This window comes from Nelusetta ayraudi, unplaced genomic scaffold (assembly GCF_046127955.1).
Source record: "Nelusetta ayraudi isolate G7.1 ecotype Tasmania unplaced genomic scaffold, CSIRO-AGI_Nayr_v1 ptg000002l, whole genome shotgun sequence".
In the NCBI taxonomy this organism is placed as follows: domain Eukaryota; kingdom Metazoa; phylum Chordata; class Actinopteri; order Tetraodontiformes; family Monacanthidae; genus Nelusetta; species Nelusetta ayraudi.
Window position 1 is genome coordinate 6,817,850 of NW_027466052.1, and position 131,634 is coordinate 6,949,483.

Below are 131,634 nucleotides of genomic sequence, written 5' to 3' on the forward strand. Positions count from 1 at the left end.
ACACTTCCATGACTGTGTTTAGCAATGCAGATGAAATTAACTGAGGTCCTCGCTGCTGGTAGTGCCATGTCGTGATGCATTTGAGTGTACAATATTTCCCAACCAGGCACCAAACATTTCCATTTCCAATTTTGCCTCCATCTTCAGAATGACTTTTCCCACTTTTTTTTTTCGAACAGGCAGATATGCTGAATAAATTAAACCTAATTCTATTCATTGTTTCCTGCATAAAGGACTGCCTCTCTGCAAATGTAATTACTCTTATAAAACTGAAAGGGGGATAAAACTCATTTTGCACCACATTTTGCTGATGACTTTAAGACTGACTGGACCTGTGAAGCATGAAAATGGCCACTTGGCTTGTTCCTTGGCTTAATAAGGGCAGCAGGGACACTGAAGTATACACTCGCTGAGTCAGGACGCAGACGTCAGCAGTCCAAAAAGAGAAAATGCCCAGCGAGTGGCGGTAAGCCTTGTTTATGTCAGGGGTCAGAGATCAGAGTGGACAGACAGATTGGACACTATGGAAAGGCAACAGGAAGTCTAAAAACAACTGGTTACAACCAAATTCTACATCATTTGCAAATACCTGTTTTCTCTATGGGCGTGTTCTCATAGCCTCACCTCGCCACGGTTCGATTGTGTTCTCATTGGCCCCCGGTTCACAAGAACGTGGGCGGAGTCGACGCGGTAAAGCAGGACAATGTTTTCGACGGCATTATTTCTGTGCGATACACAACAGCGCAGCGATGGACAAAGTAGAAGTTGGTGTCGAAGGAGTTGGCGTCCACTGTCCGCTCCAACAGGGAAAATCGACGAAAACACTAAGCCAATCTACTGGCCTGCTCGTCGCTACGTCACCACTAAACTCGCCTCGTCTCGCTTGGACCCTGACGCTTGAGGTACCAAAACTGCGCCCCCTACAACCGTGTAGCGGCCAGTGCGAACGCCCTACAACCGTACCGTGGCGAGGCGAGGCGAGGCTATGAGAACGCCCCCTATGTGACCCTCCCACAATATTATGGCCATTTCTACACAAAATTAAACCAAATTGGGCAAACTGGTCATTAGAGTCATTAGAGTCTATTAATGATTTATCTTATAATCAGCAATTGCTGCTCCTTTCCATATTGACAGACAGTCTCTTTGCAACCATTTTTGTTGTCCTTACTGGCCAAGCGACAAATGTTGTTGTTTTTAAAGGCTACTAGTGCTTCAAGTGTGCCTTTTTTTTTTTTTTTTTTTTATTATTATTATTATGACTTTTAAACTAAATACACACTTACTTAATCCTCATTGAGTATGTGTGCCATTGATGCAGTGGATGCAAATATCAGCTCCTCGGTGACTCGCTTGGATTAGGTTCTGCCTCACTTATATTTGCTGTGCAAACTGTGGTATCAGTTGCTCTCATATCCAGTTATACACACAGGCAACAGTGGGGGGTACAAGGGAAGAATCCATTTCATGATTGAGATTTTGCAGACTGATATTGAAACCTTGTTAAGGCATCTGCATTGCTCCTATTTCAATTCCGAAACGTGGACGTCAATCTAATGTGCAGCCAATATTGTCACAACAGTTTGCTTCCTTTCGGTGTGAAGGAATCTGGAATCAGCAGCTTCATGGTAAGAGATGAGGAACAACTGCAGGAATTGGCTGAAAAAGTAGCTGAAAGGAAGAAAATTTGTAATATCACCAATTCTGGTTTACCCTGAATGGTATTTTGTTGTTTACAATAAAGAAAAAAATGTAATAATCATTGCACTTTTTCCTCTTTCAACCTCAGCAGGCCGTTATCATAAAACACAATCAGTCTTTCACCCCCCCTCCGACCCCCCCACCCCCCGCCAAGGATCAAACAAACTCATGCAAAATTGTGCTGCTGTGTTTAAAAGGGGAAACACAATTTATTTTGGTATACTGATGCAAATGTCATCTGCCACAGGTGTGCTTGTAATACTTTGTAAGAAGATATTACTAGGTGAGTGATGAATTGTTTGTGTTGTGTTCGTGATGTCTTCACCCTGCCGATGATTTGGATTGACAACAGGAGAACTTCGGCTGAAGGATCCCCAACTGTTCCAATTCTGTCGTGCTGCAGAGACTTGTGAAGTTCAGCTTCAAGAGATGCTTGTGCTCCAGTTAGCACAGACACCTGCCGTTCAACCACCCCTCACCCCTCACACCCCACCCTGGGTTTCCAAGAAGAACCCGCAGACTGGATGATTTGAGCAATTTCCACATCTGCAGTTGAATTTGATCCATTTGTTTATTTTTTGTTTTTAAAAGTCTTAAAACTAAAGCCAAGCAGTTCATAAAATAATTTCTATCCTCTTCCCTCTGCATGTGATTAATTTAGGACAAAGGCTGAGTTGAAACGAGGTTGGAGAGGAAACTTCCTGCTGGCTGTTGTCGCTTACCGCCAGCTAAATGTATTAGTGCAAGATAATGAAGAAGGACTGGCGCTCTGGAGGGAGAAAATAGTGCTGAACTCTGAGCACTGCTCTGCTATTTTCCAACAATAAAACTAAAAATAAAGGCAGTGAGGGACGTGCAACCGAGGGTGCATAGAACTAGTATTTGTTTCACCGTAATTGTCAAAACTTTTGAGCTCAAGACGTCTTTATTTCATGTCTAACCTGTTGGTACAGGGTAGAGTGATGAGGTCCAACTTTATTTTAAATTCCGTTGAGCATGAAAGCAATTAGAGCGATGCAGCGGTCACTGGGACTGGATTGACAGCATGAATTCAGTAGCAGCGGTGTTGATGGGTGGATGGATGGATGGAAGGATGGATGGATGGATGGATGGAAGAAAACAATGTAAAATCCTAAAAAGTCACACGAGTGATTGTGCAATTCAGCAATCTTTATTTAGGGTCTCAGGTTCAATTTCTTGTGTTTGTCAAACTTTCCCAAACACCACCTGAACTTTTGTGAATAAATAAATAAAACAGAGACGTACTTACCATAACTAAAGCAGAGGTGCTGACACATCTTGCTGTCTCCTCTGCTTCTCTTTGCAGGTCAGTCATTTTCACAGCCAATTTGCATGGATGCCTCACAGTCTCAGAGCAGGCACAGTGCCTTTCTTGCCATTCCACCCGCGTTCTCTCGCAAGCGCGCCCTGGCATCACTCTCGCCAGCCCACCAGCTCAGAGGTGCCATCGCTCCGAGCTGTAAAGTCACCATTAGCTTTTTGAACGTCCATCCACTTTTTATTTTTCGCACCGCTGCCCCGCTTGCATGTGAGTATCCCAGCCGAGGAGGAAGCTGAAGGACCTGGAGAGCAGATGCAGGGAGAACATGCAAACTCCACGCAGCACCTCTTTGTACTCGCAGCTTTGCAACCAATCTAAAATCTTTGTTTGAGGAGAAAAATGAAAAGTCCACACAAATCAATCTGTTCAAAAGTCAGAGGATTAAACATTTTATTTGGTCCTTTCTGTGTTTTAAAGCTATTTTTTCACCGACTGACGTCAGCATGGCCTACGCATTAAATCCTTCCACTGCACTTCCCACCTGGTACTGTTAACTTTTCCGCTGGGTCCGCTGTGTAGGCCGCGGAGATGTCTGCCCCTCCCTAAATATGATGGATGGTGTTGCTCTTGTGAAATTCCAAACTCGAAGCAACAATGTCTTCTTCCCCAAATAAATGAAGTTCGAGCAAGGTTATCCCAGTTCAGGTCCCATCCTATATTGAGTGCAAAGCTCTTGTCTGTGGTGTAATGAATGTTTGCTTCTCCACTGTGAAATAATGAAAGTTTTCTTTTCCCCCACCTGCATCATCCATGAAGGCGCCATTTTTTTAATGGGAAAAAGACCCCTTGATGGAAAAAAAGCCTCGACATATTGGTAGCATGGCACGGAAAGCAAATAGAAGTGATATGAAGCCACCGATAGCTTCACAAACAGCAGTCAAACGAAATGACACAGCAGTTTTCAAGTGCTCCGGCGATATAACCAGTGCAAACCAGGTTATTTCAACAAACATCCTCCGACTGCATGGGGACATCAGAGCAGCCGTACTGGAAGAGCACTGCAGTGATTTTCTTTTCCATTTCCTCTTTCTCTTGAGGACCAGTGGATTCAGGCTTGCGGAGCAGCTCCCGCCGCTGATGTTAGCACAGTTTCCTCTCATTTCTGGATAGGATCACTTATTCTCCTCTCCAGCAAGTTGTGAAAAATACTAAGAAAGCAAGTTTTTTGGGGAAATCTGCCACAAAAGTACATTTCATATCATATTCTGAGTTTCTTTTATGATTATTTTCAAGGTCTGTCAAGGTAGAAAAAAAAACAACCCTCCTGGAACAAAGCATCTTTTGTTCAAGTTGTCAAGGGCAAACACATGAACACCCAATTCAGCACTGGTATTTAAAATGAATAGGATAAACAGCAGAGATAAACACTGTGGCACATTAAAGCCAAGCATTCGCGTAGGTGGAGGATTTATTGTTGTTTTTTTTGTTTTTTTTAATGTTTGCATTGATGCATTGTGTTTCTTGCATTAATGTTTTGTCGCTGAAAGAAATGGATGTTAAAGCACAGATCAAGTCAAGTCAGCCAAGTAAATATAAATCTGTATTTAAAAAAAAAAGAGAGAACAGTGCATATCAGTCTCAGTCACACAACTAACCAGGCTGCCAGTCGGTTTCTGTTTAACCAACAACTGGCTCCTGCTATGTTTCAGTTTGGTTGTGGTCCAATGAAAGGTATTATTCGTTTATGGCACTAGCTACGCACATCTGCTCTCACTTGTCAAACTACATGACTAAGAACCACTTTTAAAAACCATCAGAATGGAAGAGAAAAAAAAAAAATCAATTCACAACTCTGATGCCCATTTGGCTGCTCAAGCCCCTCCCCTCCGGTCCTGCCTGAGCTGCTCGGGCCGAGAAGCAGCATTAAAATGTGCTGATAACTGAGGAGTATCCCAGGTGACTGGCACTGGAGAGGAAGCACTCTCGGTGTTATCCCAGCCCACATCCTGTTGTGATAATGTTTCAGACCTTGGCGGGGGACAACACAGAGCAACCGCGAGGAGGGGTGAGGGGTTGGGGGTGTGGGGGGTGAACAGAGAGAGAAAAAAAAAACATGACCCCAAAGCGCAAGGGCTGTAGAAAGAAAAATGACTAATTCAATTAATTATAAGAATTCATTTATTCCGTTTGTGGTTAATTTTGAAAAAAATAAACAAATAAACAAATTAATTATTATCTATACAAATAAATGCATTAAAATGTATAGCAACAGTTTGCAAAATTCTAAGCTTATCAGCATCAATACCCTTTGTGACATCACGTAAGGCTAGATGCGTGCTGTTGCAGACCCTATTAGCAAGACAGTCATTTCCTGGTGTAATTGAGGTCAGCCCTTCCCTCAACCTCAGCAGCTAGACACTTGATCAAAAACTAATTTGTAAAAAGATTTTTCGAGGACAGAATAGCAACAGGTGAATGAACAACGTAAAAAAAAAAATACAAAATACATTTCTACCTTTTACGGGCTTGTTTTAATCATCTCTGTGTTGCAAACAATAGTTGTGCATTGTGTTTTTTAGGGTTTTATTTTATTTTTTTTTAACAATTGGTCCACCTTTATTCTAACCTGCAGATGGAACTTCAAGCAGCAAATGTCTCGACCGAGAGCTGCGTCAGTCATGGTTGACTAATGCATTATGCACCGTGTATAAAATTACTGCAACTTGTGCTCATTGAGCTAATTAGCTCACGCAATACAGCGCAGGGAGAGTGCTTTGGCTTATGCAGACATATCATGCAGACATATCATGTTCATGCCACACTGAGACTGAAGTGACACTCGAGCAAACGCAAAATGTCCTGTGAATGATGATTATGTTCTATTTATTGCAAGGTTAATGCCAGTGCTGCAGATTTTCACATGTACACATGTTTATTTCTTCCGCAAATGAATATGTTTTGAACCACCGGTTTGACCTGGGTATTTTTTGCCATAAAACAACTGACATAAGCTCCAGCACCATGACACTGCCAGACAGACCCACCTCCACCACTCAGCCCACCGCAGTCCTGGCTTTGATGGCTAAAATTACATCCAAGATGATTTTTTTTTTTTTTTTTTTTTTGTATTTTTGGAGACAAAACTGTGTCTTTTTGTTGCTGCTGTTTGCCCAGCCTCTGTCACATTTCAACGGTTTTATTTTATTTAAATTTGGTGATTGGACTTCAAGGAGGGGCGTCAGATTCACGCTGGGCCGGCACGCTGCCACCATGGAAGACTCTCCTCAGCGCCAGGGGAGGCCTGGCTGCTCCGCTTGGGCGCTCGCCGAACGTGCCAAAAATATCTGCCATCCATTCAAACCTTCGCTGTGCCTTCCCTCAGAAAATGATTTGATTGTGCTAATTCCATCAATATTCTGCCTGTTTATGTACACTTTATGAAGTGCCTAAAAAATATTTGTTCCATTAAAATGTCTCCATTTTATTTTAAACGGTAACGTTAATCATTTCACCTGGTATAATTCCTAATTACCTACCTGATTACACCGTATTAGAAAACTGGAAATGACAATAATCTGGTCTCACCACAGAGAGCTCTTCTTTAAATCACACACTCAGGCAACTTATCTGTACAATATCTGTGCAGTCACACTTAAGTTGCTGACTTGTTCTTTTTTAAGAATTCAAAAAATACAAATTACCTTGGATTTGTGAGTATTTGTAGAAATCTCACAAATCATAACTGATTTGTGACAATTGTTGTCATTTTCACATTCATCTCTTATCTAAAATACAAACTCAGGTTCCCTCACACACTGATGCATCTAATTAGTCAGAAACACTTCATAACTTGCATTGTTCAAGAGTTTCTCATAGTCAGGCAAATATCAATATCAAATATTTTTCTGTTCTTATGCATTCTAGAACTAGCTTCATTTGTAAAAATGTTTGATTTCCATTTTGTAAATGCTAACCCCGATAATCAGATTTGCCAAATTAAAATATCTAAGAAAAATTGCAACGATTCTTCCTTGCTTTCTTTCTTTAAATCAAAAATTCAGCTCACTTGCTGTACAATGCTGCGTCCTGGCCGAAGTGGTTACCGGCAGGTTTGGGAACCCAGTGTGGTTAAGATATGCAAATTTATATTTGGCTGGCGGGAATATTCGGGAGCTTCACTCGGCCTCGTGCTCAGAGTTTTAAGTCCGACGCCGCTTTGGCTTTTCAATTCCAGTTCCGTCTGGCAAAATAATGGAATGGAGATTAGCTGTTGATGCCTCCGCTGTTGATAACAGTAATGATAGTGGACGTAATTGAAAACTGAGTATGCTGCGCGGCATCGCGTCGCTCCCGCGCGCACTGGGGGCCCAGGGGATGAGACAAATGGGAAATATGGGAAACAACTGCATCGCGTGAGGGGAGATGAGATTGTCGTTACTGTCCATTTCACCCGAGCCCCTCCCCTCCCCACCCGGATGATTGCACGTGCATACAGAATGACAGCAGCACCTGCTGGTTTGCACCAGGAAATACACGAGGCGTGTTTGGTTTGCTCAAGGGAAACAACAACTTTTTATCCATTACAATAATAAGAATGCTCACACACTGTTGTGTTAGCATTTTCTCTCAACCCTCTCAACCATCTGCAGTTTGAGCTTCTAAAAAATTCAGGAGAATAAGACAAACAAGACAAACTGTATGTGTTGTAAATTACTAATCCCGAAACAATTTCCTTGTTTTTCCTTTTTTGTGTAACAACAGGCCAGGAAACAGCAGCAAGGCGTTTAAGCTGATCGAAGTCATTTGGGATGAGTACCGATACAACAACAATATCAACGTCAAATTGTATAACACACACACAATTGATTCCATATCATATTTCTAATTGAGCATGTTTTGTCTCTGGTGTGTGGTATGGCGCAGGAGGTTGTGGGTTCGAATCCAATTTAGGCCTTTGAATCCAATTTAGGCCTTGGATTCCCATTGAGATACCTGGGACAGGCTCCACTCCAGCAACCCTGTGACCCTGTGAGTGCGGGAGAAGTGGTGATAGCACAATCTATAAATGGAGAGCGAAGTTGTGTAGTGCATTTAGTGTGTTTATTTGAGTGCATTCCATTGCCCCTGTGCTGGTTTCTCTTGTCAAATCTAATCAATTCGCTCCACACAGCAACGGAACAAAACGCCACATGCTGTCGACTCCAGATGACAATAACATCATTGTCAGCAGCGGCGACGCTCGTACGTGACGCGGACTCCACTTATTCCTTGTCTAATCAGTTGTTGGATCAGTGTGCGCTACAAAGCCTCTCTCCTGTAATAAACGTAATGAGCATCAATCTGCCTCCGGAGTGTGCCGCTCTTCAGATTGAAGATTAATTAGCATCGCACGTGGCGGCGGCGTACATGCGGCTTCCTTTTCCGCTCCGATGGGAGACGCTGAAGGCTGAGCGGCTCACGAGGAAACATCAACATAATCGCATCGAGAATCCAACAGTCAGTGATAATTATTATCAATCTCCGGCACTTTGATGAGTTCAAGTTTGTTGTGTTTATTTGGCAGCGCATTGTTCTGGCTGGATGGAGGTCAGAGAGCGACTGTGTTTGTGCCCCTGGGATGTATTTTCGAACACGCTTCATGCGTGAAGAGCTCTTACATGCGCTTTCAACACAATGTGCACACTCTCTTTGTATCTTTGTTTTTGTACAAAAAAAACACACTGAGTCAAAGGGTTGAGAGTTTAGCGAGATGTGAAAGCTGCCGCTTTCTTCTTTGGTGGTGACAAGTAATGGGGCGGGAAATCATTGTTGATTTCTTTGGTTAAGTCCACAAATTCACTGTCAGTTTGTATTGAATCACGCGACATTCTGCGTCTTGCTAATAGGTGTCCGATTAAATCTGAGTCCTTAAGTCTTCATAACCTTATTTGACTTTATAATTCCCAGATTCCATCGCTGCCCTTATTCCCCGCACGTAGAGGATCTCCGTGGGCATTCGGTAGGAAATTGGATGGGGGAGAGCCCGCGCGCTAATGCAAAACGAGGCCCGCTCGCTAGATTCATATTATTATTCATAATACTTTTTTTTTTTTTTTTCCAAGACAGCTTTTAGAAAAGAGAAACAATTTTCTAGACAGTTGGAGCTCATGTGCGGTAACGCCGCTTTCTCAGAGCGTCCTTCATGTTGCAATATGAAAGGCAAAGACATTAAAAGACCATCGCGGTGTAAGACGCTGTTATGATGTCCAGGAGCTGGAAGGCTGCTGCCGCTGCTGCGTTCACTGGTACACACACACACACACACACACACACACACACACACACACACACACACACACACACACACACACAAAACACTGCCCACATGCTGATTAAAGGAATGCAGAGTGAAATGTAGAAAAACACTGCCATTTGACTGCTCACATGTTGCCATGTTAACAGGTCACATGATGCTGATGACATTTTGAAACTTTAGATCCTAGCTAGTTCCGTTTATTTCATGTCCCTAAGGGCAAATTGGGTCCATAAAGTGCATTAGGTCAAACAGAGTGCAGTCTCACACAGTGCATTGGCCAATACAGACAGCGATAGAGTAGACACGCAGCTACTTTAAGGCATTCAGCGCTCGAATGGAAGCAGGCACAAAATAGAATTTAGAAAGCTGATTAGCCAAGGCGGTTATCCTCTGCCCGGCCACTAGGGGGCAATTAAAACTTTCTTCTTCTTCTTTTTTTTGGTACGGTAAGTCTGAAGTGGGCGTCTCTTTTGGTGGGGTTATGTCACCCAATAAGCTGCTCTTGTCGGAGATGAGAGGGAGGTTTTACAGAGGTTTCCGGTCGGTCATCAGCTTGATGTCAATCAGCGGAGAAACTTCCTCCGGCTGAGAAGTGACCGAGAGCAGCGGCTGCGCCTGGCGCCCCTCAACTTTGCACAAAACCCGCAGCGGTTTCAATCACCGCGTTGGCTCGTTGGAATTATCGATACGCTTCGCACAGCAAAAGAAAGAAAGAAAGAAAGAGAAAAAGTGCTCGGCAATTAGAAGCGTTCGGTTTCACGCCCGCGCCAGGTTTAAACGTTTGCACCTGCAGAGGAGGACTGGAGATGGAGTGGCGCCAGCAGAGCAGCGTCAGCTGTGCCGACGCCTTCACCGAGGCGCGACGCTGGATCGAGGTGCGCGCTGTTTCTAATTCTAATCTCTCCTCGACTGTCAAATAAATGAACGTGTGTGAAGTCGCACAGCCATTGACCTGTCGTATTAGTGAAGTCGCTTCCTCGTAGTTCATTGGCAGCACTGTTTATTGAAATCCATGGGAGGGAGTTTTGCACGGGACACTGAGGTAGAGTTCACCTGCACACACACACACACACACACACACACACACACACACACACACACACACACACACACCGGAAATCCGGATTGAAAATCCTTTGTGTTGCAAAAATAAATAAAGTAAACACTGCAAAGTAGTCTAACTACTAAGTGACACGCAAGGCTAAAGCTTGCTCTTAGTGTTAATTACTGTTAGGGCCCCACCTGGACAGAACTAATGGCAGCACAATGTCTGGCAGCCTCCTTGCTGGACCATCCACTGACTGGGAGTCAGAGACTCACTGACCGGCTTCAATATCCAACCACAGGCGCTTTTACTATTCCTCTCTACCAGTGGCAACGCCACCCACGCCGTGGGTTGTTTTAATTAAACTGATGTGCAATCAGGCAAGCACTTGTGTCCTATTCCAGTTAACTCTGTGTGTGTGTGTGTGTGTGTGTGTGTGTGTGTGTGTGTGTGTGTGTGTGTGTGTGTGACTCCTCCATGGAGTGTTTATGGGCATGGGCCTGCCTCATTTACATTGAGCCCACCCGTCCGCCCACCTGCCCACACTATGATTGCTGCCTACGCCCGATTCTCACTCAGCTGAGATGTGACGTGCCGGATGCACAGCCAAGCCCGCCGACGGCGGAGGCGGATCGCGTTGAGCATCGCTGCAGTGATTTATAGGGAACGCCGCCATTTACTCATGGCGAGCAAGCAAACCTTCTGCTCAGACGCCTGACTCGCGACCCCCTCGGTGCGGCAACCTGACGGACTGATCGGCAACACGTCCTCAGAATTGACTCCCAAAAAAGACGGAAAAAAGCGTGTTGACCTTTTCTTTGACCTTTTCCAAACTTTTGAACGCAACAATCTGATTGAATCTCAGAATGTTGTGATTGAGTGACAGTTTTTGTGTAAACCGTCCTCCCCATCACGCTGCCCCCATTTTAGATAGATAGTGTTTGCTGAGCTGAAAGATTTGGTATTGATCCGATAGCAAAAAAATACAGGACCAGCATCACCGATATCAATATCATTTCAATACTTTTGAGTAAATGTCAGGTTTGTTTGTATTTTTTTTTTTTTAGATATGTGAACAGATTTTCAGCAAAGCATTTAGGTAAATAGAAATTTTTTGTTGTTCTCTTTCTTACCTTTCTCACAATTTATTTGTTTTGTTTTTGTGTTTTGAGCCAGTTTTGACTTTTTGCTCCATCATCGTGACTGACACACAGCGGGTTTCGCTGGAGACTTGTGGATAATGAACTTCACGCTCGTTGAAGGTCGCCTGCGCTCGAACCTTTTGCACTCTTCATCTATAAATCATCCTCGTCATCACCAACAGATAAGAACTTGTAGACCTTGACTGCAGCATGTTGACCAGCTCTAAATGGCACCCTGCACGGCAGGCCATTTATGAGGCTTCTGGCTGGAGCTCTCCTGGCAGTGAGCCTGTGCCAATTCTACCAATTTGTTTTGCTGCCCTGAGTGATGAAAAGATGGATGAACAGTGAGGAGGTCTGTGTGTACGTGTCAGTCAGCTGGAAGGGTATGGAGAACCAAAGCTAGCGCAGTTCAAAACCAGACAGACTATTTTTAATGCTTTAATCAAAAGCATATTTGATTGATAGTGTCTAATAAAATGTAAATGAAGATTTAGAAATGACGCGTCTAAATGGGTCTTTCGCACTTTGATTTTGACTTGTTAAACAAATCATCATGACTATTTATTATTACTGAAGTAAGTCAGTCCCTATCAGAATAATTGATCCTATTAAATTCCGTATTACTTTATTTTTTTATCATACATGCATGACGCTGTCATCATTCCCCATCAGGCTCAGATGCAAAGTGTCTCATAACCACGGTATCCTGCCGGGGCCGCGTTGGGAAATTGTTTGAGCAGCATTACGGGTTGTAGCGTAATCACTTTTTACATGTGCAGATGCAGTTATCCTTCATCATTAGCCGCTGCCCTCATGGAAACATGGAAATGTTTCCTCAGTGCCAGTTTCACAGGCAGATGAAATGAAACTAGATGGGCTGCGTTCTCTGTACGTGGGCCAATGAGAAAACGGGTGCAATAGACTTAACGAGAATTTGCCCTTGTGCGTGCACACACACACACACACACACACACACACACATATGCTTTTTTTTTGTCTATTTAAGGCTTTAACTTCATTGTGATTGTCCTTTGAATATTTATTTATTTACATTTTGTTCTTGAAGTGAGACAGTAAGCAATGCTGGTTACATTTTGAAATGTCTCCCAACCAAATGAACTCAGACCCAGTCAGTCTAAATATATTTCAGACACCTTCCGTTGCTTCAGCCAATTTTTGAGAGAACAGGACAGATCAATCTGTCCGGACTCAATTGTCATTCACTCGGGACAACATATGGTTGTGATCTGTCCAGTCTGCCTTTCTGTTGTTTGTTCAGACGGCGGCTTGAAGTTCACAGCGTCTCGACCAGTCGCTGGTGTTTTTACTGCGATGTCCTGGCACTACCGCTGCCGCTGAGCAGCATCCTCTCTCTGCCCCGGTGCCCAACTCCGGCAGAAATTAATTGTGTTGGTGAATTCCTGGGAGGACTAATTAGTGAGAATAATAGCCTTTTGGGGCCCCCACGTTAGTTATGAAGCAGAATCTTAATAGCCCCATTTTTATGTCCTCATTACAAACCCCCGTTGCCTTGCACTTGTTTCTGCCATGTGAAATCATTGGGATTGTATATTTTTTATGTTTGACCATATCGATTCTTGTACTTAAACATTTTATGGCCTCAGCTTCTCCCTGACAGAAAGATATTATTCATAAAGCATTATTTAGAAGTAAATGAGGACAAGTGAGGAGCTAACATCGTTGTGTTAGCCATTTGCTAACACAACAATTTGGTCAAAAGTGTAACTGTGTTCTTCTTGGTTGCAATCTTTTCTTACGACATATATATTTTTTAATATTGTATTATTTATTCATTTTACAATAGGAAGTGACTGGTAAACTATTCGGTAGCAGCGACTTCCGTGCTTCCCTGGAGAACGGCGTCCTGCTTTGCGAGTGAGTAACGATTCCCAAACTCTTAGCTTTTTTCCCCACTTTGCTAATAACATCATAAAATCCTGAGTTCTGACAGTTGCTTCAAACCCTAACCTTTCAGCTATTGTTCATGATTAGCGTCAGTAGTTAAGTGTTTTGTACCGGGCTAGTTCCCGGGGCGGATAATGATCGCGGTTGTAGCAAAGCGAAAGGCAACCAGGAAGTAGTCGCTTGATGCCGTGTGCTGATGGTGCATGTGAAATAATACTTTGCCATGAGGAGGAGACAGATTAACAGCAATGGTGGTTTTAAGTTAAAGACCCAGTGTGAAAGATTTATCAGCTCCTAGTGGTAAGAAATCATATTACAAACAATTAGTGTTTTTGAAAGTTGCGTTAAAAATGTTATAGATACAGAAGCCATCACAATAGTTTGATGACTCAAGATGGTAATTAGCTCACAATAATCTTTTACTAATACAGATTAGAGTAATTCATGTTTTTGTGGCAATTCAATTTATTGTAATTTTTGAATTAAGAGTTTCAGTGATTTACTGTGGTGATTTAATAAAAAGTGTGTTTCTTTTCATTCTCCTTCTTTTTTTTTTTTTTTAACCTTGTGTAGTTTGATCAACCAGCTGAAGCCAGGCATAATAAAGAAAGTAAACAGGCTTTCAACTCCAATTGCTGGTTTGGTGAGTATTCCCCTTTAAAAAATACACATTGCTGCAAAATAAAGGGATTTCTGTAAATCATGATCTGCAATCTGATGGTTTTAGGAGGCATCTAGAATGCGTGTTTGTAGTCGTGGCACACACACTGGCAGGCACCTGCTCACCAGGAGGTTCTGAGTCATCCTGTGGTTTCCTGCGGCAGACAACAGACATCTGTTGCGACAGTGTAAACTCCATGTCGCTGTCCGACTGCTCCACGTCGAACTTTCTGTTCACTCAGCGAGCGTAGAGGCGAATTCATATTTTTTTCTTTTTTAGCTTCAGGCCTTGTTTTGATGGCTCCATACAAGTCTAATTGCTAGGACTGCCCAAAGCCAAGATCGATGCTGGCGTCCCAGGAGGAGCCAGTAGCCAGTGAAGGGTGGGAGATGTGAGAATTCACATTCAGCAGGAGGATCGGCAGTAACGCTGACAGCCTGAAGGTTCTCGCTGGTGGCCGTGCATGTTTAAAACCAATCAGTCCCCAATCAAATATAGGCTCCTTTTAGATTAGCTTCTTGCTGCTGCTGCTGCTACTGGGATCCATCAAATCAGGCATGTTTGGTGATCAACCCACCTGGAAACTTTGTCCGGTGTCCAGCTCAGTCGACTACTCTGGACTGCAGTATTAAGACTGACCACTGATCTGTCTCGTCTTTTTGTGTCACAAATAGGAGCTATATAACAAAAATCTATTGTAAAAAATTATAACACATGCTGTGTAGCATTTTTGACGCAGATGTGTTATTTAGTGTTTTTGTACGTGCATCCAAAACAAATAATGTATGAAATGTTTCAAATAATATGTTATTGTGATTGATATGATGAAGTACTTGCTGCCTGCCCGACTTGAAATCTCTCAAACTGAGTTTTTGCCCTTGTTGACGCGCCTCACCCATTCGCTCTCATCGCCATCTAGTGGCATGAAAAGTCACTCGCGAACTGCTTTATTTCACGCTGTTATCTTTGGGATTGCCTAATGAATTATGCCTTGTGATGATGTGTTTTTCTAGGACAATGTGAGCCTTTTCCTGAAGGCCTGTGGAAAACTGGGCCTGAATGTGTCGCAGCTGTTTCATCCAGGGGACCTGCAGGACTTGTCCACGCGAGCGACACTCAGGTGAGGCTCGTCTCACAGAAACATCCAGTGGCACGTTTTAAAAACGAATGCTACAGTCACTGATGGTGGCGCCTACGCTGATGGATGCACCCGTTGAGTTCCTCAAATTGATGTCACAAGTCACAAGTCCGTGATGGGTACTTGTGCAGCTAGACTGGCTACAACATTTTAGTATTCCCTGCCTTTAGAAATGTTAAAACCAGTTTTTCTTCATTATAAGTGGATGTTGATTTAGAAATTACAGTTTTTGAACTTTCTGAATGATTGATCACCTATTGCGAAGAACTCTTTCACTCTTGTGTGGGATTGAACTGGAGTGGTGCTATTATAATTTTATATATTTCTTTTTTATATGCTCCACTTTCAGGCAAGATGAAAGCAAAAGAAGACTGAAAAATGTAAGCTTGATTTATCTCCTCTCATAAGCATTTTTGTGTCGTTATTTGCCTTTTTCCCAACTTCCACCTCGACTCTAAGACATGGTGGGGTATACTTTGTGTTGCAATTGCAAAATGAATTCATGGTTTTTATATTTGTGCTAGTTTTTCCTTATCTTCATCACCTTTTATCAGAGAACACACAGCCCTGCTCTTTTCTAAGTGCAAAAACCTCAGGCGTATCATAGGTGCAACATGCAACAACAGTGCTTAACCACTAGATGTCGTGGTAGTGCGCTAGATTTTTACCCAAAACAAACCAGTGCAGGTATGTTCATTGAGAGTCCTGTGGCGTGCCGCTCCACTTACTATTAGCTCATTAGCATTGTGTGTTCAGTTAAAGACGGAGGGTCAGATGGAGGCCAAGTGTTTTGAAGAGATGGATGGAGGGATAAAGGAGATCTGCTTGCATTGACCTGAGCTGCAGGAAGCAGAAGAATAACACATGCAGAGCATGACATCACTTTCTACTGTGTGTGTGTGTGTGTGTGTGTGTGTGTGTGTGTGTGTGTGTGTGTGTGTGTGTGTGTGTGTGTGTGTGTGTGTGTGTGTGTGTGTGTGTGTGTGTGTGTGTGATCATCCTCGGGCTGCTGTAGGAAACTGCATGTGCACACGCTTGTGTGCACTGCTGGTATTTTTTTTTTTTTTTTTACATGTTCTGAAGCCTATATGAGGTTGTCCCACAAAGCCTCATGTGAAGCATGAATTGAACTGATGAGCCGGACTCCATAATGAGGTTTTCATGAGGGTGGAAAGAAACCAAATAACAGCAACATTGTACTGTAGCGTCGGCCAATTAGGGTCAGTGTTGCTTCTTTTCAAAACTATTCATGCCGGCCTTTTAATGCATTTGCTGGTGATAAAATGTGATTGTTTAAACAAAACAGGGTTGCATAATTAATCTGTAACTGTGATGTTGCATAATGATTTGCTTTATCACTGTGGTTTCCGTTTTTTATCTTGAATTTATCACCACAATAAATAAGCCTTTTTTATAATTGTATGAGTTTACAGGGCTTTATTACAGGTTGTTTTTTTGATAGCAGCTTTGTTGTCATTATCCACAGAATATACAGTTGTGAGACAAATTGTGAGATCAGAATTGATGATTAGAAATCTTTCTTTGGCATAATGTAATTACCTGGAAAGCAACAACGCTGAACTGAGCGTGAACTTTCAACTCTTTTCCAAAGTCCTTCAAAAACCAAACCGAATCAACTTTAGAAGTGCTGCTTGGACAGCAAATGTTTGTTGTGAACTGGTGTCATGTGTGTCATGTGTCCTGCATCCAGGTTTTGATAACCATCTACTGGTTAGGCCGCAAGGCTCAGCTGGACGCCTTTTACAAGGGTCCGCAGCTGAACTTCAAGGCCTTCGAAGGGCTGCTGGGTTTGGCCCTGTCCAAGGTAAGAGGCCGCCCTCTGTTTTCAACCTGAATCTATTGTTTAATTACCGTGAAGTCACGCTTCCCTTTTTAAATGCAGGTCCTCGATGAGGGCACAAATGTTTGCGTGAAAGACGGCTGGTACCCGGAGAGGGAGGCTTGTGTGCTCTCCAGGCCCAGCAGTCGGATGGAAAACTCTGTCGACCTCCGAACTACTCATCCAAACAGTGAAGGTGCGTTTTTCTTTTGTGCGGCGCAAATAGCAGAACGACGACCGCCAATTTTCTCCACTTTTTTCCTTTGATCATGTTTTTGCTAAAGTCTCTATTTGCGCTCCCTGTTTTTAAGGAAAAAAAAAAAAAAGCTCCGCCAGTAAACAATCTCAAACAGACTGTTTGGATTAATGTGCCTTCATCTCCAAAACAAATGTATTTGTCGGTAGCCTCATTGTTTGATGGCTCCCTGTGCTTCCAAACACTGGCTGAGTAATTTGCCTGCAATCTGTCGTGCTCGGTCAAAGTGCACGCCGCTGAGGATGTGGCAAGTTCCACACTGTGGTTATAAGAGCGCGTGTGGAAGAGAGAGGGGAGGGATTGATGGGGAAAGGCCAACACACTTGACACGTCGCTCCACTGAGGTTTGGCTGTGTGAGGACTGGATCATCCAGCCAGACGCCTCATGCATCTTTTATAAAAACGCTCCGTTTGATTGCGCTGCCGCCGCCTGCTCGGCTTTTTCCTTGTCAAGGATTATTGCCTCAATTAACTTCTCCTTGTGTTTGTTCTTCTCCTTCTCCTTCTTCTTCACCGTCGCGTGTCTCTCTGGTCTGGAGGTTGTGGGAGTGACGCAGAAGCCGAGCAGGACTTTAAGATGGACGCCACGCAGCCCACGGCGCAGCATCCTCAGGGGAAAGCGGGACCGGAGGACGATGGGAGGGACCTGAACGGTCCACTGGCCAGGTACCGCCACCAATGTTGATCGTCTGCACCAAAAGTTGACTTCGGCTCGCCCGCTGAAAGCGCTTTAAATTTGATTGAAGGCTTCTTCTTTTTTTAAATCCTAAAATGAAATAACCAGTAACACATTAAACTGCTGCTAGGTGATTAATAAAGGGCTGAGCAGAGCAAGTGCTCCACTCACTCTGGAAAGACAAACAGTGTTTTGCTGAAGGCTGTCGAGAGAGAGAGAGGGAGAGAGAGAGAGAGAGGGGAAAAAAGAGTGGTTAAATTATTTTTATTATTGTTGCCGATTGAAATAGACTTTCTCCACCTTGACCCTAAACATCAATCCTAAACTCATTTCCTGCCAGTCCAGGTTGACAAAGTCAGAGTTCCTCCTCTGCACCGCCGCACCGATTAAAAAAAAGCGTGGTTTAAAAGTTGCAGCGAACACTCCTCACAATTTTAATTAGTGTCAATATCAATTCCACATTTATTATTTGGACAGCACGTTTTAAAAACGTCAAGTATTGAGCGAGCTGCCGCCGCCGCCGCGGCCCGTAATCGTTGCTCCACTGGGTAAGATTCTTGATGCAAATTTGATCTCATTAAAGTCGACTCAAAAAGCAAAAAACTGATGTGTGTTCTGTGTGGCTGCTCCGCTTCAGTCCGCCGGTTGCTCCTCTGCTTGGGAACGGAAAAGTGTCCTCTCACCCCAATCAACTGGTACGACTGTTTTCTGCCTACATACATTTAATAACCAGTGCTTCCAGGCTAACCAGTAATAGCCTGTGCCTAACGCCTCTGCAGCAGTGCTGTGCCATCAGATTATTATTGTTATTGCAGTAATAATAATAATAATAATAATAATAATAATAATAAGATCTTTAAATAAACCAAGCTCAATCATCTCTGCGAGATCAGAGAGTAAGTGCAGACCGGCCCGTAATCGATCTGTGCAGCAGCCATGCGGAGTGTTTGTTCGATGAGGAGCTCCTCCTGCGAGCAGCGCTGTGCGAGGATGAGTCCGAGTCGCTGGACGATCGCGCTGAGGCGGACCCTGTCCGGGACGACTTGTATTTCCGCCGAGTGCGGCAGAGCCTCCGTCAAGCCTCCCGCAGCCTCGGCCACGACCGTTTCCTACCCCGACACTGGACGCCGGAGGAGGCGCTCCGCGTGCGCACCATCTACCTGGGCTCCCGGAGACGCCCCTGGTACCGCGAGCTGCACCGGCTCAGGTTTGTGGGCTTTTTCTCTTGGGTGGTGCACGCGCGACAGGGCTGCCAACTGTTAATGTAACGGCTAAAACAAGTGAAAGCTGACTCTGTTTTTGTTTTGTGTACGTGCAAAACATCAAATGCAACTAAAATATTACGGGCCTGCTTGGCTTGGCTTGCCTTGGCTTGGCTTGTTGTTGCTGTTGTAATTCCAGAGTGTTTTATGCCCGTGAAGCTGAATAAGCTTTGATTTGAGAAAGTTATTTAAAGTTACAGTTGCTGTACTCTGATTTAACAAAGCGCTAATTTGCGGATGTAATTAAGACCAAAACTTAAATGTTGCAAAGCGAGTGCTAAAGTCTCTAATCCTGCTTTTTCTTATCTTTTACAAGGCTTTCCTTTTGTCTGACTGTACATGATATCGTGCTCCTCTCCGGTGTCTTATCCCCCTCATTTACTATTATTATTTTTTTCTCCTGTGACTGCAGCACCAAAGCTCTGAGTTCTCCCGAGGAAGCGTTTGACATCGACTTCCTTTCTTGGTTCGTGACATCGGCGCCGAGCATCTCCGCAGAGTCTGGAGAACCTCGGCGGCGGTCGCTGCAAGCTGCCGCGAAGATCTGAGTCTGCCGTCTTGTCGAGAAGCAGAAAAAAAGTGCACCTGTTATGTCTGCAGCATCGCACGTTCGCAAGTTGTTTTGCTCGCCGTAAAAAGGGGTAATCTTTGACCGCCGCCGCCGCAGCAGCTTGCTGAATTCCCAGTAATGCACCGCGTTACTTTTTTATTTTTATTTTTTTAAGCGCCGGTAACGACACGTCCTTTCAACAGCGTCGTGCCGAGTGACTCATTAGTTCACAATGGTGTCCCAGATGATTCAGTCGCGGCACACAGTTAAACAGCCATGTTATTTATAACACTGCTCGCGCTTGCGAACGTTTCTTGCACCTGTTCTATTTGTGTAAATGTGTTCTCTACGGTGTTTGAGTGGCTCAATAAACAGACTTAAACATGGATGCCTCGTGCATGATGTTCTTTCAACGGCGTCTCTCGCACGCTTGTGGCTCGTCCGTGTGAAAGTGGGCCACGCTGCTGCCGTTTTGTCGAAGCTTTTTTTAAATGTACAATCTTGGATATTTCTGCTGTGTTTCTCAAGCGTATTAATAAATGCGGGTTCATTGCCCTGTGCGTCTTTATTTGGCTCTGGTAGATTGTGTAGATTCCACATCAGACCTGGCGGAGCATTTCAGGTCAACCCCGGCTGGATCTGGTGAGTTGTGAAAGTGTCCGACCTTCACTGCTCTGTCGCAGCTTCACCTGACTGGCTTTCTGCCTGCTTGCCAAAATAACCGTTACGTCTCAAAAAATAAATACACCGTTTCTGTACTGCCCACTCGGAAGTTTTACTCCTGGGCTCAGACTCGACTGAGACGAAGTGCAAGACAGGTTTTGTGGCCTCCCGTCTTCGTTCCTCCTGTCAGGATTTTTGATGCACCACCTGCTCAACGTTGCTGTAATTTACTTGAATGTCACGTCTTGACATCCTCTGTTTGCCCAGAGCAGCACTTTCGCTCGCAGTAAGTCATGGCTGTTGTGCTACTGAGACGTTAACATCTGTTGTCTTGTCGCGTCACTTTGCCTGCGTGCGGCATTGCGGCTCTCCCCGGCTCACGCCAAGCTCGGGATTCTGCTGTTTGCATGCAGAATGTGTCGCGTTGCAGCTGTTAATAAGTGTCATAGCAGTGTGAAGGAGATGGGTGGGGTGGGGGGGGTGATGCACAAGTTGGCATACTGGTATTTAGCAGGCGCCTCCTGCCTTGTAGCTCCTCAGCTGCTCCTGCAGGTTTTCTTGCTCTGCTCGCTGCTCAGGAGTTTACTGTCTGTCTGTCTGTCTGTCTGTCTGTACATACCGCAGCTGCTAAATCCCCCTCGTTCCTCCAAACCAGGAGCAAGTCCCTCAGTGACATCCCGTTGGTGTGCCCGGCACGTAAACCTCCAGGTGGGACAGCAGCCGACGAGGGGGGGCTGGACGCTGGCACGGCAGGGGAGTGGGAGGGGGAAGACGGACAGAGGCGCCTCACCACAGCCAGGGACACTGAAGCCCAGTGGCAAGACGTGAGTCCCGTCCAGTCAACACGCACGATGATGATCTGCTGCTGCCGTTTGTGGGTTTTTGTTGCTCTGCATCCGAGAGGTCAAACTCCTGACTGACTGAGGGCCACGCTGGCACTGGCGTTGCTCTGAAAAAGGCCAGTTTGCATGAATGAAATCACATCTGAAGAAAAAGTTTTGCGAAATAGTTGCCAAATGACATGATGGTAATATTGCATATCAGTTTGCATAGTTCAGAAAAAAGGAAGACAAATCTACATATGTCAAAAGATCAAACTTGTCAATGACAAAGAGAGAAATGAAAAACATGTTATTTAACTTTCAAATTTAAATTTCCTTCCTCCCGCATCAACTTCTCTTCTGTGTTTTTATTTTGTTTTTTCTCGACATTTTTCACTTTGTAGTCTTCAAATTTGACACGTATATTGGGGCATGTAGTTCATACACTTTACTGTAGACTTTAATTTTTAGGCAGCCAGACACTTCACAAGCTCTTGTGGGCTGGATAAAATTGGCATTATTTTAAATACTACTTTAAGGAGGGAAGGTAAATGTCTTTTTTTTTTTTTTGTCAAAGTGAAGGTGACTGCACGCCACCTGTGCCGGCTCTCAGATGAAATATGCTGTAGATACAAAGATGAAGCCTTTGCGATTTCTCCAAAGATTTTGTGCTTACAACATATGTTTAAGCGTAAATGGACCATGATTTTATTCCAGGACTTGACAAAGTGGAAGAACCGTCGGCGGAGCACAAAGTCGGACCTGCGCACGAGGTCGCAGGATCGGGAGCACGTCATCAAGCAGATGATCAACGGAGCGTCGACGGGCTCCGAGCAGAAGCTGAGGAGGTGCGTCTGCTGCCGCCGCCACGGAATCCCATGAACTTTATCTAACACCTCCTGATGAGTGGAAACTCATCTCAATTTTTTTCTTTAAATTATGCATGAAAAAAAAAAAACTCGGCCTCTTGGCGAGCTTGTGTAACGCGACACGTACACCCCTCCCTTATCTCTTCCTTCTTCTTTATTACAATGGCTCCTATTTCATTTCATGCCAATTCCCTCAGAGACCAGCAGTCGCCATGGAGAGGAGACCCTGCCCCCCGTCGGTCCTCCTCCTCCCCACCGTCCAAGTCGCTGAGCTTGGACCTGCAGCGGCCGGCTCGAGCTCCGCTGGCTCGCAGCTTCGCCACCGAGGAACTTTTCAGCCCCTCAGCGCCACTCAAGCCTAAACATTCTGCTAAAACCTCGGTAAGGTTCCTCTTTTTCTAATATATTTATATGTATATGTATACATAATGACCATCAGCACCTGCAGTGTAGTAGTGTTAGAATGCCCCTCAAGAAAAGCAACAGAATTAGAGCCTAAGGTGGAGGAACAGTTGAGGCTTCTGGCTGGTTTTCTGCATTTTGCGTATTTTTACAAAGTAGATGTCGAGCAGCAGGAAAAAAAAAAAACATGGAGTGTTAAAGCACCACAGGTGATAATAACTTCAAGGCTCAGATTTTTTTTTTTTCATTTTGTCTCAAACTGAGGAATGAATAAGAGTGAATAGATAAATAGGACCATCTCAGTGATGATGATTTTCCATTTGAATCTTCTGCCGTTGTTGCCTCGTCTCTCTCAGGGCTCCGCTGGCCAAACCATGCCTGCCTGTGACGGCAGCACCGTGGGGGAGGAGACACGCACCTCCTGTATGGCGTCCGGGGCTGCGGGAGCCGCCCCGCCGTCTGCGGACGTCGTCACCCGGTTGACTCCCAAAGCAGAAAACGAGCTCGTGACCCAGATCTCCACCCTGGTCACGACCTTGAAACCCACCGAGACCACCAAGTCGACGAGCGTCAACCACCTTTCCGTGTCAGTATCCAGTGTAAAGACGCGTCCTGGCGGCGCAGCTTTAAAATGTCAAACCAGCTGCCCTGAGCCGCTTTGCCGGCCAGACGGTGGCGCTGTGCTGGACCACGGGACGCCGGAGGAAGCGGCTGTGGAGCCCGACGGACGCCAGCAGGCCGCAGGCGTCTACAGGTTCCTGTCTCAAGGTGGATCCTGGTCCCGATCTGCGAGCCTTCCCCGCGGCTTCCGCAGGTCCGAGGGCTCGTCTCGCCTCTCGTCGGCCATCACAGCCAGACCCTTCGGCGCCATGCAGCCCAGGGTGTCCTCCCTGCCAAAACTTTGCAACGTAAGCTTTTTTTTTTCTTTTTCCTCAGAGTTTTGCAGGGATTGTGAAGCGTGTGACACCAACTGTAAGAATTCTGATTACATCAAGTGCCTGGAATGTTTGTGTAATTCCTCCTACGGCCAGATGGTGGAGTGAGAAGAAGCCAGATTACATCCAGTGGCTTCACCAAATTCCAATTTTGTTCAGAAGTGATTGAATCAGTTTGTTTTCGGATTTCATTCTGTTCATTTGGCAGATGAACTCTGCTCATATCAAAACAAAACAACAACAGATGACGACAAACAAAAAACAAAAATAGGCTTTTCAGAACTTTAGGAAACTTTATTTAAAAAATAAAATGCCATTATTCCACTGTTGGGTATGAATTGAGATGAAATGAGTCATGTTTGCATCATCAGGCTATGTGCAAGTAAAAGTCAAAGGGAGACTTTCTGTACCACTGGATGTAATTTAGATGTATGCTGAGTGAGGCAGCTCAGGCAAAACAGATTTCCTTGAGTTAATAAAATTTCTCAAGTGTGTGTGTGCGTGTGTGCAACACCCACCGATTTAATTTTGCAGTCTAAATGGCTCAGAAAGAGGCTTAATGGGGCCGCGGTGCTCAAGTGGGTGCACACAACCTGTTTAGTCAGCCAACGAGATCAAACTATTGAACAGAGCCGTGCGTGCGCACGCGCGCGACTTAAGGCATATAAATGTGAAAGTGAGCCTGTGTTGCCTCCGCTGCCTCGGCTCGCCGTCGTCATAAATAATTGAACTTGCGCTGCGCTATTGTGAAAGGTCTCGACTTACTTTAAGGGTTACACGTCTTTTTTTATTCTTAGGTTTTTTTTTTTTTTTTACCTCGGTCATAAACATCCGCCGCCGATCTGCCAGGTTCTCTTCCACGCCGCAGTAGAGCCGCCCCAAATCAATCTGCGCCGTCAACCTTGACACATCACTCCCCCGCCCCTCCCTTTTTTTTGTTCATCTATCACCAGGTGGATGACAAGCAGGGTCTCCTGCCGAAGAGCGAGAAAGAGGAATCTCTCTTTCCACTCTTCAAGTCGTCGCTCCGAAGACAGACGGCGACCGCCCAGTTAATGGGTCCGGTTCAGGTCCCGGCGGACGACGCCGGCCGGGTGAAGCAGAATGCTGCGGAGCAACTGGACGAGGTCAGAGGTGGCGCTTTTCCCTCTCGGGCCAACGGCTACGGCGGCCGGCCGCACGCACACGCCCAGCCCACACCGCCGCCGGACTCCCAAGATGAGCGCATCAGGAGCCCGCATGTCCCACCTGAACTGGGCCTCGACGGCCCAAAGGTACGTTGACGTGAAGTTCAGCACTGAACTCCAGCGACAGTTTTGTATTTGTGGTCGTGTTGGATGGGATCCAAGTCAATGATGGCCACTAATTTCCGCCTTTCAAGAAGCACAAGGACAAGGGATACGTGATATATGTCCACCGCCACATCGGTATCGGCCGATAGTGGCGGGCGTATCAATCCAAGTGTCAATGATATCGATAACAGTGTGGGGAACTACAAACAACTACTTGCTGTATAAGAAGACTGCTGTTCTCAGGTTGAAAAGGGTGTTGAGGAGTCTGGACTCATCATCCGTTTCCCTAAAAGCTTTTGCAAAATTCTGTCCTTGGTTTTAACCAATTCATTAACGACACAAAACCAATAAAAAGTCATGACTGAGTGCGTCCAGATTTAGTACCTTGATGACGCATCCACCTTGAAAGGGTTGCATACGCGTTGTCCCAATTAGCAAAATTAGCCAATGTGTAAAAAACATCATTTCATAATTTTCTCTAAAGCGGCGCTAAGTATTGTGCGAGGATTCGACACAACACAAACAACAATTTAATGAGCTGTTTAAAAAGAACCCGTGCGCACACGCGTCACACAAGACAGCGAGCGCTAGCTCTCTAGCTTAGCTAGCGGCTGGGAAAACAACCGCCGCGGCGTCGTGTTTCAATACATCGAGCTCAGCAACGGCTGCTGCTGCTGCACTGTAGGTAATGAGCCGACCTCTTTGTGTATTGCTCACTCTATTTGAGCAGCCGCCTGCTGATGTATTTAGTTTCCAACAGGAAGCAGGGGACATTGAATCTTGGGGTGTCACCTTATTTGTGTGTGTGTGCGTCAGGTGGATCACAGTGACATGAGAGTGAGCCTTGCACTCAAACCCAACAGCAGACCCGACTTTGGATTCCAGACTCGGTGGGACTCGACGGGGCTGAGAGTCGCATTCATCCAACCTGGTGAGCACTGAGGCGCGTTTAACTTCCGCCGCTCTGAATTTCTGACTCCACAGCGTCGCACTTTCTGGCTCAGCTGACAGATAATATGAACGCTTTAAGAATGTGACTGTTTTTCTTGCTCTATTCCCGCTGCTTTTTCAAGTGGCATCGTGTTTTTTTTTCTTTTCTTTTCTTTTCTTTTCTTTTTTTTTTTTTTTGAAGCCCACTTGTTGGCCGAGGGGTAATTGAAGACTCAGTCAGGTCTCTGCACTGATGGAGGCCGACAATTTGTCATGACGTAGGAGCACAAAAGAGAAAAATATTACAGGGAAGGTTCAAAGAGGACAGACGAAGCAGCTTCGTGTGCAGCTGTCAGAGTCACATTTGGCCTGAATCCTGAGTGACCCATGCTGTTCTCTCTCTCTCTGTCTCTCTCCCGCTCTCTCTCTTTTATGCAAGTTTAAATGTAGGATGTCCAGATTCTTGTAAACGGGTCGGGTCAAGTGTAGTGCAAGGAGATTTTCCGGGGACACGACTCAAATGAAGTGCAATGAAATATTTTCGAGAACGTCCTAAGAATGGAAACATAGTTTTAAATCTAGTTTTTTTTTTTTTTTTTGGTTGGTTGGTTGGTTTGTTTTGGTGTAATTTAAAAGACTTTGAATTACACTAACCATCAATTTGTTTTGCCCTTCCTGTGCTTTGTGATCATTGCCTTCATAAAAGATGCACACGCAAAAAACCTGTCCACCACTGCCATGGGTCACCTAAAAACAACTTTGAGGAAAACCAGTATGTAATGCCATATACTGCCCTTATATACTGTGTTTATTATATATACATGCAATTATTATATACATATATTTATATTTCCTTCATATTCTAATCCTGGGTTAGTCTACACAAGTAGCAAATGGTGATGATCCAACCAGGTTACGACAATAACGGCCACGCTCATTGTAAAAGGAGCATCTTTAGTGCCTGCAGAGTGCGAGAGGAAGAAAAAACCCGAAAAGCATCAACTAGTTTTAAGCACAGAGTGAATATTTAAACAGTTGTGAGCCGAGGTGTCACTCGCTCTGCTCTCTAGATTTGGTTTTGCTGGCCTACTTTTCTTTTCTTTTCTTTTCTTTTCTTTTCTTTTCTTTTTTTTTTGTTCAAGAGGCGCCTCGGCCACGTCGTCGGCTCTCCTCTCCGCCAACTTAATCGTCCCCGACTCTTTTTTGCGATTCTTTTATGCTCCTGGAGCCGTTATCTGTCTTAATTTCCCTGACACCTGTCCGTCCTTCCCCAGGCAGTCCAGCAGAGCTTTGCCGGCTGCGCGCCGACGATGAGATTGTGGCCGTTAATGGACTTCCAGTGGCACACATGAGCTGCTCGCAGTGGACGGAAAAAATGACATCTTCCCTGCAAACGGGCAGCGTGACCATGGACATCCGGCGCTACGGCAGCAAGGGTGAGATAATAGTCGTCGGTCATGGCTTTATTTTTTTCCTTCTTTATCAAGCCGCCTCCTGTAATGACGATGATATTTATTAAACGCCGCCGGGAGCTCAGCAGTTTAATTTTGCCCAGCGGACTGAAACTCTGACGGCTGCTTGTTTTTCATTAGACTGGAGCAGCAGCAGCAGCAGCAGCAGCAGCAGCGAGGGGGGCCTCCACAGTCTGCCCGGCCAGAGCAGGATGACCCTCAATCTGACAAGCGCCTCGCCCGTCCTGATAAGTTGCCGGCCTGATGGCGCAGTGGGAAGAGCGTCCGGGTCGGACGGGCAGACGGACCATGTGAGCGGAATTGTCGCAGGAGTTGCGCAGATCTCGCACTTTGTCTGCTCCCCAGCCCGCCGGGGTGATTCTGCGTGTTCTCTTACCCGCTCAGGTCACGGAAGGTAGAGGCGTGCACGAAGAGACGGCCGGCAACCACAGCACAGCCAAGGGCAGAGGTAACAACAGGCCTCAGTGTCACCATGTTTGAAAGCCTGAACACTTGTAGTCAATCAGTTCTATTATTTTGTTTTCAATGGAGTTGAAAGATAGAAGAGAGAAAACCTTTATTGTCATTGTGTAGTGCAACAAAATTTGGAGTGCTGCTCCTTTGGTGCATTAAAAAAAAACTGATACGGCACAGAAAGGCAACATTAAAAGACTGACAGCACTATGTAACAAAATAGGATAAATCTAGAATTAAAAAAATCTGCAACTTCAAAAGAGGATCACGCTTTTCTCACGTTTAGGGAGGGGCTTCTTACAAGAACTGCAAAGTCGTAAATAGCGACTTTGCTGTTTCTGCTGTTGTTTTTTGAACCTGTTTTATTTTAATTGACAACTTCACATCCTTTTCACACATTGGCAGCTGATAATTGATTCTATCTTTCCTTGTTTAATGAACGTGACGACTTGAACGGCGCCTCTCTTCAGCCTCGGCTGGATTCAGCTCCTGGGTTTACTTGTGCGGTAATTGTCTGAACTCGGTTGAAACTCTTCTCTGCAAGTTTTTTGCGCAGCAACGGTGCGATATCACCCCCCCCCACCCCCCTCCTCACCCACCTCCACCTTCTCCATGGCACGTTGCAAATCTTTTCTCAGCTGCCTTGCTTTTTTTTCCCCCTCCAGTGTTGTTTTTTTCCCCCAGTATTTGTTTGTCGTATCTGCCAGACTGGCAGGTGGGACAGGTGTGGCTGATTTGCATTCAGAAGCACGAACAAATTAAACCTCGACTGCCCTTATCGGCACAGACGTGTGAACCACCTGACGTCTGATGGTTGTTTGTTATCGCGTCGCGCTCTAATCTCAGGCGCTGGCTGCCAAAGTTTTGTCGGAGGTCGTTAGTGTTGGCGGCGTGAAGTGTCTGATGGTTTGTCATGTGGAGTCTCGTGAAAGAAAAGGAAAACGCACGGCGAAAGCATTCTATTATTGGAATGAAGCAGTTTTTTTTTTTTGTTTTTTGGTTTGTTTTCCGCTGTGCCTGCAAGCTTTGTGTGATGCACTCTTCATCATGTGATGTGTTTTAATATGTGGTAACTATGTTGTTCTTTCCACAGGGGGTTCAGAGTCTGCGATATCTGATGTAAGTTAACACAACAGCGCAAGCTTCTGTTCTGCATGCATCCCTAAGCTCTGTGTGTGTGTGTGTGTGTGTGTGTGTGTGTGTGTGTGTGTGTGTGTGTGTGTGTGTGTGTGTGTGTGTGTGTGTGTGTGTGTGTGTGTGTGTGTGTGTGTGTGTGTGTGTGTGTGTGTTGCGCTGCGCTGCGCTGCGTTCACATCTGACTCGGCATTACCAGCTCCAGGTGCCGTCCCTCAGCTCCTCCTCGCCCAGCTGGTCGTGGGACCGCGAGGAGGATCGCAGGCGGCAGGAGAAGTGGCAGGAAGAGCAGGAGCGCCTCCTGCAGGTGAAGACTGCTTCCTGATTCTCTGCCTTATCGAGTCTCTCCGCGGCGTGAAGTTGGCGCTCATCGCGCGCTGTGCTTTGTTTTGTGTGTTTGTTTGTTTTTTTCTTCCGCGAGGCGCAACACCAGCGGGATCAGGAGAGGCTGGAGGCGGAGTGGCGGCGGGCGCAGCGAGATGCGACGGGGGAGTTGCGCCAGGAGGCCGAGGGACCTGGAGCCTTTCTCCGAGTAGGTGTAATTATAACCGTGGCAAGAACATATCGCAAGATGATCACAAGTGTCGCACCGAAGGAGGTCAAAACAAAGTTATAATCCACAGATGAAACTAGACTGAATGTTGGTTAGTAGTTGATGATGTGACAGGAGATGACGGAGGAAAATCCAGAGGGATGGAGAAGGAGAAGAAGCGTGTGATTGAGAGGAACTAAGCAGAGAAAAAAGTCAGGTGTAGTAATAATAATTACATTGGCAAGAATGAAAGGAAAGATGTAGAAATCGGAGGTAGGGGGAGCCACAATGTCATCTAGTGTAGAGAGACGGTGATGAAAAGACTGGAGGCTGAAACGGAGCAGAGATTAGAATACTGGGCTTCGGTTGTGGAGGGAGAGGAAGCCACAGATGGTTTGGACGGCGAATATCTGAGTGGAAGGATTGCGATGCTGGAATTGGCAGGCAGGGGTTCTGGAGGAGAAGCAGACGAGCAAGAGGAGCAGGAAGTTCAGGAAGTGAGATGGTTGATAGAAGATAATGCAGAGGATGAGAAGGTCAGATGGTGGCGGGGGATTGGCTGTTGCTCTTTGTGCTCTTACCGAAAGGAGGTGAAATAAGGGTAGCATTCATGTTAGATGGGGCTGAGGGTGCAATGCTGGATAAAAATACAGCAGTTTATCATCTGCACTCCGAGAAATAACACACAATAACACCAAACCTGCGACATTCTAAATATATTTTAATATCATTGTGGTTGGATTTTGTGTCAACGCACCTTTTTTTTCCTCCGCACCTGAAGCACAACACGCTCGAGATGATCAACGGCGTCGAGAGCCACGTCGACGACCAGCTCGATGCAAACGGGTCGACCAGAACCGGGGGGCCGTCGATCCCGGACGCGGTCGGGCTGAGAGCGGCGGGAAGGAAGAGCCTCCCGAGCCGCGCCGCCGACCGCGAGGCGAGCGAGGAGCCCTGGTAAAAAAAAAAAAAAAACAGTCTCCGTCCCCGCCTCCCCGCCGCTCTCCTCCAACCCAGGCCTGCTGCTGCGCTACGCTGTCAGAGTTTTGCGCGGCAGCTCGCTCCAGCCCTTCTCTGACCTCGCCGCAATCTCTTTCCTCTCTCCCTCTGTTGCCGAACCTCCCGCACTTCAAACCCCGCCTCAGGGCTGACGGCTGTGGCGGCCTCAGCCAGCTATCTCCTGCCCACAGGTCAGAGTCAGACCCACGCTGGCGGTCAATACATGAAAAAAAATAGATATATTAATATATATATGTTGTCCAACTTGTGTCTAATGACAGAAATATCCCCGGGAAAAATGTATTTATCTGCGTTTTTATTCTTGCCGCAGGTCAAAGTCCATGTCCACGCCGCTGTTGGCCGTGGCGCACAAGCAGATTAAAGGTGGGTCCCCGCCTCCGCTCTCAGCCACAGCACGCCCGCGGGCGTCCTCACAGCCTCCCGCAAAACCCGCAACAACTGTGATTGGCCCAGGCGTCGTGGAGGACGAGGACGAGCAGGAGAAGAAGAAAAGAAAAGGCCACCCCGTGTCCAAGGTGGAGATGGACAGGCAGAAGATTCTGGAGGAGATGAAGAAAAGGACTCAGCTCCTGACGGACAACAGCTGGATCCGACAGCGCAGCAGCAGCAGCAGCATCGCCCACAAGGAGCCCATCTGCCTGGGCTTCGCCCTCAAGAGGTGGGCTTCCCCTTCACCTCGGACACCAGTTCGAACCACCGACTGCGTGTGAAAGGGGGGGGGGGGGGGGGGGGAGTCGCCATCACTTCACCCACTCGAGGTTTAATGTTATTCCAGATTCCAGATTCCATATTTGGATGTGTGGGTGGTGCCAGAGGTGAGCAATGATTGAGTACTGGTATTTGGCTACTACGGTAAACTGTAGCCACACCCACACATACTTGCAATTTATAGCAATAAAATCATTTTGAACCAGTTCGTAAAGGTTTGAATTCATTGTCCCTTCTCTAGTGACAGTCATTTATAGTCGTTTTGCAACCACTCTTGGCGGCCCCTGCTGGCCAAACAACAGAATGCAAGCTTTTGACCCTCCTTTTTGAAACTTTTGAGACATCGTTCTGATCTCCGCTCGTCCCACTCGTCTTCTCCTCCCGCAGGTTTGAGTCTCTGGACGACCTCGACTCCCTGCGTCAGCCCTCGCCCTCCTCCTGCGCCGCCTTCGCTTACCCCCGCCCTCACTCGGCGGCCGCCGGCTACTGCGCTCCGAGCAGAAACTCCTCCTCGCGCTACAGCAGCGGGGCGATTTTACCTCGCAGACCTGCGACGGCGGATTGCTCTCATCACGGCAGGTTTGTCTCGCACGCTGTAACACCGGTGCGACTCTTGTTGGTGTTTTTTCCTCCTCCCTTCACATTGTGGCCTCATACTGCTCACCTGTGCTGTCCCAGGATGCTCACTGGCAGGAGGACCTGCTGTGTGTGTGAGCGTGTCCTGGCTAGTGGGGCAGCCATGGTCATAGAGGCTCTTAGTCTGTGCTTCCACCTGGCCTGTTTCCAGGTGAGAGGTCGTGACTGGGTCGCAGTAGCGGCAGTCGATCACTGCCTGTCACGCCTGCGGAAGGGATGTTTGTGTAGGAAAGCCTGCCTGCAGCCTTTTATTCCCTAACCACTCCCTACATGTGGCTCGCAATGCTTCTTGCGGTTATTAATCTGGCCTACATGATGCAGCACACATTTTAACAATGTTTTCTAACATGAATTCATGGCTGTCAGTCACATCTACTGTAGCGAAAAAAAAGTAGTTTTTTTTTTTGTTTTGTTTGTTTTGCATCCTTTGCTTGCGTCGCATTTCAGAAAGTCTGTTTTCAAGGTTAAAAATGGTGCTTCTTGAATTTGAATTTGGGCAAACTTTCTCATTTTCTGGACGAGTTTCATTGTTTGTGCTGAAGTTTTCCAGTCGGCTTCAGACCAGCAAGGGTTCTGGAAGACTCCTGTTTTGGACAGGCAGCGATAGCTCCTCCTGCTGGTGTATGTTGTGAGGACAGTCTAGTGAGACTGTGGCAGTGTCACTGTGCAGCCAGTGAGCACAGTGAGAGCGCCGTGGTTGGAGTGACTTTAATTTTCTCAGGTGGAGTCGAGGTTTTTTGATGTGAAACTCATTCAGTGGTGCAAGCAGAGTCTGCTGTTTTTCTCCATTTCCCCCTCATGCTTTGCTGAACCTTCTGCTGCACCTGCCACTGAGTTCTATTGAAGGTGTTTCTAGTCCCTGTTAGTTCGTTCTGAGCTCAACCCAACTTTCCACCATGTCCACTCACATTTACTTTACATTCACTGTTCTGATGAAAAATTTCCCATTGTAGCTCCTGTCTATACTGTATTTTTTTTTTTCAACTCAGGTTGTTTGATTAGAAATGAAGCATCTGGTCCCTTTATCTTACTTTTCTATTTAGTGTAGCTGTTTAAGAGTCAGTCCCACTGTCTCACTTCTCTTTCTATCTCTGCCTAAACACATCCTCCTCACACTATTTATATAAGATCAGTTATTCCGCTCTTGAAGCAAGGTGATAAAAAAAACAACCTGTGGCGACAACCTTGACACAGAAAGTCGTTAGATGTGTGTGTTTGTGTTTACTTATTTTTTTTACTTTTCTTTTCACATCTACATCCTCCTCCTCCTCCTCCTCCTCAGTGTGTGGGCTGCTGCCAACACCTCGGACAATCTCAGGTTGGAGTCCAGGTCCGCGTCCGAAACAGAAAGCCGTACTGTGAGCCCTGCTATTTCAGGCTTAAGGGTGAGTACAGAGAGACGCAGTGAGCCGTGACCTCGCTGTTGGCCACTGGATTCAACCCCCTAACTAACCCCCCGCCCCTCCCCTTTTTTTTTTTTTTTTTAAATCAGTGCAGATAATCCTGCTGTGGGGAAATACACCATCTCTTGTTGTTTGTTTAATTGACTCTTCTTTGAAATGTTGTTCTAAACAAATGACAGGCCGTGGTGGCTTCTCCGTGACCGACGTGCCAACGCTTCTGACGGCAGAGTGAGGGTCCAAATCGCTGGCAATTCCAGTCAGGATAAAACCAGAACAGAGAGCCACTCATTTTAATGCACAACAAAGATCTCATGTAAAACTAAAATAATAATAATAATGATGATAATGTGAAGTAGCAATATTTCTATCATACTGGGTTTGATATGGCACCGAGTTCTGATTTGATTTTCTGCTTTGAAGCATTTTGGTAAAATTGAATAAATAAAGTTATTAGTGTTGAATGAGGGTATTTTAATTGTAGTGTCCGTAATTGTTGTTGTCTTTCATCTGAACTTGGCCAGTAGTTGCATTAAAGATTTTTAAAATTATTATTATATCCCATTTGGTCAAATTTTAACTTGTACTAAGGCACTTTTTCTCCACTTGTACTCTCACAAAGTGCACTTAGCAATGCACTTAGCATGTTAAAGTAGGTATTTTGTTGAAATTTGTTCTGTAAATAAATAAAGAGCACTGAACATCGTTTTAATTTGTCCTTCATTTGTTCACCACATGGTGGCGTCATTATTCTCACTGAGCGGAACAAAAGGGTTGCGCTGCGGGTCTTGAATGGCTTTAGCCGTTTATTTGTGCAAGGCAAATGAAATTTCGACTGAATGAACCAAAAAAAAATGAACCGTATGACGCATTTATGTAACTCAAACGGGAAAATGTTAGGTTAGTTTCTGGTCTTTATCAACGCCAATGAAGCGCCTGCTGGCGCTGCTGTGTGCAAACAGGGCAGCTCTCTGTCTGTTGCAGCAACATTCTTCTGCGTAATGATTCAACTTTTCTCAAAGGTGCCTGATGATACATTTGTTGTTGGTTCTAAAGCAGGCGCTGTGAACCTCGCTATGGCAAGGCCAGTTGAGTTAGGTTTATATATCCTTGGAGCGGAGCTTTATGTAATAAACAAGCATCTTGTATTTGAAAGTGAATGGTAGTGCTGTTTTCTCTCTGGCCCTGATGCTCTGATAAGTTCAACTCTACTTGCTTTGTCAGAGGTTCACACAGGGCGTTTTTATGATTCTTAGCGGAACCATGGGCTGTGCCTCTGTTCTTTCACTCCTGCACGGGATGCCTTGAGAAGACTGATTAGAAGGAAACTGCGTCACAGTCCTTTTTTGGAGCGAGCACTTATGGAAAAACTTAGACCAATTTTTTTTTGCCGTCTGTGATGTTTTTCTATGCAAAGCAACAGTTTTCCATCCCTTTAAGATGCCTGATATTTTTAAACTGGCCATCCTGTATTACCACTAAAGAAATTAAATATTTTTTGACAAAGTCTGTTGCTTTACACAGCAAGTCCTCTCGCGCATCAGACTTAGAGTAATGTTTCCTCTTAGCTGGATGAACTGACCTCCTGCCAGGAAACTGATGAGGCAAAGTTGAACTGAAAAACGGGAACAGAAAGTTTCTCTCATGGGCCTCTAAATGAGGAAGCTGTGTGCATGAAAATGGAAGATTTATCATCCTTATCAAAGAGGAGTCTGTGATTTTGGTCATCATGCGTCTGCTGAGGCTCGGAAGAATTGGCTTTGTCTGGTGAGGAGATAGTTACCAGTTTGCTTTAAAGTACACAAGTGTGAGTTTCGCTCAGCTTTACCTGCTCATGGAGCAGCTGTTGATCAAACTGCGATTGTTTCAAAATGGTTCCGGTGTTGAACTTGGATAGAAATGTGTTTTTTGTTGGTTTTTTTGTCTCTCTCTCAGGCCTGTTCTTGCAGAGGGAGAGTTCATCTCCCCCAGGAAGCAGCATATTTCACTTTCTGACAAGCTCCATCTGTGTAGGACAACCAATGTGGTGTTTAACTCTGTCAAAGCGGGGTCAGTAGTACAGTGAGGCGGAAACAGCGGGTCAAACAGGGCCAGGCTTAAACACATTGGGCCGTTCATTTCAAGCTTGGGAAGAAGCGTTTCAGTGTAGAAATAGCAGCTGCAGAGCAGCAGACACTTTGCTGAACCTTCCGCCCTGAAAAATATGCATTCACATTTTGTTGTTTGTGTGAACGACTTTATTTACAGATTACCCCCTCACACACTTTATCCTTTAACTTTTTAGGCATTAGTCATCATTGACAGCGCAAAATGTAATTGCAAAACCCAAAGGCTGCACGCAAATGTCTTTTTTTTTTTTTTTTTTTTTCTTAAAGAAACATCTGGACCATGTACAAGCAGACAGCTGTTGAGTGATGCACTTTTTTGGCATCCAGAATGAACTTGCCAGAAAAAAGTCCATGGAAGAAACATGAGTATTGTTTAAAAAAAAAAAAAATTGACCCTGTCTGGATCTCAAAGGTTTCTGTGTCCCACATCATTTTTTTCCCATGGGAAAGTTGGAAATTTTCCTTATTATTATTTTTTTTTTTGGAACTACTGCATGTTTATTCGATTTTCCTCCCATCAGATTCCAGTCAGGATGTATGCAGTTTTTTTATTCCACTCCAAATAAGTTGTTTGTTGTTGTTTTTGAATGTTATTAAGGAAGTATTTTTTGGGCGGCATATTAGCAGTCTGAACACAAGATAAGTCTCTTAACTCTTGTTTTGACTCTTGTTTGCAACTGAAATTTGCATCTGCTAAAGGCAAAGTGAGAGAAAATTAATAATTAAAAAAAAATAAAAGCTAAACATTTTTTTTTAAATGACAACTGTGCTATTTAAAGATGAGACACTGACCAATATGCTGGAGCTATATACCCCCCAATACTGTCCTCTGAATGCAATATATACTGATATTGAGTTGTCAGTTATGGGCTATCAAGTTCTGTTTTAACACAAAGCAACTTGTTAAGTAAAAGCGAGCGTTGTTAAACAAGTCAAAAAAAGGAAGTCACACTGACATGACACGACACGGGATAGCGGTCACCAGTGAACGTCCAAGTCTGTGCCAATCGTCTGACACCATAGCCCTTTCTAGAGAGAAAAAAAAAGTCTATTCAGACGCTGCAGGAAGTGTCGAGGAAGAAGTGGGCGTCTCTGGCGAGTGTCCTGCAAGAGGAGAGGGACTCACTGTAACAGAATCCAGAGCCCAAACACGGAGTGACAGACTTCCAGCATTCACAGAGACAAAACAGCAGGAACAACCTGGAATCTTTGTTTGCATGATCTCATGATCACTTTTGAACGTTTAGGGATTTATTTCAAACAGGGTGAAGCACCGAGATTAGAATACAGAACAAACCATGCCAAAGTCAGACGAAGAAGGAGAGAAAAAACACATCAGGTACTCGGGCTGGGAAAAAAACAACATGAGCTAAAGCTAAAGCCACGGCTGCATGGTAGAGATTCATATAAACCAGGGGTGTCAAACATCTGGCCCGCAAAACTGTTTTTTTTTTTTCGGCCCGCGAGATGATTTTGAAAAAATATAAAAGCTGGAATTTTTCAATGAAAGAAAGTACTGTTCTAAATGTGTCCATTTGGTGTCACAGTATCGTTTCTGCTTCGCAAACAAACTCAATACTGGGGCTATGCAAATCGGCACAAATACATCCTCTCACGCCTCCTATTGGCTACCCTCATTGCCTCAGAACGCCTCCTATTGGCTACCATCATTGCCCCCAGAACGCCTCCTATTGGCTACCCTCATTGCCCCACAATGTCTCTGTCGAAACAGACAAAGCTGATGCAATGCAGTGTTGCCAACTTGGCGACTTTCTCCCCCCCAAAAAAGTCGCTATTCTCCCAATACCGACTTTTCTTTGTCAAAAGCGATGAGCGACAACTCTAGCGACTTTTCCTGGTGTTATTACGTTGCGATGAAGTGCAAATTGTCAATTATGCAAATTAGACAATGACGTCATTTGGCTACTTTCAGGACAGCCAATAGCGACTTTCCTTACCGAGGAGTTGGCAACACTGATGCAGAGTGCAGAGTGCTCAAAGAACACGGACAAAGTAAAACAAAGAAAACAAATAGAAGTTGTTGTTATTTTTACGTTATTATCACCATACCATGATTTTACCGGTCCGGCCCACTTGGGAACAGATTTTCCTCTATGTGGCCCATGAACCAAAATGAGTTTGACACCCCTGATATAAACCTTCAGTAAGAAAGGCACGTGAGGCAGAATCCAACTAACCAGCAAAAGGTCAAACATTTGCATTGTCAAGCTCACGAATATACATCGTGTCCCATTGCTTTTGCCGCCTCAACACATTATGCAACAGATGAAGCTGTTTTTTTTTTTAATAACAAAAAGAAAAACTATTAATTTGTGCATGTGCAAGACAGATTAAGATAAGAGGGATGCAAATAATGCCCTGATGTTAGCATGCATGGAGTTGCTGTTGCAGCTCACAGATCAAATCGACCTGATGTGCTGTTGGCCACATGTTGCCCTTTGAGGTAACACTCAGTAGAAGGGGAAGGACGGGTGGGCGGTGGGTGAGGAGCGGGAGTGCACTACGCTTTTTGTAAGAGGAAGCTCAGCAAAGCCACAGCGGGGAGTGGGGGAGGAGAAGAGGATGCTTCCTTTCTCCCTCTGAGCGGCGCTGGCAGCCGTCCACTCGCAAGTTTACCCACTCGGGGGTGTTGGGGGGGCGGGGGGGGGGGTGCCCTGTAGGCCGGGAGCCACACCGACCTCCGGCGTGGCACTGGGGACCTCAGAGAAGTCAAGCTGAGGTTGGCGACATTTACATCACCACCACCACCACCACCAGCAGCAGCAGCACCACCAGCACCACTTCCTCCCAGCAAACCAAGGCAACGCAGGCAGGGGGGTGCAGGAAGGGGGTGCGGTCAGGAGCAGCGAGGTTGTTTTGCTGCAGCAGACTGAAAACATGGCCTATGCGAGACTGAAATTTACTCTTTTGAGGCTGGACCTCTGGTCTCATGACATCACGAAAGAAATGAAAAAAGGCTTTCTTGCAGGATTTAAGCTCTTTAATAGTTCTGCATCCATGCAGAAGACGTGCAGCACTGAGTGCAAGGAACTCCATCTCAGATAAAAATGCAATAAACTAAACATAACACAAAAAGTCAGGAAATTTGTGTTTGGTAGATCATTTCTTCGTTGTAACAATGCTTCGTGGAAATAAATCTCATATCATTTGAAAGCCTGTTTATTCCTCTTTTAAATGGTACCACACTTGTGAGGAACACACATTTGTGGGTTGAGCAGCAGAGCTAAGTATCTGGCTTGCGCCCCTGAAAAATGTGACAAATCTTCTCTGCTGCTCACCCCACAAATGCATGTTCCTTACAAGTGTAGCACCATTTAAAAAGGGGAATAAACAGGCGTTCCAACGATATCAGATTGATTTCCGAAAGTAATAATCTACTTTACTTTTTGTGTTATGTTTATGTTAGCACGAAACTGGCAGAAAACAAAACAAAACATTAAACAGCATCACGCATAAGAATGAAGGTCCTTAATTGACCCTTCTGTTGTCTTCTTCCCTGTGTATTGTGTTGCCATCCGTCCTGTCCAGCGCCTGTTTACTTGTTTTAGAAACCTGTCACCATAACTCTCAGAAACGCAATGGCCAATGAATTGCCTTTATCCTTCATTCCTCTCTGATTTACAGCATGAAATTACAGGAACACGGTCCTCTAACGCAGACTGGTGGGTTGCTATTTAAAGCCGGTCGTCAGCGGAGTCTGTCCGCAGCTACTTCGGGGAAACAATTACAAAAGAGGATGTTTACTTGTTGTAAAATGTTTATTTTTCCGGTTGAAGAAAATTCTGAGAGTCTGTTAATTATTCAAGCAGGTTTTTATTGCTCGGCAACGCTTGCGCCCGCAGCCGGGCCAATTGTGGGCTCAGCTGGTCAGCAAACGACAACAGGCCCGAGTTTACAGTGATGTGAGGCTGCGCTCGACTTTTACAACGTTTGCACGGCGCATTAGCAGAAGTAAAAAAGGCCGGGGTTTAGTTCAAACAGTGGGGTGTTTGTTCAAGTTACACCAAGATACGGAGTTATGGTGGAGCAAGCTGGTGTTTGGTTGAGATTGTTTACGCAACCAGTTAATGGAAAATGAAAAAAGGAGGAACAAGGAAAGCGCTTTTAAAAAAGCTTTTAACATTTCTTTTTCCTGCTAATCAAGCTATTTTGTCGACAAGCATCATGTTTATAGGCTGAGCAAACACTGAAGTTAGGGAATGTGCATGTTAAATGTATTTTGCTAAGGGTTACCGCAGGTTAGCTTAGTTGTTTGTCTAACTATTTTGCTTTTTATTAAAAAACCCATTAAGTATGAAGAGTACGAACCAAACTTCCGCGTCTGTTGCAAATTTTTAGCAAGCTGTGAACTTCGTGAACCACCAAGATTTCAGTTTTTTTGCCATCGTTTCTCCTCTGACCTCAGCTCTTAACTCAGTTTATATTTTGTCCCTTTCTGTCTCAGGATTGTCAGACACTAGGTGTCTGGGTTCGGTCTGATCAGCTCACTCTTTCTGCTGCATGACCTGCTCCTCCTTTCAACACTTTGCCGAAGTTTCTTTTTGTTTTCTTCTTATAAACGCCCCCTGCTCTGTTCACCAACTTGGTGTGATATTTCTGCTCCTCTCTCTGACTTGCTCTTTCCACACAGGCTTTAAAAAAGGCCGTGGAATGTGCTCGTGTGCCTTATATTTTCCAGAAACACTCATTGAAAGACAAAGAGTTTTCAGAAAAACTGTGCCTTCCCCTCGAATTGCTGCAGCTAATACTGTCAGCTTGTTGGAACACAGACATCCTAAGTGCTAACCGCTGACTGAGAAGTATTTTGCGTGTGAAAGGAATTTTCTGAACCATCAGCCCTGTGTGAGTGGATCGGATCTGGAATGTTTGGTGACGGGTGAAAACGGTGTTGGTTTTGGTTGATGGGCGCAAAGGGAAACCAAATAACACAAGAACTAATTCCAGCTGTCTACGACTCAGCTCTCAAAGACGGCCACGTTTCATTGCTCTCAAGAATTTGGATATTCTGTTGTTGATTGCACAATCAGGGCAACTCTTTTATTTTTTCCATTCAATTTTTGCGGGGAACACTATTTTCCCAGAAACCATCCTGCAGAGCGACAACAACTTCTTGGTGTGGCTCTTTTAGAACCTTTTCTCGGAATCATACTGATGCCGGCCCGCATCTAACTCTTGCACCAAACTAATTATTGCTGTGGTGTTTGGTGGCTTGCTTCACTTCCCCCATGGATTATCTGTGGGCCATTGTTGTCAAATATCTGCTCTTTAAAGTGCTCAACACAGCACAATTCTCGATGATGCCTCGTGTGTGTTGTGGGATCTTTTTTTTTTTTTTTTTTACCACCTTCAACCGTAGCTGACGAGGGGGCCTGAACACAAAGCAGACACTTGTGACTGCGTGCTGGTCGGTGCTGGCTAATAGATTGCGAGGGAAAGTGTGAAAGATTTAACACGCAGAGGCAGATATGAAGTAAACCAGTGTGTGCGTGTTGCCTTACAAAGTGGCTAATTTGGCTCTGTCTCCCCCTCCTGCGCTCAGTGTGTTCACTGATGTGTGTGTGCGTGTGCGTAGGTGTGTGCGTTTCTGCACATTTTCAGGCCAACAGTTTCAAGTGGAATGTGTTTTGGAGGTGTTTTATTACTAAGGGAGCAACCGACGCAACACAACTGTATAAGGAAGAGCCTCGGCATGGAGAGACTGCCGAGAAATCTAAATTAAATCGTCTCTTGAGTAATAAGAGGAACATTTTTCTTTCTGTTCCTTCGGCAGTGGCTCGGTTTGCCAAGGCGCAAAAATGCAGGTGATTATTTTATGCACTTTAACAAAGTAAAGCTACGAGAGGGACGTACGTATATCTTCCCCCTTTATCTCTTTTATTTTTTGTCATTTTGTTTAAGCGCAAAACTCCACATTCTGTTTCAGAAGATCTCACAAAGGAAGAGATGTGGTCTCTCCTCCTTCCTTTTTCCTGTCCAGACGGCAGCATCAGCTCACAGCAGATACGGGCGTCTCGGGCCGACACGTCTGCCTCTGAAGCTCCTCTGCGAGCAGAAGAGTGCGTGGGAGACGTAGTGGCTCGAAGGGGTGCGATTGTGAGCTGACGAGCGTGTGTGTCTTTGCGCGACTTCATATAATTCTGCCCAAACGCAGATAACAAGTCCCTCTTTGGGAACATCTCACTGGAACAACTATGTTCCTTTTTTTTCATACATTTGCATGCAATTATGGAGCCGCACAAAACATTTATTGTCTAAAACCAAACTTGGATTTGTGCCCCATGGGTCCTACAAGGCGAATGGATATTTGATTACTGCACTTGTCAACTGAGGAGAAAAGCCCTTTCCTTCTCCTCCCTCTCCTTCCCATTCTGCTCCGAGGAGATAACGGAGCTCCTCTGTTGTGCAGAGAGTGACAGTCGGCGTGGAGCGCCTGCCCTGTTTTCGGCTGTGTGATGTACCATGAACGCGAGCGGTCGTGTAAATCCTGGCGAGGTGACAATGTGAATTTCACTTGCGTGACGTGATTTGGCAGAATAACATCAGTGGAATCCCAGCGAGGCCTATTGATGTTCGCACGAGCCTTGCCGGCCCGGGGTTTTGACGTTAAACAGTGACTGATGCTATGTTTGGCTTGGATGTGCCCAGCGGTGGGTTGCACAACGCTTTGCTCTGCTGTTCCTCCTTCCGTCTCCGCTGTCGGTTCAGCGACCTCTGAATTTGCGGTCGGATAAATGCCATGTTCGACGTTGGAGACAACGCGACCTACTTCAGAGCAGATAGCCGTCAAGGTCTTCCTGCGGCATTACGGCCCGGCGAGGCTTTTACTAATTCAGAGCGGACTCCCCAGTGTGTCTGCCATTGTAAGACACCCGTGTCTGCACCCTGTGAGCTGGACAGCGCTGCTCTGAAACGGGGGAGGGAAAAAAAAACTGAACTTTGACCTTTCCCTGTCTCTGTGCACCGTCAAGAAAAAGAGTGGCTTTTTGTTTGGAATCGTAACTGGAAGTTGACAGTAGAGCTGACGCACTAAAAATAGAGCAAAGGCGTAGCGCAGAACACATTTTATTTGCTGTGGCGCCACGTCTGATACGTAGAGACATTACGTCACTTGGGTAACCTTTAAAACTCAGGCACTGTGTGTAAAATATGATGTATTTAAAGAAGCAACGTAGTGTGTTTCCTGTAGAACAGACCAAACACAAGACCTTTATTATTATTATTGTTATTATTAACATGGGCTACAGCATATACTCCTATTCCAATATATTTAGAAAAACAAAAGCTTGTTTTTAATGTGAGAACACTGCAATCACAGCTCTGCAAAAAGAATAAAAACATAAACATATCATCATTCTGGTACCATGATGGATGGAAGTTTAAGCGGTCTGTGTGTGAAGCTGTCATATATAATGCAAATTTTAAAAAAAAATACATCGAAACATTTTTTATTTTATTTTATTTTTTTGCTCTACGTTATTATGTAACAAAAAGGAGAAGTTTGGTCAGGAAATGAGACACGCCTGTCCTCTTCCTGAGGAGCAGACAGACGGTGAAGTTATGTCATGATGTGATTATTCATAAACATTGGAGCCCGTCATAACAACAAACATGACAGCAGACAGGTGTCTGTTCGCGATGCCACTTCGCTCCGGAGAAACTTCTCTCTTCCTCCTCCACCTCCTCCTCCTCCTCCTCCTCCTCCTCCTCCTCCGAGCTGTTCAGTCTTCACCGACAGAAGACGTACTCGGTGTAACTGGTCCACAGTTTGTCTTCTCCCGGGTCGCTGCCGCCGTACGAGCACGTCCCGGTGGAATTGCACGCCACCATGTGGAAGCCAGCCTCGGCCAGCCGGTCGAACGCCTGCTCCAGGAAGTTGTACTTGAGGTAGTACCGGGCGGTGTACCTATCCGGCGGCCGGTCCGGATCCCGGCTCTCGTTCAGGGTTTCCCCGAACACCTCTTTGGCGAGACTGATCTTGCTGCACACGGTGATTCTAGCGACCCGGCGGAACTTTGCGTCCGCCTGGATGTCCCTGCCGATGGTGTAGGTGCCCCGGTACCCGATGGTGACGAAGCCCGCGGGGGACCCGGGCGACGACGGGCTCCGGTCCGTGGAGGAGGTGACCGGGCTGCTGAGCTCTGCCTCCTCCGGCTCCCCGCTGTCATCCGCGGAGGAGCAGTCCCTGCTGGCCGCCGACAGGCGCTTCGACAGCTCCGGCAGCTGGAAGAAGTCCGCCTCCTTCTGCAGCCTCTTCCTCTCCTTGAAGAACTCGGGCAGGAAGAGCTCCGAGTCCCGAAGGTAGTCTAGAATGTAGCGGAAGAGAAAGCCGTCCCGGTCGAAGAAGAAGCGGCCCTTGCTGTCGGTCGGCAGGTCCCCCGGCGAGCTGCGGGCGAACTTGGTCCACAGGAGAGAGTTGGGGACCGCCGTGAGGGTCTCGAGGCGGGTCACGTATACCTGGCCACCCACGTTCAGCTCCACTATCTCAGGGAAAGTCGAACTTTTCTCCGTCTGGGCCATCTCAGCCCCTGCCGCGACACAGACACACAGTTGGAATCTCCTCTGCCCTGAAGTGTTTGTACTGGTCTCTGTCCTCTGTCCTCTGTCTGTGTGTGTATGTGTTTCTGTGTGTCTGTGTATGTGTGTGGGTGGGTGGGTGTGTGGGTGGAGGAGGGAGGACGGCCGACAAATGAAGTGTTCACGGCATGGACAGACTTAACATAATGCTGCCTTCAGGGACTCCTGTTATCCTCAAACGCGTTTCCCCTGAGATGGATTCGACGTTTCGAAATATATATTTATTTATTATCTACAGTTTATTTATTGATTATATATGTATATACATGGTTAAAATTGAGAGTGTGTAATGTGTGCGTGTGTGTTTTAGTACGCAAGAAACAACATCCGTGTTTTCATTCACTTCCACTTACCTTTCCACTGTTTTTTTTCTGCTTCACCTTGCCAATATTGGGTTGGACCCCCCTTTATAAATATATATATCTAACATTTGGCCAGATGCTGGGGACAAGTTCCTCAGACAATGGCAGGAGAGCTTGCAGATTTGTTGATTTTGATGCCAATTTTCTGTTCCAGCACATCCCTAAGATGCTCAATTGGATTGAGATCTGGTGACTGCTGTGGCGATCTGAGCATAAAAGAGCTCATTGTCTTGTTCAATGGAGATCATTCAATATCAGTGTTGCTTCACCCTGCAGTATGTATCCATCAGAAGATGGCACAGTGGTTATAAAAGGAATGGGAAATTCCCAGTGCCATCATAGCACCGCAACCAGTCTGGATGGATGATTCAAGGCAGCATGGACTGTGCTTTCATGTTGTTTACTTCACTGGAGTTGTTGCATGTTCAGACATTGTCTTCGGCAAATGGTAGTTATTTGACTTACTGTTGCCTGTTGTCATCTCACACCAGTTTAGCCATTTAACCTCTGGCATGGACAAGACATTTTTACCCAGAGAACTGCAGCTCACTTCGTTGTTGTTGCGAGTTGCATTTGAAGTGGTTGCATGTTTAAATCCCGGCAGATCAGCATTTTCTCTGAATTTCTCAGACCAGTCATAACCACTTCCATCCCATTTCTTGCCCATTCTGATGCTCTTCAACTTGACCATCCTCAATGCTTTGGGTTGCAGCCAGTAAGCGTATATCTACAGTACATAAAGATTTGTAAAGAGTTGGTGTCAGAAAGACAAGAGGACACAGTAGATTCTACTAAATCTTACACACAGGCCTGTTGAGTGTGTGAGGAATGTGTGGAAGCATGCTTATCCTGTGTGAAAAAGAAAAAAAAAAGAAATTCTAAACTTTCTGACTAATCCCCTTGTCATGTCTGGTCCAGTCTGGTCTTTGTACTGAATACTACAAAAAAAAAGTGCTAGATAAATATTTGGAGGAATGCTGGCTCTGGTCAATGTCTTTTACGCAACATTATCTTCCACTCAGGAAACATCAGCTAAAATTATCAAATCAGATTGTTGAGAAAACATGGAGGGAGGAATTTTCTGAAACATTTTCTTTCCCCATTTTACTCCTCCTGTTTACGTGAGTTTGTACTGTAAAGACTCTCACGTATAGCCTTTAATTGTTAAGATTTGTTTCTTTTTCAATGTTATTATTTATTAATTGTAACTTTACAGGTTCCATAGAATTTAAATACAATATTCTTCAAAAACTCCTTGTTTGCAATATGCTTTGCGTCCACTAAATGGCAGCAAATCTCTCACTGTTCAGATATGTGCCAGAAATTATAGCCTGTGTATTCACAACACGGACTCCTTTCATACTTCCTATTCTTCTGCGGTGGCGTTTTGGCAATCCAGTTGAGCCATCCAGTGATGTCCCCACGCACCACGTTGCCTCATCAACTTCTGATCAACATCATCTTAAAAGCTTGCTTGACATTTTATGGAAACTCCACTCATGATGCATGCAAAATAATCAAAATATGTTGGTTTTTTTTATAGTGTTTCACGGACAATTACAAAAAAAAAAAAACAAAAAAAAAAAAACAGTGAACGTTGTGTGTTTTTATGAAGTAAAAATACAACTGCATTATTTTCAAGTACCCTTTGCAGTTATAAGTTAATTTCATTAAATTTCCACAAATGTCTAACTGCAGTTGTGCTGCAAACTCCGCTTACAGCCATAAAACAGAGAGGTCTTATTTGTCAGAAAATATTATGCTTAATCATAACAACCATCCATTATGTTCAAAAGCCCTGGACGTCCTCAACACATTGTGTAAGCTGATGCCGCGCTGAGTCGACTGATTTGTCCGTAGTGATGGGAGACAGAAAAACACATCAGCTCCAAAGTTCAGCGGTTCATAATGGCCTTGGAAGCGTAATCTTAATCCTAGATCCCTTTGCTTCTGTACTCTTTATCACATGATCCTCAGCAGCCATCTGGCAGTGTGTGTGTGTGTGTGTGTGTGTGTGTGTGTGTGTGTGTGTGTGTGTGTGCGTGCGTGCGTAAGTTTACACCCCCACCCCGCTGTACTCTCCCTGTGAACATCTTAATGATATATGCTTAAAATATGAATTCAGAGTAAGAGGGCAAAATATAAACCCAACATCTGGATGAACACTGTCCAAAAGTTTGGCAGCAATTTACTTGTTTTTACTTCTGCAAAAATGTAAAACTGGAGTCTGTTTTGTGCGCATGAACACATGTACAGTAGCTGCTGCAGTGGATAGCAGTACTGCAGCGAAGCAAGAAGGTTGTGGTTTGATCTCTTGGGCCTTTCTGTGTCTGGAGTCTGGATAAGTGTACTCTCTGGAGGAAACTCTTTCCATGTGGCCCTGTGATGAACCGCAAGCTTGTCCATGGTGTTCCCTGCCTTCACCCTGTGTCAGTTGGGATAGGCTCCAGCAAACCCCTGAGTGCAGGAGAAAGCAGAAAGCAAGATAAAGAAGCTGAATAAATGAATGATTGCATGTTCCGAGCGGTTAAGTATTTATTTATTTATTTATTTATTTTTATCTAGGAATTTGGGTAGCTTTTCCACCCACCACTTTAATATTTAATAAAAATCATGATTCATTTCACTCTCAGCTTTTACAGAGAAATGCAAGTTTGTGTGAGGCACTGTTTGGACAATGTCTTGCTAAGGGGCAAGTGTTGGAGCTCAATATTTTTTATTCAGGAAAAGAAATACAGACGTATATAGAGTCACGTTTTACCTGTAAGTAAAGTTCCTTCCTGCAGCTGAGAGCAGTAACAGTGTGTGTGGTGTGCATGGGGGTCAAACTCCGAGAACCGCAGAAGCACGCATTAAAAACTTCAGAAATTGATTTGATTGATAAATATTTACAAAGGGTGACCTGACTGCTGCGTGGTATCTTAAAAAATACCTTCATGTAAGAGAAACAAAAAACAAAAGAACAATTATTTCCACGTGGGACAAAGCTGCTTTTGTGAAAATACCCGAAAAAACGATGTTGCAAAGAGCCCAAATTAATAAAGAGGCACTGTTGAAATCTAAGACAGTCGATACAGAACGAGAGATCACGCTGAAAGTTTTTTTTTTTTTTTTTTTTTAAACAAAAGCGTAAAACTGGGTTTTTCACACTTTTAATACAATTTTAATGTACTAGCTTGCTCCGCCCTGTTTGTTTTCTTTTTTCCCCTTTAATCTAAACGCTGTACTGACATCTTGTGGCTAATAATTGAATTCGCATGTCGCTGGTCGTCATAAAGTGACAATGGTCATTTGAAATATAGAAGAAAACAAACGAACACGAAAACAAATCGAAATTAATCGTTGTCTAGATAGATAGATAGATAGATAGATAGATAGATAGATAGAACTTTATTGTCTGTTTTCAGTAAAAAAAAAAACAAAAAAAAAAAAAAAACTGAAATTTGTCTTCGACACAGCTTAAAAAGAAAACCACTCAAGCACATTCACACAGATAAAAATAATAAAGAGTGGGTTATTTGTTTTCCTATTCAGAGCAGTTATTGCAGAGGGGATGAATGATTTTTTTTTGTCAATGTTTTTTCAGGCCAGTGGGGTTCTGTATCGTTTGCCTGATGGCAGCAGCATGAAGGAGTGGTGCAGGGGCTGCGAGGGGTCCTCCGTGATGAGAGTGGCTTTCCTCACCACTGATCGCCTGTAAAGTTCTGTCAGAGGAAGTTGAGATGTCCTGGTTATGATGCTCGCCTGCTTTATGATGTGGGAGAGTTTTGTTTTGGCTGAGGTGGTAAGGAAGTTGAACCAGGATGAAATATTGCAGGTGAAAGTGGGTTCAATAAGTGATCTATAAACAAGAGTTAAAATATCCTTGCTGATGTTAAAAGTCCTCAGTTTTCTGAGCAGGTGGAGACGCTGCTGTGCCTTTTTGTAGACAGCATCCGTGTGTTGTGCAAAGGACGGACCGGTGTCAATCTCTGTCCCCAGATATTTAGAACTCTCTACCTGCTCCACCAGCTGGCCGTCGATCCTAAGTGGATGGAACAGGTGCTCTGGATTTTTGCCTTTAGAGCGACAGCACAGCTCCTTGGTCTTGGAGATGTTCAGCTCTAATGACCTTTCAGCAAAGGTTCTGACCAGGGCTTGAGCTTCCTGCTGATAATGAAGCATTGGCTGGGAGTCAGTCAGATGGGCGCATGTCGTCTGCAAATTTTAAAAGACTCGTTCCTTCTTTGTTGCAGGAGATGTTGTTGGTGTACACAGAGAAGAGATGGGAGACAAAACACATACCTGGGGCAACCCTGTCTTTAAGACCATCGTTCCAGATTTAAAACCATTTAAAAGCACATGCTGTGGCCTGTCTTTTAAAAAACCCTTTGTCCATAAAATCAATGCCGGGTGTACCTGGAGATCAGAGAGGTGGTGCAGCAGGGTGTTGGTGTTGACAGTGTTCGAAGCTGATGAAAAGTCCATAAATAAAATCCGTGTGTGTCGTTGTGTAGAGTCCAGGTGTTTGGTGACTGTGTCAAGAAGCATGAGACTTGCATCCTCAGTGCCACGTTTTGCTTTGTAAGCAAACTGGAGTGGATCTAGTTTGTCTGACTGCCCACTTAACAGTAATTTACAAACTGATTGTTCCATGCACTTGACCAGGATTGATGTCAGGGCCACTGGCCTGTAGTCCTTCAGATCCTTAGCTCGTGTTTTTTTGGGGAATTGGAATGATGGTAGATTCCTTCCACTGGTTGGGGACGGTGCTGGTATCCAAGAGGAGTTGGAACAGCTTGGTCAACACTCCGCCAAGTTGGGTTGAGCATTCCCTTAGTACCCTGCCTCTGAGCCTGTCAGGGCCAGCGGCTTTGTCAGGCTTTACTCTGCGCTGGATGGAGGTTACGAGCTGCTCGTCGATGGTTGGAGCCTGGATGAGGGGTCCGAGGGTTTCAGGAGTCCAGGTTGTTGGTGTACTGTCGTTGTTGAAGCGGTTGAAGAAGCAGTTTAGCTCTTCTGCAAGGGAGCAGGCAACCACTGCAGGTTTGGATGCTCTGCTCATCATGATGTTCAATCCCTGCCATGCCTTTTTTGGCATTTCCTGATGTTAATTTCTTCTCCACTCTGTCCTTATACTTTATTTTTTGCCATACTAGCCTTCCTCCTGAATTCCTTTTGCAGCTCCCTCACCCTGACTGTGTTACCCTGCAGAAAAGCCTTTTTCTTCTGGACTAAACAGGCTTTCATTTCCTTGGTAATCCAAGAAACGCAAAATCTTTGCCTGACACTGTTTTAAAATGGTCAGTAGTTTTTATTCCTCCACATACAATATATTTATACCATCCACTGGAGACTATTTTAAAATAAACAGGGAAAAAAAAAATCAAGTCTCTCGCGAAAAGCAGACCTAAAACTGTCATCCTGCGTTCAGTCTTCATCTCATGTGTGAGTCATCGCTGCGACCGTTTTTGTCTCTTTCTCTCTCTCTTTCTCTCTCACCCAGGCAGAAAAATAATTGGATAAAGGGAGATGTAGCAGAATAGAAAAATTAGAAAGATGGCATTTACTCGTCCTGTTGGGCTCCTCTTTTACATAAATGAACTCAGGAGTTTGCTCAAGTATTTTGAGGAGTCGCGGTTCTCATTTTGATAGTGGGAGTGGGACCAAATGTTCCCACTCCCACTCCCACTCCCAGGAGAAAAGAAAGAGTCACTTAAAATGTATATCCACATATCAGATATTTTATTACATGTTAAAATGGTATTGTTTTTTCTAGGTTTTATTGTCTCATCTGCCTCAGTGATTTATGTCTGATACACTATTGGATTATTATTTTTTTTTTAAATCTATAGAAGTCGGAAATCCCAACAGTACACAAGTGTCATTAACATTTAAAAGCTGCTGTATAACAAATATGCGATTACCGTAATGCAATAGAAGACAGCGCTTGTGGCTCCACCTAGTGGTCACATGGTAGACATACTGTTTGCTTTGATGTTTGGAGATTTCTTTCCGCTTTTAATATGTGTGTGTGTGTGTGTGTGTGTGTGTGTGTGTGTGTGTGTGTGTGTGTGTGTGTGTGTGTGTGTTGTCAGTATGTTATTGATTTGTATCTGTGTTCCATCGTCTGCTGACACTCTGCTGGTGACGACCTGTCTAGGGCCCTCACATGGACTTTATTTAGTGACAACAGAAATTCAGGCCGACATGAGGAGAAGAGGCACGAAGCCTCACCGCCAACTCCTCCCTGCGGTCGACATGGCAACACCCTGACGTAGAACATTTAAAGAGTTTTACACAGCGTCTCCACCTACAAGGCCAGTTCTGATGTTACTTTAGGAGCTGCCACTGCACCACTAAAGCATGACCACGAGTCTCACTCAGCTCTGCTCACCTTCTGCAGCTAGGATATAGTGAGGCGTGTGTACAGTCCCCTGCTGATTACTATAATGTCCTGCCACACCTGTAAGTAAAAGGAGAAAGGCCTGCCAGCACGAGTTCCAATGATTCCAGAGTCAACGCTAATATTAGGATATTATATCCAAATAAATAAGAACCAATGTCAAACCCTCACGAGTACTCAAGGTAGGTAATACAATTAACGGCTGATTTATCCTCAAGCCAAGATTTGAGGTTTAATTTGATAGATTTTTGTTTCTGTTACAGGATTAAATGTTGTAGTCTTATTTTAAATTATTAGTCGTATTTTTATGACCCCATGAAAACCAACCAAATCAGTCACTGCAAGTGCAAACAAACAATCCTAACCCCACTGCAAATGTTAAAAACATTTAATTCCGCATCTAATTAAACAAAATATAATCACTGATCTATTTTTTTGGGTTATATCTGATCTATTTCAAATGAGGTGACTGTCGCTCTACATCCTCTACACGATAAATCCATGCTTTTACAGCATTATTCGTATTTTCTCTAGCTTGCCTTAGCGTCAGTCCTCATGCTCAATGTTTTCTTTGGACACATCTGAGGTTCAGCTTTCTGCTCTCAGACCAGGATGACTCAGTCATTTTAACTTCTCGATTGTGGCGCAGGATGTGGAACCTTATTGGGGGGGAAAAGGAGAACTTTAGTGCGCATGTGCATGTCTGTAGTGTTGTTCATGCTTTATGTGACTGGACAGGACTAGACTGCGTCTGTGTGTGTGTGTGTGTGTGTGTGTGGTCTCTCTTCACCTTCTCTCAGGGTTATGACTGCACCCTTGTACTCCTCAATCAGCTCTAATGGATCCGCTGGCTCGGAGTCACTAATACTCAACACACACACACACACACACACACACACACACACACACACACACACACACACACACACACACACACGCGCGCGACAAGGCAGGGTGGGGCTAGTGGATGATATTGGTGATGAGCTAAGAGTCCCTTAACGTCATCATCTTTGTCCTCTTCTTTCTTTCCACTTCCCTGCAACCCCAACAACTAATATAGGGAAAATATATTTTTTTAAGCCGTCAGATTTAAAGTTATTGTGAGGGTTTAAAAGATCATCTTTAACAGAGACAGAGAGAGAGAGAGAAAAAAAAAGCAATGCTTTCCTCCTGGGACCCTGTGTCACCCACCCCCTCACTGGAGCTCTCTGTTTGTGAAACGCTCACATGGGTTCCATCCACCTCCCTCCATCACTTCCTCCCTTCCTCCCTCCCTCCTTCAGCGTCTTCATTCTGAGAGTGAAGTGGGCCCCCGGGGTGGGGGGAGGGGGGTTTGATGTGTGCTTTTGTATGTGCGCACATTATTCTCCCCACTGACTCTCTATGCGGTAAATAAAACGACTGTCCATCCAGTTTCCTTCCTCCTCTTTCGTCCTCTGAAAAAAAGGACTGACAGCAGAGAGGAGAACGTGTCAGACAGGGAGAACTGGGCAACAGAGCAGTCACTCTGTCAAAGATGTAACTGTGAAAAAAAGATTATTTTAATATAACCAATATGAAAAGGTCATTCTTTGAATTTAGGATCTTACCTACCCCAACCAGGAATTGAACCCAGGTCTCTTGCACCACAGTCAGCAGGTTAACACAATGTGCTATCCTGTCTACACCAAAAAAAGAGGGTACTGACGTACACAAGTGTGTCTTTATAGAAACACATTTGATTTTTATAAAGTAAGGTCATGTTGCCTGGAGCGTGAATTGAACCCAGGTCACCCACAGTTTAGCCCACTGAGCTATGCACCCCTCTTGATTGAAGACAGATTCCACTTGCCCCACACAGGAATTGAAATAGAAAATCCAAAATATGGTCCCACCATATCTATATTTTTGTCAATCTCTAAAACTACCTCGAAAGAGCTGAAACAAAACGTGACATCCCAACATTAACTCCACCCCTAACCCTAACCCTAACCTTAACCCAAAACATAGCACCAACGACATAATGCTCATCTTTGCACTTTTCTCAACAACAGTAGAATTTCTTTTCTTCAATCTTCTCGGTCAATGCACCACTGGCTCTCTGCTCTTGTAGATCAAGAAGAAAGAATGTGATTGCCACTGATCTGGCAGAGCAGATGCTTTTCCGACTGTAAAATCAGCCTGTAACAACCTGAAGAACTGTCAAAGTCTCAGCCTTTTCTACAGACGACAAAAGCTGCTTCGTGCCTCTCTCTCAGGCTTTTTCCATCCTTCTCATTCCTTTGGTGAGCCTCAGAAAGTGCACCTGCAGCTAACCCAGCCAGAGCAAAGCTGCTTCCATAATTAAGTTCTCCTGGGCAGATTCGATTACAGCGGCCGCTACATTCATTTTGTCGAAGATGCTTCTCTGTGCTGCTTGGAGAGACTAATGGAGGAGATGGGGAGATATATGGGAAACAATTAGACGTGACATTATCATATAGCGTGTTCTTGCTTGGGCATGTGTTTTACTCTAGTGAGACAAAACAAAACAGGGGGATTTTATGTATCAACAAGTCAGAAATCTATCTCAACATGTCAAGTGTTTTCATTCAGAAATCGTCCTTTTTCTTTCTTTCCAGCCAACATCGCTGCTCCACTGTTTCAATTACCTGCTGTGTAATTAAATCACGAGGACATTACTTAAGAGGTTCATAAATAGTGGCCTGCCAACGAGCTGGCGGTACCACTGCCTCAGATCAGACTTGAGCCGCCTCGAGCCACACCATGTAGAGAGGAGATTGTCTCATGCAGAGCTCACGTCACACATGCAGTACTTACCGGCAAAAAGTACTGGCGATATTACACAACACGATGGCAACTCAACATTGTGCTCAGTCTGCAGTTGAAATGAGAAATATCCCCGAGCTCCCGACCATCAGTTCCTTGAGTCCTGAAACAGATAATAGAATGAGAATCAAAATTAGATATTAGAAAAATAATTAGGAGATCCAAAAATGCACATTGTTTTTTTCTATTTGAAGGACACAGCAATATAATACATAATAAAAAGTCTCATTCTTTTACTCCTAGGCTTTGCCAACATGATGGGTTTATTTGCCATTACCAATAAGCACACAACTCTTAGTGACTCACTCACCTGCTCTACTTCAGCCTCTGTTGTGAGACCATGCATTAATTATGCACTGAAACAATGTGGTCCAACTAGAAACTCCAAACTGCAGATTTGTAAGAAGTGTATTTTCTAAAACATTTTTTTTTTTCAGATTAGTGTCGGTCTCTCGTGCACATTCAAAGAATCCAGATACACAGTTGTGTATCTGAATTCTTTCCAAAGCAAATGAAAGAACAGGAAGACTCCCTGTGAGTGGGACGGCCCGGTCACCTTGACTCGAGCCCTCTCTCAAGTAATGCCGGACTCCGGCTCATTACAGATGCCTATCTGAAGTCAACGTCTGCTCGCTATAATCTCATCTCAACATGTCCACATTAAGGGGAAGAGCACCGAGGGGTTTCTGATTCCGAGAATCGCTTTTTTTCTCCACAGGTTTCTCTCTGAGAAATACCTGAGACGGCTGTAGGTGGTGCAAAATTGATTAAGGAAAACTGTTTCACAGATTCACAAATTTCACAGTCAAAGGACTGTGGAGTCGGGATGATAACAATTCTTCTCAGAACATGAAAATTGTCTTTTGACTGATTGTGAAATGCGATGGTTGCTACGCAATTTAGATTTTCATGAACATCGTCCAGAAGACTTTTGGATTTATTTATTTTTTTGGTCTTGCCATAAAATCTAGTCTTGGAAAGGCATTGTAGGACGTCTAAAAATATCCAGCAGTTATGAATGAATGAGTTAGTTTTGGTTTGCGTCCAAAAGCTGAAGGAGGAGAAGCAGGAGATTCCATCCCCCAACCGTCCCCTCCTCCAGCGCAAAGCCATAAATAAATGGATTGACTTTTGGACAAGTGACAGTTTTCCTTCATAATTGTTAATTATCATGAGTGCTCTCAGAGGCACTACCTATGAATGGCGATGAAGCTCTCGCTCTTCCTCCACCCTCTTGTTCCTTTTTTATGGGACGGATCTCAAGGACGAGAAGGAGGATGGCGGAAGGAGGGGCTGCGGCACATGGGCGGGGCACCTGCGTCATCGCCATGCATCAGGGTTGTTGGGTTTAATGGCCACGGGCGCCACTGAGCTGCACCCAAGTCGAAGACCACACCCAAGTCCCTTTCGTCACGGCTCCGCTGCCGTCAAACCCGCCCACCAGCAGGGGGTGGCGGTGGCGGGGTGGGGGCTCCAACCAGACAAGAGCGAGTGCAGCAGCACTTAAGGTAATGTAAATAACCAGAGAGGCCGAGCTATTTTAAGATGCTGTCTTTCACTGTGGCCACGCAGGGGGGGACAAAGATGCAAGCCAAGCGATTGTAATGTCAGTCACGTTTTGGGACATGTTCTCTTTCTCCGTCCACCGTCCAGCTGGCTGAGGGCTCCGACAGACAAGAAGGATCCTTCTACAGAAATACATAAAAGTGTTAGGATAGCAAGGGGGCACGGAGGTTTAAAAGAAATGAATCACTATCATTAGAGCTATGAAACAGAAACATGAACAAGCAATGCTCATAAAACCCAACAAACTGCAGATTTATGGACGTGAACCTGTGCAGGAAAAATGTACGCAGCATGGATTGTTGTCTTTTTTTAATCTCTTGATCATTGTTATTGATTGCTGGTTAAGAAAAAAATAATAATGATAAAAGCAGTGAGGAGCAATATTGATCTGATTTATGCAAAAACATCTCTCTGACGCACAAACATATTGGCACATTCACAAAATCTCCATCCATTTCCATTTTCAAAATTAAATTGGGTGAATTTCTGATTTATATCTTCTTAAATCCCTTTTAAGAACCCCTGTTATTTTTTTTTTTGCTTGAATATTTAACAACATCAAAATAAAGAATTAGGCAGCCTTCTCTTCATTTAATACGCATTAACTTTACACAGCGTCTTAGTGTCTTCATAAATATTTTCTCTTAATATTTACACACATATACTCGACACTAAAATAGCCTTGACTGTACACTGCTGCCAACAAGAGATCTGCAGTCAAATGGCGGCCGTTTGACTTTGCAAAAAAATCACAAACACGAAGATACAGTACACCAACATCAGCCGAAGTACACTACTTGACACGGTTGGACTTTTTTTTTTTTGTTTGATTTTGTTGAGGTTACATTCATATTTAAGTCACAGTGGTCAGAGTCCATTGCAACAACAGAGCAAAACCAACACGGTGCCTCTCACCGTCAGACGTTGTTAAGGCAGTTAAAGTACAAGATAACTTCAATCACTAACATACACTGAATCTTATGATTAAAACGGACATTAAAGAGAATATTGGTCTTCTACCGTCACTACTGCTTGTATGTTTTCTAATCTGCGTGATACATGGATCGTTACGCTCTTTTCTTTTTGTTGTGTTTTTTTTTTCCACAATTAATTAATATAGGAGACAGACAGACTTTCAAAAGCCGTAGAAAACACAGTGATGGCTGACGGTTATAATGACTGATGGTCAACTATCTGACTTCACATCAATACATTTAAAACCACATGAAGGAGGTTCCAGTTAACATGTAGCAGAAACATTTTTACGGTTCTTTAAATTTGTGACGTGGACAATGCTGCTTAAGACTAGTGTGCACCTGTAAGAGGCGTGTCGCTGCAAGAGGCTGCTGGGCAGGCAACCTCAGTTATGTAATCCTGCACCGGCAGACATGTTTTCTGCTGCTACACGTCCGTCAAGGATTTTGAAATGATCGCTTTAAGGTAGGAAAAAGATACCCTACATAGTGCTGCTTCAGGGTCTTATTGCTTGTTATCTTAAATTGAACATAATGTTAAATGGAAAATAAATAACTACCTTTCCAAAATGTGTATTTTGTGCTGTCTGCTTCAAAGAATCTTTGTCATCTGTCTCTTTGTCTATTTTTTTTAACACTAGCACTTTAGAACTCTTTTCTTTCATTGATATGGCACAAAGTAAGTCTTATAAAGTTTTCTTTGAATATATCTGCAAACAATCTCATAAAATAAAGAATATACATATTGTATCTATGTGGCCTATAAGATTGTATGTATGCATGTGTGGGGGGATCATTTAAACTCCCTGTTTGGATTAAAAGCAGCTACACTACATGTTTATCCTGACGTGACTCTTTTCCAACTTAAAGCCTGCAGCAAGAATTTCAGTTCATGGCTTCTTCACAGTTCACCCTGGAGTTCCTGCCTCAGACAGTTCACTCCTTCCTCTTTGTTTCCTCGCTTGGCCTTTTTTTTTTAAAATCACATCCTGAGGGTCATTCTTCGTCATGATGAGGCGAGTCCGGGCTGGACTCCGACTCCTCCTCCACCGTCTCCGTTGGCAGCGTGTCGCGGCGCGTGAAGGCGGCCGCCAGAGTCACACTCAGCCGGGGCTTGACCGGCGCCATCTCCGACAGCCCGATGTTGTTGCCGCGAGTCACCAGCGTGGTCTTATCCATAATCTCCCCACTGTGCTTGGACACCACGGCGTCGAGGAAGTCATATTTGTGTGAGAGCTTGCCGCTCTCGAACAGGTACTTGGCCAGGTAGGAGAAAGCCACGTTGCCCAAAAAGGAGGCCAGCATGGAGATGGTCTTGAACGGGAACTTCTGGATGATCACCTCCTCCATTTCTCCGGTCAGGTGGTGCTTCCGCAGCTCAGTGATCCAGCCGGGGTAGTAAATGAAAGGGGGCAGCTGCAGGTAGGGCTCCCCGCCTCCGATCCGCAGGATCAAGCCAAAGAAATACGCTGCCACCGAGCCGTAGGTGTTGGTGCCTTTGACAAAGAGCACGCTGAGCAGCTGCGGGAAGATGATGACGTAAACCAGGTCGGAGCTCAGGTACCACAGGCCATAGACTGTCCCAGTTACCAGCGCCATTAACGTGGCAAGGCCGCCAAACACAAAGATGGTGATGCGCATGACCCACACGATCTCACGGTCGGACGCCTGGGGAAAAACACGAGGGACAGGGCAGGGGGAAAAAAGAAAAGAGAACGAGTTCGTGAGCCAAAACAAAATGGATTCCTGACACTGACAGAATGTCGCCGAACTTACCGACTGCCTGAAGGCCAGCTGGTAGATGTTCCTGGCGAACATGGAGCTGGCGGAGAGGATGGAGGAGTCCGCAGATGACATGACGGCTGCCGACACGGCGCCCAGGCCAAAGAAAGACACAAACGGAGGGCAGAGGTGTTGCAGCACGATCGGGAGGATCATGTCAGCCTGCTCTTTGTCTTTAGGAGCAATGGGACCATAAGACGTCTGGTTCCAGTCTGAGCGAGAGGAAAAACACCATTTACATTACACATTTAGACAGACACAGATCTGAACTAATTGTAATCTCTGTCTGTAACACAGAAATATGAGACAGAGTTGAAGCAAAAGAGCTATTTGATATTAGATCTAAACTTGATAGACAGACTTTACTAAACCCAACCTGGGAAATTTCACCACTGCAGCATTGAACTCACTAATAAAAACAGAGCATTACCATTTTAAAACAGCAGCAGTGATAAAGTTTTTTTTTTTTTTTTAGAGTTGTTGTTGCCTACAATTTAAATCTCAATACACAAAGTCTGAAACACAAATATACATACAGTACATACATGGAATGTGTGATTGAAGCAGGTGAAGTCAAACATTTTAAGATTAGCATCAGGAGAAACTGATCTTTTTTTATTTTCATGTCAAAACACGACATAAACAGACACTCATTCTCGCAAAGGAATTTGACGGCCAAAAAGAATTCTGCAGATCAAACCTCTAATTATGTCTCTTGCTTCCATCTAATGTAATATTTACACAAGTGATGAGCTTATTAAACTGACTGCCGCTCCATTATTGATGAGGTGAGCCAGCTGCTATTTACCACCCTCCTCTCAGATCAAAAGGCAACACAGAGCCGCGCAGGCCACCAGCTCCCAAATACAAAAAGGCGTGCAAACCACCACCGCTGACGCTGCACGTTGGACGGGCCATATGTCTCACCTGTGGAGGCCCCGATAGCCCCGATGAGAACGGAGGGCACCGCCATGACCAGGCAGCCGAAAGCAGCCAGAAATGAGAGGACCTGGGCGTACGTGGCCGAGGAGGCAGACAGGACTCTCTGGAAGTACACCTGCCAGGGGATCCCTCCCAGCATCTGCAGCACAGAAGGCGAAAAAATACACAGCACTGAAGCCACAACTTGGTCGCGTAGTTTTTAATTAAAGGAAGGAGACAAATTTTAAAATTGACTTGCCAAACCCCAGTTGCCAGTGTATTGATGAGAAAGATTTTTATTTTCTTAAAATGTTTAATAGGCAACTGGACTTGTTACTTGGTTGTTTGAAGGAGAAACTTCCCAACAGCAACAACTCGTCTCTTGAAGACTTTGATGACTTGGAAGACTGAGAACATACAAAGGCTTTTTCATGTTTTTCCTTACAAGAAAAGTCTGTATTGTTTTTTTGTTTTTTTTGAGCAATACAATATTTTGTAAATTATTGTAATTAAATTGCAAGCTGCCAATCAAACCTAAGCCATTCACGTCTTGACTGGTTAAATGGCTGGAAGTGGAAGGAAAAAGTAAAACCTAAGTTCCACCACAATAACATTTCATAACCAGTGAGAACCAAAACAAAAGAACAGCAACAATAATGATGTCGAGTCCTAGTGAAGCTCACCAAGAGGCAGATGTTGTCGATCCAGACCCAGGTGTCGGCCACGTTCACGTTGCCCCTCCAGGGCGACTGGTATACCTGCTTCACCGCAGTAACAGCAATGTCTGACACGGCGCTGTTGCTCAAAGCAAAAGGAACACTGATCCACTGCAGAAAATCAGTAGAAAAACACAACCTGAAGTTCGTTCACATCTCTTCTCATTTCTCTGCATCATCAATGGGGTCGTTCTTGCTCAATGTGAACTCACCAGTCCAACAAATATACAGAAGAGCTGCACCACGTCAGTGTAGGCCACAGAGTAAAGTCCTCCGACCAGAGTGTAAAAGATTGCGATGAGTGCCGAGATCACCACCGACATCTTAATGTTGATGTCCACGATGACGCTGAGCGTAGCTCCTGAGGTCGTGAGTCAAACAGGCAAGAAAGGATCTTATGGTGGCCGGCACAACACACATCTACTCCCTGGACCAGGGACCTGAGATCATCTTGATGCATGCGGCGCAGGCTTCTTACCAAGGGCAGACAAGATGGCGGCCGACCAGAAGATCTCGCCCATCAGCGCAGGTATGAAGAGGAGGCCGCCCATGCGCTTCCCATACAGCTGCTGGAAGGGATCCAACATGGTGACGTAACCTCGCGAGCGCATGGGCTTGGCGAAGAACAGCCCCCCTGGGACAGGCGAGAGACGGAGGCCCACCCCCAAGATCTCACTGTGGTGCTTCTCACATGAGTCCACTTACATAAATTTGTGGCTGGGCGCCTCAAAGTGGGTGCGGTTAAATTGATGGGGCGATAATGTACGTCGTAAAAATAAGTCTGCACTTAAATAAAGCAAGATGTAATTTTTTTTTTTCTGTCTCCCTGTAAATTGAGACTCAGGTTGGTTTGGGATCCAAACTAGATAATTGTAACCCTTTAAGGCTGATTTGATACAGAGGACTTTTGAAACACATGGTAATAGAATTGTTTCTTTCATGCACACCGTGATAATGTAAAGAGTATTTATTCCATCGGATGCTGAGAATCTTGTTGTATACAATGACAACAAAGATCTATCGAATGAGACTGAGCACTTATAACCCCTGTATATTTGCATATACCTACCATCTTACAATTGAAAAATTTTTCTCCTTCCTGATTATTTTAATTTTTGGATGGACAAATTGTATATTAAAAAAAAACAACCAATAAAATCAAATAAATTAATAGATGGCATTTTCTCACATTTGATAACTTGAGTGTTTACTGGGTTAAATATTGGCTCCAATATAGAGACTATGAATAGAAGAAAAAATTGATTTGATGAAAACTGATTTTAAAAGAGTTGCGTCATCAGAGCTGAACTTACCTACAACCAGACTGAGGGCGTAACCGAAGGGAGCCTGAGCCCAGGCCAAGCCGTACTCGGGGAGATAGACGTACTCAGCTGTGCCGTTTATGTAGCCTCCTCCAACCCAGGTGGCTGGACACACACACACACACACACACACACACACACACACACACACACACACGGGTGCAATGTCAATCGCCGGGAAAATGACAGATGCGTATTTTACGGCAGAATCGATGCAAGCAATTGGCTACGTGAAATACGTAAAATAGCTACGTGCTTTTTTTTTTTTTTTTTTTTTTTTTTTGTAATTGTAAGGAAAATAAGCACAATAGGCTCATATTTCACGGTGCTTATTTTCTCAGAGCCAAAACAAAAATACCTGACATTGTTAACAAGTCAGGCAAACTATTCCAGCGGATATAAGGAGCGCCAAAACTTTTAAACCTTTTACTACTTCAGCAGACATCGCAGATTCGGGGGAAAGAGGGGAAAGAAAGTTGTGAAACGAAGCCTTCACCTGTCATGGTGAACCCGCCGACAAACAGTCCGATGTCTCGCCCTCCGACCATGATGGTCTCGCTGCGGTCGGTGCCTTCCGCCTCCCCGGAGTGTTTGTTCTTCCATGCCGCCCAGATGCCCACGATCAGGATGAGCAGATAGAAGAATGCGATAGCCACGAGCCCTTCGACATGGATGGTCATGGTGGCGGCGGACCTCGCTAGGAGCGCGAGGACATGGAGACCTGCTCGACGCATGGGAAACTAAGGGTTAGATTTTCATGCACAGTACACTTTTTTATTTTTTTATTTTGACATACAGGATTTTCCATATTTGATTCGCTTGAATGTTTTCATCTTTACACTGCGATGTCTGAGTAGATGGATAGTTTTTCAAGATGCTGCTTTGAGTACGAAATTAAAATGTCCAAAAATTAAATTAAATCTGAAATATCAGATTTTTTTTTTAATTGATACCTTTACAATAACAATGACATTAGCTTCTGCCTTTCAGTAATGACTTTATCTCAGCATAGGTCATTTGCGACAAACTCGAAGGTCAGTCATCACAATGTCAAAAAAAAAAAAAGAAGCGAGATTTTTGTTCGCCTTTTTCCATACTTCGGTATATTGGGATTGGACATAACAGATAAATCGAAACTATATTACATTTTAAGTAACCCTGTCAGTTATTATCTGATTTTTTTTTTTATTTTATTTTTTTAAAAAAACGTTTACTAGAATATTTCAGGTGCCATACCAATCTTGCAATTGCGCGTAAAGGTCCGTATTGCGCACAGCGAGGTCAGACGTCCAATTTGTACAGCTTTTAATGAGTCCTCCAAACACCACCCATATAATAACGAGCCTTCAATCTTCAAAATTCCAGCCACGAAATACAAAAAAAGTTGGGAAAATCACAGCAAACTTACCTCTAGTGTTTCTGGGGTCATGTGCTGGGGCACCTGCAGGCGGAGAGCAGCGCGGCTTTCAGAGGCGCCGCCGTTGTCCCTTTCTGCACGGCGAGGAGAAGCCGAGTGCGACGTCGCTGGACGTCTCCCGGATGACTTTGTCAGACTTATAAGGGGAGGCAGGTGCCGTCAGAACGCTGATGCGGACGTCAGAGAAAGCAAACGTGTTTTTTTTTAATGGGCACGTTGCAATGGGAAGACGTCACAGCGCGCTGGCTGATGTGACTGGTGGGGGCTGGCAGGGATTCTTTACACGGCAATTAGTCCGCCTGGACATTTCTGCATTTCACTATAAGCAGGGGAAATAGTGTAGGAGTGTTTCAGTAAAAGAAAAGCAACTTAGGCTATTGCTTTTAGCGTCTATGTAATTGCGCAGACATACTTCACCTGGCCTTACATCCTGTGATAGGCAGGATTCAGGATTTTTTTTCTTCTTGTTCGTTTTTCTTTTCCATTCTTTATATATATATATATATATATATATATATATATATATATATATATATATATATATATATATATATATATATATATATATATACCTCAAAACCGTGCTCTTCCGGTGCAAATTTTGCGTACGCTCTATAATAATTTGGACAAAACTGCCGCCATTTTCTTTGAGGGCATTTTTAATGTTTTTTTTGTTTTGTTTTGTTTTTTTAATTGTTATTATTTTACTGTTTTGACACTTCTAACACTTCTCCTGCTGCGCGAGCAATTAGACGTCGGTTAAATGTGTCTGTGTTCTTGTACTTCATACCGTCAGCCGAGTGTGTAGCTATACACTCCGGCCTCGAGCGCCTCAAGTCGCTTCGTGTGGTTCAGTCTTGTCAGAGCTGACGGCTATCCAATTAGAATGGATCCTGAAGAGCAGCGAAGAGACTTAACGATGATGTCTCTCACACGCTCTCCAGGCGCCAAAAAGGGACCATGTGCGTAGGAGCGTCCAGCAATTAAGCAAACTGACAAGGTGACAGGCTCATTCTCCCCGATATGCTCAGACAGCGACCTCTTCTGGCCAAACTGAGGTTTCAGCACCATGGACAGGGACATTCCCGTCACTGCCTCACTTGTGGATAAGTCAGTGAAGTAAAAGAAGATAATAAGTAATGTTTTTTTTTTTTTTTTTTTTTTACGGATTAAACATGTTTTAAAAACAAAAACTGGTTAGCATTTGTTTTAACAGCATTTGTCTTCGTTTTTTTTATTTTACAAAAATAATATAATATTATTTTTAAAAGCCCTCGTTTTACACTCCTACTTTATACCAAGAATGAAGCAGTAACATTTCAATAAAGAAAATTTGAGTCTTTAACTAATAAGAACACCTTTAAAGAATGTATTTCGAGCAGTGATGCCTGTAATAACGATGCCAAATTGTTAGACATCCGGTAAACAGCTGGAAGTCTTTCTAACTACATGTTTTCACAGATGGCAGATCCTCAATTTGACACTCCTCCGAGTGCCAAAACAGATCCTTCACTTGTTTAATGGCACAAGCTCTAAACACATGTCCTCTTATTGTACAATAACAACCATTTATGCATTCAAAGTATGCAAGGGAAATTAAAGACAATTCATTTCCATGTTGTGTGAGGCATAATGAGGAAAAATCATCATAAATGCTTGAAATGTTCATGTTTACAGGAATAAACCATTCAGGAGTCAAGGGCTCCAGGTTTAATGAGCAGCTGTTGCTGGCAGCACTCAAGATGTTGTGGGTAGACAGAGAGGGAGACAGACAGGGGGGCGGGGGGGATCTGCTAATGCACAAGATATAGAGCACCGTAGTGGCACAATGTCCAAAAATCAAGAGTCTGTAATACTGATTCTTAATGAATAAATAAACACTAAATAAATACACTCAAATAAAAGGGGTGGGGCTTAAAATGCCACATCATTGATGTATTTTATTAAATCTACCAAAAAACAGCTGAAGTGTGCAGACCACCATGTCCTTTGAAAGTGGATTTTTTTTAATACTGTTTATGCATTACAGGTTTAAAATCACTTTCCAACAAATTGTGATTGGGCAAAGTACCAAATTAAAGATATGAGAGTTGCTGCACTTACAAATCCCCTAAATGAAACAGCAGTATAAAAAAATGATCGCTAAACTCTTTTGTAATTCCCGCTACTTGTGTTGGCAGGACGACCCAAGAAGAGCCACACCATATTAAATAAAACCTTGTTTTATTTTTTTCCCTTTCATTATCTGCAACAGAAATACACATAGCTACAATGTCATCATCTTTATCTGAATGAACAGCCACTCGGTTACATATTCCATTTTCACACGGGTGGCCAGTGCTGACGTACACATCTGCACAATTCAGGTGACACATTTCAGAAACACCTGTTCTTTCAAAAAGCAAACACCAACAACTGCTTGTTGGACTTTGAGTGATTCCACTTCCAGCTGCTTCCTTTAAGCCATTGCCTGCAAATATGGAATATGCCACAGAGTGGAGACAATACGATAGAGAAGAGTCCTCACGAGCGATAGATACGGTGCAGAACCATGTGTTGTATGACAAAAGCTTGCATGCAAAAACTTTGTGCAGATGTTTGGGTTTTTTTTTTTAATGTAGGACTGGTGTAAAACAAGCACATGGATTTTCTTCTTTAAGAAAATAAGGCAAAGATATAAAAATCCTACCTCAAGTGTAGCTTTTGATTTTCAAACAAACGTTGCAGTGAGTTTTACATTCCTGTCATTTCATCATTCGTTACAACTCAGTCAACTATGTATGAAATGCAATTAGCCACAAGTAAACAAGTCAACAAAGTCTAAGGTGGTCTAAAAAAAAAAACAACAACAGACAAACGTGTGATCAGGAACAGTTTTTCTACGCAATAACTGAGAAAAACATGGTATCTTTTGGCATACGTGGTGGATGAATTAAACCCTTTACTTATATGCCAGTTACATCACAAAGACTGGTACACAGAACTGACAATCAGTTGATCCCTCCCTGTAAAGGTGCAGTACAAATATGAGATCATATACTATAGCTTATATATACATTATAATTAATGACCTACAACTAGTAGCCAGGGAACAGCGATCCAAAGCCCTGGAGTTGAAATGTTGGAGTGTTGAAGATGAACGATGCTGTGTCTTCATTGAACAATGGGATAATAGGACTTAAAAAAAAAAAACAGGCATCCATAAACTGCCTTGAGACAAGATGCAGTAGGTGCCAGTGCTTCTTTAAATATCATGTATTTGGTGTGTTGCTGCACCTTGATTGCTTGTTTTGTTCATTTTCACGTTACCGGAAAATGCACACAATACATTTACTCAAGTTGTCGTTTTGTAGGTTGCCTATTGACTCTGGACTGTCTCTAGCAGAAAATCCAATGTACTACTGTTGTGACACAACACGTATGGATCATCCCAACAAAATATAACAATCACATATAGTACCTTTGAAAATAAGGTCATGGACAACAGGACATGTTTTTGTAAGAAAAAAGAATCCACGGATGAGCGAATGTCCCATGTGTCCTTCCTCACGCCCTCATGTTCTGATTGATTTGATTTGATCTGAAATGAGACACGCTTGCTGTTAGAATTCTTTAAAACAAACAGTTTTTTTTTCATATATATATTTAGAAAATAAGCCATTTTGTGGACATAGCATTGCATCTAAATGTGATTCAAGTATCATGTTCACCCATTTGTTTGTAAACACCTATTTTGAAGTTGATGGGGTTTTTTTTAAGCTTTTTTGAGTTTCCACTTTGATTTGGCCACAGTTATTCTAAATCTTTTTTTTAAATGTCAGATTGATAGGCATTCATTGTGAGCCTTTTATTTAACCAAAATTTTCTCCCCCTCTGCTGACCACAAGAAAGAACGCAGAACTGTCTGTTTCACAATGACCATATTTATCCTGTAAGCATCAGCACTGAATAAGAGTTGTATGAACTGAACATAAATGAACATAAATGAATGAGCGACTGTTGAGCAAATTCTCTTGAAACCGAAAAGAGCAACTATGTATCAACAGCTTTTTAACTGTCTCACAGAACTAGTGTAGAACAAGAGAGCCAAAAACACACAACAAACCCAGACATTGACGGCTTGAATTTTCTAGATGTTACATTCTAATAAATTCTGTTGTGTTAAAAGTTGAAAGAAACTTTCGCTGGTCAAGATTGTCGGTGACCTCACTTTCTAACTTACCCTGTAACCAGTCGACGCCTTCTTGTAAACCTTCCCCCTTCAGAGCGTCAGTGGCACTGAAACATACCCAGACATCACATCGAATGTGAACACTTTCTCAAACGAAGTCACAAATGGAAAAAAAAAAGATAGAGTACATAAGTTGAAAAAATGAATAAAAAGACAGGCTAGAGATTTTGCTTGTTTACCAGATGTGCCAGGGTTTGTCTTTGATGTTCTCTAAACACAGCAGCTGCGAGACCTTGACTGCAGACAGAGCATCTCTGACATCCATCTTGTTAGCAAAGAACAGGATGGGGATCCTCCGATGTTTAATATCTTTACAGGAGAGACGACTTAACATCAGTGAAACATCTTCTAACTTGAGATAAAATACAGTTATAAAAAAAAAACAAAAAAAAACAACAAACAAATTATTTTCTAATGTACTGCAGTGAAACTGGTCACAAAAGCAATTGAAACCCAAGCCTAAGGCTTCATGGGCAGTGATAATGAACATACCAGGATGGTTTAGTAATGTGTCCAGTTCTTCTTTGGCAACGACCATCCTCAGTTTGTCTGCACTGTCAATAACAAATATAATTGCCTGGCCTTCTCTGAAAGCCAAAAAAAAAAAAAAAAAAAAAGAAAATAAAAAAATATGTTAAAAGAGGAAATACATTGTTGAGGAAAAATAACCAAGAGGGCTGCAGAACAATTACCTGTAGTAGTGTTCCCAAAGGTTTCTGTATCTGCCTTGACCCGACATGTCAAACACTGTGAAGGAAAGACTACACACGCAGGAGAGAAGACAGAAACCTGTTCTATTAAGGTGTTACTGTTATTCTATATAGATAAAGTGCAATTTAAAAGAATTCCATGGGGTATTGTTGTTGATTGCGAAACCCCTACCTCGACGTCTTGAACTTCTCTATGCTGAAGCCAATGGTCGGTACAATGTCTTGCGTCTGGGCCTAAAAAGAGCAACGAAAAAGTTTCCCGAGACTCTGTAAGTATTGACGGTGACCACTGGGAAACTGAAATTGCTATTCAGAGTTTGATCAAAACAACGACCGAATGCTATTAAACAGCACAGCAGGAAACTGGCAAGACTCACATTGGAGGGCTTGAGGCGGTTGATGATGGTTGTTTTGCCGCTGTTGTCCAGGCCCAGACACAAGACGTTCACCTCCTTCTTCAGTCCCAGCCATCCAGCCAACTTGTCAAACAGCCCCATTGGCGAACAGTAACCATATGCTGCTTGTTTGACACGAGAAAAGACGGCGAGAGACAGAATAACATCAGTTGTAGGTGAGGCACGACCAGCGGCTACAGAAACAACACGGGAGGAGCAGACCATGTCACAGTGGCCGGCCGGCTTGCAAAGGACAATGTTAACCAATGTATGAGAGGGTTTGAGTGAGGGGGAATTGTTCGACCAATAAGCTACGAAATAACCGACGGAGGCCGCACTTTCAGCAGCTTAAAAGTAGCTACAAGCATTCCTAAAGTAGAAGACTACACTGACTCCCCCCGGCCCTCCATAACTGCATAACGTGTGACTTGAAATGATATCCTGGTATGAGACGCTCAAAAGCGCTCGCACCAGGATCACACACAGCGTTTAGCAAACCAGCAGGACTCAGCAAACGGAATCGTTGCTGTCTTGAGTCGAAAACAACTCGCGGCAACCGCCCGGCAGCAGGCGTCAGTAGTGCCCGCTAGTGAACGGCGACTTTTATTCGCCTGACGACGCCCACGGCTAGCGTGCCTAATGAGATCTGCGAGGGTTATCACGTGTCGTTAGTTTACATTTGCTGACAGCTATCAAGTTAAACGACGTTAATCTCCAGTGAGGCTAACTAGCTGCAGCTAGCGCTTAGCCACTTCTGTCCATACAGTTGCCTCGGCGACACACGACACTGGCAGTTTCGCGACACATGAGAAAATACATTTGAAGAACATAACTTTGACTGAACGTGTTTTGCGGCTCAACGTAACGTTTGTGCCGTTACGTTTACTGTTCACGGTTACGGCTAGCCCGCTAGCCCCGACTGTTGCGCTCTAAAATCCCCCGCTCAGTCCGCTTTGCAGTTGACTTTACCTGGAGGTTACCCTCGAAGTTTTTCCTGGGTAAAGTGCTTTACTCCTCCTCGGATTCGTTTATCCGACAACCGAGTTACCCCGACGTTTCATTCATCGCGGCTCTGCCTAGTTCGCATTATGTAGTGTAAGAAACGAGGTATTTACAATGGGTTGCTGGGAGACCAGTCCGCTGCCTCCAGCCTGCCCCCTGCAGGTCATGTTAAACTTCATCCGCTGTAGAACTTCATCCGCAGTAATCTAATAACTCAAGCGTCCCTGTCCCGTTTTCTCCACAAATCTATCTATCTATCTATCTATCTATCTATCAATCTATGACATGACATGTATTGTCATAGATAGATAGATCTAGTATGTAGTTCAAGTTGTCATAGATCTATATATGTTTTGTCATTGACAATACATATATTGTATTGTCATATATCTATGACAACATAGATAATACTGTCATATTATCTATTGCAATATATGTATTGTCATAGATAGATAGATAGATAGATAGATAGATAGATAGATAGATAGATAGATAGATGGATAGATACTCTTCTATCTCTCTTTGGGTCTTTTAAATCTCACAACCTCCCTTCAGCACGTGTTTGACAAACTCACCTGACGATTCTTCATGTCCAGAAAACATGTACGTCTCTTGAATGACAATGAAGAAGACAGCTATAGAGCACATGCTTGAGGAAGAGCGTGCATCCATGGATACCTGTGTGTGTGTGTGTGTGTGTGTGTGTGTGTGTGTGTGTGTGTGTGTGTGTGTGTGTGTGAGTGAGAGAGAGAGAGAGAGAAATGCTCTGTAAAAAGTAATGGATGCTATTATGCCTGCTGAGTTGAAGACAAAAGAAGGCTTTAAAATAGGGCTGTTTATTCAGGAACAAACATACAGAATAAAACATACAAGTTCCACAAGAGGTTTTTGTTTTTTCCTTCTTTTGTTTTTTACAGGACATACAGCTTTTTCATGACAATAGAACGCATATTTCTATAAAATCTTTTGACATTCAGCGGTCTTTCCTTCAAAAACACTGCATTTGTGACCCTGACACTCTTTTATTTCTGGTGAATTGCATCACTAACCACCTGGACACATTGATCCGATCACAACCACTGGGCTTTTCCTTTCCTGACCCTTCATCCTGTTCACACCATCTCTGATCATGAGGTAACAAGACTGGAGACGATTTTGAGTTTGATAGAAACCATTGGATTGTCACTTGGAGAGAGAAGAGGTATCGGTGAACACTTGAAATAGACACTAGAGAAAGTAAGTCCTAACTTCAAGTGAATGCTAGTATTTGCTGAGATAACAACGAGACTGCATTTGGCCAGTGCTGACGAGAGGTTGCTTGTTGTGGTGGCTGTTAGGATGATCCGTAAGATGACGAGTGTATTTATCAACTGGACCCGCGCGGGGTGGGGGTCCAGAGGTGGTCCGCTGTCAGATGAGCGTCGCATGGTACTTGCTACGCCGAACAGGCTGGTGGTCTCCAGCGCAGTGCGTGCACACAGTCTCTCTCGGCCGGGCGGCCTCACACTTGGAAGCCACTGTGCTGGATGTGGTGGAGCTGCAGGCGAAGCGACTGTATGCTGCTTATGATTCTCCTCTGATGGCCGATCAGGCAGATGCCGATGCGCCGGATGTCCCTGAAGCAGAGAGGGCAAGCATTCGCGGCCGCTTTAATCACAAGTGACAGTGATAAGAGCAGGTAGAAACCATCTGATTGAATTGAGAGGACGGCAACACGTTTCTTATTAGATTTCTATGTAGCTTGTTGAGATAATTTTTTCCTGTATGTTTTCTACTTGAAGTAACATAACTTAACAGAAAGAGCTGTGACTTAACCAAGGGTTCGTCTGCGGAATTGCTATCTTTGCAAATTGCACGGCCACTCACTCTATGCTCATGGTGGAAATGGAGTCCAGTGTTGTGTACCCCGCTGCAAGGAAGTTGTTCTTGTACTGGCTCATTTTGATGGAGTCCAGCCAGTCGCCGATGGAGATGAAAAGAGGGTAGTCCGGCATGTCCTCCGGGGAGTCAGGGAAGCTAAGATGCAAAAAAAGAAAAAAATATGCAATAGTTTGCCACCACATCACTGCAGATGATTTAGTTAGACTCAGTTAACAAGTTGATATTCATTACAGTTGTACGTGAGTATTTCTTTTGAGATGCCCATCCACCCATCCATCCATCCATCCACCCATCCATCCATCCATCCATCCATCCATCCACCCACCCATCCACCCATCCATCCACCCATCCATCCATCCACCCATCCATCCATCCATCCACCCATCCATCCATCCATCCATCCATCCACCCACCCATCCACCCACCCATCCACCCACCCATCCATCCATCCATCCACCCATCCATCCACCCATCCATCCACCCATCCATCCACCCATCCCAGCTCTCTTAGTGTGGTTTAGTTTATCACAAGGTCAAGCAGAGAGACAATCAACCATCCCCATTCAAACCGTACAGACAATTTAGAGCTTAATGTGCACAGCTGACACTGCTGGCAACTGCAGTGTCATGCAGCGCCCTCTTCAGGTGTCCACTTGTCTCAATGTTTAAAGTTTCAAAGCAGAAAAGAAAAAAAAAAAGAAAAAGATCACCTCTGTTCGTCATTGACCAGAGTGAGCAGACTGCTGGGGTTGATGATGAGCTTGTCCAGGAATGACAGCACGTTGTTGAAGCGTGGCCGCTGGCTGTACTCCTTCTGCCAGCAGTGCAGCATCATCTGGTGCAGCGTGACGGGGCAGCCCACAGGCGCTGGCAGGCGGTAGCCCTCCTCGATGGATAAAATCACCTGAAATAAAACGTCAAGCACTCGGTTCAAAGGTCCGTGGTCAATCGGACTGCGTTGGGAGGGTTCAGAGTGTTCCGCTCACATCCTGATTGGACATCTCCCAGTAGGGCCGCTCGCCATACGACATCACCTCCCACATGACGATGCCGTAGCTCCACACGTCACCCGCTGAGGAAAACTTGCCGTAAGCAATAGCTTCCGGCGCCGTCCAGCGTATCGGAATCTTTCCTCCCTGAGGAAACAAGGCCCAGCGACACTTGGCATTCCCAGCATTTCCGACTGTGACCGACCTCCCGGGAAAGACTGTTTGAACACTCACTGTGGCGTTGTAGGCCGCTTCGCTGTCGTCCTCGAGGATTCTGGACATTCCGAAATCGGACACCTTGCACACGAGGTTCTCGTCCACCAGGATGTTGCGGGCGGCGAGGTCTCTGTGAACGTAGCCCATCTCTGAGAGGTAGGTCATGCCGACGGCAATGCCGCGCATCATGCCGACCAGCTGGAGCACAGTAAACTGTCCGTCACGAGTCTAGAGAAATAAGAAATAAGAAAAAATAGAACAAATAATTATAATAAAAATGATATTATTAATAATAATAAACTTTTCAGGAAAGAGTTATTGCACATCTGTGAGTGAGTGTTTTTTGTCCTCCTTGCTCACCCTGAGAAAAGAATCCAGCGCTCCGTTTTCCATGTACTCCACCACGATCATGACTGGTCTGCCTGGAGGAAAGATGGAGATGTGACATCAGCGGAGAAAGAGAGGAACTGGCTTAAAAAAAAAAAAAAAGAGCCTGGATTGTGATGAGCACTGACTCTTCGTGACCACTCCCTCCAGCCTGATGATGTTGGGGCTGTTGAACTGGCCCATGATGGAAGCTTCGCGTAAAAACTCCCGCCTCTGCTGTTCTATGTAGCCGCACTTCAGCGTCTTTATGGCCACGGCGATGTCCATCCTTCCAGGTAAACGCAGATGGCCACTGCACACCTCACCAAACTCACCTGCCAGAGACCAAACCACGGAATGATCATTTTACCTCCAACTTAGTACCTCTCAAGTGTAATTTTACTCACCTGAAGCTCTATGTCAGCGATCATTGATTAGGTTAAAGTAAGCTTGTGCAAACACCACAAGTAAAAAAAAAAAAAAAAAATCATGCAAATCATAATTTTTGGCCCTCAGTAATGTTCAGTTTGTCAATCTGATCTTTAGAAAGCAATCAATCAATACATGATTATGAAAAATTAACATACATACTGTATTTAGAACATACTTGCTCATGAAACAGCTCAAAACCAGCCTATGGCTATGCAAATATCATTTTATATTGTTATGTTAATATAAACAGCCAAATCAAGTCCACTGAGAAGACACACAGAAAGAGGGCTGATGAACATTACACACTGCCGCCACTAGATGGAGCCTGAGTGAAAGAAAAGTGTCAAGGCCACTGGTAATTAAGTCGTTGGCTAAGCAGCGGACACAATCTGTTCAATTTAATGAACCATCGAACATCATTTTTCACTCTCGGCGGCTCCGGCGTCGACCCTCTAAGGGACAGTACAATAAATTACCTTCAAGTCGGCTTATGTGAGATAACTATATATTTAAAAAAAAAATAAAAAAAAAATTAAGCTCAAACTTTTATGAGGTCTGACTGTTCTTTCACAAAGACATTATTTCTACATACAAGATCAATTTATTTATTTAATTCTTTTGAACCATGTCTGTGGCAGGCAAAAGGGAAACATTTTGGACAGGAAATGTTCTTATCTGCACACACAAAAAAACAACAACATACTCCTGAGGCCATAAATTGGGTTTGTGGTGAAATCTTTGCATGGACCCCAACAACATAAATAAACGTCTTTGAAACTTTACCTGCACCAATGACCCTCTCGATGCAAATGTAGGAGGGGTCTATCTCTTTGGTGAATTCCTCCACAGCCTGCGCAGGGTCTTCATATGTGTCTGGGTCCACGTAGGTCTTTATACCAGAGAACGGCACTTGAAGAGAAGAAAGGCAGTTTTTTCAGTATTTGTTATTTGTTTGTTAGAGTATCGCATGTCAAAAAGACCCCAGTCTCTGAAATCAGAATCCTTGGCAGCTTAAGCCTGGAACTATAATTATATCTAATAAATGTTAAGGTTGTCCTCTTTTTGAACATTTCTTTTAGCTTGTGACTTGGCCCTTTGAACAGCACAATTGTTTATTTTCATTTCACTCGTTCTAATTTATTAAAAAAATAAAAAATAAAAATAAAAAAATCAGAGAAGAACTCAAAATTGATAAGCCTTGCTCGTACAACAGTGTTATCTCCAGCACGGAAAAACTTTCTGCAACATCATAATGAGAATTTGCCCGAAGACTTGGTAAATGTTTGAAAATACATAACCATAATGAAGCTGCATTTGCAACACAGCTTCACTGCCGTCGAGGGAAAAGTGGGGGCAAAACAAAAGAAGGAGCCCCAGAGCAACTTAGCACGGCGTCGCAGGCACTCGAGCCAGTATCCTCCACACCAGCTGCCGTTTGGGACGTGGCTACACAGAGCTCTGCGCACGATGACTGACAACTCTGATTACACGTTGAGGAGCTCCTCCACCTCCTCCACAGGATTAGCCGGGCACTAAATGAGTTTCTGTGTATTTTTGCATCTTTGTCAGCCTATATTGTTGAAGGTTTATACAGACTCCAGTTCGGGAGTCTTCGCAACAAGCCGGTCTCAAGGGTCTCGCAGCTCCTTTTTGTAATAATCCTAATGAAAAATATATGCCTACGCCTGTTTGTTTGGCCTGCTGGCATCTTTTGAACACATCAGGGAAAGCGGGAGAGCAAGAAACAAGGCTGCGCGTGATCATCAGGGCTGTTCAAACAACATTTTTCATCTGGATTGTTGGTTTAATCCTGACATCTGGGCGTCTTTTGTGTTTGCAGTCGATACGCTTGCACATGCAGGACCATTAGAAAAAAAAAATCGGTGTCAATTTATGCTTTTATGTCAAACAAATGTAAAAATCTAATAGGAGTAGCAGGTGATGGTCATATGTTTTCTCTGGCAACAAACTACTGTATGGCATCTGCTCCTCCACATCTTTGCCGCTTTGGATCAAACATAAATCCCAAAAACTGAGACCCCATAAGGCGACTGATTATTTTAAGTGGCAATTCGCAGCAGGTCTCAGGTCGAATCCCCCCTGAGCTCTCACTTTCTCGCCTCAGTGAACAACAGGACACCGTTTTGTCACACAGCTCCTCAATCAATAATACTTTTATTTTCTCTGTTATTGTCTCACCTCACAGTTTCTTCAAATGGACAAGCGATTAAGAAGCTTTGGCCTTTTATGCTCTTTTTTTTTTTTTTTTTTTTTTTTTTTTTTCTAAACGTGTGCGTTAGTAGGGCGACAACTTTGTGGGACGGAAAGAAGCCAAAGGCTTGGAACAAAATAAGATGGAACACAAAATGCAGATGATTGTGTTTTACATGCACACAAACAATCCAACAACAGGAAATAATCAGTTGAGGGCAATAACTGGCGGAAAAAAGTATGTTTACCAGCACCTGATCACTGTGATATCTGATGTCTGCAAACAAAATAGTTTCTTACTCAGGCAAATGGTCTCTATTTTTCTGTTGCTTAATCTTTATTTTTGAATCCACAGAGAAAATGAACTCGGAGCCATTATTGTTTTATTTTTTGATCTTCCTCGTTTATCTTTGTGCTTCATCTGTTCACAGGAAGCAACAACTATGAATTCTTGCAACGTTTTATTGCTGCTTCTTTAAAATTCTTCTTTTTCTGGTGCAGATTAAAAGAAAAGACAAAAAACTACAGAAACCTGTTGTACATAAACGGAATATTGGGCGGAAAAATCCTGTTGGTTTTGATTGAATTTTTCATTATTGGCTCATGGGCATTTGTGGATAGCAGGGTATGGGATGATGCTGTCTATATGACAATTTGAATAATCTGATAATTCAGTAATAGATAGAATATTGGCGTGCATTCAAACTCTTTCCATGTGTTCAGGTTGCTGACACATTCTATGCTCATGTGCCTTTTACAGTCTGAAACAATGAATGAATCAATCATAAGAAGATACAAGAATACAAACAATGGCCATAACACAAAACTAATTAAAGAGAAAAGGCTCATCTGGGAAAGATGAGATTTTTGGGGGAGATTTGAACGTGGCGTTGGAATTGGAGTGTTTTATGTCATTGGAACCAGGAGTTCCAGAAGTGGGGGGGCGCTGAGCCACTGGATGATCTCGAGGATGTGACAGAATGTGCGGGTAGTCTTGATATGGAGGAGCTCGGCGAGATATTGACGGGGGGGATATGCTGACATTACTGGTATGCGACTGGACGCGGTCAAAGAGGACACGAAGTTGACTGGTGTGAGAGAAGACAGAGGATTGGATGGAGACTGATGATTGGCAGAGGTGGCCGCCTCTGAGGGAAACAGCCCAAAGGAAGTACAAGAAGAGTCAATCCCTCCAACCGTCAGAAGTTGCTGGCGTGCACCGCAACCCGCCACCAGGGGGCAATCGAGATACTTTGAGCCCTCTATTCAGCCATTTCTCTTGTTGGTTGTCCGTCTTTTATATGCAGCAGTGTCCAGGACAGGCTTTTTATCATCTTAAAATGACTTAGGGGAGTAGGAACTCTCTAACTTACAAAGAAAATGAATTAAAAGATTAAAACTATTGGCCTTGTACTCTCTCTCTCTCTCTCTCTCTCTCTCTCTCTCTCTCTCTCACACACACACACACACACACACACACACACACACACACACACACACACACACACACACACACACGAAAATAAAACATACAGTACCGTGTCCACTGTGGAAGCGAGTCCTCCTCTTCTCCTCTGACTTCATTCTGGCTTTAATGTACCCCTGGCACCTGCACAGCGGAGTCATTCTTTAACAAAACACCACTGAACATCACAGTGCCTCTTCTTTAAACTCCTGTATCCATCACTCAATCACCGCCCTTTGAGTTCTGAGCAAGAAAAACATGGCGGTCTTAGTTTGACACATTCATTAGGCAAATTTGTGATTTTAGTTAATAGAACTTGTTTCCCCACGTATAGTTTTTGAGCTCTGTTGAGGAAATACAGACGTGTCCTTCCTCTCCCTGCCATTCTCTTGAGACCATGCTTGCCCTTGCTTTTATGTAGCTCTTTTATTTCTCCCTTAACAAAAAAAAAAAGAAAAAAAAAAAATTCTATTCAGAACGTAACTGTATTTGGTTTTGTGTCCTTTTTAATTCTCTTCCCTTTCTTACATGTTCAAAATAAAAAAATAAAAAAATAAAAAAATAACTACCGCAATCTTTCCACTATCTGCACAGAGCACAGGGTCGCTGCTACTAGTAGCAATCACAGAGTCCTTCGCACATCATTGAAACAGTACGCTTATAAAAAGATACATTATTCACGTACGGACGCCCGCGCAGAGATGCAGCTGCATTTTTAAAATGACAGCTGTGGATTCAAATCTATGAACATATTGTGTGACGGCGCTATCAATTGTATGTAGGTACGTCTGGCTTAATAATCGTCGCAATCGCAAACAAATTCCCTGATGTGTGGATTGACTTATTTCACCGGAAGCAAAAGTCATCAGAAGGAGACATTCATTGTTTTAGAAGACTGTGAAAGAAGCTTTGAAAGTGGCGTACGCAGGTATATGGGGTTCTCCTTTTATAACCGATGCAAATGTACAAGAAACAAGTCGCAGTGATTTCACAGGGAATGTGGGAAAATGTTGTAAACGCTGCTTTTTTCAGTTTGTGAATAAAACATGTAAAAATTCTGATGTTTAACAGACACAGAAACACTTATTATCACTTGTTTTTTCATGTAATATGACTTTCTTTCCTTTTTTTTTTTTTACCCACATCCGGAGTTTAGAGAAAAAGGGTTGCTGTCAAGTTCTATAAACTTGCATGACTGTGGGTCATGCAGTGGAGTCCTGAGCCAATAGGGATGCGCCACTTTTCAGCATTTATTAACAGGCACCGCTGAAAGTAAAAACCTGTGAAGTGGAAGACGCCCGAGACAAAAGCCTGAGATAACCAGTGAAAGTTAATGGAATGGAGCAAACTGCTGCTACATGCATTACATGCTGAGTAATTAGGCATAAAATTGGCCCAGGCATTTGGAAAATAAGGCTCCTTGGTGGCCAGAAAAATACAGAAAAAAAGAGTGCATTAACAGACTTCAGCTTGTAAATTCTTCTCTGAACCAAGTGGAATAAACCGTGTGCTGTGCCGTTTGTGTGTGTGTGTGTGTGTGTGTGTGTGTGTGTGTGTGTGTGCGTGTGTGTGTGGCTCTCACCGGCCAGTTATGAGGAGGAAGAGGGTGAGGATGACCAGCAGCGAGAAGCCTCCTACCGATGCTGTGACCACCACCAGTACTTGACCCTGATCAGCCATATCAGGATCTAAGCAATGAAAAATAATAAGAATAAAATAAAGTAGAGCGGCTCATTGGATAACATCTCACACTGGCTTCAAAAGAAGATGACTGGACAAATAATTGGTTTGCACATTGATCCTTGACTCGGACAGCATGACATGTCCTGCTTTTAGCTTCTCGCTCTGTCATGACTAAATCCTGGCTTGGATCTCCCTTTCTCTGTCTCTTCTCCTTCACAGGATCCTGACTGGGCCAGTCATGTTCTGAATAAAGTTCTAAAGATGAATCTGTAAGATTTCAGGTATGAAATCTCACCGTATCTCAATCAAGCTGTCAAGGAAATTTCCAGCCATTTCCGTATGTGATCTGTCGTCACAATTCCATATCTTTAATGATCTAATATCTATTATTATGTTATTATCTATATGTCAATCATCAGCAATAATCTGACCCACTGGCTGAGTTCCTAGTGCCCTGAGACCCATGAGTCTCCAGCAGCAGGCGGGCCGGCCTAAATTGTGCACTTTGCAGGAGTTGATGTGGCTCTTTGTCCATCTTGACTGCTGGACCGGAGTGTAATGAGTGCGTCAGAAACTTTAAGAGTTTAAAACCTTTTAAAATTAATGGCTCATGCATGAGGGGGTTCTGATGAATTCACTGATCCACATCAGAACACAATAAAGTGTCTCTTGGGCTTTAACGGAGCTGTTGATCTATAAAATGGATCAAATCAAATAAAAATCAAACAAAATCAAACTGATGGCCGTCGTTTTGTTTTTATTCTGTCGCCGGCATCCATCCTCTGGTGGTATTCGCCAGCAAGCGTGAGCAGGAGGAACACTGTCACGTATAGTGTTGCCAACTTTCATTCACAAAAATACCGATGGAGAACGGGACGCGCCACTTCATCGTCAAATTACGCGACAACTCTGTATCTTAAGGGGTGGTTGGCGACTCCAGTCACGTACCCTCGGCTGCGGTGGAAAACTCAAAAGTCGGGCTGTAAGCCGTGTAACCGTCAGCCGTGTGAGCGCGCACGTGGAAGATGTAGGCCGTGGAGGGTCTGAGGCCGGTTATCACCACACTGGGGGTTCGGGTCCGCGTCGACGAGTAGCTCAGCTGCTCCTGCTCCTGTGGGCGCACATTGCCGGCAGTAATGAACAAAGACATAAATATATATTTCGGCTTTCAGGCGTGCGTTTGCATAAACCCATTACCGCGGCCACGTTTGAAAACAAAAACACATCATTTTCAGCTTATTAACAATCGGAGCAGATGTTGAACACTGGCTGAGGGAAGGAGAGAGAGAGAGAGAGAGAGAGAGAGAGAGAGAGTAGGGAAAGAGAGAGAATGTGTGATAGATGGCGACGAGACCTCTCGTGCGGCGCCGATTTGCCGGGGATTGATTTCACGTGCGGCCACTTAGCTTAGCGGTGGACGGCACGGCGCTCGTCGTACCTTCTCGTAGTATTTGACCTCGTAGTCCAGGATGTCCGAAGGTGGCTGCCCTACTTGGGACCAGGAGAGGGCGATGCTGTTTGAGGAGGTCCAATCTTTCCTGACAACACCCACCAGAGCGGGACCTGAGGTTGAGTGGGGTGACAGCAATGCATCGGTGTGAGTCACGCAGGACAAACAAACCCAAAACAAGCGCGAGGCGGCATCCCCGCGAGTTGCAGACAGAGGAGGAGGTGGTGGTTGTGGTGGTGGGTGGGGGTGGGGGGGTAGTGGGGTGTCCTGCATCCATCAACAAAAAATAATAAAAGAAAGAAAACAGACCGAGCCTGGCAGAAAAGCATTTTCAGAACTCCGGCAGCAAAAAGTGCGTGATGCATATATTTATAGGATCTTCCTTCTATGGGGGCTTTAAGGGAATCCACAGCAAAGAGCTCAGTGGCGAAGTGGCTGTATTCTGAAAGAGGCAATTGTTTTTCTGCCAAAGAAGACACGTTCCTCTTTGTCGTCAGAGCGGCACAAAGTGTCTTTTGCTGTCAAAGCCGCTTGAAATACATATACAAGTTTTTTTTCCACGTTGTCATCACCTGACACAAGGCAACTGAGGCAAATGAGCCGAGCGAGGATTTTAATGTTTGCTTTCAATTGTGCACAAGGCACGACGGATTAGGGGAAAGCGTCAGAGTGAGTCTGCCAGCTGTGGAACGCGCAGCCTGGGGAGATCATTCCCGGAATTTCAAATTCAAAAACTCTGATCGATGCTTTAAAACTATCCATCCATTTTTAGTCAACGCTTGTCCGGCACCCAGGGTCGTCGGGACGCGGGAGTCTCTCCCATGTGTCTTAGAGTGAAGGAGGGGTCACACCCTGGACAAGTCGTCCGTTTATTGCAGAGCCGCGGAGAACCGTCGACACGCAGAGCGACGGACAATTACAGCTGCCAGTCAGCCTCTGGACTGCAGGAGGAAGCCGGAGAGAGCAGGCAGACACAGGGAGGGTATGCAAACTGCCGCACACAGGAAGGGCCTGGGAATCAAACAGTCAAGGCAGTGAGGCAACAGTGCTATGCAAACTGTCACCTTCTGAAATTGTTGCGGGGCAGCGAACTGAATGTCCGATGCAACAACATGCACCACAGACCGTGGCGAGAAACCTTCCGTGCCACTTCCCTTCAAACAAAACAAAAGGAACGGCAGACAAAAACCACAGAGAAGGCAGCTGGGAAGCTGCAACACCACCGAGTCTCCATGTATCAAAGTCCACACGTGCAAACTGAAAGTCATTTGCACACGCAGCGGTTTACACGGCACAGATTCCGTCCGACGCGCAGAGCAACTGAGGCAATTAGAAACACACAACACAGACACTCGGCATCATGAAGTAAATCATTTGACTGCGGTGCGGATTTGTCTCCTCAACCGCCTCCCGCCACCCTCCACCGAAAAAAAAAAACAAAAAAAAAAACACATCTGCCATGTCACTTATTGTAGGTTAATGTCCCAGTGGTGCTGGCAGGTGGCGTCTGAGCTGCTCAGGGCGCCTGGGGGGGGTTGTCGAAATATCTCAGGACTTTCAGTCTGGCTAACAGCTGCAGTCATTAATGGCAGAAAGCACATGTGCACACACACAAACACACACACACACACACGCTCATCTTTCTGACTCTCATTACCCTAACAAACCAAATTAAAATCTACTGTCTGCTGCAGCGTCGTTTTGGATTGATTTTGCAGATTCCTGCACCGATCAGGACGTTTTGTGGAACTCTGTCGCAAGCAATTATTCACTGAACGAAGACAATCATATTCAAAACAAATAATAAAACAAAGTAGATCCAAAAACCTGTGGCAAATAGTCAATGGGGGCAGGAACACGTATGCAAAAGTGCTTAGAAAAGAAACTCTGGTCATGTTCACAGTTTCCTCTGATGGATGTTTGTGAAGGTGGTGTTTGTGATGGCTCACGGCTTCTACTTAGAGCCGCAAGTGAAATCACTGTGGGAATTACACTCCATTCCTGTGTCTCAATAAGAGCATGGATGTTGTGTCTGTCCATATCCCTGCGTGAGTGTCTATGTGTCCGTGTGGACATTTTTGTATAGTGAGAAAAAAAAAAAAAAAAAAAGCAAACCGGCTCTTATGCAAGATGCTATTTTCAGCTCTGGCCCCATCACACACAGTCTGCCATGTGTGAGTGGCTCCCAGGTCCCTGGAAACACTTTACGGCCTCTGCAGTTAAAGCACAAATAACATTTAAGGTGCTAACGAGGCCAGTCGGAGAATTAATTGCAACATGTGAAAATAGGCTACAACCGCCAAATGGCGAGGAGCCCGCAGAGGATGAAAGGGGCGAGGGAGAGAGGGAGAGAGGGAGAGAAGGAGAGAGGGAGAGAGGGATGCAGGGCGCGGGAACAAGGAGAGATGTGAAGATGTCCCACGAGGCCGTATCTCCACAGCATCTGAGCATATAAATAGAAGTCAGCCGTATTCCCTGAGCAAGTGGGAGATGAAAACAAATGAAAAGCCACAAGAGGAAAAAAAAAAAAAAAAAAAGTAAGAGGGGAGGAAGAGCAAAGCGGGACGGAGGAAACCCTCTGAATCAGGCCACCGAGCTGCAGCTCTTCGCACGTGACGCACAGTTTACACGTGAGATCTCGGCGTGAAACGTTTCGCGTCTAGAAAGTAAATGTTTGTCATGGTATACAAAATACAACCCTTTGCTAATACTCCAAAACACAAGCGCGGCATCTCAAATCTACTGTGTATCTAAGCGGCCAATAATTAATTTGGCTTGTTTAAGAAGCTGATCCACGAGCTTCACAACGGATGTAACAGGCAAAACTGCCTGATAGGCTCGTACAAGTTTCTCCCTGATGCAGATGTGAAAGGCGGTTGCACCACTAAATAAGCACCACTAAATTATTTTTAGAAATAGTCATAGTCAAATATAATAATTATAGGAATTGGAAATGGGCTCAAATGATAAAGTTCATACTGTAGCTATTTATTTTGTGTGTGTGTGAAAAAGGTCAAACAAGCCACAGATTTGACCTGCAACCAAAGAAATAGTGTAAAATATTCAAATGTGCTTTTATTTTATTTTTTACAATATCAAGTGTTCATTTTTTGGGGGCAAATCATTAAACTCAGCATTATCAATTCAAAATACAGTGCACATAAATGATCTTGCAAAGATAACAAATGTTTCTGATAAATTTTAAAAAAGTGTTTATCTTCAATTATTTAGTAATCCAAACTTTGGTTACATGAAATATTAACTTTCAGATTTCCCTTCCTTTTTTTTTTTTTTTTTTTTTGTAATAAATAAACCCTTATTTTCTTTTACAGTATGTACAGTTTACCTCTGTAGGCGTCTCTCAAACATAAATTCCACAGTTTGCCTCTAGTCAGGTTTGTGGGCGACAGCTGCAGTGTGAAACTCTCTGGCTGACAACAAATCCAAAGAGTTCACAAGCACGTATTCATCAGGTGCGAAAGTGTGGAGGAGTACACACACACACACACACACACACACACACACACAGACACGCACAGACACGCACACAGACGCGCGCACACACACACACACTCACACACAAAATTAATGAAGACGCACTGCTGCAAGCCCCCGCATGTTATTTTCCTACCACATAATGTTGAATGTGGCATGTCGCTCTACTGGCTGTAATACAACAGTCTGGTACGTCCAAACACTTTCGACCGGACTGGAGGCTGTTGATATGGAGTCTAACACCACAGTGCAACACCCGCTGTGAGCTGTCGGGCCTGATTGCCGTGGAGAAAAGCTGCAGCGTGGCGCCGACTGCAGACGGCTCTGACTAGAACTGAATGTGGAACACAGTGATTCAGCTTATTCCCCCCAAGTTTTCTCATCTGGTCCAGCAGAGCAACTGCAGTGTCAGCAGAGGCAAAACATTGTTCCCATTTACAGTATTTATATGTATTACCAGCAACAACAACAACAAAGAAACAATGAAATCTATTTGTCACATCACAAGAAACTACGTTGATTAGTTTGTTCTTGTCTGTGTTGTGTCTATTGTTTTATTTTGAAATGTACTTCTTCTCTCATGTCAGCTAACTTGTCCCTCTCCCTTCACTTTACTTAAAAAAATAAAGTTAAATAAAGCCTGTGCATTTTGTCATTCAAGAAATTTGCTTGTTTGATCTTTGCCTTTCGAGCTGTATGTTTGGGCGATGGTACCACAGTACTGTTTGTATTAATTGTTGCGTTAGCATAATGTGACACTTGAGGTTGTGCTTTTGTACCGAATGACATCGTTGAGGTGGTGCAATTGCAGATAATCAGTGCAACAAGTTGCTCTAAGATTCCAATTAGATCAGCAGGTGAGCAGGCATGAAGCACTGGTCTGTGATTTACAAAACAAAAGCATGCAAAATTAACAATAAATGTCCTGTCGAATGAAAAGGCAAACTGCCAATTCTGTATGTGATTGGTTGTGGCTCCGTCTCTGGACCTAAATCATAACCCATTGCATCAGCCATCTTAATTGGCACAGAGGAAGCCCAGCCCATGTTTCACAACGTTTCACAAATACATAAGGAATAAAAAATAAAAAAGCAAGCAAGAAATATTGAACCATTCTGTGGAGCTGAGTGATCGTGAGAAATTACTTGAATTTCTACGACATTTTGGAGACACTTTTACACGCTTGGTGCTCAGAGGGGTGAGGGGTTCTTAAAGGTCATCCATGACCAAAGGTAATATGTATAATATATGTTACCTTTTCATCACTTTTGTTAAGAATTCTTCACATTCCTGCTGCTGACATTCCTCTGAAGTAGAGATTTTGAGAGGCGGAGAGCAGCGGTCCAAAGTGGGGGGGTGGGTGAGGTGGAGTGGTGGGGGTGGGAGTGGTTGAGGAGGTGGTGGCACAGACTCTGTCTCTTCTTTTATTGAGCCATTTTCCCTGCATCGAGCATGCAGGACAGTTATATAACTGCAAACCAGGGGTCAGCATTGGTCCGTCCTGTATCCAGGCACAGAGTCAAAGCCCCGTCGTTCCACACACGGAACTGCGTTGACACACTGGGCCATGTACAGCGACGCTAATTTGCGGGGGAAAGAACCAAACTTGTCGCACACCAAAGAGAGACGAGAGCGAGCGCGCACGCGCACGCGCCTGCTCGTGCCGTGTGAGACGGCGAAGCCAAATGTGTGCAAATGTTGTCTGTGCATAAACCTGTTTGCCTGCTAGTCTGCACGGGGGGCATATGTGCAGCGTGTCTAGTGAGAGGAGACGCTTTGACAAGTTAATCCATTCTAAACATCCTGATGGAAACACCCCCACAGGCTGCATCTCTTCCTCCTCCTCCTCCTCCTCCTCCTCTGCAGAAAATGACTTTGCATTCCAACTTCCTTCCCTCCATCAGCTTCCCTGCCTCTGCCTGCAAGATGGGACGCTCGTACACCTGACACCTGGCTCTATTGCATGTGACAGACTGAGAAAAAAATATTACACACATATACATATACAAATATACATATATATATATATATACAAATATACATATATATATATATATATATATACATATATATATATATGTATATATACATATATATATATATACGTATATATATATATATATATACATATATATATATATATATATATATATATATATATATATATATATATATATATATATATGTTAGTGTTATTGTCTGTGGGTTTTACTGTAGTTTTAGGTCTCCTGTGTCCCTATTTTTATATAATATGACCTTTATGCCGTTTTTATGCAATTTTTTTTATTATTATTTTTTTTTATCATTTTTTGTTTTTAATGGTTTTTAACATCAGGCCAGAGGAATGCAGTTGAAAATTAGCCTATGGCTAACACTGGCACATTGACAGGAGTAAGAATGTAAATGAATGTGCATTGAAAAAAAAAAAGAAAAAAAAAATATATATATATACACATATATGCGTGTGTGTGTGTGTGTGTGTGTGTGTGTGTGTGTGTGTGTGTGTGTGTGTATGATTTGATTTGATGCAATATTTACCACAGTTTGGTAAATACTGCAGGGGATGACGACCAACTCGCTCGAGGGCTACTCATGACACTTAATGTAGCAAAAAAACCCTGAAAACGGGGCTTTTATAAAATGAGAATAGACTCAACGCAGACTTCTGAATCACTAACAAAAGCTTTCACTTTAAAAACATGCCACTTCGTTTTGAAGTCAGTTGGTTTAGGAATTTCACCGAAAATACTGTTGTATACTCAGGATACTGTCAGTATAATGTCAGTGATGTGTTTTCCTTCCAGTTGTATATTTTCCACCCAGACCCACGACTGACTGAGAAACTTGATTGCTTTACATGCTGCCAGCAGAGAGCTGTGAACACGGGCAGCATAATTGATTAATCGACTCTTTATGTCCTACTTAACCTTCTGCATGAATTATTCCATTTATATTTTTGCCCTAAAAAAACTGACTTGGTTAAAGTCTCTGTAGTTGAACTTAGGTGTCATATTTTTCCCAAATTCATGCAACACGGGGGCCTGTGAGTTGAATTCTGAGCGGCGAGGTCTGTCTAATGAGGGCGGAGGTCAAGGTCAAGGTTGCTCAGAAGTGTGAACGTTTGACACGTTAGGGGTCAAACGGAACGGTTAAGAGTTTCGGGGATGCCAAAGGGGGGGGCAGAGTTGAAAAAAAGACACGGAATAATAAATACAACTTAGTCCGTCGCCAGAGCAAAAGTGTGCGTCCCGCTTCCTAAATATGAATTTGTAATGCGGTCGGTGCAGCCGTTGCATATGCAAATGCTGCTAGAGTCGCTTCTAGCACTCGACAAATGTGTTTGGCAAAGTCATGCAGTTAAATTTGAGGCTTAATATACAATTTGAGTTTCACACTGTGCAGTCACACGGCCAGTAAACATTAAATTTAGATTTCTCTTCTGCACCTTTGCACACACACACACACACACACACACACACACACACACACACACACACACACACACACACACACACACACACACACACACACACACACACACACACTATCAGATTCATTTGGATTCCTGCACTTTTGCTTCTTCCAACTGATCAAAGTGTTGTGGTACATTAAATTAAAAGCTGAGTGACGGTTAGTCAGAAGTTTGACTGGACAATCCAATGTTATGTGTTTTTTTAAACTTCATTTTTTTACAAATCCAAGCGTATTTTTTTTAAATGTCTGTCAAAAACAGGAAGTTTCCCACACTAGAGGCCAGATGAAGCAGAAAAACTTGGAAAAATCTCGGCTTGGGCACAGACGGCCTATTTCTGCCTATGCAGCCACTGCTGCACTCTTGCTTAAAACTCTCGTGTGCTCGTTCTGCCTCTTTGACTCTGTGCACGCTCCACTTTGCTCAGTCTCACATTTGTGACCAGGAACCAACCAATCACAAAGCCAACGAGTTGCCTGCCTCCTTCAGAAATGAAACTATTTGAAACTGCCTCTCGAATGTGGTTTCAATCCGTCTTGCAAAAATCGGAATTCATGTAGTTTGTGATTGTTCAGACTACAAAAAAAAGCCATCCAGTTTCAATCTGCATTGGCTAAAAATCGGACTTTGGCTGGCAGTCTGAACAAGGCCTTTAACTCTGTGCACGCTCCACTTTGCTAAGTCTCACATCTGTGACAAGGAACCAACCAATCAGAAAGCCAACTAGTCGCCTGCCTCCCAAAGAAATGAAACAATTTGAAACTAGTTTCAGAAATTAAACTATTTAAAACTACCATCCCGATGTGGTTTCTGTGCACGCTCCACTTCGCTCAGTCTCACATTTGTGACCAGGAACCAACCAATCACAAAGCCAACCAGTCGTCTGCCTCCCTCAGAAATTAAACTATTTGAAACTACCTCCCGAATGTGGTTTCAATCTGTCTTGCAAAAATCGGAACTCATGTAGTTTGTGACTGTTCAGACTACAAAAGAGCCATCCAGTTTCAATCTATTATTCTAAAAATCAAACAAAAACAAGCGATACACAAAGCACACAAGCACCTTGCAACGTACCGGCTTGATGCGTGTTGATGCTGACGTTCACCAGCGAGCGTGCAGCCAGGCCCAGACCGGAGACGCCGTTTACTGCCTCCACGTGGAAGGTGTAGTTGGCGTGCATGGCAAAGTCCAGGATGGCCACAGATGTGCCGGTCAGGCCGAGCGGCCTGGGGATGAAGCGCAGATCCGGCTCGCAGGGCTCGCACTGCGTGGCGCCGCTGTCGCCGGCCACTCCGTCGCACCGCTGGCACAGCACGTTGTAGGCGACGTCCTTCCTGCCGCCCGAGTCGCTGGGAGGCATCCACTGCAGGAAGAGGGCCGTGTCGTTGACCAGCGAGACCAGGTTCCTAGGGGCGGACGGAGGCCCTGCGGGAGGAGACGTGGCCGTTACTCATTTTCTTATGGCAATATTTGATAGAGTGCCATAAAGGTGACATAGCCCATAAAGGGGGAGTGAGTAAGTGCCTGACAAGGATAAACAAACGCTAAATCTGTGATGGCTGGCGCCACTCAGGCGCCTCTCTAGGGAGCCACTAACAGCGTCTACAGCTGGAGCTGAAGTGGCTTCAGGCTTTTATATTGTTTTGTTTTTTTGTGTATGTGCTTATTATTCTGTTATCTGAGTAGGTCAGACATCTAACAGCAAAAAGAGAACTTTTCAGGGTCAAAACGAGCTTGTAAAACTCTTTGTGTCACGACATTGACAGAATGTGCACCAATTAATCCCAAAAGTCAGCGACTCGATTAGTCTCGATTCAAAACTGTTTCTGTTTTTGTTTTTTTTTTACCGACAGAACCAGAGGCAGAGTTGCTTAAGCAACTTGAGCTTAATTTCATCATTGAAAAAAAATGCATATCTGCAACACACACACACACACACACACACACACACACACACACACACACACACACACACACACACACACACACAGAAGAATAAGAATTCAGAATTTACGAACTTGTGCAAGCCATGCTGGAGGAGTCTTTGATGGCCCTGTAGAAGCCTTTGTCGCAGTGACAGATGGTGGCGGCCTGGTCGTGGCTGGAGCTGTGCAGTGGACACTTGGAGCATTTACCGTTGCCTGCATATGCCTTGAAGGAGCCGGGCTTACAGGCTGCAGAGGAGGACAGAGCACACAGGCGCTTAAATCGACACCCTGCCGTTTCCCCAATTCTTCACCCGCAGGATCTTCTGTTTCTGGAGGAGCTACTGGCTCCTGAGGCCATAAACACTAGTGGCGCTTCCCATTTCTTCAGAGCAACAAATACTTTGTATCTATCACTCACAGGATTCATTTCAGAGGTAAATCTTGCGGCGCAAAAACATCTTTCAAAACAATATCGAAAACAGAATCAGTCACTGGATTTAAGGTATCTTGTTTCAACTGAAATCACATTAAAATTAGTCTCTGTCACTGCCACTCTGACATCATCTTCGCACATAATAGTCATACCGGCACTTAGTTATAGTTCTGGTTTATTGATTATTTTAACTTTTTATTCAGATACTTTATATTTCCTCAACTACGGAACTTGTTTGCATCTACAAACTTGGCCATTTCATTGCTTTACTGGTGATTTATTCGCTGCTTTAAATAAGGTGACCTCTTACAACGGTCCAGCCTAACTTCGCAACAAAGACCCAATGCAAATTTTGTTTGTGACAAGTGGAAACATTCAAATATTTCGTTACAAAACAATGACACCGCGCCAGTTTTCTCGCCCTGAAAGTCTTTTCAAGACTTCTGTGCTGTGAGTCTTCCTCTTTTCTCCACCTCCATTCCTTCCTAATTTCCTTCCTTATATCTTCAGCTGTGTTCACTTCCATTTTACTTTCCTGTTCCCTCTCCTCCCGTGACTCAACTCGTCGTTGGCTCGGCTGGCTTTGCTCTTTGCGATCAAACCACTTTTCCCTCCTCTGCTGTTTTCGCTTAAGGCATTTATCTCAGTGCAGAAACATTGGAATATTGATGTAATGATATTATACAGAATGTATAAGGGCTAATCACATATAAATGATCTTATCAGTATGCCAGCTTTGATGGAGACAAAATGCAATCATGGAAAAATGGAAACGCTGGAAAATGAAATCAAAGCTACAGGAAGAGACTGTAGAGATGAATTCAGTCATATCAACAACTTGATATTTTCTGTTTTTGACAGTAAGAAGGTAGTGTGAGATGAAGCAGTGAGTTACATTCACTTTCTCTTCTTATTGCACTGTAATAAACATTATAGGTGTCCGTTTTTTGTATCTTAGCCTTTATTGAATATCCATTCTTCTATTACATATCACTCCCACCATTTTATCACGGTAATAAGTTCAACTGCATAACATCAATAACAGCTAACTGGTGTCAAGTTACAACTGCTGTACTGTTTTTGCAAAGCATAATCTTAACTAGGTTCATTACCACGGGAGAAACAATGTTTGGTATTCAGTTTATTTTTATTTTATACAATTTAGATTTAAACTTGGTCGCATCAGCTCTGGGTTTCAGGTGAAGCACGTTGGTAAATGATGTGAACAACCATATCATCAGCACACAAGTTAAATCGAATAGCTGTCAAATCTTGACCCCAGCCATTTAAAAATACCAGTAAATAACAGTGGTCCGAGGACGAAGCCCTGTGGAACACCTCTGATAACGACTGCAGCCATCTCAGCCCAACTTTCCATCACAGTTTTCACTTCTGCTAGTGGGCAATATTGTACATGCATAACCAGCCTGTGGTGAGTTGCATGGTATGACACTGAAATCTTAGCAGAATTGGTCAAGAATTAAGCCAAAACAGGTTTTTGTTTTTCGACTGAGAAAAACCTGTAGTGCCATTCTTTGTTAAAGTGAAAATGTCATCTAATTCTGACCAAACTGTAGCAGCTGCACTAATCCCTTTAGCATCCGCTTGGCTGGAGATTTTCTGTATCAAATCTTTGTCTTCTTCTGTGGTATTTAGGGGAGGCTGGCAGGCGACTTGCTTCCTTGCAGTTGCAATTACTGGTGAAACTGGTGATTGAAGGACAGGTAAAAAAGTATATATATATATTATTGCTGTTTCTCGACTCCTCTGCAACACCAACAAACATGTCTCTAGTTTACCTTCTTATTATATTTTTCTTCTGTGCTGAACTGATGCCAAAGGCAGAAAACACACAGGTTCATTTGGATTTGAAGCTGCTTCCTGCTCGGCGGCAGATATGGGAAGGGTCATCAGCAAAGAACCGCTACAAATAGCCCACCTTTACCCCATGTCTGTCTGAAAAGTTCTCAAAGCAAAAACATACTGAATGAGATGCAATTTGTTCCACATTTTTATTCTGCTGTCATGGAACACAATGCTTTATTCCTAATGGAGACAGTATAAACCATTTCAGGCAGGGCTTGCAATGCTTCGACTTTGAAGCTAAACAACTTCGGGAGGTCGTTCCCATTTTTGTTTTACCAAAGACTACAAGTGGCTTTAAGTTAACTGTAAGCTAAAACTAATTAGGAAAAGCATATTGACAATGAATACAATATACGCTGCAATGTTATTCGGAAACATTTTGGTTTCTCAGTCCCCAGTGACCCAGGCACATGGAGCGCATAAATGAACAGGAGCTCCTAATAAATTTCAATTGAAATTTTAAACATTGTCATAGCACATGCCATTTATTATGGCAAATCTATAGTGTGTGTGGGAGGATAACATTTCGGGCCTTCTTTATGAAATTTCATTGTATTGTTTTAATCAACGTCATGCACTGAATAATGCAATAAATGTTATGTGCACAACCAAGCCAAGAAGCCAAGAAGTCGTCTCTGTTGATTTTATGTACGTAACGTCTGTGCAGATAAACGCTGCCGTGAAAGCGCCACTTTAAACTTCTGAGTCTGGAAGCACGCTGCCGCCTGCACTCTTGCGGGAACATGACGACATGCCCACTCGGAGGCGCTGAATTGCTTTGGGTTCACGACAAGGCGGAAGTTTTCCGTTGGCTTTACACTGTCAGAAACAGATGGAGTCAAAGACTATGTTTACCCTTGTCTCTCAGCTTTGATATGCAGATTGAGAGTTCACAGAGAATGACTGATGCTCTAGTCTGGCTGAGCCGCACGACGGGCCCGAGTAAACACACAGACCTTAGTGGACGGAAGAAGGGCAGCGATACAACGAGGCGCCGTATTGATTCTCCCACGTTATGTGGAGATCCAGGTCTAAAAAGCTTGGACGTTTCCCACCCGATCAGTCATCACCAGTAACGGCAGATGCAGCTGAGGTATGTTGACAGTAGAGGGGTCACAGGGCAAAGGGGAAGGGCAAACAGCTGGCATTTGGTCTCTCGCACTGTTATCTGACATTGCTTGCGCCGGTAGTTATGATAAGATCGGAAAATCAAAAAAATCTCCGCATTGAATCAAGTAACATGCTGGATGGTATTATTCCAACGTGTGAGCTCGCTCTCGGCCCCCCGGATGAGGGAAGATGTCTCTATTAGCCCTGCTCGCCATTCCCTGCCTCCTTTTTGAATACAGCAGCGGGCGTGTTATGATGGCGGTTCGACTATGACGGAACAAACAGCATTAGCGCTGTGATGTTTTCCCTTATGTAGGTCATGATATAACCAGTCTATCTCTGAGTAATCCCCTCGTGGCCGACGCCGAATGAAAGGAGCGGAATAATAAAGCATTCGATTGAGATGTCAAAACAGTCTGGCAGAATGCTATTGGGGTGGAAGGCGCGACTTGATAAGCGCTGATGCCTTTGTTTAGGCAGCTGGGAGGGAAGAGACGGACGTGTTCGCGCGGAGCTCTGCTTATATTTGGGAGCGTTGAGGTTTTTCCTTATTCTCTCTCGCTCTCGCTCGCTCTCTCTCTCTCTCTCTCTCCCCTCCCGCTCTCTCGCTCTCTCCCCCTCTGCCTCTTTTGCTCTTTCCCCATGCTGCCTCTCAGACAGCTTTGATCACAGCACCCTTTGAAGCGGTGTTCCAAAATGAAAACGAGGAGAAAGCAGAAGTCACCGCAAGTTCACGCCTAAACTTCCTGCAACTACTTGCAAAGTGCACATCCTCCAGGCTCCCGGACCCTGTGCAAATCATTGATTGTAAAAGTTATAATACGATTAGTTAATAAATCATCAAAGCCTTTTGGCAGATCACCTGTTTGACAGATCAACACTTGCAGGTCATGCTTAGCACGTTTAAGGTTTTGTTTGGAGTTTTTTTTTTTTCATGCATTTCGCTATGTTCGGAAATGGATGATTTGTTTCCCTCGGGTCACTTTGTGTTCACCACTGAATCACTCCCAATGTTGGGCTTTCCTTGCACTCTGGCGTTGCAGCCTTGTGCATTGCGTTGCACGGCAGGGCATCACCATGCCAACAAAACACACACAAAAAAACAAAAAAACAACAAAAAACAAAATGAGCTGCGGGTTAATTTGGCAAAGCGAAGGAAGTGAAATGATCCCCTGAAAACGTGTGTACGCGATACTCAGTTGCCGACGCCACACACAGATGACTGAGCTGATGAAACAGAGGCTCCGTGTTGAACAGCAAAGCCGGCTATGCGTGCAGGTAAGCAACCTTTAGCGCCTGTTGCAGGCAGAACACATCAACTCCTTTTGTTCCGAATGCTTGGACAAACAACAGAGCGCTCCAGGGGATCAAGCTGACACCCACCTCTTCTCGCCCTGATTGTTTTGTTCTGCATCAGAGTGCAATTGCTGTGTTCACATATGTCTGGATGATTTGAGCTGACAGGGGGAACGGAATCTTGTGTCTCCAAAGTTGCGAAAGCACCTTAAATGGGAGTCATGACTGCAGCACACAGCAAAACACCGGATGTTTTCCTTTGATTTTATTGCGCGTCAGGACCGGCAATGATCCCATTTCTCTGCTTTGGGCTGTTCCCCTTCAGCGGTGGCCTCAGCCAATCATCTTCCTATGTCCAACTCTCTCACTCTCTGCATGCTCTTCTTTGACACCAACTGACTTTGTGTTCCTCTTTCACAGCTAAATGTTCTCTGCTCTTCCTCCAGGCCTCCTGCCTGCCATTTCCAACCCTGGCATTCTTCTACCCAGATATTCACCGTCCCTCCTCTGGACACGTCCAAACTATCTCCGTCTGGCCTCTCTGGCTTCCTAAAATACCTAACAAGGGCTGTCCCTCTGATGGACTCATTCCTGAACAGAAGCCCAACATTCCGATCTCTGCTACCTGCCTCCTCGTTGTATTGGAAGTATGTTGGAATATTCACATTGTGTGCAATTTATATGTTTTGCCGCGCTAACAGACACAACACGTCTGCAGGTTTGGTAGCTCCAGACTTTAAAGAAGAGCTAATTCAGTCCACAACCGAATAAACTGGGCCAAGTAGGTTTTGGCTGTTACTGAACCATTTGTTGCAATGGCTGCATATATTCAGCTGAGACATCGTGATCGAGAGAACCGACAACTGTGAGTCCAAGGAGCTGAACACCAGCGTGAAAATGTAGGCCAGGAGGGAGTGCTTCCTCCTCATCAGTATTCCTTACTGATCGGCTAGTGGTGGAAGGGTGGGGGTGGGGGAGGCGGGGCAAGGGTTATTTATTTGTTTTGAAATTAAAGAGGTTGACATATAAATGTAAAAAGTAGATAAAAGATGTTTCACGAGAGAGCCGTGGGAAGGAGTTTTTACAGCCTTTTGTACAAATCAGGTGGATTAGCAGCGGCTGACGTTCTGACCTGACCAACAGTCACCCGAACGCTGCAGCAACATGGACCCGACCACCATGCACCTTCCTGCCTCCTGAAGCCGCAGCAGGTTAATGGAACCGTGGGGTGTAACTTCATTTAGCACTATCACTTTCATCAGAGGAGCCCTACTAAATGAAGCAAGAGGTTGTTAGGGAGGCTATTTTGAGAAGACACGGTGTTTGCTAAATTAGCTGTGAAACTAACAAACAGAAAGAAACAAGATCAGTAAGATAGATAGTTTAGTCCAGTCTTGAAAAACCAAGGCCAAGACTCCCTGCTTTGACTTGGCAGTAGCTTGTTCGGCTAAAAAAAAAATGGGCCACAGCCACCTGATGCTGATTCAACTAATTAGCGGTGAATCTCATCAGGAATAACTTAACACAAGCATTGTGGTATTCATCAAAGTTTGTTTGCTTCTTCTTTTTTTTTTTCTCGCACCACTGCAAACAAAACCAAAAAAAAATCACTTATTAAAAAAAATTACCCACAAAGAGAGCCAGCCTCATTCTTCCAAAAGTCAAAAGTAATGCTTTTGAAATGTCAGGAAGTCCCCAGTTAACACGCAAAGCTCACTTTAGATTTGTGTTGTTTGACTGGATGCCGGGAAAAGGGCTGTGCAGCGCAGGCAAGTCGCTAACGAGAGCGAGCACAAAAGACTTGGAACGAGCGGGTGGGGGAGGAGGTAGGGGGTGGCGGTTACAAGTGGAGCGTGTAAACAAAGTGGACAAGTCGTGAGCGGAGATGACGAGGGGAGGCGGAGCAGTGGAGGCGGGGGGGGTGGGCGGGACGGAGAGGATCAGACAAGGATGGATCCTTGAAGACGAGGAGGGAAGAGCAGCTCTCAAAACTCGGAGGAGAGGCCCCAGAGATGCTGGGAAAAGAAGTGACGCAACCTCTCGTCGCTCTCAGTCTCTTCCCTCCGAGCCGCAACCCCATCAGACGTGTCGACACTTCCCCCGGCCGCTGCAGCTGAACGGCCAAACAAAACCACGACGCGTCCCCAAACAAGCGCCCTCACTGTGGCAGTGGCCGTCCATCTCCTCGTGCCCGATGCTGCAGACGCAGTGGCCCAGCGGTACCAGCCAGGCTCCGTCGGCGCCGCAGTAGAGTTTGGGCGTGTCCCGTTCCTCCGCGTTCTCCACGCAGGTGCCCCTCACCTCCACCAGAGAGGACGAGTCCATGTGCGGCACCGTGTCGGGGAAAGCCGCGAGGTTCCGCAAAGTCGACGGGCAGCGCTTGTAGAACACCTAGCGACGGGAAGAGAGAGCGTTGGCTTTCTGGGAGGGGGAAAAATGTAGGAATTTCTGGCTTGGAATGTCCACAGACCTTGACAGAGACGAGCGCAATGCACGCTCCCACATCCTGGAATGCCAAGTAGAAGCCCCTCTGTGTCAGCGGGCCGACCTCCCTGACCTCGGTGTTGAGCCGAAGGACGCGGTCGCCGAGATCCGTCTGCGTGAAGCTCTCATCCGCCGCGATGGTGTCCACCTGCAAGGCGAACGTCAAGCACCGAAATTAGCAACACGGCTCGGCGGCGCCTCAAGATGGCAGCAGAAGCAGTTAGCCAACCAACCTTGGCGTAGTCGGCGGGTCGGAAGCGGGCGGCGGCGGGCAGCGGCTCGTCTCGCTGCAGGTAGAAGAGGTTGAAGGTTTCCTTGCAGGTGCCCGACACCCAGGGAATGGAGTTGCAGTCTCTCAGGGTGAAACGCAGCTCCACGTACACCTGAGGCCAAACACGGAGGTCGAATGACGACGGCGATCTCATCGGACGTTGAAAGTCGGGGTGAGATCGGGGTAAGGGAACATCTTTGGACGTGATCCTAGCGCTGATTTAAAATCTGTGTGGTGCTGAGCCGAGACTCTCACTTGGCTGCATCACTCGTCCAGCACAGCCTGGCACTTCAACCTCGGACTTCGCCAAGGTCGCAGAGAAGGACGGCTCTCTACGAGTTCTACATTCTACATCTTGATGTTGATCTTAACATAGTTGTTGATCTTAACATAGTTGCATAACAGAATTATTCTCGGATCAGAAAGCATTTTTGGAATATTAACAGACTGTTTGTGAACATGGCAACAATGAATGAAACCACTTCCTTCATTCTAGTCTTTAAAAGTTCGACCCCTCATGCGTCTACAAAGAAACATAACTTTCTCTATTCTTGCTGAGACATTCCTAGAAAATCTGAAGCCAGGATATTTTATTTTGGAGGAATGACACAAAGGCTTGCGAGATGGCCAGAACACCAGAATAAGTTGCTGATGAGACGTGAACAGATCTCATTCCTAGCAGGCCAACTGGGGGAAGTGTCTCCGCGTTCCTCGAGTATTTTTGATGTTTCACTCTGTTCAAATATTATGAGCAGCTCGTAATAAAGTACTTGGCTATTCTGCATTTTAATCCAGATCTTTTTTTCTTTCCCACTGACTCAAAGTTATGAACTACAAGGCCAAACTTTTGGACTACGTGTGTGTCTGTGTGCGTGTTTCTGGATTGAGGAAGGGTTCCGATGAGCTCCACACCCTCTGCGCCGCCTGCCGCTGGATCCATCCAGAGCGCAGCCAGTTGTTCTGGTTGGGCTCCATGACGTGGCAAACCTGGAAGGTGTGAATGGGTCTGTTCTGCTCGTCCATCTCTGTGATGGCGTCCCACTGCGAGGGAGAGAAGGGAATCCGTCAGCAACATTGCCCCACAGCAGCTTTTATTTCTCTTCTTCGACGGCAAGACAAAGAGACAAGCGGGTTTCTGTCTTTTGTTAGGTTTCGTATGAAATTTGCACATTTGAACTGAACGGCAGGACAATACTGTGCAACAGATTATGTGCAAAAATAGCAGTGTGTTTTAGCTGCAAACACACTAATTGCAGCAGACACGCAGCCAGGAGTGACCTGGTCCTCCTCCTTTGCATCTTGTTCAAACGTTATAAAATCACGACAGAGACGGCGTGTTAGTCACACCGACGTTTTCAGGTGGTTGCGTCAGCCCCGTACCACCAGCTCTCATTTGTCTGCCGTGTTTAAGTGGCGCGATGATCAGAGCCTCAAAAGCCCCTGATGTTTATTGACATCTCTCTCTCTCTCTCTCTCTCTCTCTCTCTCTCTCTCTCTCTCTCTCTCTCTCTCTCTCTCTCTCTCTCTCTCTCTCTCTCTCTCTCTCTCTCTCTCTCTCTCTCTCTCTCTCTCTCTCTCTCATAACAAAGGAGCTGAGAAACAAGTGGACATGTAATTCAATCTGGCGAAGCCTGAGATTCAGCAGCGCTACACTTAAAACGTGATGTAGTCACAAGATTGAATGTTGCCACTGATTCTCAGCAGGGATAGAATGTGAGGACCAGCTAGAATGTGTGTGCAAAACAAATTGGAATTTTTGAGGGACAGAGTTATTATTTTTTCTAAGATCTGATGTATTGCTAGTGTCCAACCTGCTGTTTTCCTCCACTCTGCCAATCACTGTTACTGGTGCTGTACGTAATCTGCTATTTACATTTTCATTCACTCAGTTCAATTCAATTTGATTTGCTCGGGACGGACAGAGCAAGTTAATGAAGATCACCTTTTTGGCCTTGACGCTTTTATTGGATCTTCTTATTACCACCTTCATTTGGCTCTTATCTGCCACTCTTTGCCCTCCTGATCGCCTCTCAGTGATAAATAAAGTTTTCCTGAATGTGAGTGTGAACGCTGCCATTTATGCATGAAAGAAGTTTTACTGTGATTTGCTGCATGAACTGCTTTTCTTTATGTTTGAAATGTGTTTGCTGCACTGAATGCTCTAGAACAATGTTGCACTATTTCAGCCAACCTATATGACCACGTGCATTGTGGTGAAACTCAAAACCTTTGCCTTTTAACGTTAAAACCTTTTTTCACAGCATGGCGGCCCCAAACAGCATCAGAAGGATGCTTCAAGTAAAAGTGGAGAGTGATTGTGTGCAGCTGTGCTGTTTGATATGAGTTTCAACAGCTCAAAAGGACATTCGGTTGGAGAGTGAGGCAAAGCCTCTCAAGAATTAAACCTGGAGATACTGTTGCACGAACAATTTCAAAGGTTCTACAGGAATTAATAGGCAGCAGGAAGAAGGCGATATGCTGTGATTATGGAGTCTATTTTGGATGACACAGCCTCCGTTATGTCTAGACTGTGCTAGCGCTAGTTCTTATCTCTCGGTAATATAAGTCACACAAGCTGGAAGAAAGCAAGCAATAGATAACAAAGGGACATTACCCAAAATGCATCTACTTAGGATAAGAATGCGTTGAGAAGAAAGGCTTGCAAGTGAGCACCAATAACTGAGGCTATTGTGCATCCTCATCCAGAAGAAAGCCTAATTACGCACCAATTGATGGTTTATTAATGCATCTTATTATGACCGAGACCTCCAGCACGTCATGTGTCTGTGATGTCAGCAAGGCGGCGCGTTCAATAAAGGCAGTGGCAAAGTCGCCGTATAGTTGATATGTTCTTCATGATGTGCCGCAGCTGTGGCAGCACAGTCAATACCAATGAGCCATGTGACGGTGACAGACTGCAGTGAAGTTAGATGACGGGCAGACAGAAGGAGTTGAGGTAAAGTCTTAGCCAATATAAATCATTAGCAGCACTTTAACCTTGATGAGCTGTGCCAAAAAAAAAAAATAATAATCTCACATTAATTAAGCTATCTAAATTAGCTTTATGTGGCACTCCGGGGCTAAATGATTAATCAATCATAATCACTCCCTCTTTCATTTGGAACTTCAGCCAGCCAATAAGGCTGCGCTCAGGCCTTTTGATGCTGAGTGGGCTCCGAGGTAATGTGTAATTATAAATGCATTGTTCACTCCTCTGACTATTATCAAAGTCCAAAATGCTGTCTGCAATAAATGGGGAAAACATTTTCAGTGTAGGATACAGTGTGCCATTGTTCACTGGGCGACAGAGAAAATAGAAATCCTGCTTCCGTAGGTGGAGATTCGCCTGGTCTCAATGCACCATAGTAGTCATGTTAGAAACTGAACAGTTCACTTGCTGAGGTAACTCTAAGAGGACCTGCAGTGTTTTCCTGTGGCTAAACCTTGCCCAATAAATAAATGAAAACGCAAGGCCCACTTTTAAAGCTGAAAAAATCAAAATGTAATGTAAAAAAACAAAAAACAAAAACTTTCATCTAACACAAGAATATACAACAGTACTGAGTCATGGATAAGGGGGAACAGCTTCTCCCACAATAGAAATAAAAAGCCTTGCGTGTGTACGTTATTTTTCCGAATCTGCAGTAACAGCGAAGAAGCCAGTTCTCTTTTGGCATCTTAGCATAATGGACTTATTAGTATTTTTGTGCGTAGGATGACATGTTGGCTCAGGAGAAAAAAAAATATGAACAGACATTTGCGTAAGACAAAGTAGCAGCTAATGGAGTCATAGATTTAAGACGTCAATACGCTCATATAACAAAGAGAACGTTGCAAAGGGGAAATAGAAGCATGATGTACTCGCTTCGCTGCAAGGTTGTCTAACTTCTCTGCTGGTTATCTGCTGGAGAGCCTGTAGACTTTTCTCAGTCTGCCACTAATGTCTGCAAGCCATTTGACTCCTCCAGTCAGGTATTTCTACAAGATTTTTCTGCTGGGTTGGTGGAAATGCAGCATTTAGGGGGAAAGACATTTACACATCAACCAAAATCCAGGAGAGCACTTTCTCTCACGTTCTCTCTTACTTTTTCACATTACACTGTTTTTCTCACTAACCAGGTGCTTGGAACAAAAACACTAACATTCCTTTTATGTGAAGACAGAAGGAGTTTTTTGCTGTTTTGTTTTTTTTTGCATGAGATCAGCATTAAGTAATTGAAGTTCCATTATGCATACAAACAAGACAAAATGGTAATTTGTCACTCTCTGTGCCTCGGTGTTCTAAAATCGCCCCTTGGGATGTGGCATGGTTCAGAGCAGGGAAAACAAATGCATAGTACCAGTTTGAAAGATGAGCCGCAGCCTACGCTCTCGCCGGCAATCTGATATACACCAACTAATTGCTCAACCTATTAGCCTTCGGCTCCGCAGATAAAATAAATAAATAAATGGGTTATTCTAGCAAAGGGCTATGGAAAAAAAAAAAAAAGACTTATCGTCACTAATATCTGAGCATCAGAGTGCAACTCAGGCTTTTCTAAATTCCAAAAAAAGAAAAACAGTACCTCTATCATCATGGGGAAATGTCGGGAAAATTTTGTATTTATAAAACTAATTTGGTTTTGTAAAGTATATATGTGTTGAGAGAGAGGAAGAAAAAAAATCGTTATCAACTTAATCTCATCAACAGGCCTAATGTAGATTTAATTAGTGTTTAATATAATTCACAATTAATGACAAAAGCATGCACATATATAGTAATTAAAAGACTGAGTGGGAGAGTCATTGAAGACTATCAGAAGTATGGCAGTGGCCAGGCAGATGACCTGTTCTCCAGAGATGCAGTGACCCTCAGACCGAAGACATCATGGACAGAATAGCTGAAGGGTCATTTCAGTCTGACGAGCAAAACCCATCCAGGCATCCATCACAATCACATATTTAAAATATGAACATTAATACTTGTACAACCTACAAGTCTTGAACAAGTACAACCTAAGGGCAGTTGATCTCTGTAGTCTTTCATGTATAGCAAATGTACATTTAACAAATACATTCATATTCATCTATTCATTAACAAACGTTATTTGTTCACCATGTAAGAGGAAAAACTGAGCACTGGTCTGATTTATTAAAGTTTTGTTAGTTTTTATTCCACTCTTGCACCGAGGGCCTGGTTGGCTTTGGCCAAAAATATTAAAAAATAAATAAATAAAAATAAAAAATAAAAAACAAGGCCAGGACATAGGGGAAAATAAAATCACTGCTTCTAAAAGTACTGAACACTATACCACTACTGCTACTACTGCTATATTCTGCGCAATAGATATTACAGATTAATAAACTTGGTGCAGGAGTTGTTTTAGTGTAAAATATGGCTTTAGTGTAAGTACCCAATGCAAAGAGGGAAATAGCTGCCATGTTGCCATTTGAACCACTATATAATGGATTTATAGCAAATCTGCCTTGTCAAAGTATAAATAGCCCAAAAGTAAATAGGTCCTATATTTTATGTTGTGTGGATGACTTATTTGTTAAATTGCCGTAATGTGTATGAGTGCATTGTGTGGGTTTTTTTCACCCTCAGGTGTAGCATCATCTTGACACTGGAATACAATGACAATAAATGCTTTGTTTGTGGTCATGCTGACAGCTTAAAGGTACAACACCTGACCCCAAGGTTTGAGGTTTCAACAAAATCAAGACAATCCATCACTGTCAGGAGAGGAACGGTGGAGGCTGAAGTTCAATGGAAATATTATTAAATCTCTGCTGTTTTGATGAATTAACGATTCGACGTGAAACTGGGCGGCGATTCCGTTTTGTTTCGTTTTGATGCTTTTTCCTCAAATAATTAAATCTGCTGTTGCTTTTCCCAGCAAGTAATCCCGTTTGTCTCTGTAAGTGTCCTAATTGTCACTATTTGTATCGAAAAACTTTCATTATATTCACGGTTTCACTGTGCTCAGTCTTGTATTTATTACTGTGGCTCTACAGGATTCATTACAGGAGCCTGGAAGTGCAGACTTGCTATTACATCATGTCCACGATGAGACGCAGCATCATTGGAGAAATTACTGACTCTGTCACATTTGTTTTAAAAATATTAGAATATAATAGTAATAAAAAAAATAAAACTATGGCCCCTTTTGACTTTGTCTGAAAATTAAGAGCCTCACAATTAACCAGCAAAGAAAAAATATGTATTACTGCAACATCAGTAGTCAAGTTTCTTTATACGCTGGTATTTTGCTTTGAATTTGTATCCCCACTTTATTAGAGCCACAGTTCTGTTGAAAAATTGAATTGAGTCATTGTACAAGCCAGAAGCCACTGCAGTGTCCACAGGATATTAAGAGGAAGCCTCAGTTGCAGAGTTTCCATATGTGGACTTTTTAATGCGGCGCCAACCATGGCGATGACATGCGTTGTAGTTTTGCTATTGTGCCCTGCTTCGCCGTTGATATTGTCATTTTCAGGAGAAGCACACGTCACTCACCCCGTTGACAGGATACGTCTTCCAGTCCAGTTCTCCCAGCACCGTGGTGGTGTCCAGCAGGACCACTGGGAGCAGGCCGGAGGGGTTGAGAGAAAGACAGTCATGTGGGACGGAGCAGAGAAACAGGGAGAGTGTGAAAGAAGGACAGCGTGAGCACCGAGAGTGACAGCGCGGAGCGGCGCGGCAGAAATGGGCAGTGGGGAAGTCGGCCGGCGAATGCAAAAGGAAAGAGAAATGGAGATGAGAAAATAGGAAGAGAGCAGACAATAGTTATCAAGCTGTCAATGAGGAGCCGGCGGAGTTGTAAAGCCCTTATCCGATTCAACCACCATGAAATAAGGGCTCTTAGGAGAAGCACAGGACAACGGCAGCACCGGTGCAGACACGCCTGCTGTCTGTCTGCCTGGAGTCAGGAACATTAGTGCTTTCCTTTTCTGGAGGTCAGGACTCTTCAGTACATCAGCAATTATACATGGGTGAATAAATGGGAAGAAAGTCTGAAAACAACTTTTCCGTGCAACTGCACTTGAATGCAACTCAGTTCAAGGGAAAGTAAACAGTCACTGTGGCGCCAGTAGAGTGACGACGGCTTGGATTTGTGACGCAAATTTTCAGGGCACCCAATGCGCTCACAGTCCGAAGGGTTATTTATTCGCACCACCAGTGGTGGGAAGGGTGAACTGCATGTGTAGCCGCAGTTGCAACCTAGCTAACTGCCACCCCAACAGTCACTGGCGTTCATACGAGGTCATGTGGGTAAAGCGTCTTGCTGAATGACACAACAGCAGAAACTGGGTTCAAACCACCAACCCTTTGGTTATTGGACACCTTCCTCCACCACCTGAGCTACTGTTGGCCCAACGGCACGTCCTCCACCGAGAGACCAGGACCAGGACATGCAGGAACTGTTATGATTAAGACACCTAATTTTGATTCGCATGACACATTTTCCTTTTGCTCGTCTCAATTCCAGGAGAATCTCGTCTGCTTCTTGATATGAATGTGACGGCATGCGTACGCAGGCTGGATGGTGATTAGCCAGAATTTTGCGAGAAATAATCCTGTTATCTGGCGATCGCATGCAACTCCAATAATCGAAGACAGACAATCAGCAACCAGTCTGGATTGCCCATTTGCGTCAATGGTGCTTCCCTGGTTCGTATACCAGTGCTTAGTGTGTTGCAACTGTGGTAAGTTTAAACAAGAAACATGTTTGCTTAAGATGGAAAAGAATCCACTGAATCAGAATCAGAATACTTTGTTAACCCTTAAGGGAAGTTACCGAAATAAAACAAGGTAGTCACTCAATAACACAGAAGACACATCATGTTCAGGTTAATATCAGAATGTGGAATAGAAACATGCTCACTGCCTTTGAAATTAACCTTTTTTTTAAGAGTAGAATATAAACCAAAGGTTCAGACGTGGAGAGAAAATTAGATACGAATTCCAGACGGAGAGCAGATTGGACTCTGGGACCTTTTGGAGGATCTGTGCTGTGAATCAACAGTGCAAGCAAGACCGGCATTTCTCTTTAAAGCTACTCCACATAGAGTTTGCACAGGCGCTTCAGGATGAGGAAAATTCAAAAGCCTGTGCCAGAACTTTCAAAAATCTGCCAGAATGGGATTATGTAAACCTACAGTATGTAAATGTAGAGCGTGACATGAATAATGACTCAACAGTTCAAGACATAAGAACAGATGGATGTTATAATGAGGAGGACTGGCACTCCATCCCTGCACATATTTATATAACATCAGTCAGGGCTCCTTGTGTCAGTCTCAGCCACCACCTCGTTTGAAATGAAAGTTCTGCTTTTGGAATCGATGCGGCACAATGTCATAGAAGCGGGTCGTGGGGCGCAACAGGTTCCATCGCACGCCGCTGGTGCTGTTTGCCCACGAGTGTCACTTTCAAACGGTCAGCACCCCGGTCACGCTCGGGCTTAAAAGCCCCCCCCCCGCCCCCCCCAAGCCAATTTGATATGATGAATGTCCAATTTCCTTTGTCTCCACGCCATCTTAATTACAACCTCCGTCAATAATTTGTGTCGCCACTTCACTTTCTTGGCCCGCCAAAAATAAACAAACAAACAAGTTACAATCCCCGTGCGAGCTCTCCGGAAGCTCCGCCGACGGGCTTGCTGGCGGTTTGGAGGTCAGATGACGGGACCAGATACAGGTTGGTGAAATGAAATTGAACCGCTGCTGCGTTTGGAGAGGCTTCCGCTAGCCTTGATCGGGACGACAATAGGCTTGATTCTGATGAGTGTCTCTATGCGGAGGATGCAGGATGAGGAAGGGAACGAGACGGTGAGACAGACAGACATTGATTTCCCCCCGATTACAAAAACATACACACAACAAATCTGTCATCATCACGACAAATGTTGCATCATGCAATGTTTATGTCTGTTTGTATGTTTGCGGCGGCCACTTTGTCGAACGCCTTTCCTAAAAACCCCATCACACACACAATCACAGCGGTGAGACCCAAAAAGAAATAAAAGTGATGACACAAGAACTGAGGCCATTTTGTTCTTTTTCTTCTTCTTCTTTTTTAATACACACAGGCCAACTTGCAAACGCACTGTCTTCTGTCTTGGGCCGAGTCGTTTTTCTTCCACCTGGCTGGTTGCCTGAAAGCGCTCGGCGATTGTTCCCTCCCAAAATAATTAGTGACAAAATGAAAATAAAGACATAAAGCGGCAGCAAAAAGGCAGCTTGCGCTGTTATTCAGCGGGGCGAGGCGCAGGGGAACATATCAACACTCTTCCCTCGTTCCCTTAAGTGAAGCGAGTGCGCTGAATTGTCGGCGCCGTTGAGCAAATCAGTGGCTGTTAGCGTCAAGGCTCCCGTGACTGGGAGACTTTGCCGTCAATTTAGCCTTGACTTAAAAGCTCCGTGGAACATAATCACGGTGCGTGATTAAATCGGGGACGGCTGAGCCGACTAAACCGTGTCATCGGAGTGCAACGGCTTCCTTGAGCCGAACTGATCAGGAATGTTCCGATCGTCAGGTTGATCACAGGTTTCCTGATCACGCTGCCTGTCTCAACGGCTCAAAGGTGTCTGGGAGTTTTTTTGATTTTTTTTTTTTTTCTGGTGAACTGCCTGCTGGAGGTTCCCCCTCATGGTTCAACAAAGTTGTCTTTCTGACGGAGAGCACAGGCAACAGAGACACATTTGCAAAGATGAAGGCGTCTGCGGGATCTCATTGTTTGCACAGTGAATTTGTGTTTCACAGCAAGGTGAATTATTATCATCATTAGTATTATTATTTTGCAACTTTGTGGGCCGCTACTGACAAAGATGATTTCGGGTGGCAGGAATCGGGCACAGCAGGAAACACTTTTAGTCGGATTCGTGTTTAGGTTCAGTTCAACGATGTCTTTGCTGCCAGTTTCGTGATATGTCATCTCACCAATCACCACACCCTCTGCTGTAAACCACAGGGAGTATATGGGTGCATCAAGGCATAAATGTAAAATACAATGCTTTTTCTACTGCTTTCATCTATAGGGAATGACTGCAAAGGCTGTTTACAACACATCCCCCCCCATCTTCTGCCTATTTCATGTATAATGTTTTCTTCTTTATCCGAGTCCATCATTCTCGCCAAGTACAAAAGACCTCACAATTTAATGTCTGCCAGGTAAGACCGGACTTAATGTGTTTATGTTTATGGTGGCAACCCTTTTCTCACTCTCTGTCTTCACAATCACATATTTTACAGCTCTGCTGAGCGGCGGGTTTTCATAAAATTGCCGGGCACCTCCATGAGTGACACCTGACTAAAATCTAGTCTTAAATAAAGTGAATGGATTCATATAAATCCCCTGAAAAAGAGCCACGACTATTCGACAGCTGAAATTAGGTTTGAATCCTCAATTACCAGGCAGTGAGTATTGGGGGTAGAAGGGCATCAACCCGCAGCCTTGTTTTTATTTATTTATTTATTTGTATTTATCACTTTCCAGGAGGCGGTTTTCAGAGCGCCAGCCTGGGAGAAGGAATTATTATTTCTTGTATCAGGTGATGATAACAAAAAATTGACTGCAGAACCAAATCAACCGATCATGACTCAGATGAAGCTGCATCCTCGTAATAAAGGGGACTGCTGTGATGAGATAAACTGGATCCAAATATAGGGAATTGAAATTCCAGTTATCAAGACCCATTTAAATAAGGCTTTATGAAAGAAAGTGTTCCAGAGCAAAAACAAATAATATGTTTCTTCCATAAACCCTCTGAGTAAAAAGAAATTAAAACAAAAGGTAAGAAAAAAAAGGCAGAGTCAGCTCAGAGACTAGTTCAGAATTAACAAATCACAGTTCTGATAACTTTCTGATCTAATAGCTGCAAAACAACTCATCGGCAGAATATATCAGCCTATTAAATTTGCAAGATGGGGTTTGAAGAACGTGATTGGTCACAGACAGGACACATCCTGATGCGCTGACCTTTGTCAGCTGGTAGCATTTTACATCCGTGCACAGTGGCCACTTTGTTGGGAACACCTGTTCAACTGCCCCTCGGCACACAGGGCCAACCGAATGGCAGCAACTATGTGATTTTAGTTAAAACGCTGCTGATGTTCAAAGCAAGCTTCACAATTTTCCCGAAAAAAAGTTGCCTGGTAAAATTGTGGCGTTACAACATGAAATCATGCAAGGGTTGGCCGGGCAAAATTGATATGAGAGCTATGCAATGAATTGTTTTTATTTGTGGATTAGACCAAAAAAAATTTTGAACAGGTCTATAAAGGTATGAATATAATGCTCCTTTCCGTATTGACAGCCGATCATTTTTAGTCTTTTTGCAACCACTTATGGCGGCCCCTGCTGGCCAAACAGTAGAATACAGTTTTTTGACACTTCTGTGTTTGCCTTCTTTTTAAAAGCAGAAGCTCCGTCCATCTTTATATAACAGGCAATTGTTTGGGCTGCTGGTGGCGCTGGAATGTGTCAGTGATATATTGTCTGCATACTTAGCTTTCTTTGAACGAGTTGAGCATTGTTTAAACATAATTCTCTCGCTGACTGTGTGGCTGCTTCCTGCAAGGTAGCATGCCATGTCACAAGTCTCAAATTGGCTTCTCGAACATGACAAAGAGTTCTCTGCACTCCAGGGCCTCAATCCAAAGAGGATCTTTGGGATGTGATGACATGGGAGAATGACAGCTGATAAACCTGGAGCAACTGTGTGACACTGCCACGTCAATATGGACCCAAATCTCTGAGGAACATTTCCAGCAATTTATTGAATTTATGCCAAGAAGAATGAAGGTCTGCAGGCAAAATGGGGTCTGAGCAGGTCCCGGCAAGGTGGACATAATACAAGTGGCCAGTACCAACTCCCAGCAGGCTGTTTAATCCACAACATTCAGAAAACCTTCACCTAAGGAGTTGGCCCTTTTTCAACTCATCAATGTTGCCAGGTCTTTGAATGTGCTGTGTTTTTCTCCTCGGCTTTTCCTCAAACACTAATCAAATGAGTATACTGGCATAAACTCATTGAACCATCCCGTCGGACTTTCCCCATCCGCATCAGGGTCTTTACATCTTACTCATTGTACATCTTACACTCACTTGCCTAATTGTGACTGAAATAAGAGTCTCTTTATCATCTGTAAAAAAAAAGAAAAAAAACTTTTGATTATAGCGTCCGCTTAATGAGCTGACAAGCCCAGACACTTAAATGTGACAATATAATATGGTGCGTCCCTGTTGGCGATGACGGTAATGGAATTAGATGACTGCTTTTGTTTTCACTTTGAAATGTGGGGCTGATTTTAATGATGCAAAGTTTTGGATATGGCTCACCAAACAGTACAGTGCGTCATGGGAGAACGGAAATGCATTTTGAACACACACACACACACACACACACACACACACACACACACACACACACACACACACGAAAAAAAATTGTCATCTACAACCACTGAACACTGTGTTATATAAAATCTTATCAATCATATTTTGTCTCATTAACTTGCAGCATTACAAAAGAAGCGCTTGAAATACTACTACTTACTAACGGAGAGGTCACCCTCATCTCACCATCTATTAAAGGTCATTGCATTGTTTTAATACACACACTACAGACACACAAGCACACACACACACAGACACACACACACATACACCGCCTGTCAGCACCACAGGCAGACAGACATCCTGTGGGGAAAGCCCAACACAAACACTGAGAAATGAACCGAAGGAGCCTTCGGCATTTGCCTGGTGGAAAGGCTCCTGGAAAGTGTGCATCCTGGACATTAAACATTCAGAAAGGAATATGGAAATGACCGTCGCACATGTGCAAAGGGGGAAATGTTGAGAGGCATGCTTACGTTGAAGGAAACCATCAGACTGATGGGTTATGCAACACCATGTCCCAGCACCTGTTCACAATGCCAGTGTGCCTGGAAATGACTTCCAAAAAAGCAGAGAACCATTTCCAGTGCATTAAGCATCAACCACTGGCCTACAAAAAAAAAAAAAAAAAGTAATGTAATGCAAAGGAGCACGTGTGTCATACATGGGTCGTCGTGGGACTGCAGGTACCAAAATGCGTTATAATTCCATTCCTCAAGGTTTGAATTGAATGACAGGAAGGCTAAAAGAGACGCCTCAGTGTCAACGAGACAGAGCGTGTGCAGGGGAATAACATTAAGTGTGCGCTCCCTCTCACCGTGCCACTGTTTCAGTACATTCGCATTTGTCTCATGCAGCGTCTCCTCCACTGTGCAGGTATCCTGTGTTTGCACTGAATGTATTTATAAGTCCACATGCATGGTATTCAAGGGCGTAAGATATGACAACCCTTGCAAATGTTCTATTTGGTTTTGGAGGGAAGACAACTGTCGTGGAGGTCAAATTTCACTGAAGTGAAAGGTCTTTTCAGCTCAATGTTGTATATGCGAACTTCGGACAAATGAAGAAGACACATCTGGAATGAGAGACTCTGAGCAGCCAACGTTTTTTTCTGAAGTAAACGCTATAAGGCAGTTCTATTTTCTCATGCCAAAAACAATCATGGAAAAAGAGTGAAAACAAAGCTACATTGCATTTTAGAAATTTGAAAAAAGGTGTTTTTTCCCCCAAACAATGACATTAATGAATCCATCAAATTTCGAATAGCGCACGCGCCAGACGAATCCAATCTACAGTATAGTTTGGACAGAAACCTCAAGTTGCCCCCCTTTGCGTCGAATGTGTGAATGTGCGGACCCTGAGATACGAAGACTGGTTTCCGGCGACGACGTAGTCGCCTTCCCCGCGTCCGCTCACCGGCATTGCTTTACCCACCTTGATTCGCGGTTCCCGGGCTGAGCAGCAGAGTTTGAAGCAGGACTAGAATCCCACAGTATTTCCCACCGGAGCGCATCGTTGAGTCAGACACAGCGGCGGGACGACGCGAACTCAGACGCTTCACGGGCTCCCAAGTGGCTCCCCAGAAATGACGAGGAAAGCCGCTTTCATGAAGAGGCTCAATTGTCTCAGTTCCACGCTCACAAAAAAAAAGGCTTCACTCTCGGAGTTGCTGTTGTTCTAATATTATTATGTGATTTTTTTTTTTGTTTGTTTGTTTGTTTTTTTGGTCCTGTCCTGTGTATTCTCCCGGTTCTTATTGGCAGAATCCCTCGGTGTGCGCGCGGACGGACGCGCGGCGCTGCCAAAGACGAGCCATTGCGCGCGGAGAGCCGGCGTAACTGGGCAAGTTTGAGATCAGATCAGCCGACGAGTTGCCTGAAATCCTCCAAAAAAAGAGAGGGGGGGGGGGCAGCGGGTGGGAGGCGGAAATCGAATCTGAATATCCGGGAAAGTGCACGTGGGAATGAAAAACAAAGCTCCGCGGTAGAGTGATAGAAGCTGTGCGTCTCTCGTTGTATTTATTTATTTATTTATTTATTTATTTATTTTTTGGAACGCAAGAGGAAGGAGAGATAAGAGCAGAAGAAGAGGGAAAAGTCAGGACTTCACGCAGCAGCACTTCCTGTCATAGCGCCTCTCTCTCTCCCTCCCTCTCTCTCTCTCTCTCTCTCCCTCTCTCTCTCTCTCTCTCTCTCTCTCTCTCTCTCTCTCTCTCTCCCTCCCTCTCTCTCTCTCTCTCTCTCTCTCTCTCTCTCTCTCTCTCTCTCTCTCTCTCTCTCGCTCTCCGTAGACAGTGTGCAGCAGACCAACCACTGGAGCCAACTACGTTTTGGTGATTGATCAGTCAGTTTCTGAGAGAGACCTTATTCATTTATTGGCAGCAAGGGTTTGGCGCCAGCGTGCCAGTGCTGAGGGGGGGGGGATTTGTTGTGTCTGACGTCACACCAGGCAGTAAACCAAAATCTGAAGCCAAGCTGATGTAATTTAATACTGCGCCTTGTTTAAAGAGAATTACACAAACACCTGCAGCATTATCCATGTGTTCCTGTCTGCCCCGTCATAAACTGCAGGTCCACCTGCTTGCCTTTACAGTCAGCGACTCTTAATTTAGATCCACACTGCTTTTAAAGTTGCTGTTTGTTTTTGCATCTTTAAAAGTTAGATGTGGGGAGGGTAAAAAAAAAAAAATAAATAAAAAATATATATATATATATTTATATATATATATACATATATATATATATATATATACATATATATATATATATATATATATATATATATAGCTTGTGAATAAGTTTTTTCCTCTTGTTCTTCTTTTTGTCCTGGTCATGACTGAAGCATTGTGTACCTTCTGCAAAGCCGGCACCTCTGTGTCTGTCGCAGATAAAGATTGTTGAGACTTGGAAAACCACATTGCCACCAATATCAGGGTGTCCTCTTTTTGGGGGGTTTACAAAATATGGTCGCCTCAATGTTGCAGACGGAACTATTTCCATATTTTAGACAACATCATGAGGGAATTAAAAAGAATTACTTTACATTAACAAATCGCCATGAATGTGATTAAACATCCACATGAAATCACGGTTGCAGTGACACCTTACAGATAAAAAAATACACACTGCCGAATATATGCACTGCCACCTGTCCTGCCTGTGAGCTTTTTCACCTGCAGCACAATGCTGGTGGTGACTCTTGATTCTTCAGACAGGGAGCAGGTATAATGGCCCAATGGCCCCAAGAGATAGGCTTGAGTGGCTGGCAGATAGGGGAGCTTATCAGCCACTCATTGTTGCCTGAGTGACAGTTTTAGTAATTGCTGCCTGCGTCAGCCCTGCCATTGTTGCACTCATTAAGACAGGACTTTACAGCCTGACAATGTAAGCATGTGGTCGTTGAATGCCACCCCCATTAGTAAGTAATCAAGTGGTGTCTCGGGCTTGCCAGCTTATCAATTGTCTAGAGGGGTTGAGTGAGTTGGGTTTGGTCCTACAGTCAACTGCCAACCGGGCTGTGAGCTGAAAACATTCTTCACTACAGTTAACAAAGAGAAACAAACAACAATTTGCACTCCTATTTAAACTCACACATATTTATTACCAAATAAAACTGACTTTCTATTACCTCTTCGCCAATAGCTGGATTTGTGTTAAAGGTGGAATCTATTAGGGGATGTCCTACCCTTGACATTGGTCCCAAGTGGCTTTAGACAGCCTTGCATTAAATATATATAGTTGATTTGCCTGTGCGAGCACAGTACTCAGTGGGACACCTGGGCCAGCTGCTTTCCTGGGATTTGACAGTTGCAATAATACTTCCACCGAGAGCCTTTTTCACCGGTCCAAACAATCCTCCCAGATTGGCCCGTGGCGCTGTCAAAATGCTCAACTGCCCGTGGCTCGGCTATTTCCACTGGGTGCCCCCAGGTGTTTTTCTTTTTTTCTTTTTCCTTCGTCTTTCTAGTGTGTGTGTTGTGTTTACATTCATTGCTGTAACTCAAGTTCAGGACAACTTGGCGGTTTTTGCAGCAGATGGCAAATGACAGACATTACTACTACTGACAGCCCCCTCAGTTCAGTTCTGTTAACTCCGGAGGGATTTGGAAGAGTCCAAGCGACTCCGTAAAACCACTGAAGTACAGCAAATGTCTATCTGGTCCAAAAAGGACGAATGTTGCATTTGCTTGTGTAATGTGTCCAACTCCGAGAGGGGCAGAACTCGGGGCTCTTCATTTCAGAAATGACAAGTCATTTCAGGACCATGGACAGCAACAAATGACGGCAGCCTCCTTAGCTGCTTCTAAAAAAGGATTAAAGTGGGTTTTGCTCTCTTTCTCTCTCTCCTTTCTCTTCCTCTATGTGTGTGTGTGTGTGTGTGTGTGTGTGTGTGTGTGTGTGTGTGTGTGTGTGTGTGTGTGTGTGTGCATGCACACTGTGAAAGTTTACCTTGAGGTTTAAATTGCAAAGACAAGCCATTATCGAAGTCTCTGTTGGTTTAATTGACCACGGCTAAAAGCATGGCTAAAATCCAAGGATTTTTAAAATCCACACATGCCAGGCTCAATATGTGCGTGTTTCTATGACATTTTGTAGTTTAAAACGATTGAACAACTTCACACAGAAGACCCTCCTCTCATTGTGCCACTTGAAAGTATAAGCAAGAAATCACACTTTCCCTTGTCAAGGCAGTATTACAAGAGCACAACCACGTCTGAGGATTGCTCATGAGAAAAAAAATATGAGTTCAATTACAGGTACCGAATTGATTGAAATGGCCTGGTACTATTTAAATGGCTTGTGAATGCATTTTATAAGAGCTGAAACATACAACAGAAGTATTTCTTTGTGTATTCAAGTGTTTGGCCTTGAAGGTCTTTTAATCAATGATTGAAATTACATTATTCTTGTTGTTTAGTCTAGTTGTTTGAAATATATTTGGTTTAATTGTCATTTGTTTGTCTTTTTCTTTTTGATGCCGTTTGCATTGCATGACTGCTAATAAAACATTTGCAAACAGCAGCTGCTGGTTTTGTTTGTAACAGAAGCAGATGTCCTGCTTCCTGCACATTGAATTTTATTTTTGGACTTTATGAAAACACTGCAATCATCGTCGTCGGGCTTATTATTCAAGATGGAAAGCACAAATATCCTCACCAAATAACAACAAATCCAATTGTCTGACTATGTCCAAAAACAAGCACTAAGTGAGTGAAGTCCTGCTGGACATCTCCCTGACATTATTCACTTGTAATATAATGTAAGTATAATGTAGGGGAACAAGGCAGCTCCACCACTAGCGTTTCCATTCCAGGAATACGGCTTATGTGCTTCACACCATTCAATGGAAACACCTGCAAATCGCAATTGTACTTTGTCCAAAGTTTAGAAATATCGCTTTTATTTTGCGAATAACTGTGATGGAAACGCGGCCACTGACAACCAATCCAAAGCTCGCGGACACAGATAGACCTATGAGACACCAAGCTCACATCAAGCACTGGATGGGGATGAACAACCTTCATGCCACGACCAACCAAGGCCCTGAAGGAAACGTCATTTTCTTCCACTTCTCACACCATCTGCCGGAGGACGCCGCATATAGCGCCCCTGATTTGCCCCTGACTTGGTTGCTGTGTCATTCCTCCTCTATCTGTCTTTCCATTCTATCCATCCATCTATCTATCTTGCACCTCTTTCCACCCTCGCTTTCCTCTTCCTTCCATGTCTCTCCCTCGCTCTGAATATTTCATGATTTGGTGACACAGTGCTGAGGTGAGCAGGCTTCGTCTTCGTCTTCCTTGAGCTTGTGCCGCTCGCGCAAATATTTACCCCGAAAACTAGTCCTCGTCGAGTCAGTCCACTGCGTGTGTGTGTGTGTGTGTGTGTGTGTGTGTGTGTGTGTGTGTGTGTGTGTGTGTGCGCGCGTGTGTGCGTGTTTTTCGTGTTTAACAGTAATTACATGTGACTAGCCATCAAAGGGGAAAGAAGGTCTTTGGTCTCCTACTACATTGATGTTACTGCTCCATTGCTCCCTGTCTGAAGTCCTCGAGGATGCATGGATGGTCCTCAAGGACAGACAGACAGACAGACAGACAGACAGACAGACAGACAGACAAATAGACAGATAGACCGATAGATAGATAGATAGATAGATAGATAGATAGATAGATAGATAGATAGACAGATAGATAGATAGATAGATAGGGGATCTGGCTGTGCATTGACAAATGTCTGTTCTGTTTTGGCTGGCGAGAATGGAGCTCAATTGCAGGTCTGGAAAAAACATCAAAACACAATTAGGGCCTGACATGGAACTGGTCATGCAGAAGAGTGAGGACAGGGTGAAGAGAGGAGGCTGAGCGAGACACACGAGGACGAGGAGGACACATGAGGCGAAGACAGCGCGGCGTTTCGAAAGTGTGGAAATGGGTGATTATAATTGTGTTTAACTGGATGTGATTAGAGGCAAAATTGGAAATAAAGTGATGGGGAGGTGGAGGAGTTCACAGAAATGGAAGGGAGGTCAGTTTGTTACTCGCCTGTTTATTGCATGAATAATAATTTCTTGTGTTCAAGGCATTTGGAGAAGCTGATTTAATTTTCGGCTAAGTGATTTTGTAATTTAATATTCATTAACCTGTTTGATGTCCACGTGGGGAGACGACCGTCAGTTCTCCACAGATTATTAAGCGTGACAAGTCGCGGGGGAGAAAAGCGGCGAAATTTGTACCGACTCAGATTCAATGGCAATGACGTCGTTGGTGATATATCTCTCAGCTCTGCTGGGCCACAGCAGAGCTGAGACAAGATTTCTTTTATTTTTTATATTAAAATAAAATAGCCAACCTCAGAAATCCTATTATGAACAACTTTCTGAAACCTTTAAGAGGATTTTCAGGCAATTGATCAATATTTTTTAGGGCTGATATATTTGAAATAATTGGATTTAAATTTAAAAATGCAACTTGGACAGCACTGATAGAAACATTGAAAACAGTAAATGTTTTGAATGTTGCAGAACTAGAGCACAAAGCATTGAAAAAGTTCAACTGAATTAAAATAAGCAGTTTGAAATGAAGTCGTGTGTACACTGGCTTTTCGCTTTGTTCAAAACATGCGGTGCCTGATTGATGAACTTTGTCTCCCCTCAGGCCTCCCCTTTTACTCAAAACCAAAAAGGCCACAATTAACATTTCCGTAAATGTTGTTTTCGTGATCCATAGGAAGCAAAGTTGCATCTTTGGAAAATAATCATTAAACAGCACCATTGTTGACAACTTTCTTGAGAGCCAGCAGCTGTCAAAGGTGAAAAATCACTGCAGAGATGGAGAAATAAAACCTTTTCTCACATGTTGATGGGGGAGGGACCTGAGACAACGTCCAGAAACATTATTGCATGTCCACACGGTCTTCTACGACAGTATGACATTTCCAATATGAAGGCAGGCAGTCGCTACACTGCTGAACTAATAGCCAGGCAACAATGAACGGCAGAAACAAAAAATATCACTAGAAAACAAAACACATAACCATTGTGAAATGGATTTACTTCTTGAAAATTATACAGCTCTGCATGACAGAATAGTTCATTCAAATAGAAAACTTTGTGCAATTTTTTTGCAAATCATTGCAAAACATTGTATAAAATTATGAAAATAAATGAATAATCAGTCCTGGTCCAGTCAACACTGAATAGACGAATAGAGGGCAACAGACAAACTTTGTCCCATATGCCTTTGCCGCCTGTGGAACCCATTTTCTTTGTTCGAAAGGCCAAAAAATAAAATAAATAAATAAATAAAAGGTTTTCAATCGATGCGTGACCACGTTGGTAAAGCGGTGAATGCCTGTTGTTACAGGATCGATCTGTGTGGCAGGAGGGGAAGCCCAGATTTGTGGTTTAACAGCTGGGTTGAAGCTACACCTAAGAGGCCCGGTGGGGTGTTGAATGCTGAGGGTCGTCGGGGCGTGTGGGTAAAGATTCCCTGACCTTGAAAAGTATTGCTTTGACTTTAGAGCTTTGTGCACAGCTTGTCATGTGAGGGTGAATCCCCAAGCAGATCAATGTTCTGGCCATCTATATGTTGGCTGGGTCTTTAGCTTACATGTACTGGAATGATTTACAGCACTTGCAAGATAACACATGCAGAAATTTGCGTGATTTAAAAACATCCAGTGAATGTGTGTGTGTGGGGGGGGGGTTTTGGTTGTTTTTTTTAAAGCAAATTTCCTCTGATGGTTGTTTACATATTTTGGAATGCCAAGTCTGTGTTTTTGCATTTCTGTCACATTCAGTGTCTATATTTTTGTCACACTGTCCCGGGGCTGATGGGAGATACGTCTGACCTTAAAAAAAAAGAGGCACCATTTATCTTGAACGAGTGTGATGTTTGAATTAAAAATTGATATCATTATATTGATTTTTTTTTTCTGACCCAGTCCAAAGTCTAGCAGTGTGATAGCACTCTGCCTTGTTTTGTGACTAAAATCTTTTAATAACAGATGTTTTATTCATGATGATAATTGGAATACCGCTGTAGAACCATTAAGTCACCTGCATTATTCATTTAAAGTATCTGTGCATAATGAATGTGACGACGCGGCACAAAAGGCTGTTTACGTTCTCACACTTGGACCTCTCAACCTTGTTGCTTCTTTTGGATTCAATTTATTTTGTTTTTGTTCTTTTGTATTTTTTCTAATTTGCATAATAACATGACATGTCTCTCTTCTTATCTTTTGAATAAACATGGAAATAACACAAACCGGCGAGGCAGCTAAAGTGTGAGACAAAACTGCACACGTCTGTCACTGCATGCATGCATCAGGCAAGACTGTGGTAGAGCTCCAGCACTGTTGTGATGTGTGTGCAGGAGTGTTTGTGTGTATCATGAAATAAGCAACAGTTTATTTGTCCACATATATTGCAGTGCAACTTTGTACAGGTTTATATTCAACACCGTGAAACACCTTTTTACATACAAGATGCATAGTTCTTGGCATGCACAGACACGAATGAAGGATATTTCAGTCCAAACACGCTGCACTGTTCCAAAGGAAGAAAGATTAAAAGGAAAACAAAATGCTCGAGTCTTCAAATGCCAGAGAGGAAAAGGGCGTTGGGCTCGGGGGCGGGCCGCTGATTCCAAGTTTATGTCTCACATATGATGGACTCACCAAAAAGTTCCTCTTCAGTCAGTCAGTAGCAAACGACAGGCCTGGTGGTTTCCAGAATAGTGACCTTAACGATGTGGTTACAACAAGTTTTGTAGTGCCCACAAGCCAAAGCAGATTTTTAATCAAATGTTAATTAATAATAATGGATTGGATTTATATGGTGCTTTTTTAGGCACTCAAAGCACTTTACATTGAACCCATTATTCATTCACACCGGTGGTGGTGAGATCCATGTGTAGTGGCAGCCAATCTGCACCAAACAGCCCCTCCGACCACCCTGCAACATTCACACACATTCGTACGAGGCAATGTGGGTTAAGTGTCTTGCCCAAAGATACAACGACAGACTGGGACGGAGCAGGATTTGAACCGCCAACCTCTCCGTCTTTGGACAACCCGCTCTACTTCCTGAGTTACAGTCGAGCCCGAGTAAGAGTTTGCAAAATAGTTTTAAAAAATGCATGTGAATTCAATATTCAGCAATTCGTTTTTTCTCATTTCTTTCATTCCAGAGGAAAGAAAGATGTTATAATTCAGTCAGACGATGAACTAGCGGCTGCAAAGAAGGGCCTATCTCTCCCGCGCCTTTAATGCGGCTCTTTAGCTACTGAAGGCGTGTCGGCTGTGCTGACAGTGGTGATTGTAAGCACTCTTCCTTCCTCCGCCGCTTCCTTCCCTCCTGGGTGAGCATTCTTGAAAATGTATGTTATGGGTCTTGGCTCTGAGTGCACTTGTAAGCTTCACAAGAACATCAAAACACAATCAAGTGGCGCGGATCCCCGAGGCTCCGGGCTGGGAGCCTGCAGCAGGGGAGGGAGAGGATTAAGACGGAGGGGAAGGAGAGTCCTCAGAAATGGAGAGATGAAGGGTTTGGTGGCGAAGGAGGGCTACGCATTTGGAAATTAAAATGGTAAGATTTTGTCTCAGTGAATTTCTGTTGTCCCGTACTGATAAAAAAATATATCACTTCGCTGATATGGGTTTCCTTACGAAGAACAGTCCTAAACTAATTAATTCCCTCATGCATTCTTGCCACGATGTTTCATTATCAGCCCCCTTGACGAATTCCCAGAATCCACCTGAAGCTCAGCTCCACCTCCAAAACCCCTTCAATGACATTTATTACTGTGAGCTGAGGGGAGCCACCACTCACTGCGTCAGAGGTGAAGAACAAGAAATTAAGTTCACTTATTATTTGATATCGTCAAGAATCCCCCCCCCAACTCTATTTTTGTACCTTTTTTTTTAAGCTCAAGTGTGAGGAATGGTAATTGAGCCGTCACGATGTGAAAAAGAGAAGGATGAATAGGCAGCGAGGACAAAGAGGAGAAGGAGGCAGTGGGTGTGACAGAACAGGCTCACGGAGAAAAGCAAACCTATTGCCTCTGATTTTTGTGCACTCACTAATTCTTTATCAGCAAAAAAAAAATAGCATTGGGGAAAACGATGCTGAGAATATTAATGAGAGTGCCAATGAAATCCAGACTACCATCTGGGAATGGCATTTTAAAAGTAAGATTTGCTTAATATCTTGTCATTGCATCAAGGTTGTGGTCTGCTTGAACCTCTCTTCAACCTTGAACCTCAGTCCAACTCACCTGTGTTTGAACTGCAGGACGAATCTGGGGAACCTGTTGGAAACCCATCATGTAAACTCCACACAGAAAGACCCGGCCTTAGGAATCTAACCCACAACCACGGTGCTGTGCGGCAGCAGTTACCAAGAATTTTCCAGACCAGGCAAAACAGCAAGAAGCAAGATGTTGCAGTTGACAGACGTGGGATTTTGGAGCAGTCTGTACCCCAAAACCCACAGATGTGTCTCTTTTGCTTTTTGTTCTGTGACTTCTGTTGCGCATCGACTCTTATAGTGTCACAACACGGTGGCAGCACGACCTCGGCGTCTGAGCTGCTTAAATTCACTGGATTTACAATCCTGTTTTTCTGCATTAAACATGTGGGGTGCGTGAACAAAAAGGTCAACGCACAAATGACCATGGCACATGCAGTCAATGCCTTTCAGAAGAAAGAAAAAACAGATCAGAACAGAAGATTAACAGCCAGGTGTTAAGACCACATACACAGAGGTTGATTAAATGGTGCCTGTGCCTCCTCAATGGAGTGTGAAACGACGTCCCGCAGGACCTCCGGGAGGAGAGGCAGAGCAGGAGCTGAGACATTAATAGGCAGAGAGGAGCCATGCAGCATCACTGTCTACCTCTGTGCTAGGACCGGCAACATCAAAGGCTAACTGTGCGAGAGGGAGAGGGAGAGGAGATGGGGAGGAGAGGGGAGGAGAGGGATGGAGCCAGATAGAGAGCCACCGAGGAGGGGAAGAGAAAGTCATCCAGCGACAAGGAGAGTGAGAGAACTGAAAGTTCCAAAGGCACAGAAGGGACGGCGGAGGCAGGGGGGTGGGTAAAAAGAAGCCGCCTGCCTTTATGCCGACTTCATATTACTGATTCACGCTGGCTTCGGTGTCACCTTGTCCCGCCGGAAACAGAGTGAACTCCACCGGTCAGCACCTCCACCACTGAGCCACTGAGGCTAACCAGAAACAAACCTGTCCTGTATTGTCCCACTAACTGTCACCACTCATTCATTCAGTCATCAACCCCCCCCAAGCAAGCAGAGGGGCAACGGGTGGCAGCAGAAGCCACAGCGAGCTCCCGCTCCCAGCTTGGATGTTCTACAACTCGACCACTTCGAAGCAGCTAAGTGTATTGTTCAGCCGGAACCCCGCAGGTCAGCATCGACAGAGTAGATGGCGGTAAAAGAGCTCCTGAGATGTTACGCATCTCCAAAGATGAACACAGAGACCAGCACCGCGCCACTCACAGTGGGGGCATTTAGCTGAAAACACTTGGAAGGCCTCCGAAAGGCCCCGCGAGTCGCACTAAGAGTTCCCCGCTGGCATTAAATGGACTGGAAAATGCTAATGTTGTATAATGTAAATGTATACATGTTGGAGCTTTTCATTCTCTAATTTCGACAAAGAAGCAGGTCAACTCGCCAGGACGCGGCCATCTCCAGTGACCCAGAACATGGATCTGGTCACCGTTCAGTGGATCTTTAACCAAGGAATAAACTCTGAATGGCCTTTTACAACCGTAACTTTGCAGATCAAAATAAAAGAAGTAAAATGTACTAGAAAAAAACATCCTTAGAGTGAAGTCATCATCCGTAATATCTGGCTGTGTTCTTTTTTTTAGTGCCACATGCTCAAGTGACAACATATGCCAAAGGCTACACAAGGAAGTATGTGTGCCTTCATTTGATTGCAAAATGCCCCTTTACCACTAGATGGAGGTAAATCTGAAAAGACACCTTCCATTTGTGCAAACAGACATCATGCGGGCAACAATTTGCTACGCTAGAGATAAATATTGTTCTGCACGTATTTTCCCAATATGTTTTCAGTGTCCTGACAACAACGACTATCGAAATACAATTGTAAGCAGCTCCCTCATTGACACCTCTGTGTGCCAGTGCTGAACGTACCCAGTGGCACGAATCTAAGTCCGTACTTCCCGCTCTCTCCTATCTGCAGCTTACTACTCTGCAGTTTGGTGTGTTTCCTGCTAAGGGAGTGGTGGGTCTAACGCCGTTATGACTCCTCCCATTCGAGACTTCATCCAGTGCACCTGCCTTCCCAAATCTGGAGCTGCCTGACGTCGCGTTGACTGCTGATTGTCGTTGCAACCCGCGCACCTGTTTGTCATTGTGCTGCAATCACTTGTGTTGCTAATGAGCCGGCCACTAAGAAAGTCCACCGCAAGGACAAAATAGAGGTTTGCACAAGCACTTCGGGAAGAAGAAACTTGGGTCAGGACACTTTGGCCATATAACTGCAAACTCTGCCGGTCTTATCTCCATTGATTATGATCAGATAATAATCAGTATATTTTTGCTTTGAAGCCTCCAGATCGCTGTGTCCTCTGCGAGTTCTATGCGAGTTTGAAGGACTTTTGTTTTTTATATAAATACACAGACAACTTACATATGTGACAGCATCAATAATTCCATCGAGACCTTTGGGTGCAGGTCTCTTTAAAGAAGGCTGTACCCACTGACTTTTCTTTCCCGTACTAATAGTGTTTCAATAATATTTGACTTGGTGGTGCATGTAGGGCTTATTCTTTCATGAAGAAAAGACTAAGGGTCAGCGGCTGTGTTGAAAGGACAGCCTTTCTACTATATAAGTATATTTTTTGCTCTTAACAAATCTGTCTTTTTTGGAAGACATCATGGCTCACAAATGAAACAGAGCACAAGAGCCCCTGAAGCTGCCAGCTGTTAAAACTCACATTTTCGAAATGCCCAGTTTTTCTGATCTGCTCTTCCAATTTGCATTTAATTTGCCGTACAATGATAAGTTGACACTGAACAGAGCCAGACGCTGACTTTTAAATCCAATGTGGCGGTGAGTCTGTCCAAAGGCTTTTAGCTTTCTATCTCACAATCAATTCTATCTTTTCCTCAAAGGATGAATGGGTGTCCGGGCCGGGGTAATCTATCCTGCCTTCAGTCTGTTAAGCCTGCGCTTTGTTTTCTCGTGCAGCTGTTACGGGTGTCTTCTTGTCGTAGCTGCAGAGAATCACAGGAGCATATAGGAGAAAAAAGAAAGCAAAAAAAAAGAAAACATGCATCTCTACCTGGTACAGTTTATTTCATGGGCACATTGCTGTTAGTCTTTGAAATGCTCTCATTTTTCTGTCTCCTGGCCACAAACCCATTCTGGAAGTTCCAACAGGTGTTTAACATATATAATTATAAATAAACATTAAAACAAATTATATATATATATACATATATATACATATACACATATATGTACATGTATATTTGTGTATATGTATATGCACCATGCATGCCTGTAAATTGGAGGAAAAACCTCTAAAAACAAGCAAACTTGACCTTCTCGAGAATTTATCCTTTGCAGACATTTCCCCCCTCAGAGATTGGCTGTGTAACGATCAATCAAGGGCAGCAGCCCTGGTTACTCACTTGCACTGATGGAATATTGACAAATGATGACATTGGGAATGAGTGATGGATACTCCAAACGTTACCAAATCCATACGCCCTCATGTTCGCCGTCTGGCACACTCAGCATCAAAACACAGCGAGGGAAACTTTTCCACACGAGGATTTTGGCAGCGGAGCCAATAAAAAGAAACGCTTTCTCTATTCGACATTTGTCACAAGTGCATAAAAAACAACAAGATAACACTGAACCCTGGGATTAACTAAAGCATATCATTAGTTCTGCAGCCCTCAGCTGCTTGAGTAAATTGTTTTATTAAAGGCGCTAACGTGTTGCTGAAAGTGCATCCTGCGAGAGACCGACTCAACTGTGGGTTTCCCGGCTGTGACCGAACTCCTCAGTGTCGCTAAATAGCTCTCAGTGTGACCGCTATGCTAAAAAGGAAACTTGCGGTATCACATAATGTGGAGTCCTTTCTGCAGGTACTTTTGCAGCACTTGAATCCCGAAATACCACAGAAGGACAAGGCCTATCAGGAAATAAGGAATTGCTGGACGCGTCTGAAGTGAGAGTGACAGAGCTGGATGTTACCAAGCAGACTGAAAAAAGTGTCATTCTGGCTTAGCAGAGCTCAGACCAGATTAGCCTACTTAGCCACGGTGTCCCGTGGCATTCAGGGCCGTCCGGTGCTCGGCCGCCGCTCCTCGCGCCGCTTCCACGATTCCTCCTCTTCTCTCCACCTCGGCCGCCTTTATTGTCGATGACGAGAGTCCTAATGATTACATCTGGCGGTGGCACAAATTAATTCCTGCCTCTCTGGCAAAAAGCTGTTCCCCACCTGATTATGCAAAGCAGGCCTACATTCTCTCCCTTTGAAGTGGAGGGAAAGCTGCTTAGAGATTCTCCCCTTGAGGAAACGTGGCAATATGGAGAACATCAACAAGCCAGGGTTCGCGCAAAGGTCAGGATCATGTTTAACCCCCGATGAAACCCCGCCGTCCTTCCGTCGGACGCGCGGCGCGGCTTGCCTTTAATTTGCGGCGGGCAGGGGAACAGCGTGCACTCGTACCCGAGGCCGCGGCTACTCTTCAGCGGGCAGGTAGAAGCGGAGAGAAAGCGGGGCAGCCGGAATAATGAAAGTGCACTGCTGAATGGGAACTCGCAACGTTTCCTCGCGGCTTACTCAGCAACTCCGGGTCTCCACTTCTCAACGGCTCAAGCAAGAGCGTCCTCGCAAGGTCTCCTGCAAGAGAGCTCTTGTATGTCACATCAAAAACGACGTTGGCCTCCTTCTGCCTGCACAATCGCAGCTCGGCGGGTGGGAGGGAAAAAAAAGAAGTCGGAAACAAATAGTCTACATTTCACTGGAGCATAACCAGAGCGGCTCGACCCTAATGAGACAAGTACGAGGGCTGACGCAGCCGTCGATCACGCTGGAGGGAGGCGGCGATGACGCATCGAACCCTGGTGAGAATGCAGCGGGATTAACTGAGAGCGGTTCCAAATGACGAAGGAGGAACTGTTAATTAGATTGCGGTTGCTCTCCTCCACAGCTGAAGCTATTCAGCCACAGCAAACGCAACACATTTCTGCCTTAAATGTCCTAAAAATCTGCCTTAGTCTGGATCTGCTCTAGGTTTCTTCCCATGGGGGAGTTTCTCCTGGCCTCTGTCGCACTTTGCTTGAGACGTCCTTGAATGTGATTTAGCGCTGTACAAATAAAAGTTGATTGATTGATTGTATATTGGGTGGAATGCATATAATGGAAGGACTTAAGAACTAAAGTGGAATAAACTAAAGCAGAAACATAAACCAAGTGAAGAGGGTGACAGATTCACTGCACAAATGACAAAATGAAAAAGAATTAGACAATAAACCAGTGCATTCTTGTATTCACATCAAACAATCCTGTAATGGACTTCGCACTCATCAAGAATTTACACGTGTTTATTCATTTGTTTATTTATTGAGCAACAGAGACAATATTGTTTTGTTAACTCCAGAGTCAGAAATGTTGTACAGTTCCCTTAAAATGTTGGATAACAGTGATTATTTATTTATTTTTTTTTCAAAGGTGACTGAATTTCCTGTCGGTTCATTACAGCTCACATTAACATATTCCCTGATGTCTTTACACTGTCATTCAACAACTTGTTGCTGTAAAATGTGAGATTTATAGCATCATTTATAGCAACCTCATCCGGTTCTTCTAATCCGAGACAAGAACATGGGTCCCCAGGTTCTGCCCGGCTGTGGAACCACTAAAATCCCGAGTCTGTGCTGATAAGACGACACTCTGCCGTGGCGTGGCTGCGGGGAGGGCTTGTGAAGTGTCTGCGCGTCGTGACCTGCGCCAGCAGGATTAAATGCAAAGTGCTTTGATAGAGGAAGAGCCAACTCCTCCCACAGGTCTTCGGGCTCGGCCTCGGGACTCTCTTTCAGCAGCGTCTCGACCACAGAGTAGTTCTCCGCGCTGGACAGAGTGCAGGTGGAGTAGACGACGACTCCCCCCGGACGCACCGCTGACAGTGCGGACCTGTGGCCAGAAAAAGTGATGACGAACTCCGGCTTTGAAAGCCGCACTCCCTGCGTCTTCAAACGCTTCGGTCCTAGCTGACCTTTGCTCGGCTGTCACAGACGCTTGTTAACGTCCCAAATTTCCCTCTGCCTCTATGTCTAGACACTTTAGGCATACGTCTAATTTGGGTTTAAGCATGGAGCTTACCTGAGAAGCTGGAGCTGAAGCTCCGGCAGACGAGCTCTTTCCTGCAGCCTTTTCACCCCCTGCTGGCCGCCACGGGAATACAACCAACTCCTGTCATTGGAGCACGGCGCGTCGACCAGAACCTGCGGCCGAGAGGTCAAGAGATGTGACGGAGTGACAGAGAATTCAACTATGAGAGGTAGTCAGTGTCAAGGAAGACATGACTACTTTTGAAGTCGCACCACTGAATTAGGCAATCAAGGTAAATGCCAAGAAAATAACAATGATTGGAGAACTGGAAAAATAATAATAATAATACAAAGTATGTTATAATTTTCCCAAAGCAATCATGGTTCGTGTAGAAGATAGGGTTTAAAAATATGTACATGACTGTCTGAGCTTTATGCAAATTATGTTAAATCATTTAATGACACATCGTCCATTACTGGCGTCCAGCCACCAGCTCAAAGCCTTTTCATTTCATTTTGGAGGTTTCTGATTCATATGAGTATGCTGCTTCATAATCAGACCCTGTGGTTCCTCGCCATGTTTGCGTTTTGTTTTGGTTTTGGTTTTTTTTGCCTTTGTGCTCGGGCCATTATTGGTTTCTCACAGTTTTATTGTGCTCATTCGTCCTGAAGCAGGGCTTCGGCCGAACAGGGATGACAGCTCAGTGTGTTGGGCACTGCAGTGGCATTCATCCGTGTCCTGCCATAAATATGACCCTTCCCCACCTTGTCATATTTCTCTGTTTGCAGATTCCCAACAGACCGTCCATCTTGGCCGGAGACAGCCACTCGGCTGTGCAGCGGGTGAGGCAGGAAGGACTCCAAAGTTCTGGCCAGCCACTGTCGTCTGTGCGGGTCTGGCTCATTACAGCAGAGGTGCGCTGAGGAAGGAGCACAGAGCAGCATGGATTAACTCAGCGGCCAGAAATCCTTGCCAGTATTTTTTCTGTTGCAAGTACTCAAACGTTTCCTCTCAAGTGGAACTATACATCTCACATCTCCCTCCTCAGGCAGTCAGAGTTATTACAAAAACAGCATTTCATAAGCTTTTGACTCTTTGAGGCGGCTCTCATTTTGACATTTTGCGCCTCCTCCTCCTCTCAGTCTCGGCGCCTGTGACCTAGAAATCAATCTCAGCATGCCATCTTAAGGGATGACTCATTTCTTGAAGTGCAAAAGAGTGAGGTGGGGGCCTCCTGACCGAGCCAGCAGCGGAGGCAAAAAGCCTAATCGTTTGGAGGATGTGTGCAAGTCAAAAAAAAAAAAAAAAAAAAAGGACAAAGAAAATCTGCATTTCCTTTTTGAAGAACAATACTGACCCAGTTTGAATAATTTAGAATAAAAAAATGAATCGCTGGCGTTTCTGAGAAAGATGAAGAAGACTGTTTAACAACTAAAAAAAAACAACTATTCTCAAGAAAAAGACGGAATGCCTGCACTGAATTGCAAAGAATGTAACATACACCGAATTTCTTCTACCTTCATTTAGTTTTAAAAGCCTTTGCATCCCTTAAAAAAGAAAACAATTATGTTGCTCAACTCCTTCTTTGAGGACACTGCATACCTGGTGTGGCACTCTGCATTATGGCGAGCGCTTTGCCTCCCGGAGCAGAGCAAAGGTCCAAAATTCTTTCACCATCTCCGACGCGCAGCGCCAACACTGGCAGCAGGGAGGCGGCATTCAGGAGGTAGTACTGCTTCAGCTGACCAGGCCTGTGAGGCTGCGAGGGGAATCGGACTGGCTGCGGGTGAATGTAACACTGCAATGAAGAACGGGGAAACAAGAGGGACGGCCGTGTTTGAGGATCCTCTGCAGGCGCCTGAGAATTCCCGTCAGGCTGGACAGGGAAATCGGCGGGAGATAGCGAAAATGAGTCTTTCCCTGCTTTGGGTCCAGAACCTGCCACTTTTGAGGGATGATCACGGGTCAATGCGGACACTTCCGTTTGTGGCTGCAACGTGGAAAATCCTTGTGAATGGAGAATTTGGGTGACGTCCGACACGGTGCTGAAGCGGTTGAGCATGACTCCATACTGCCAGGAGGAGCGGTCCAGGAGAACGGCTCTGGAGGAGAGAAGCAGCTTTAGTAAAGAAAGAACCCTGAAAGAGTCAATCCAGTATTTCATCCAGATTACCTTGCAGATGCCCACAAGCTCCCAAGCTCCTGACTGTATTGCTGGTCAAAGCAGTCCAACACTTCTTGACACACAACTCGTATGTGCCTTTTGGTGACCTGTGGAGAAAAATGGGCCGTAGTCAAGAAGATTGAAGAGTAGGAAGGTGTAGGAGTAAAATAAAACATTTTATATATATATATATATATATATATATATATATATATATATATATATATACATACATATATATATATATATATATATATATATACATATATATATATATATATATATATATATATATACATATATATATGTATATAGATAGATCCTTGCTTCTTAGTCGAAACAATGCATTTTAATAGCAAAAGTTAAGTTAGAAATATTAGGAGTAAACTGTTTCAATGCTCATTTACTAACCAGATGCCAAAAATATTGTGTCAATCATCAATGTCATTCAGTTCAAACCTCATTATTCTATGTTTTTGTATGACTGCAGTTGTATTCAGACAGTCAGAGTCAAAATGGTAAGGGCAGAATTTTAAATTTAGCTGTTCAAATTGACTTGAATTTGTTTGAATAACTAGAACTTACTGATCCAATTTGGCCGCTTTTTGTTTGAATAATCAACAAATGAAGAATATGTGAACAGAAAATTGTGATGATAATAATCATCATAAAAATTATAATTAGATTCACAGTCACTGATATGGATTTGCCAGCGTAAATCGCTTGAACAAATGAAAGGAGGTCGTTGACTACTACTCCATCTAGTGGACACTTGTAGTAAGACAGAAGTCTGGTGAGGAATTCTACCATCAAATCCCTGCGAATCGATGGTCAGAAATATAATTGAATATGCTCCGGGAAAAAAGCTTTCAGTTGTGTTTGCTCGCTAATTTACCTGGCGGCTGGATGCTTTGGGCCGCTCGCTGAATTCAGAAACAGGAAAAGAATCCGTGTGGCGGTCATACGACAGTAAGCGCCGCAGAGGTTCCGGCCTCAGCTTCGGCGCTTCTGAGCCAACTTTCTTCCAAACGACGCGAAATTGGTACATCAAGCTATGTCATTTAGCACCCGACTAAATTTAACAGTTAAACTTCAGTTCACAAACATTGGTGGGACGAATGAAATAAAACTCGAGGTGCGGTACGTCACTAAAATGCATCCTCCAACAACTTGACGGCCCCTTGGTTCCGCCAGTAAATTACTTCTGTTGAGACGATTCAGGGAGTGATTGGCTTGTAAAGACGGTTACGTTTCTCCAAAACCTATAATTTTCTGGCCATTAAATAAGGCTTCTTTTTCTTTTAATTATTTGATCGATTTCCCTTCCACCGGGAAACCTCATGTATCCGATATGCATATTATTCTCAAGGGGTACGTGATCAAATAATTAAACACACCTCATTATTCTACAGACAGACAAATTTGTGTTTTCAATACTTTCTCATACAGGGTGATATAAACTGGTGGCATCCCACCTAAAAGGCCAGTAAGAAATAATATTAATATAATAAAATATATGAAATAATATATCTTTTTTGACAATTTAGTTCAACTTCACTCATACTGCGATTTCACAAAGAAATTATTTCACCCCAATCATTAAACATGGTCCTGGGACTGCATGGTGTGTGTGTGGTCACAAGGTCCCAACTTTTCAGATGGGAAAACACCAACACTGAGTCAAAACACCAACATTGATATTTGAAATGAACAGATACACAAAATGAATTGAACTCCTTTTTTAATTCTGTTATCAGTGACAGATTTGTCAACAAGACATGGTAAAATATACAATACGGCAAAACTATCATTACATTTATTAGGTTTTCTCAGGGATCCATACATTGGTGGGCTTGCAATCTGCACAGACATGCCAATAAAAAAAGAAAAGACTGGGCAACATTAGCTGGTATAATTGCACCATTCAAAAGGCATCTTGGACTGCTGAGTGTTGTTGACAATGTGGCATATCCTCTCACAGCCAAAGTCTAAGTGCTTTACATAGCAAACAGAATAAGGAATGCAACCATCAGGCAGAAAAGACCCATGGCTTCAGACAGAGCAAAACCCAAGATGGCGTAGGAGAACAGCTGCTGCTTCAGAGAGGGGTTCCTGTTGAGAGGAGAGGGGAGCAGCTGAGCACCAACATTAGATAAACACCTTGAACATGCAACTGTCAACGTGTTTAATAGGCAGGTTTTCCTATTTAGCATCAAAAGTATTTGTATAAGTTTGCACTGCGACTAAATTAATATCCATCAACATCTAACACCAGGATTTTATTTTTACTTTTTAAGTATCAGCTAAAAGTTATTGCAATAAAAAAAAATACTTAAGTCTAATTTCCATCCTTAGAAATGTACAATGAAATCCAACAAGTTCATCAGTAGAGTTTGACCACGTTTGACATATGCAACACTTTCTTTGCTGCGTTTACTTTACCTGGCATAACCAATAATAAGGCTCCCGAACACCGTTCCAATTCCAGCGCCAGATCCAGCCACTCCCACCGTGGCAGCACCAGCTCCAATGAATTTAGCAGCAGTGTCGATGTCACGACTCACAGCACTGGTCTGGAAACCCCGCACTGCCACCTGCTGCTGGGGAGCGACAAGGCTCTGTGGCGCCCAGAGTGAGGCAGCCTGAAAGAGAAAGTTGAACAGATATAGGAGATCACACAATAAACAATAGCACAAGTTAAAGTTAAGAATCTTTAATACCTGTTGGAAGACAAGTCATGAGGCTGTAAACTCTCCTGAAACATTACGCACTATTGCAAGCACATTTAAAGCTTAACACAGCAGAAAGCAACATTTATGTGTTGTTGTTAAAATTGCAAAACTTCATAGATTTTTTTTTCTTGCACTTGAACTATTAAACTGACTTGAGCACATTTGGATCACATTTTCTCTATCAAGGTATTTTGCAGCACAGCGACTGAGCTATTGAAAAGCTGTGGAAATTCACCTATGAGATGAGAATTTGATTTGGTCATAGACCCAGGAGACACCAGTAAAAAAGCAATAGGACAAATGTGACACCTCTTTAGAGTTTCTTTAGCTAAGCAAATTGTATCATGGATTTAATGTCATTGGATAATAATGGATTTTTTATTTTGCAAAAAAGATAGGAGAGGGAAAATAAAATGACTTGGAAAGTTTTAACTGATGGAAAAACAAAACATGACATCGCACACGTTAATGGATAACATCATAACAAGGCTATTAAACAAAAAGTATATCATTTTGATAAACCATTAGTCTTTCTGAGGCAAGAATTGTAAAATGCCTGTGAGAAATTATCCATGCTATGAATGTAACTGCATTGGCAAGTCATTCAGAAATTACTACTTGACGTTTTGACCAGAGCTGTTATTATTTTGGAGGGACGAGATTTTTTCATAAAAGTCATGAGAAGCTTCGCTGTCAAGAGAAGAAGGACGATAGGTAGAAGTATTTTAGAGACGCCTCTATGTTTAAGTCAAGTGAGCTGCTTACATCTGCTTTCCTGGCGTCTGAGACGACAGCTGCAGAGAGTGGCCTGTACAGAGCCCGAGATCCAGCACGGACCTATGCAAAGAAGAGAGAAAATAGTCAGGTCGGTAATTCATACGCAGCGATTTAAAGATGAAATAAAATGTGCAAACAAAGCCCTGTGTATACAGTTTAAAATGTGCTTTGCTCTCCTTTCAACAACACTTGGCACCCAAAATGTGTTTTTTGTAAACTGCAGACTCGAGCCGAATTGAGGCATTTTAAGTAGACTGCAGCAAATTTTGCTGGATTACATCCCACCTCAATACAAATGCATTTTTCACGCGTTTCAAAACCGATTTACTTGATTGACTCATTGGACAGAGCCAAGCTTTGCCCTGATACTATTCAAAGTGAGGACGTCCTTGCGACTGTGTGAGCACTAGCTGGGAGGGTCAAAGACATGGCTGGGTACCAGGTTTGCCCAGTTAAGATATCAACACCAAGACAGTCAGCATTTAACGACCCCTCGGTGCAAACAGGTTACGGACAACGACACAGTACATGCTACTCTTATCCCCATTCATTCATTCGCACTCACCAGAGAGGGCGTGGAGACGAACTTAGCACAAGCATACATCACGACAGGACGTGGTGGTCAGGTCAATCAAGCGAGCTGGTGCTTTATCGGGATATGCTGCAGTAAAAAAAGCAAATGTTTTAAACACAGACACGCCACTCCACACTCGACGGATAATGACACGAGCTTGACGGGTACAAAGTGTACAAAGTTACGCCGTCACTCAGGTAAGGTCAAGATTAGCTTAAAACCAAACGTTGTCGCGAAGAACGCCAGATAGGAAAAAGCAGGCATGGCTACTAGTCATCCCGAAGCAGATACGCAAAGCAAAACTATTATCATTCATAACAGGGTATTTTAATTCAAGCCAAAACCAATTTGTGATCGAGGAGGTTAGCACTCACCAGCCTGAAGTAGAGGTCGAAGACGCGAGGGACATGCGCATGCGTAATGTCACGTTAAAAGGGTTAACTTCCGGTTTCCTGATGGAATACGACCCGAGGAGGGGGGAAAATGTAACACCCGGTGCAAACACGGCGCATTAACCTTCAAATGGCTAGTGGTATCTTCCGCACACCTATTACCCTCGACATGACACATTATGCTTGGTCACAACGAACCAAAACCAAGCCAACATGGCAAGTTTCATCAATGGTTGGTGTTGCCAACAAGAATAATGTCACTTTATCAAGTTTGTCAAAAGTAAACAGAAAATATGCTCCAATATTGAACTTACTTTACACAATTATCAATTTTCTTCTACGTTCAACCGGCATGTAATACGTTAACACATCAAGGGATGGCAGCT

At 44.1% G+C, this 131,634-nt stretch overlaps 7 protein-coding genes across 19 annotated transcripts; 1 reads left to right on the top strand and 6 right to left on the bottom strand.

The window, feature by feature from the left end:
- The first annotated feature begins 9,807 nt into the window (after window positions 1-9,807).
- LOC142884622 (uncharacterized) lies at window positions 9,808-33,750 on the top strand. 11 transcript variants are annotated; one of them, XM_076020474.1, is made up of 29 exons: window positions 9,808-10,153; window positions 13,294-13,364; window positions 13,968-14,037; window positions 15,069-15,175; window positions 15,543-15,573; window positions 16,905-17,018; window positions 17,097-17,229; window positions 17,829-17,955; window positions 20,360-20,419; window positions 21,096-21,264; window positions 21,979-22,109; window positions 22,328-22,511; window positions 22,889-23,440; window positions 24,421-24,741; window positions 25,576-25,690; window positions 26,964-27,125; window positions 27,282-27,451; window positions 27,546-27,609; window positions 28,085-28,120; window positions 28,708-28,733; window positions 28,948-29,055; window positions 29,170-29,286; window positions 30,062-30,237; window positions 30,426-30,470; window positions 30,611-30,663; window positions 30,754-30,958; window positions 31,396-31,587; window positions 32,927-33,029; window positions 33,227-33,750. In XM_076020474.1, the coding sequence occupies exons 1-29, from the start codon at window positions 10,085-10,087 to the stop codon at window positions 33,245-33,247; spliced, it is 3,732 nt and encodes a 1,243-aa protein (XP_075876589.1). In that variant the 5' UTR covers window positions 9,808-10,084; the 3' UTR covers window positions 33,248-33,750. The 11 variants fall into 11 exon arrangements, with proteins under 11 accessions (XP_075876589.1, XP_075876512.1, XP_075876596.1 ...); XM_076020397.1 differs by having other exon boundaries at window positions 30,611-30,958; XM_076020481.1 differs by lacking the exon at window positions 30,426-30,470.
- An 8,469-nt stretch (window positions 33,751-42,219) lies between these two features.
- Window positions 42,220-43,804, bottom strand: LOC142884985 (BTB/POZ domain-containing protein KCTD12-like). Its single transcript, XM_076021042.1, has one exon. It carries the CDS (start codon window positions 43,688-43,690, stop codon window positions 42,899-42,901), a length of 792 nt encoding a protein of 263 aa, XP_075877157.1. The 5' UTR covers window positions 43,691-43,804; the 3' UTR covers window positions 42,220-42,898.
- A 12,791-nt stretch (window positions 43,805-56,595) lies between these two features.
- slc5a7a (solute carrier family 5 member 7a) lies at window positions 56,596-62,129 on the bottom strand. Its single transcript, XM_076020504.1, has 9 exons — window positions 61,992-62,129; window positions 61,080-61,304; window positions 60,575-60,688; window positions 59,740-59,895; window positions 59,474-59,622; window positions 59,229-59,372; window positions 58,552-58,705; window positions 57,619-57,836; window positions 56,596-57,510 (listed from the first exon to the last, which is right to left on the bottom strand). Exons 2-9 carry the CDS (start codon window positions 61,261-61,263, stop codon window positions 56,839-56,841), a joined length of 1,791 nt encoding a protein of 596 aa, XP_075876619.1. The 5' UTR covers window positions 61,264-61,304; window positions 61,992-62,129; the 3' UTR covers window positions 56,596-56,838.
- A 2,077-nt stretch (window positions 62,130-64,206) lies between these two features.
- arl6 (ARF like GTPase 6) lies at window positions 64,207-68,322 on the bottom strand. 2 transcript variants are annotated; one of them, XM_076021116.1, is made up of 8 exons: window positions 68,317-68,322; window positions 67,319-67,458; window positions 67,114-67,175; window positions 66,924-66,992; window positions 66,724-66,818; window positions 66,411-66,540; window positions 66,223-66,278; window positions 64,207-65,580 (listed from the first exon to the last, which is right to left on the bottom strand). In XM_076021116.1, exons 2-8 carry the CDS (start codon window positions 67,436-67,438, stop codon window positions 65,555-65,557), a joined length of 558 nt encoding a protein of 185 aa, XP_075877231.1. In that variant the 5' UTR covers window positions 67,439-67,458; window positions 68,317-68,322; the 3' UTR covers window positions 64,207-65,554. The 2 variants fall into 2 exon arrangements, with proteins under 2 accessions (XP_075877231.1, XP_075877239.1); XM_076021124.1 differs by lacking the exon at window positions 68,317-68,322 and adding an exon at window positions 67,821-68,014.
- An 836-nt stretch (window positions 68,323-69,158) lies between these two features.
- On the bottom strand, window positions 69,159-109,466 carry LOC142884832 (ephrin type-A receptor 6-like). Of its 2 annotated transcripts, XM_076020777.1 has the most exons (20): window positions 109,204-109,466; window positions 101,886-101,950; window positions 96,299-96,427; window positions 95,349-95,498; window positions 95,102-95,263; window positions 94,794-95,022; window positions 88,017-88,172; window positions 87,073-87,423; window positions 79,020-79,144; window positions 78,530-78,692; window positions 77,481-77,586; window positions 75,972-76,042; window positions 73,006-73,131; window positions 71,940-72,125; window positions 71,785-71,846; window positions 71,443-71,652; window positions 71,206-71,355; window positions 70,930-71,123; window positions 70,205-70,354; window positions 69,159-69,954 (listed from the first exon to the last, which is right to left on the bottom strand). In XM_076020777.1, exons 1-20 carry the CDS (start codon window positions 109,280-109,282, stop codon window positions 69,840-69,842), a joined length of 2,979 nt encoding a protein of 992 aa, XP_075876892.1. In that variant the 5' UTR covers window positions 109,283-109,466; the 3' UTR covers window positions 69,159-69,839. The 2 variants fall into 2 exon arrangements, with proteins under 2 accessions (XP_075876892.1, XP_075876884.1); XM_076020769.1 differs by having other exon boundaries at window positions 71,206-71,652.
- A 14,173-nt stretch (window positions 109,467-123,639) lies between these two features.
- Window positions 123,640-127,947, bottom strand: nsun3 (NOP2/Sun RNA methyltransferase 3). The gene is made up of 6 exons (XM_076020516.1): window positions 127,669-127,947; window positions 126,783-126,880; window positions 126,212-126,711; window positions 125,374-125,528; window positions 124,661-124,782; window positions 123,640-124,471 (listed from the first exon to the last, which is right to left on the bottom strand). Exons 1-6 carry the CDS (start codon window positions 127,819-127,821, stop codon window positions 124,132-124,134), a joined length of 1,368 nt encoding a protein of 455 aa, XP_075876631.1. The 5' UTR covers window positions 127,822-127,947; the 3' UTR covers window positions 123,640-124,131.
- A 550-nt stretch (window positions 127,948-128,497) lies between these two features.
- LOC142885050 (ATP synthase F(0) complex subunit C2, mitochondrial-like) lies at window positions 128,498-131,002 on the bottom strand. Its single transcript, XM_076021147.1, has 4 exons — window positions 130,848-131,002; window positions 130,271-130,342; window positions 129,216-129,415; window positions 128,498-128,885 (listed from the first exon to the last, which is right to left on the bottom strand). The coding sequence occupies exons 1-4, from the start codon at window positions 130,884-130,886 to the stop codon at window positions 128,771-128,773; spliced, it is 426 nt and encodes a 141-aa protein (XP_075877262.1). The 5' UTR covers window positions 130,887-131,002; the 3' UTR covers window positions 128,498-128,770.
- Between the last annotated feature and the right edge of the window lie 632 nt (window positions 131,003-131,634).

Bases quoted from the DNA above. Each gene is read 5' to 3' on its own strand.
- LOC142884622 (XM_076020397.1), top strand. From the start codon at position 10,085: ATGGAGTGGCGCCAGCAGAGCAGCGTCAGCTGTGCCGACGCCTTCACC. The intron at 22,512-22,888 runs GTAAGGTTCCTC...CGTCTCTCTCAG, and splicing joins AACATTCTGCTAAAACCTCG to GGCTCCGCTGGCCAAACCAT. The intron at 27,610-28,084 runs GTAACAACAGGC...GCCTCTCTTCAG, and splicing joins CAGCACAGCCAAGGGCAGAG to CCTCGGCTGGATTCAGCTCC.
- LOC142884985 (XM_076021042.1), bottom strand. From the start codon at position 43,690: ATGGCCCAGACGGAGAAAAGTTCGACTTTCCCTGAGATAGTGGAGCTG.
- slc5a7a (XM_076020504.1), bottom strand. From the start codon at position 61,263: ATGACCATCCATGTCGAAGGGCTCGTGGCTATCGCATTCTTCTATCTG. The intron at 60,689-61,079 runs GTGAAGGCTTCG...GTGTGTGTCCAG, and splicing joins CGGCGGGTTCACCATGACAG to CCACCTGGGTTGGAGGAGGC. The intron at 59,373-59,473 runs GTGAGTTCACAT...GATTTTCTGCAG, and splicing joins TCTGTATATTTGTTGGACTG to TGGATCAGTGTTCCTTTTGC.
- arl6 (XM_076021116.1), bottom strand. From the start codon at position 67,438: ATGGGGCTGTTTGACAAGTTGGCTGGATGGCTGGGACTGAAGAAGGAG. The intron at 66,819-66,923 runs GTAATTGTTCTG...TTTGGCTTTCAG, and splicing joins CTTTGGGAACACTACTACAG to AGAAGGCCAGGCAATTATAT. The intron at 66,541-66,723 runs GTATGTTCATTA...TCTCCTGTAAAG, and splicing joins CACATTACTAAACCATCCTG to ATATTAAACATCGGAGGATC.
- LOC142884832 (XM_076020769.1), bottom strand. From the start codon at position 109,282: ATGCGCTCCGGTGGGAAATACTGTGGGATTCTAGTCCTGCTTCAAACT. The intron at 87,424-88,016 runs GTTCGTAAATTC...CTCCTCCCGCAG, and splicing joins CTCCAGCATGGCTTGCACAA to GGCCTCCGTCCGCCCCTAGG. The intron at 78,693-79,019 runs GTACGACGAGCG...GTGCGCCCACAG, and splicing joins AGGTCAAATACTACGAGAAG to GAGCAGGAGCAGCTGAGCTA.
- nsun3 (XM_076020516.1), bottom strand. From the start codon at position 127,821: ATGTACCAATTTCGCGTCGTTTGGAAGAAAGTTGGCTCAGAAGCGCCG. The intron at 125,529-126,211 runs GTATGCAGTGTC...CTCCTTCCTCAG, and splicing joins AATGCAGAGTGCCACACCAG to CGCACCTCTGCTGTAATGAG. The intron at 124,472-124,660 runs GTAAGCTCCATG...TTCTGGCCACAG, and splicing joins CTTCAGCTCCAGCTTCTCAG to GTCCGCACTGTCAGCGGTGC.
- LOC142885050 (XM_076021147.1), bottom strand. From the start codon at position 130,886: ATGTATGCTTGTGCTAAGTTCGTCTCCACGCCCTCTCTG. The intron at 130,343-130,847 runs GTGAGTGCGAAT...TTCTTTGCATAG, and splicing joins TCGTCTCCACGCCCTCTCTG to GTCCGTGCTGGATCTCGGGC. The intron at 128,886-129,215 runs GTAAAGTAAACG...TCCTCTCAACAG, and splicing joins CTTATTATTGGTTATGCCAG to GAACCCCTCTCTGAAGCAGC.